Genomic DNA, 144,179 nt, shown 5'->3' on the forward strand with positions numbered 1-144,179 from the left:
GGCACTGGTGGACACAGACGACACTGGGCACTATAGTGGCTTTGGTTGCACTGGTGTGGCTCTGGTGGCACTGATTAGCACACAGATGGCACTGGTGGACACACAGATGGCACTGGTGGGCACACAGATGGCACTGGTAGGCACAGGCGGCACTGGTGGGCACAGGCGGCACTGATGTCACTATAGTGGCTTTGGTTGCACTGGTGTGGCTCTGGTGGCACTGATTAGCACACAGATGGCACTGGTGGGCACAGGCAGCACTGGTGGGCACAGGCGGCACTGGTGGGGCACATGCGGCACTGATGTGGCACTGATGGGCACAGGTGGCACTGATGGGCACAGGTGGCACTGGTGTGGCACTGGTGTGCACTGTAGTGGATCTGGTGGCTCTGGTGTGGCACAGGGGTGGCACGGGGGTGGCACAGGTGTGGCACAGGGGGCACAGAGGTGACAGGTGGCACAGAGGTGACAGATGGCACTGTTGTGGCACTGCTGGGCACTGTTGTGGCACTATTGGGCACTGTTGTGGCACTGCTGGGCACTCAGTGTATCACTCGATAGCTCTCCTCTCCTCTCACGCTGCATCGGTGTGAGGAGAGGAGAGAGATGAACTTCTGATGACCCCATGTGACGTTTTTGTTTACATTTGTGATCGCTCCGTCATTGGACGGAGCGATCACGTGGTAAAGGGCTGCTGCTATTGGCCCTTTACCGCGATCCGTGTTGCGCCGGGTCCCATGAACGATTCTCCGGGAGGACGTCATATGACGGCCTCCCAGAGATAACAAACCGACCTGTAGCCGTCATTTGGCTATAGGCCGGTTATTAAGTGGTTAACAGTCCTGTATTTACAGTCAGTGTGCGCGGTCAACAGTTGGATTATAAAGCGAAAAACAAAATGTGTTTACAGGAAGATATACCCTTTTGTTTGTGTCAGGAACAACTTAATTCCTACTGCACTACTATTGTAAAGTTGATTTCTTGAATAGAAGCTGGATGGTGTGTCTCCTTTATAAAACAGCTTAGGTGCTGTGTATGGAGTCAGTACAATATTTAGCTGGCTTTTTGTGGATTAAAGGAGTTGTAAAGTCAGAAGTTTTTTTATCTTATTGCATTCTTTGCATTACATTTAAAAGCCTTCTGTGTGCAGCAGCCCCTCTCAGCCCCTGCTGTATGGAGAAGGGCTGTTATCCTAGTTTGCTCCTCACTGACACTTCTCCTGTCTGGACTTTCAGCAGGTGGGGGTATAACATTCATGGGGGGGCACAGGGAGCCCTGACCTCCTCACTATTCCTTTAGGATTGGAGGGGAGTGGCTGTTTGTGTTGGGAAAGGAAGGGTAATGGGATAAAGAAGGGGACATTTTTGCTAATGGAGGGATGGGGGAAACGTATGTGTTAGGGGACATAATTTGTGCTAGGAGGGGAGAATTAAGGGCAAGGATTTGTGCTAGGAAGGGTAATTTGGAGGGGGTTGTGCTAGAGGATAGATTTGAGGGGATTTCTGCCAGGGGGAGGTTTTAAGGAAAAAGATTTGTACTAGGAGTGAGGCTTTGGGAGGAGGATTTACTGTAGGAGTGGGGTTTTGGGGGGAGGATTTACACTAGGAGTGGGGTTTGGGGGAGGGTTTACGTTAAGAGTGGGGATTCGGGGGGGGATTGAAGCTAGGAGGGGGGATTTGGGGGAAAGGATTTGTGCTCGTAGCTTGGATTTGTGTGAGAGTATTTGTACTAGATGGGGGATTTGTGGTAGGAGTGGGGATTTTTTGGGAAGATTTACGCTAGGAGTGGGGTTTCTGGAGGAGCAATTATGCTAGGAGTAGGGTTTTTCCAGAAGGGTCTATGTTAAGAGTATGGATTTGATGGGAGGATTGAAGATGGGAGGGGGTATTTGCGGGAGAGGATTTTCTCTAGGTGTGGGGATTTGTGAGAGATTTATACCAAGAGGGGGGCTTAGGGAAGATTAATTGTACTAGGAGGGGGGCTGAGGGAGATGATTTGTACTAGGAGGGGGGATTTGAGGGAGAACTTACACTAGGAGGGGATATTTGGGGGAGAATTTACTGAGAACCACTTTAAAAAAAAAAAGTATATTATGCTTGTCAGTTAAAAAAAAAATATTACTAAAAAAAATCCACATGATTTAACGTCTGATGTAATATTTAAGTGGATGTGAACCAGATTCATGACAATTTACCTAGGCACATATATCTGTAGTGTTTTCTTCTCTCTCTCCAAAGCACTGAGTTCCGTAGCATGATAACTTCTTATAAGTTCTCCAAGATGGGAGATAAAACCAGACTGAAATTTGTGTTGGGGGAGGTTGCTATAAATAGATTAGCAGAGAGCTTGTCATGTCAAAGTACAGCTCTAAAAGTTTCTGCCTATGTGAAGGGGGAAGGTGTGCCTCTCCTCCAATCAGAAGTATGTAAGCCAAGACTAAACTCACAGTGCAGAATGAGGAAGTAAAAATTCTAACATGATGTAAGAATTCTAAAGAATACAGAAAGGGAAATACAGCAGATATACATGTACAACTTATGTAGGGAAATTTGTTTCATCCCTGTGTATCATCTGCTCCTGTTCATGTCACTGGGTATATGAGAAAGTTTACATCCACTTTAATTACGTTATAAATAAAACAAATTAAAGAAATGCTATAGATATCTCTTGTTCTTGTGTTTCTTTTTGTAAAGTAGGATTAACAATATATTCAACTCTTTATTACCATTCTCGATAGTATATTTACTCACTGTGACAGTAACTCTATTAACTGCTTGCCGACCAGCCACCACAGTTATACTGTGGCAGGTTGGCTTTGCTGAGTGAAACACCATATTGGTACAGCAGTCTCTCCAATGGCAATAGCAGGCACGTGCGCTGCTGGAGCCGATGCGTGTGGCCGCTATGACCGCTGGCCACCCACAATCGCTCCACAGAGAGCCAGAACAGGGATCTGTCAATGTAAACAAACAGATCCCTGTTCGGTCAAGGGAGAAGGAAGAGAGATGGTCTGTTCCTAGTGATCAGGAACAGCGATCTCTCTCCTCCTCCAGTGAGTCCCACCCCCCCACACTTAGAAACACCTCTCAGGGAACATATTTAACCCCTTGGTTGCCCCTAGTGTTAACCCCTTCCCTGCCAGTTTCATTTATACAGTAATCAGTGCATTTTTTTTAGCACTTAACGCTGTATAAATGTCACTGGTCCCAAAAAAAGTGTCAAAAGTGTCCAATCTGTCCGCTGCAATGTCGCAGTCCCCCTACAAATTTCTGATCACTGTAATTACTAGTAAAAAATAATAAAAATAACAATAAAAATGAAAATGAAATGCCAAAAATATATTCCCTATTTTGTAGACACTATAACTTTTTTGCAAACCAATCAATGTATGCTTATTGCAATTTTTTATTTTACCAAAAATATGTAGAAGAATACATATTGGCCTAAACTGATGTTGAAATGTGTTTTTTGTTTTTTTTTAATTGTGGGATATTTATTATTATTATTATTATTATTTTTTAATTCCTTTATTATTTATGACAAAGGTTCATAGATACAGCAAGTCATGTCATTTTCGTATGCAGGGCTGCTGATAGGGGGGGACCACCAGTCCTCCTGTAGGGGGCCCCGGCACACAGAGGGGCCCGAACAGCAAGAGGAATCAGTGTTGTCAATACGAGGAGCAATTACAGAAAGATGCCCTGTGTGGCTCTCTGCAGCAGATAAAAGCTGGTTTCTCTCCCTCCCACCAGCTTTTAGCTGCTGCAGGGAGAGACACAGGGCATTGTTCCTGTTTTTGCTTTCCCCTCCCTGTTCTATTATAAAAGGGCTCATTTATGCAGGTTCTCTGTTATGTTTGTGTCCGCTAATAATAATATTAGTGTAGGCTGTATGGGGCCCCGTGATTTCTAACAGCAGCCCTGTTCGTATGTATAGATACAATTAGTCAAACATAGTGCAAAATGCTAAAGAATAACAAAACAAGACTTGAAGGACTCATTGACAACATTAGAATTACCTTGCTTATTCAGTCACATTTATAAACCAAGAGACCAGGAGACCCTGAGAGCCTCTATGAACATTTACCAGGTTAACCAAGATATTGCATACACATTGTTAAAGTGGGTGAATCAGATACAGTCATCTTGCCAACAGATACAGATACATCTTTAAGTTTCTTCTGGCCACTGTAATCATATCACAACCGTGGCCACAGCTGCAGAACTAAGATGTAAGGTTTGAGAAGAGAGAAAGAAGAAAGAGAAGATAAGGTTAGTGGGGGAAAGGGGATAGGGAAAAAAAGGGAGGGTAAGGAATATCCTACTCCCGCATGGCTAACAAATGTCACAGTATAGTGCCTCATGTGTTGGGAAGGTGAATTCCATCAGATTGTGGAGTGGGCCACCTCCTGCAGGAATGCGTTAGTGCTCGTGAATTGTCTCCAGGGCCTCCACTTGTCTCAGAATTTATCTTCTGTGTTATGTAAAGTAGCTGTCAATTCCTCCATACAGAGAATACAACTGACCTTGGAATACCACAGGACCCTGGTTGGTGGTTGAGATTGCCTCTACAGCACAGGTATGCATGCCCTAGCTGCATTGAGGAGTTGCATCGTCAGTGTATTTTTATATTTCTGAATGGGTCTCTCAGTCAGGTGTAGAAGGCATGCGGCAGGGTTATATGTCTTACTTTTCACCAACGTAAACTATTCGTGCCACTCACCAGACTTAACAGTCACAGTACGCCTTTGGTTCATTCAATGGATAACCACTCCTTAATACGCTCTCCCGTTAGCAAATCCTCAGTTATTGTATTTTCATAAAAAGGTATATGAAACCAACAGTAAAATCGTTTTTACTTTAATTATAAAATTGTAAAACATATTGCACTGACATCTCCATGTGTCCTTTCGCGGACACCAAGCTTATCCAGCCATATGCAAATAGCGTAGGAACAGGCAAGCCAGCGATGTTCCACAGGTGACTCTTTCCTCCCTAAATTCAGTCGACCTGTCCCTGGCTCCTCTTAATATACTTCTCGTCTTGTCTCCACAGCCTCTACGCGTTTCGCAGCAACTCTGCGTCGTCAGGAAGCTCCTGATGCAGGGTTATGATGTCAAGCTTTTGATGGTTATTGTTACCCCCTCCCAGAAAGAACTGCAGGACAAGCCCAAAAAAATGTGGAGTAAAGTGACAGCTTCCTCCTTACACTGCCAGCACTTGTCAGATGAGAAATATTGTTTTTTGTTTATTTTTTGTTTATAGCGCAAAAAAATAAAAAATGCAGAGGTGATCAAATCAAATCCCACCAAGAGAAAGCTCTATTTGTGGGGAAAAAAAAGGACCTCAGTTTTGTTTGGCTACAGCGTCGTACGACTGCACGATCGTCAGTTAAAATGACGCAGTACCATATCGCAAAAAAATGGCCTGGTCTTTAGGGGGTAAATCCTTGCAGGGCTGAAGTAGTTAAAAAATCATAATTATATATTATATTATATATTATATTATAATTATATATATATATATATATATATATATATATAAAGAATTATAGAATATTCAGACACATTTGACTCATTTTTGTTCTCACATTATCTCCAATGTCCATTCTTGGGATGGGATAATTTATGGTTTCAGTATTAGCAAAACCTTTGCAGTGGAGCTAAAAATGTCACAGCACTGGCATCCTTTTGCACGGAACATATTTATTATCTCACACTTGTGAACAAAGGCAGTGCCATCAGAGCAAAAATAATTCTTTAAATTGAACTAAATATTAAACAGAATGACATCCATTTATTATAGTTTTCCTCTGCCTTCATAAATACTCTACTGTGTGAGCAGTTTTTGGCAGATTTGAAAGTTTTGCTGCCTGGAATTCATCAGCTGCAGCTGTACCTCTTAGAAGAGAAGAGATTAACCTCTGCAACTCTGGATGGTAAAAATATCTTTCTCTAATCTGCTGCTATAGTAAATGTGATTTATCGTCTTTTCCCAGCTGGACAACACTGGCAAAAGAAATTAAGAAAGGGAAAGTTTTGTGAAGGAAACTCTAATGACTGAAAATCTTCTATAATTAAAGAACTTTTTTTTTTTTTAGTAAAAGTGTATGTAATTAAAAATAAAATCTAAAACATACGAATTAGCACATCACTTCCCAAACATTTCTCTAACTATTTAATGTCTGGTAGGCTTATACACTTTAATGATCAGGGCAGTTTTCAAGAATGGAAGTGTGAGATTGGTCTGAGAATGGTGCTATTTAAAAAAAAAAAAAAAAATGTGTGGCCTTACTGCTCTACTGTACATTGCTAAAAATGGACAATACTTGTTTCCCTCTATAAATATACTAAACAATGAAAACGACAACACTGTCATAAAATAAAACTGATTTACTTTGATGGGATGAAGTTTATTATAGGATTACATACAACCATTATGTTACTAGATGGCCACAGTGATTAGTGTCACTAAAATCACAAATCTTGGATGCACATTTAAATATACACACCCCAAAAAAGAATCAGTTGACAGTCACCTTTCCAATAGTAATGTATAATTTGTGTCTTTCGTAGCACATCTATCTATCTATCTATCTATCTATCTATCTATCTATCTATCTATCTATCTATCTATCTATCTATCTATCTATCTATCGATCGATCAATCTCTTTTCTTCATTGACTCCTGTCAACAATCTATAACATAATAGCACATTAAATGGCTTTTGAACAAATTTCCTCTGGGATTTATATATGTGTGTTTATGACCCAGTGGTAAGGAGGTTACATTGTAAACACATTTTCCCAGGAATTATGTGTATGGTTTTACTGTATTGTGTTGTGACAATATGCATCACAATATAAAGTTGTAAGGGGACTGGCCTATAAAACAGCTCCAGGGCTAGTGTTGCAACCAGTAAGTGGAGCCAGGGCACAAACAAGGAATGCTCAAGGCAAAAACAAGAAGTTTTATTGTAAATTCCTTTTCATTGCTTGTGTTACAGCATATACAAACTACTACAGAGCCCAAGGCTTGGAGCCACCATTACCTTCACTGTCACTCTAACAAGGGTCACGGTTTAATGTATGTTTTTCCCTATTTCTTTTTTCTTTTTCCATGCTGGCCAAAAGAATTGCCATGTTTTTTTTTCCATTTGTCCAGCTTTCTTCTGACATTAAAAGATTGTTTATGTATGCAAACATGCTCATCCTAGGATGTTGGAAGGGAGTCTTGTCTTGGGCTGCAATCTTGGCTCATGATGGTTAGCTTGTTGTTTTGGAAAATGACAGAAAATGGACTTGAATGGGCTGGCCTACACGCAACAATCACCACAGAGAAGCTCCAGAACTTTTTTTTTTGAGTGGAGCATGGTGTGTTACCACAGTTTTTGGTGCATTTGTCACACTTGGGGTGCCTTTAACATGTAATAACAACACAAGCACGCTGCACGTTTGCAGTGTTTCAGAAGTAGCAGCACACGGAGAAGCTCAGTTCTTTTTCACACAGTTTTCTCCTTCTATCAGCATGCTCCTTGCAGCACCACTGATTGGCCCATTTAAAGATCTCCCATGTGGACTTTATTGCACAGGGATATCTATATCACGTCAAATTTAGGTGCTTACAGTGCTGCCATTAAAAAAATGAATTTATAGGTTGAGACATGGGTGCTTGATCCAGGAGCTCTGTACCCAGGGAGCATACCGGAGCAATTCAAAATGCACAGGAATCTAGATGAAAGGTGTTTTTTTTGCCTTGTCAGCTTTGGGCAACCATCTGGAGCATGTCCTGAAAAATTAAAGCGCGGGGGGAGACCAGGCCTGCTGACGGATTTCTTTCCCCCGTTCCACTCAGGAAGCCAAGATAGCAGCAGCTGATCTCCATTTTTACTACACCAGCTAGTACAGGAGAAGGAGATGGCATGGCTGCACCACAGAGGACCTCAGCACAAGCTCATCCACAGAAGTAGCCCTAACTCTGCTGACTCTATTGGTACTACCAGCCCAGTTAGAACACAGCAGAAGATGTCTCCTGTCTCCATTACACAGGCAGAGATGAGTGCATCTGAATTCACTATGGATGACACCAGGGAACTTTAAGATTTTATATTTGCCTTTCCCACAACTAATCAGCCTGTTATGGACACTGTCCTAAAAGATATGCTGGTAACTGGCGCCTACACAAGACCAGACTTTCCGTCAGAATGAACTCTAAAGGACTTTTCGATGGAGTTTCGCTAAAACGGACTTACCTACACACGATCACACCAAAGTATGATTGTTTAACGCGATGATGTACGACGGAACTAGAAAAAGGAAGTTCAATAGCCAGTAGCCAATAGCTGCGCTTGCGTCATTGGTGGTCCATCCTGCATACAGACAAGCGGTTTTCTTGATAGGAACCCGTTCCCGAGGAATTCCAGCAGAAAGATTTGAAACATGTTCTATTTCTAAAGTCTATCAGATTTTTCGACAGAAAAGATCCGATGAAGCCCACACACGATCGAATTGTCCGACGGATTCGCTCCATTGGAACTTTGCTATCAAAAAGTCCGGTCGTGTGTACACAGCATTATAAGTTCCATCCATGTTGATATTCTTTCACTGGTGCAACAATGTAGGCTCTATTCACACCTACGTGATTTGAATTGCGTCAGAATCACCATGATTCTGCCTGCAATTCCACAATTGCGGCAAAATGCAAGATGCATTTGCAATGTCATTATTTCTCGTTCTCTTATGGTGGTCATCTGTAGTTGGTAAGGAGCATTAATACACTCCTGGGTGTGCTATCGTCTTGGATATAGGACCTGGTTTCACTTTCCTTCCTTTGGATTATTATCTTCACACTTTATTTGGACTTTTTTTGTTTCTTTTTTGCACTGTTTTTATTGGAATGGAACTTTGTTTGCCAGTTTTTTTTCTGTTCTTCATTGATTTGCTATATATTTTTTATTGATTGATTTTCTGTTATAGACTCATTTTTTATGCCTCCTCACTTATTTTTTTCACTAAATTTGTTGTGGTATCTGCTTTAGTTTTGGTAGGTAAGAGCTTTTCACCAATACGTATCAGAATTTTTATTGAATTTATTGAATTTTGTCTCACTAGTTTATTAGTAGCTATTGGTTCATTATTTATCACATCGTATCTGAGTTTTTGTATTAGACTTTTTGGTGCTGGCTGCTTTTTTATTTTTTGTTAAAATATTTTGTTTTATTTCTAGCACAGCGTTAACCTTTGGGTTTTGTTTATAATTATTTCTCATTGGCACTCCAAACACAGAACAATTTTGCCACCATTGTTGGAGGACAAATTTTGGCAAAATCATGGGCTTCTGAAGTTCCGGATCTTATTTTGGACACGCGTCCTGGAATTTTGTTTGAGGAAATTTTGCCGCAATTGCCACAATTTCTCACCCAACAATTGTGTTAAAATTGCTGAGTGTTTAGGGTGCCATTGAGAAATAATCTCGTCCCGTGTTTTACCACAATTGTGGAATCACAAGCATAACTGCAGCAATTATGCCCACAATTCAAGCCTTAAGGCTGACATACATGAGGTCAGTGACAAAGCGCCCCGCATTGAAAACAAAATAGAAGAATTTGTGGCCACTTGAGAATTTGTGGCCAATGAGTTAGTGGATGCCCACAACGATAATATGACATTCAATGCATTAAATCCAAATTAGCAGTCCTAGAGGATGGCTCTGATCATGAGCTCAAGGCCTATTTCACAAATATCATGGTGGAAGAAGCTCTCCTGGACTTTCCTACAGAAAAATTGGTAATCAATCGCATCCATTGATTACAGAAGCCTAAACATATTCATGAACACTTGCCCAGAGAAAAAATAGCCCCTAATATATTTTTTCATACTAAGGAAAAGCTATTGGCTTCAACTAGACATCCAGATTGTATGCCAGAATGTAGGTAGGGCCTCACCCTCTTTGCTGATATGTCACAATATATGCTGCAATGGATGAAAAATCTTTCCACAGTTACTAAGGCTCTCCACAACCATAATATCACCTACAAATGGAAGTATCCAGTTAAACTGCTGATTGATCATGCGGGAGAGACATTTGTAGCAACTTCTGTTGAGGAAGGCCTCCATTTTCTAAAGAATTGGTGTGTTCTGGATCCAAAGCTAAATTCACACCAAAATTGTTCTCAGCCTCTGACACCACAGCCCGATTGGCAAGATGTTGAAACCTTATACAGTATAATTACATTTTTTTGTATTCTAGCAGCTTCGGAAGTTTCCACAGTGCTTGCATTATCTACCCCAGACTTTAGCAGACCATATCTGCTCAGATTCACAGTTGAATTGTCCTTTTTTATTTTACTTGTGTCGTTGTTACACCTAATACAGGATGTTTGAAGTTCTATATAATGAATATTATTTTGTCTTTGATACTCTAGTAAATTCAGCTCCTGAAAGGACATATTCACCACGAGAACTGAACTTTACTCCATAGACTACTGATTCTTTCTCAGGTCTTCAACTCTCCAAACATAATACTCCCTCTGCCTTTTGGATAGTGTATGGGCCAGTGTCCCATATAAGGCACTGCCATTTATATTTTTGGCCTCCCTGTATAGAAATATTTGCTGTCATGTCTTTTATAATACCATATTTCAATGTGAAAGGCCTCCACAGTCAAAATGGCAAATGAAGCATGTTGTGGAAGGAATTTTCAAGTCTAACGCTTCTTCGAAGAAGCAAGTTGTGCTAATTGCCATAAGAGATTCTATGGCCTTCAAATTTCACTCAGAAATGCATGATACCCAGGGATGCTACATAATCCTGGTATGAGAGATAAACCAAAAGGCATATACAATAATTAATGTATATCTTCCTAATGACAAAGCACTTGCTTTCCTTTGGAAAATTTGGAAAAAGGTGAGCTCTGTAAGTATGGGTCACATTATACCACTGGGAGACTTTAATGCAAAACCCAAGTGTATATTGGATATGTCTGGTCTGAAGTGCAGTAATGGCACGTACACACAACCAAACTTTCCGTCAGACTAGGTTCAATGGAATCAGTCCATCGGACATTACGATCGTGTATGGGCTAATCCAGTCATTTTTCATTTAAAAAATCAGACGGACCTAGAAATAGAACATGTTTCAAATCTGTCCGACAGACTCAATTCCTATCAGGAAAACCATTCGTCTGTATCCTGGTCTGACAGACCAAATACGACGCAAGGGAAGCTATTGGCTACTGGCTGTTGAACTTACGTTTTTAGACCAGTCTTACGTCATCACGTTCAAATCAAACAGACTTTCGAATGGACTTAGTCCATTCGTGTGTGGGCAAGTCCATTCATTCGGAAGTCCATCGGAACTCCTCCGAAAGTCCGTCGGGAAGACCGTCAGACCTTGTCTGCTGGAAAGTCCAGTCGTGTGTATGCGGCATAAGTCCTGTCGGGCAACCTTGCACAATTTTATCTCCTCTCATTATTTATACATTATGTGGAGATGGCAACACTTGACTGAAAAGAAAAAGAAAAAAGTATTCCGCTTATTCAAAATTGGGAACTGCTGCGACTCAATAAATCTGAATACTAAAGTTTGAAAATGTGTAAAAAATGGTGCGCTGTTCCTTAAATGTTGATATAACACGTGATAATTATTATGCGAATCTCCAAAACAAGTGGGTACAACTGCAAGTGCACAGATGTATAACAAACATATAATATTGAATCAAAATATCAATAAATCATTAAACTTAAAGTCCATAGGATCCACTTATATGATAAATAAAAAAAAGGTAAACAGTCCAACACAAATGTGTCACATATCAATTCCTCAGTGCTTATGGACAAACATCCAATTTAAAAGGTGGTCCAGTGTCCAAAAAGTGCTCCTTAGAAAAAAGAAACCTCTTACAAGATAGTATAGATCTTGATTACAGAGGTCAAACAAGCCTGCATATAGTCTCCACGTTATAAGCTTAAATGGTAGGGTGTTTCTGCTGTGATGGAATCACTGCTGGAAATGGACTCAAACATTCCCCACAAGTGGCTGCTCACAAAGAAGGCTATGTGCAGTCCCATCTGCTCCGCACAGATGGATGAAGTCACTTGATTGAAAAGGACTACACCTTTATTTCCCACTAGGAATGGGCGAATGGTTCGGCCCAAGCACAAGTTCGTTCCGAACTTAAGCTGTTTGGACGTTTGATGAACAGCTGAACAAATGGGTCATTCGACAATTTGTTCGCCCCCCACCGAACCGACCACAATGCACTGCGGCACTGAAAAGTGCATTGCAAGCCCTGATTGACTGAAGCTGTGAAATCTTCAGTCAGTCAGTACACAGAGCACTGTCAGAGTCATGATTGGACACTGTCATCATGACTTTATCCAATCATGGCGCATTCCCGACCCACAGTATAAAAGTATTCTTTCAATGGCAGTTTACTGCGTGTTTAACGCCATATAGTTCTGTGTGCGTTACTGCCAGTTTAATGCCATATAGTTCTGTGCATCACTGTATGTTTGACATATTATATTGCAGTATATTATAGTGTATCCGTGGAGTGTATCTGTGTAGTGTGGGTATTCAAATTAAAGTGCACCAAACACCTCAATGTAAACATTGATTAAAGAGCATCCACATTAGGATTTCAACTTCTCTTTTACATTTGGAGAGAAAATAATTGATTGCTGTGCTATGGGGTGGCAATCAGACAACCCGAGTAAACATGTGCCACATCCTATTAAATTGAGAAAACTGAATGGTAGGAAGAATGGACTTTAACAGCACATATAGAAAAATATAACACATTTTAACATACTATGATATATTATAACATACATTATAAACGTATACAGTGCACATTTAATAAAACACGCATATTTGGTACATGGCAAAGGACTCGTTGATTAATCTAAGAAAAAAATGCCGCTTATATACTTTCTGTGGGGGCTCTACTTATTGTGCGTAAAAAAATAGCCCACACTATGATATGGCATTCATGTTTGGGTGTTCAGAGATCCTTGAAGAGTTAAAAAATGCTCAATATGTTTCACGACTGTAGTTGTCGCTTCTTCAGGAGATTCTGTATCTCTAATTAGAGAAATAAATTACAGTTAGAATAAAGTATAAACATTTGAATATATAGTTGTTGTAGTGTATATATACATCGTTGGTCCACAGTATACCATATGCAACGTAACTACGCATAAAGCACAGTTTAAAATCCAAGCATTATGTACAAGTCTGCGAGAACTCGGATACAGTAAAAGTCTACTCAGAAAAGTGTGCAATACATTTCTAAATAGGAACAGGGCATCTTTGAAAACCAAATCCAATTCGGATCAGCAAACTAGGAAATTCATTACTAGGTACTCAGCCCAGCACCAACAACTTTGTATGTGTATGGCTAAGCACTGGCATTTGCTCAGTGAGGATTCAACACTCCATCAGTATGTGAGGAAAACCCCAGAAATTGTCTTTCGCAAAAGCCTCTCGATAGGTGATCCAAAATCACAGCAAGCCATTATAGACCTAACGGCCATGCCGACAAGGGGATATATCCATGTGGACAATGTACCTATTGCCCCTGGATACAGACAGGCACAAAGTTTTGTCTACCCAACGGAGACATGTTTAGTCCACGTTTCCATGCCACCTGCAACACACCAGGAGTGATTTAATTAATGGTGTGAAAAAAATGGCATGGGATTCCCCTACAGTCCATTATCAGGCCCTTTGAGTCTGGTATGAATATTACAGGGAACCCCAAACCCAAATTTTTAAAAAAATTGCGTGGGTCTCCCCCCAAATTCCATATTCAGGTCTGGTATGGATATTAAGGGGAACACCGCACCATTTTTTTTTAAAATGGCTTGGGGGCCCCCTCAAAATCCATACCAGACCCTTATCCGAGCATGCAACCTGGCAGGCTGCTGGAAAAGAGGGGGGATGAGAGAGCGCCCCCCCTCCTGAACCATACCAAGCCACATGCCCTCAACATGGGGAGGGTGCTTTGGGGTTGCCTCAAGGGCCTCATCCCACAACCCTTGCCCGGTGGTTGTGGGGGTCTGTGAGTGGGGGCTTATCGGAATCTGGAAGCCTCCTTTAACAAGGGGACATCCAGATCTCGGCCTCCCCCCTGTACCCCTACCATTTCACAAAAAAAGTGTGAAAATGGTAAAAATGACATGACAATCCAAATGCATTTCTCTTTTCTATTCATATTTCCAGTCCAAGATAATTTTCACAAAAAACACTCCAATTGGAAGTGGAATTGCAATTCTCTGCTGCTGATGAACAATGAAAAAAAGCCATTTCTAACAACTATTCCTTTTCAAAATGTGTAAATTATTGGGAGATGCCCCCAAAAATCCACCTTAAGTGGTATCTTACCATGTACTCAATAGCTAAACTTTCAAAGACCTGTGCTAACCTTGGTTGGAGAGGATGTGGACATCAGATGGTTGCGCTACACTTTCACAGCTATTATAAAGTAGTGTATAGGTTGATTTCTAAAGTGACAGGAATAATCAGTAAAGCTGACCCAGCCCAGGCCCTATTAAGTCTCAATAGGGACCATTTTTTACTTTGATACAACCTTCAACCCTTAACATTTTGTTTGAAACCCACCTCACTATAGTTAAAAAGTGGAAATCTAGTGCAGGTTCCATTTTTGAGGTTAAAACTCATTTAGATATGAGATATGAGTTATGCCTACAAAAAACTGATGGCATATAAAGATGGCACTTCTGAGAAATTTCAACTTAGTTGGGTACTGTGGAAAATCTTCAGGCATATCTTTTGAACAGTGGAGTATTTAACCATTCCTCTTGTTTCCGTGTTTCTGTTGCTCTCTTTGATGCTTCTGGAAAATCCTTAGGGTACTGTTTATTATGTAGAGGTTGGTTATGCCATCTTCATGGGATCAGTTCTTTGTGATGTATATAACTGTGATATATCAGACATTCCCTTGGCTAACCTTTGTTATTTTCCATTTTGCTTCCCAATTGACAATGTTGGTCGATGCTTGTAAATTTCTTTCAGCTAGAATTCAATAAAACATGTTTGCAAGAAAAAATACATTTAAAGATGTATTAATGAACACAGAGCTGTATTAATTTGTATTTGTTATACATTATTTGCCTGGAGTTCAGCTTTTAGACAACCCTGTCATGTAAAAGTTTACAAAACAGACATACAGTATCTAACAAAAGTGAGTACACCTCTCACATTTTTGTAAATATTTTATTATATCTTTTTATGTGACAACCCTGAAGAAATTACACTTTGCTATAATGTAAAGTAGTGGGTGTACAGTATGAATAACAAATTGGGCCCAATTAGCCATTTTCCCTCCTCGGTGTCAAGTGAATTGTTAGTGTTACAAGGTCTCAGATGTGAATGGGGAGCATATGTGTTAAATTTGGTGTAATCTCTCGTACTGGTCCCTGGAATTTCAACATGGCACCTCATGGCAAATAACTCTCTGAGGAGCTGAATAAAAGAATTTCTGCTCTAGATAAAGAAGGCCTAGGCTATAAGAAGATTGCCAAGACCCTGAAACTGAGCTGCAGCATGGTGGCCAAGGCCATACAGTGTTTTAAAAGGACAGGTTCCACTCAGACCAGGCCTTGCCACTGGCGACCAAAGAAGTAGAGTGCACATGCTCAGCGTCATATCCAGAGGTTGTCTTTTGGAAATGGATGTATGAGTGCTGCCAGCATTACTGCAGAGATTTAATGGGTGGGGGGTCAGCCTGTCAAATTGGTCTGCATAGCTGTTGTCCCAGAAGGAAGCCTCTTCTAAAGATTATGCACAAGAAAGCCCACAAACTGTTTGCTGAAGACAAGCAGACTAAGGGCATGGATTACTGGAACCATTTTCTGTGGTCTGATGAGACCAAGATAAACTTATTTGGTTCAGATTGTGTCAAGCGTGTGTGGCAGAAACCAGGTGAGGAGTACAAAGACAAGTGTGCCTTGTCTACAGTCAAGCATAGTGGTGGGAGTGTCATGGTTTGACGCTGCATGTGTGTTGCCAGCACTGGAGAGCTACAGTTCATTGAGAAATCCATGGATGCCAACATGTACTATGACATCCTGAAGCAGAGCATGATCCTCTCTCCAGAGACTGGACCACAGGGCAGTATTCCAACATGATAATGACCCCAAACACACCTCTAAGACGACCACTGCCCTGCTAAAGAAGTTGAGAGTAAAGGTGATGGACCGGCCAAGCATGTCTCCAGACCTAAACCCTATTGAGCATCTGTGGGGCATCCTCAAATGGAAGGTAGAGGAGCGCAAGGTCTCGAACATCCACTAGCTCTGTGATGTTGTCATGGAGGAGTGTAAGAGGACTGCATTGGCAACCTTTGAAGCTCTGGTGAACTCCATACCCAAGAGGGTTAAGGCAGTGCTGAAAAATAATAGTGGCCACAGACACTATTTGCACTTTGGGCCCAATTTGGACATTTTCACTTAGGGGTGTACTCATTTTTTTTGCCAGGAATTTAGACATTAATGGCTGTGTTTTGAGTTATTTTGAGAGGACAGCAAATTTACCCTGTTAGACAAGCTGTACACTCACTACTTTATATGGTAGCAATGTGTCATTTCTTCAGTGTTGTCGCATGAAAAGATATAATAAAATATTATATAAAATGTGAGGGGTGTACTCACTTTTGTGAGATACTGTATCTTGGAAAGAAGACTGTGAATACTTACCTGTACTGCTTTCTGTGCAGCCAGAACACTGGTGTGTTCAACAGAAATCCTGACATCCACAACTGATTCTCTGCTCTCACTGGTTCCTCCTGATGAGCTCCATTTCACTACTGTCTTGTGAGGTGACATAGAGGTGAGCAGGAGAACCTATAGTATTTGAGAGCTGCAGTGGACCCAGTAGACTAACATTCTATTTAGGCAATCCAGACAGAGGGAAACGTTAGTATCTAGAGTTGTCTTTTCCAGATATGCCAGCTTGTGGTAATCTTTTCATGACAGAGTTTCTTTAAATGCATTGCTCTTCAGAATAGAGTTTACTAGTTAAGACTATAAAATCCCTGTGTAGCGCCTTAGCCTTAGACTGAAAACTCCATTTTACAAATTTCTCACCAAGTTGATGGTGGTCTAAGCACAATCGCAGTGTGAAAAGACCTCTGATCCTATTAAACAAGAGGCTTTTCTTTCTTATGGCAGCATCAGAGCATATTCCTTTGACTCCCAGACTGAAATTATTCAGCACTCATGACCTTAGGGAAAGAATTTGCAAGCTGCAGTTTAATCATAGGCATGAAACAATTCTGTGTAGTTACAGAAAGGTAATTTTTATTGGGGAAAAGGCAAGACTGTTCAGCTATTCATGCAAGTGATATATTTTTAATTGAAAATCCCATTGCACAAATATCTGACTGAGCTGATGAACGCTGTGTAATCTCAGTATGCAAGTTAATGAAAAATAGCTTGATCCGGTCAGATATGTGTGTATTTTGGAAGACGTTATTCTCAGTTGGTAGGATTGCAGGTATAAAATCCCTGCCATGAAATACTCTCATGTGTCGATAGTCAAAGTATAGTTAAAGGCTACATGATTAAGATTTAGCATTACATATTCCTCACAAGTACCACTGATGTGAACAGCGATTTGACCAAATCTACTCTGTAACTGTTGAATAATTGACAACATTTGAGGTGCGGATGGCTCTCCAAGAATTCTGTTGATTGCAGAAGTAATTATAGAGTTATGATATATCTAATTTACTGAGAATGAACATTTACAGTTAAAAATATATATACATTTTTTTATGTTTCAATCATTTAGTCTTTATGCATTAGTTTTTCATTACTTTGTAAAGTCTGTGTATTTATAAACATTCACTAAGTTGGAATATATTTTAACACTTGTTTACTGCAAAAAATAACACAGTGATTTTAAGCCAGTGTTAAACCAAGCAAGTGCTATGACACAGATGTTGCATTAAACATGAGTGTATCCCCTATGGTTTTAGTGCTACAATTTTCTTTTTATATATTTAATTTTTTAACTAATGCATTTCCTACTGTGATACAATACAAGCCTGCAAGAAAGTTAAACCTAAAAAAGAGGTGTCCAGGAAAAATGTTGTAAATGTAATTTCACTAAACTGCATGTTTTCTTTATTTTTCATGCTATTTTCCTTTAATTAGTCTGCCTTTAGGTAGTCATTGTTGATCTTATCACTATTAATAGTAATAATAATGATAATAAAGATAATAACAATAATAATAATAATAATAATAAAGGAGTTAAAAGCATATCAGGAAATATGATTTAAAGGGTTTTTAAAGGCTGTCATTTTTTTTTTTTTTTAAATAAGAAACATGTTATACTTATTTGCTCTGTGTAATGGTTTTGCACAGAACAGCCCCTATTCTCTTATTTTTGGTTCCCTCTGCTGGCGGCCCTGGCTCCTCCCCCCTGCTAAGTGCCGCAATAGCAAGCCTCTTGCTATGAGGGCACTCGAGCAGGCTTGCTTCTGAGCCACACTACTGTGAATGGACATTTTCCATTCACACACAGAGCATGGCTCAGACCCGCCCACACTCTCTCCTCATTGGCTCATTGGCTGTGATGGACAGAAGCAGGAGCCAATGGCTGTGTGAGCCACTAAGGAGAGAGAGACCCGTGAGCGGCGCTGCTCTCATGCACATCGCTGGATCAAAATGGGGCTCAGGTAAATATAAAGAAGGGGCTGGGGAGGAGCTGTATCCAGAAGATTTTTTTTCACTTAATGCATTGAATGCACTTTAATAGCACATTGAGCCATGATGAAACCTTGGATTACATCTTATAATGCCTGAAATCTAGACCTGACTCAGGAATGTTGTTGTCAGTCCAGAGGCTGAAGCACTTTTGATTGAAGGCCCTGGTTTTATTTAACACTATATTACCAAAAGTATTGGGACACCTGCAAATTAATTTTAATGGCATTCCAGTGTTAGTCCGTAGGGTTCAATATTGAGTTTGCCCACCCTTTGCAGCTATAGCAGCTTCAACTCTTCTAGGAAGGCTGTCCAAAAGGTTTAGGAGTGTGTCTATGGGAATGTTTGACTATTCTTCTGAAAACGCATTTGCGAGGTCAGGTACTGATGTGGACGAGAAGGCCTGGCTTGCAGTCTCCGCTCCAATTCATCCCGAAAGTGTTCTATTGGGTTGAGGTCAGGACTCAGTCAAGGCCAGTCAAGTTACTCCACCCCAAACTCGCTCACCCTTGTATGGACTTTGCTTTGTATACTGGTCCAAATCATTTGGTGGAGAGGGGATTATGGCGCAGGGTTGTTTTTCAGGGCTTGGCCTTTGCCCCTTAGTTCCAGTAAAGGGAAGGGAACTCTTAAGGCATCAGCATATCAAGATATTTTGACTATTTCATGCTCCCAACTTTGTGGGAACAGTTTGGGGATGGTCCTTCCTGTTCCAACATGACTCAGACAATTCATTAAACTTAACATCTGCCATCTGCTTTATTCAAAAATGACAGTCTTCATCTTCAGGTTCAGTTTACACACAGCAGGTAAATCTTCCCATCAGCACAGCATAGGCTTAGATGAATCTTTAAGTGTCCCAGCTACAGCTTGTACAGAAAGAAAGTTCCAGTTAAAGGCCAGCTCATCTAGCAGGTCACAGCCAGAGTATGGAGGCTTGAAATGATTAAACAATTCACATCAAGTTCAGTATTTAAAACAACATGTAAATCCATTTTGTTTCCTTCTTAGAGAGATTCCTGACTAAAACTGAACTTCTCCAAGAGGGATATACCCTATCAATACCCCAAAATTGTAGGCCTGATTGACCCCTACCATGAAAAAGTCTAAAATGTTCTGACACAGTATGGTTTTTAAAACCTTTCACAATATTTTGTATGCTTTCCACTATCTTTTTAATGGTTGTTTAGTGCCTCACACATAAATCAACCAACTCGGCATTGCAATACATAAATAGGATATGTCATATTATAGGTAATTAACTCAGAGATTTCATACTTATGAAATAGATAATATCTATATTCTATTCTGTTCTATTGTTCTAGTCTATTCTCTATTTCTATTCTAATCTTTTCTATTCAAATTTGAATTCATTCTATACGAAATTCGAATGTCGGAAAGAAATATATAAATAAATATATATATATATATATATATATATAAATAAATAAAACCATCTTCCTTAATTCGAATTTAGTATATAATGATTTTGATTTTAATAGAAAAGATTTTAATAGAACATAAAAGAATAGACTAGAAAAACAATAGAACAGAACAGAATAAAATATAATATATTCTATTCTGTTCTATCGCTTTTCTAGTCTATTTTCTATTTTATTATAGTCTTTTCTATCCAAATATAAAATTAATTAATTTAAAAATTTGAATTCATACTATTTGAAATTCAAATTTATTCTATTCAAATTCAAATTTCAGAAGATGGTTGTATATTCTTTCTATTTTATTCTATTAAATTATATATTTTTTTTCTATTCTGTTCTAATCTTTTATATTTGAATTAGAAATTTTGGAAGATGGTTAGTTACTTATACTTACTTATATATATCTGTCACATCAACTTTTCATACTTGCAGTGTACCAGTGCAAAAAAAACACACACATCTTATTTCATTTATATTTATGGTATCAATGAAGTTGTCAGCATGCCTGATTGAAGAAGTCACGGATGTCAATCGCAAGGCAAGTGCATATGCTGTCATTGTCCACTTGCCAGAAGTTGTGTATTGCATTTGTCCACTTGTCACGTCACCTGCCACAAGTTGTGTATTATCCACTTGCCACGACACCTGCCACGAGTGCCACTTGACCTGCCACGTGATCTGCCACGAGTGCCACGTACCATGTGACCAAGTTGTGGATTATCCACTTGCCACGTCACCTACCACCAAGTGACCCCAGATATGGGCAATATGCCAAGTACTTTTCTACAGCAGAGAATGACATTTTGCGACCCGACTTTGGGGCCACATGTCTTGGCGTCACTTATAGGTAGAAACACCAAATTTAGTATGTAAACACAATAGAACTAGCACTACAATATCTCCAAATTTGTTATTTCTAGCACCAAGTGACCCCGAGATACATGACCCCAAATTTGGGTCACAAAATGTCAAGCACTTTTCTGCAGCAGAGAATTACATTTTGCGACCCGACTTTGGGGCCACATATCTCGGGGTCACTTATAGCTAGAAACACCAAATTTGGTATGCAAACACAATAGAACTAGCACTTGGGGTTTCTAGTACCAAGTGACCCCGAGATACATAGCCCTAAAGTTGGGTCGCAAAATATTTTCAAATCCGGTTGAAATCGTTTCTAATGCGGTTGAAATAATTTCGAATCATGTTGAAATCATTTCGAATCCGGTAGAAATATTTTCGAATTTTGTTCAAATATTTTCGAATGCGACCGATTTTTCAAATTCGGTAGAAAACTAAACGAAATCCAAAAACAAATTTAACGAATTTAACGAATATAACTAAACAAAATTAATTAACGGATTAAAACGAAACAAAACTAAACAATTTTTTTCCTTTTGCACATGTCTAGTATTGACTATACTTCCTGAATATTTTCCTCTAATTTAACTGCTTAATAGCCCTTCTGTGTAAACTAAACCTTAATCACCTGTGATTGTGCAATAAAGTCACTATCATGGGTACAGTTTCTCCTGATTCACATCAGCTTTCCTTGTGGTATATTGCACAACCACAGAGGATGATGTCTACTTCTTATGGACAAATAGCTATTTCTGTCCGTAGACCTAAACCATTGTTTTGACGCCAGACCATCATCCTATTTGAAAACTGTCACATCCCGAAAGTTAATGTTCCCCTTGCTCCATTGGTAATTTGTTTTAATGTCATTTCTATTACTATTCAACTCCAATGTAAACTGGTACAAACTCTCCTCAAATCCTTCCCATATAAACATCAAATCATTAATGAACCTTCTAAAAAAACAATAGTTCTAGTCTCCGTTTACTGAACATATATCTGTCTTCTCATTGAGTCATAAAGATGTTTGTGAGACTGTGCGCCCAGAGCAACAGCACTTTTCTGACTGTGGAAGGCACCCTGGTACCAAAAATAGCTATGCAATAAACAAAAATCTAAAGTTTTATGTAAAAAGACTTTTGGGGCATAGAGAATACCTTCCCTTTTACTTTAATTGCCCTGTTAAAAGCTAGTAATGCATCATCATGTTGTATTGTAGTGCACAAAGATGATACAATAGCTGCCACCAAAAATACCTCTATTCTTTCATGTAAATCCACATTTTTTGGAAGTAGTAAAAAATGTTCTGTGTCTTTGAGGCTCTAGTTTGTAATATACTCAGTTGTAAGAGTTTATCCACGTACCCCCCCATCTATCGGCCACCAATCCTAAAGCATTAGTTATCTGAAGACCAGGGGAAGACTGTGAATATCTGTGTATTTTTGGCGAAGTGTAAATTACTGGAATCCTACAAACACTTTGATGCCAGGTATCTTTTCTCATTTTTTGTCAGTACATTAGTCCTATATCCATGTTCAATGACCACCTTCAGTTCCTCCTTATAACTCAGTAATTGTTCATGATCAAATTCCTTATTCAAAATCACAACCCCTCCCCCTTTATCTGCTGGTCTCACAATTATTTCCTTGAGCTTCTCCAAACTGTCAATACTTTCTCTAATATATTTAGGGTTAACCCCTTTTTTAGGACAACTCGATCAAGATCTCTCAGGATGAAATTCTTAAATACCTCTACACAATGATTACCAGCTATGGGGGGATTAAAGGTGGATTTATTACAGAGACCAGTATTTACTTTCTAGAGTTAAGAGGGTCCTTCAAACAATTTTTTTTTCTAATTTAATTTCCTTATATACTTATGGGCATCGATGTATACATGAAATTTATTATTTGGTATTTTTGAGGCAAATTTTAAACCTAAATCCAAAATATGTAACTCTTTATGTGTCAAAGTCACCTTTCTCAAATTGTATAGTCCTTCATTTATTGTTCTCGTCTTCTCTTTTTTAAGTTAAGTTCTTTGGGCCACCTCTCCTTCTTTCCCCCCATGCCTCCTCTTCCTCCTCCTCTGTTTGGAGGTATATGGGTATCCCCTCATTCCCCCTACTACTCTTCCCCTCCCTAAAAAAAGGGGGGGGGGCAGCCTGATTCAAAATAGTATTGATCCTCCTCTCAATAATTTTACAGCAGTTGATATGTGGTGTCTCACAAACATTTTTATGGCTGAATTCAAAGACAAATATGGGTTCAGTAAATGGAGACCAGAACTATTGTTTTATAGGTTCATTAAAGATTTGATTTTTATATGGGAAGGATCCAAGGAGAGATTGCACCAGTTTATGTTGGAATTGAATAGTAATAGAAATAACATTACACTGGATTACCAATGGAGCAAGGAGAGCATTAACTTTCTGGAAGTGACAATTTTCAGACAGGATCTGGCCTCAAAACTATGATATAAGTCTACGGACAGAAATAGCTATGTCCATAAGAAGTGGGCATCGACCTCTGGTTTACACAGAAAGGCTATTCAGCAGTTAAATTAGAGGAGAATATTCAGGAAGTATTGACTATACCTAGGGATCAATGATTACAGGATGTAGTAAAACATGAATATATGGACAATAAACAATGGAACTTTATATCCAACTTCCATATTCAATACAGGGAAGTAGAGCACATTTTTTAAAGCATTGGTATGTTTTAGCAAAAAAAGAAGGTTTTGGGGTCTGTACTACCAAGCACATCTTCTTTTATGTACAGGAGGACATTGAATGTTGTTGAAAGAGAAGTTAAAAAGATCTTGGAGGGGGGGGGGGGGGTTTCCTGGACATGGAGAAGTGAGGACGTGTCTGGTCCCTGCTCCACATCCACCGCAGCTTAAACAGCAGCACACCAGTGATCCTGAGCCTGAAATCGGCTCAGGACATGTCCCAGTGGCAGTGGAATATGAGCCAGTACCCTCACAGCAGCCAGCACCACCACAACCCTCCCCAGAACTGGTGATTGATTTGGCAACCCTGGCCTCCCCGGGACCCACATTCTCTACAGCAGGGAGATATGATATTGCAGATGTTATGGAAGATGGGGACATTGAATGACCAGAGAGGACCTGGAGAGGTTCACATCCAGAGTTGAAAGGGCCTTTAAGGAGAATATTTCCCAGCTTAAAGAGGCCACACAACTGGGAATTAGGGTAGAGACACTGCAACAAAGATTAGATGTGACCCTCCCCACCATATCAGAATTACAAATACGATGTGCTGTATCACAGGATGGAAGCAGCAGACATGCAAACATCCACATTCGCGGCTTGCCTGAAGCTACTACCCACAAAGATATAATCCCCTCTTTAGGCTGCATTCACACCTGAGCGTAGCGTTTTCAAGCGTTTTTTGCCGCGTTTTTACCGCGTTTTGCCGCGAATTTGTGCAGGGCAAAATGTCACCAATGTTAAAAGAAGAAAAACGCCCAAATCAGCCCGATTCGCGCAACAAAAAAGGGTCCGAAACTTGTTTGAGCTTCAGGCGTAGGGCTTCAGGCGACTTGGAGTGGAGATGTGAACCATCTCCATTGGGAATAATGGATTTTTTCCCCTCCAGCGTTTTGTAGCTTCAGGCGTCAAGCTACAAAACGCTCAGGTGTGAAGGGGGTCAAAGTGGGGATATTCAGGGAAATTATGGAGCTCCCAAACACAGGGCCTGTTGAAATCAATCATGCCAATTGAGCTCTGAGGCCTCCTTCTCAGAATACCGACAACTTCAGGGACATCATATGCAAATTGCACAAGTACACCCTTAAAGAGCACATCATACAGATGATGTGCAATAAACCTTTTTTTGACTTTGATGGCGCACACCTCTTTTTTTTACCAATACATCTCTAGGCGCACCCTCATGCAACACAGGGCCCTTAAACCTGTACTGGCAGCCCTCCAAGAAGCAGGATCAACCTATCGCTGGGGTTTCCTATTATACTTGCAAGCGACTAAAGATGGCTGATCGGTTACTTTAAACACCAGGGATGACCTCCCACACTTCGTTTTGGCTCTTGGATTGAGCCCAGTGGACTTATTGGACTGGTGTGGTAACACAGAGGTAGTGGGCTTCTCAACCCTTAGGCTTCCCCAACCCTGGATGCAGATGCCGCAAAGACGCAGCCAGAGATGCTGTCGCCACCAGCAAGATGTAAATACATCACCTGGCCCCTCAGCTCTGAGAGACTTTCAACCCACTCCGGATCTTAAACTTACTTAACCATTTAAGACCACCCTGAACCCTGTCACCCAATGTTCATCACCATCACCCTCGCCTTGCCCACGGGCACCCATAGGGCCTGGACTTGGCCGCCTAATGAGATGACCCGGAAGTAGTATCAAAGATCTCAGAAAAACTGCAACACTATGTTAGAGAAAACACTACTAAAGACCTTAGAGATAGAACAATTTGGGAATGCCACAAAGCAATAGTACGGGGCAAGCTTATTGCCTTGGGCAAAAAAATTAAAAGGGAACGACAGGCAGACTTCAACAGAGTACTTACCACACTCCAGCAGGCTGAACTTAAACATAAAACTGGGGGAGACCCCGAGGACTTGAAGGAATTGACCGAGCTTGGAGAATTGTTCTCGCGATTGCTAGAAAGACAAGTGCAAAGACAATTAAGATACCTATCACATAGGTACTATGAACATGGCAACAAATGTGGCCATATGCTGGCGAGAGCTTTACGTAAAAAAAGGGCCCAGACACAAATACACAAACTTTGTTCCTCCGGGGGAACTGATGTTTAAATCCTCCCAGATAGCCTCAGGATTTTGTGACTATTATGCTGCCCTCTACAACCTTGATGCTGATATGACCCCAGAGAATAAGACAGACAAATTGTTCAGAATCCACGAATATCTGATCACAAATGGCTTACCGCCCCTGACTGAGGACCAACAAACTTATTTAGAATCTCCAATTACAGTAGAAGAGATTAAAACCACCATTAAATCACTGCCCAATGGGAAGAGTCCAGGCCCAGATGGATACACTAAAGCATATTATAAAAAAATCTCCATATACTCGCAAATCCAATGTGCGAATATTTCAACTCCCTGGCAAAAGTTAACAGCATACCCCCAGGGGCCCTACTAGCACACATTTGGGTTTTACCAAAGGAAGGCAAAGACTACATCACAAAGCTACCGCCCCATATCCCTATTGAATACTAACGTGAAGATATTGGCAACATTTTTGGCAAACCGACTGAAGTACCTTATACCCTGAACAAACGGGTTTCATCACAGGACGAGAGGCCAGAGACAACTCCAAATGGGCAATTCAGCTCATCCATTGGGCCAAGAATTGTGAAGACCCCCTTTCCTACTTAAAGTGGAAGCAAACTCCCCTATCGTTTTCAGCCAAGGAAGCTGCCATCTTTGCCTCTGTTTAATCTTCAACTGCTATGGTGCTGCACATGTGATTCGTTATGACACCAGCCATTGGATGGTTTGATAGTTTGGCTGAGAGCACAGCCAATGTGCAGTTAGCATTCCCGGCATGCCTTTTTTTTTAACTGTTTAAATCAATGGGTTTACTTCCATTTTAATACTTTCTACAGGTGCAGAGAAAGCATTTGATCATATTGACTGGTCCTACCTGCGTGCAGTACTAAATACATTGGGACTAGGCTCCAATATGCTAGCCTGGATACAGGTCCTATATACAGAACCTAGTGCACAGGTCAAAGTAAATGGCGTTCTTTCATCCAAGTTCCCAATCAGGCATGGCACGAGACAGGGGTGCCCGCTTTTGCCCCTCCTCTTCGCATTAGCTTTAGAGCCTTTATTGCCCAAGGTGGGGGGCGAATACGGACATCAGAGGCTTAACAGTGGGTAATGTAGAGCATGAACTTTCAGCTTACGCAGACGATGTACTATTCCACCTTACGAACGCCCCTTGTTGCCAGTCCTGCTGAAGGAACTCCAACATTTCAAAGCACTCTCAAATTTTAAAATCAATTACGCAAAGTCCGAAATCCTGCCCATACAAGTATCCCCAACCATAACAGATAGACTTAAAACAGCATTCTCCTTTGCATTGGCTGCGACTTCCCTACAATATTTAGGCATACAATTAACAGACAGTTTTGATTCATTATACATGAAAAATTACCCTAGGTTGATATCTGCGGTTAGGACTTGCAGCACTGGACAAAAACCTCCTTCACATGGCTAGGGTAAACATTATAAAAAAGAACATCTTACCTAGGATACTGTTCTACATGCAAATGCTCCTTATACCCAGAACTTTTTTTGCCCACATGTCTCATATGTTCACTAAGTTCCCTAAGTTCATATGGAACTCCCAGAAGTCATGTATAGCCCAGGGTCCTGACACGTCCAAAGCGCTCTGGTGGTTTGGGCATTCCAGACTTACAGAGGTAATCTATATATCAATGCTGCGACCCTCCCCCCCCATGGGAACCTGGGAGCCAGGGGGCGGCCTGGGCGAAACGCAGGAAGAGGTTACTTGGAGGCCTTGATTGGCACCCCTCCTTTGGTGCAGAGCCAGGGCAGGGACACCCCCGGAACTACCTGGGGTGGCTTTCTCCCATGGGGACCGCTGTGGTCTTGAACGTGCCTGGATTAGATAAATGGCAAGAACACTTAGGCCATTCCCCTTACTCTTAAGAACAACCTTCTTCATGTTATAATCGCTTCTGTTACCATATGTTCCTTCTTCTTTGTCTTGTTGTAAAAGATAAAATGTTTGTTACTGTTGAACACAAGTCATACCTGTAAAAAAAAAGAGATCTTGGCTCCTCCTATGAGATCCTCTTTTTTTCTAAGAAGAAAGGCTTTGTGGCTTGCAGGTGATAAAGCATGTCAGATTATTAAGGGTAATCTAAGGAACCATAAAACTTTTTTGTCTGGGGTGACATAGTGTGAGTATGAGATCCCTGAGTTAATTACCTGTAATACAACACGTCATTTATGTACTGAGATGCTCTAAATGACCCTTGAAAAAGAGGATGGTGGAGCACATAGAAAATATTGTTAATGGGTATAAACACCATAGTGTGTCAGAACAAGTTAAGGCTAAGGAGGTGGAGGGTACAAAAGTCTGGTTGCTGAGCCATGTAACCAACACCTGTGACAAAGTTGAAAATGATGAAACATATTAGGGCGTGTCCACGTGGCAATCAGAAGTGACATCAGGGCTAGAACTGGAAGTGCTGAGGCAGAAATGCCTTGGCGTTCTGGAGGTGGTGAGAAAGCTGTGAGATCACTACTGATTAATGCCTGATGTCATTCTAATTATTGATGAATGCAATTTATGGTTTTAAATTTTGAGTGGCATTTTTAAATAAATTGAATGGGAACTAGTTTACTGTACCATTAGAGGTTGTTGTTTTTTTCTTCCTTATAATTGTGGTGTTTATTGTGCCTGATGGATAAGTGATTTGATGGTGAGAGTTCCTGAAGCTGAGATATCATCATGAAAGTGGGTGGCATATAGTTCTGGTGACTGACTTCATGAAGAGAGGAACTGTACGAGCACTAATGCCGCATAAACACGACTGGACTTTCTGGCAAAAAAGGTCCGATAGTCTTCCTGACGGAGTTCTGATGGAGTTCTAATGGACTTCGATCAAACGGACTTGCCCACACATGATCACACCAAAGTCTGTTTGTTTCGAACGCGATGACGTACAACCAGAATAGAAAAGGAAGTTCAACAGCCAGTAGCCAATAGCTGCCCTTACATTGTATTTGGTCCGTCTGACTAGCATACAGATTAAAGTTTTTTGCAATAGAAATTGATTCCATCGGACAGATTTGAAACATGTTCTATTTCTAGATCCACCTGAATTTTTGAAGAAAAAAGTCAGATGAAGCCCACACACGATCGTAATATCCGTCTGACCCTTTCTGCCGGAAAGTCTGGTCATGTGTACTCAGCGTTAGTGATGTCTGGAGGAGAAGTCTTATATAAGGAAGTGGAGCACTCTTTTTCTTTTCACTAACTTATGGACTTTGAAGATTGTTTTGGATGCGATGCTTGCACAATGTTTCACTTTTTTTCTACTGTTTGTGTGTTTTGATCAAGGCACCACTGTGAATTGAGTAGTGTTGTTGTGGTTAACACACTCATTATTTTACTATTGCAGATATTTTTAAAATGCTCACATACATTTCCAACACTTTCTAAAAAGGTCTTTGTTCAAGCAAGAATTTTTTGAAGGTGGCACAATATTACAGACTTTTAATGTGTGTGATTGCATGAAAAAAAGGCTTTAATAGGAGTGATATAATTTATTTTTGAAAATAACTCTTATAATATATATTATTTCTGTGGGACTTTATTATGCAATTTATATTTAGTAAAATGTGAATGCTGCACAGATTATTACTGTGCTAATAGAGATGGGCCGAACAACCCCCTGTTCAGTTCAGAACTTTCGTATATCGCAAAAGTTTGGGACCAAATAATGAACCTTATTGAATCTATGGGACCTGAACTAGAAAAATCTAAAGTACCAATTTTAAAGGCTTATATGCAAGTAATTACCAATAAGTAAAACCAATACAATGGTTATGGGCGGTCTGGGTACTGCTCTGGAGGGACATATATCAATAAAAAGAGTTTGTAGAAAACATAATTTTTAAATGAGTAGTGATTTACTGATGCTTAAAGTGAAATTATTAAAATGAGAAATAACAATAAAAATCCCTTTATTTTTTTTATTCTTAATCAATAGATTAAGGTTTAACAAAACAGGGCCTCTGGGCATTCCTCGGCTCAAACATAACATATTTTAGTACTACCATAAACTAAGAGAAAAAAACAAAAACAAAGTCCTACTGGGGGTTGTCATAGGATATAAGCACTCTCACTTAACCACCATTTAATTAAATAAAAGTATTACCTGGATATGACCCTAATACAACCTCTGACTCAGTAAAAGTAAAGAGAACTTGGGGCTTAAGAATATGCAAGTATGGGGTGCTACCCATCCAGAAGTTCCACACTTTACCGAACTTAGCTGCCATTATTTATCAGGGATTTCCAGAAATCTAGAGATGGTGCCTCATTCAGCTTCCATTTAAGCACTATGGCTTTCCTTGCATAGAATAGGAGTAAGCCTATGAGCATCTTGGTTGCTTGGAGAAAAGTCAGGGATCCCACTAGACCAAGTAAGCATATTTCTATTGACAAGGGGATGTGGATAGTAGTTAGGGAGGAGATACAATCAGTAACCTTTATTAGATAAAGGTTTCTCTAGGGGATCGTCTCTTAGCAAAGTTTCCAAGTTGAGTTGCAGATACCGGAGGAGATGGGAGTTAGGAAGAGTGTACATATTCGTTAAGTGATCAAAGGTTCTTAAAGAGTCACTTATACAAATATGGTCCAATGTTTTAACTCCCCTCTCAGCCCATACTATGGGATCAGGGATGGAGTAAAATTCAGCAAGGAGCAGGTTAAGCCAGATGGGGGTATCAGGGTGCCATCTATTGGGATAATCTGGGTGATGGCACACCAACAATTGCCAGGTTTTAACCACCTCTTTCATGGAGAGTGTTAAGGAAAAGGGTGCTAGAATACTTCTATACAATAGATTCTTCAACGACTCATAGGAACCCAGGTGGGCTGCCTCTAGGACTACTGAGGCGTTGGAATCATCAGAAAACACCCAATTATGTGCATGCATGAGGACTGCTGCATGGAAATATGCATCCACAGCCTTTTATCAATTGTTTTGTTATACTTGGGAATGTCGGACTTTCACAAAAAAGGAGTAATTATGGAATCAAATTGCTTAAAAAAGACTTTTGAGATCCAGGTTGGTGAATGACATATGACATATATCAAACCTGGGAGTATTTTCCTTTTTACAAGATTTATTTTTTTCCGATAAGTGACAATGACAAATTGTCCCATGCTTCCAATTTGGTTTAAATTATAGATAACTGGGGATAGAGATTTCACTTAATAAAGTCAGATACATCAGATGTAATATAAATTCCAAAATACCGAATGGAAGTGGCCCAGGCCAAGGGAAGGGAAGTATCTGCAACCTGTCTAGCCCAAGAGTCAACAGGGAGGATTTGGGACTTTTCCCAATTGACTCTCAAGCCTGATAATGCTATGAGCCAGAACAAATATCAAGTGCTTCATGGAGTGAAGGGCCAGGGTCATGGAGAAAAAGAATAAGATCATCGGCATGTAAAACCAATTTTTCTATTATTGATCCCACTTTAATTCCACAAACTACATTTTGTAAAGTATATTAATCCATTTACAGAATACCGGACGAAAACCAAAGGCCTTTAACACAGTTAGCATGTAACGCCAGTTCAAAGAGTCAAAGGCTTTCTCGACATCAAAAGCTGCCAAAACCCTACTTCGCAATTCTGGTGAAGGGAGCTGTAGGTGTGTAAGTACCCATCTCAAATTAATTTCAGTTTGCTTTCCCAGCACAAACCAGTTTGATCTATATATACTACTGCCATCATAACCTTCATTAGTCTGGTGGCAAGAACCTTAGTCAGTATCTTGAGGTCATAGTTCAGGAGAGATATTGCTCTATAAGAGGAGCAGAATAGCGGGTTCTTCCCTGGTTTTGGAATTAGAACTATATGAGCTTGGTACATTGTGGGAGGTAAAGAGGCAATGTCAAAACAAGCTGAATAAAGGTTTTGAAGTTTGGGGGCCAAACCTTTAGCATACATTTTGTACCAGTCTACGGGAAGGCCATCTGGGCCAGGGGTAAGAAGGATATCGCTTTTTCAGTTTCAAGTAGTTTTGGGCAGCACAGTGATGTTGTGGTTAGCATGCTTGCCTAGCAGTAAAAAAGGGTTGCTGGTTAGAATCCCAACCACGACACTACCAGCCTGGAGTTTGCATGTTCTCCCTGTGTCCGCCCACTTTGCACCCCATGTTACTGAATTTTAAACATAAACGCGCCATTCATTTGTGCTGGTTTGTTCCACCAAAATAAACTTTACACCTCATTATTAAATCTTACATGCAACTAGATTTATTTGTTTGTGGTTTGTGCAGATTTGGTGGATATTGTACATGATGTTTTACTTCTAATGCGTAGTTTTGCCATCCCCACAGGGATCCCTCCTTCCGATTCTCTAGTGCTGACTGGAGTAACAGCAACAAATGGCCTTGCTGTCAAAAATTTTAATTTGATGCCCCGCTCAAACAGGTGCAGAAAAATTGGTCTTTTTCTTGTCGGTGGCAACTTCACACAATAACCCTATAGCGGTACTCTTGATGAAAGCAAGAATTGGCCTTGCTGTCAAAAACTGAAATGATATGCACCTGCAAACAGGTGCAGAAAAATTGGTCCTTAGGTGTCGGTGGTGCCGTCACACCATAACCATATAGAGATACTCTTGATGAAAGCAAGAATTGGCCTTGCTGCCAAAAATTGCAATGATATGCACTCAATAGGATGTGAAAGCTGGCAGCCCTGGGCACCGAGGACTAAAACAATTTTGAAAGGAATCACTGACGTGGCCCCCTTCTCCTCTCTTGACCAACAGAAGCCTCAAAACAATGTTTTCCACCAGACTGTAACCTACCAGAGTTGGGAAAGGCATTACATAAACTCCTCTTTAAGGTGTTCTCAAGAGATTTCATCTTCTGCTCCCTCTGTGGGGACAGGATGAGTTTAGAGACTTCCCCCTTGTAATGGTGGTCAAGGCAGGTTGCCAACCAATTGTGATACTTCTGCTTGATGATGTATTCTTGGGTCCTTTCACAGGCTTTGAAGAATGAAGGAGCCCAGGCACCACAAGTTTTTTGCAGGCATGATAAGCAGTCTCCACGGGTCACTGAGGATTACAGTTTCTGGAACTGGCTCCTCCCAGCCACATACTACTCCCAAGGGTTCTGGGAATGGAAAACCACCTGTTACGGGTTGAGGTATGCCTTGCTCTGTGAGGAAAGGAAGTCTTCATCTCCCTCCCATTGCTCTGCCTCAAGTGCCCTGTCCATAATGCCACACAGTCTGCTTCAGCAGGAACACAACAGGGATTATGTCACTGATGCATGCATTGTCACGGCTCACCATCCTTGTGGCCTCCTCAAATGGTGACAATACAGTACAATACAATACATTCACTCCTAATCAGAATTATGTACAGGATATGGTCAAACAAAGAACTATTCCTTCAGAGCATAAATGTGTAGAAATTCAAATCCTTCCAAGATACATTGATCACCCAGAGACGATTGTTTTTTTTTCTGAACAAATGCAGAGTTATTCCTAAAGAAGGTTCCTATAATCAAATAGTCAAATGCTGGAGCCTCTACTTGCCCCTTAAGTTTTGATATTTTATCATTGAATGACAGGGGCTGAGCAGGGGTGAGCTCAATCTAGGATTAGGTGCTCTACTGTACTGGGACAATGGATTGCTCTGAATATTGTTCTGCATATTATTATTATTGAACTGCAGGCATCATGTACTTGCAATTCAGCACTGTTGTTACCTAAGAAATCTTTTCAGATAGGTTTGAAAGAAATTATGCAGAAATTACTTGACAGCCAAGTAAACAATATCATTATAATGATTTTTTGTGCAGTTGTTTAGCAGAAATTACTGTATAGTTTAACAAAGAATAACAGACTAAAGCTAAAGTGTACTCCGATAAGGTGACATATCATAAAATGTATATCTTTAACCCTAAACTGAAACATATCTCATATGCATAAGTCAAGTCAAAAAACAATAATCTATATGGTCACAAATAAAATAGGTGATAGCTAATTATAATCCTGCTTTGGAATGGAGAAAGAAATATCAATGTTTTATAAGAGATCTATAAGCTCAAAGCTATGTAGTTATAATTGTATGTAATCAATCGAGTTGTCTGTTATTTTGGAAGGTAATTTGACCTTAAATTCTTGCTCTTTCAATTGTGTCATGTGGACTACTATTGAACAGACTGCTACAATAGATGTACCTTTACATCAGGTTAATAAATCATTGACCTGTAAGAAATCTAAGTCATTAATTTAATAGATTTTTTGATCCATACATGTCTGAAATCTCTGCATATAGAGGTGTACTATTGTGAAGTCGGAGAATCATATTTCTGGTGAGTTTGCAAAATCAGGTCCTTCATAAGCTAGAGTAAGGTCATTGGTGAACTAAAAAAAAAAATGAAAAATACAGTTATATATGTATCCTTTGTTCCCTAACATTAAAATATTCTTACCAATAATGTGATGTTGGTAAAAAAAAGAATGTATATAGATGGAAACGCTTATACCAAGTGATACATTAATGAGTTTGTTTTACATTTATTCACATATTACCTTGGTTATTCATGTAATTTCCTGCCATGTCTTGTGCAGTAACTGATTACTGTATATACAAGGAAGGTGTAGTATACATGCTATATATACATATATAAAAACAAATCCAGGAATTGCTGCACATATAATTTATGAAAGAATATTCACATACAGAAAAGGGTTACATATTGTTCCACACAACTGTTTCGGGCTATAGTGCTTATTCCCTTCTTCAGGTAGGAACAAACATACAATGACAATGCTTTTACATTCTTTTCTACTGATACATTTTACACCAGTAATCAAATAAGTATCAATTAACTCTTTCGCTGCCAGGCCCTTTTTACCTTCAGGTGGCCAGATTATTTTTGCAATTTTTCCTTTGCTCTTTTATTTTTCACTTATAGCTTTCAAAGTTTGTAAAAGACCCCCCCCCCAACCATATATTTTCTGAAAGCACATGTACCAGTATAATAAAAATTAGGTGCTACGGATGTCTAAGGTCCCACGATATTTGCACAAATGTTTATCAAAACAATATTTTTACAAAAAATTCACTAAAATCACGATTAGCAGATAAATACACAAATTCCTACTAAATATAAAATCTTCACCTGTATTGGGTTAATAAATAACAAATATTTGTAATTTTTACATTGCGCCTTTTTGCAAAATGGTGAAAGTAGAACGTACGCAAAAATGTAAATATCCAAATTTCTCAAGAAATCACTATGAAGATAGTCCCTTTCTCTGTAGCACTTTACATTAATTAATGAAATCTGTATAGAGATTCTATTCATTGAAATGACAGTCTGATACATTGTAACACTCGCGGTTACAATGATCAGCTGTCAGTGGATATAGCAGTGATCTTATAACCATTGTACGGGGGGTTTGGTATACACATGTATACCAAGCTCCCCAAGCCAAAACTTCACCTCCACCCGCAACGCCCCCCGCCATGCTCTCCAGCCTGACAGCGGCAGGAGGGAATGAGGGATGCTGCTTGGAGCGGCCATGGATCGGGGGTGTGAGGCAGTATGGGGGGTGATCAGAGGTACTGGGGGATGCATTTTGATCCTGCCAAGCCCCATGCAGCATCTGAAGCCATCAGGAGTGGCATAGGAGGAATGCCAGCTAATTATGGTGGCTGCAGAAGCGGGTTGGCTGGGGGGGTCGGATCTGGTGGTAATCAGTGCTGGGGGGGAGATGGGATAAGAGGGGAGAGTGGGGGTAGTTCTAAATAGAAGTTAGCCGTGGGAGATGGAGAGGCAGGGGACAGGGAGGCGGCAACTTGGGGGGGCAGTCACATTAGGGGTTGATAACGCTGATCAGTGGGTTGTAATCTGATGATCATAGTTATAGTTATAGTTATAGTTATAGAATTGTTCAGCAGAGTCTGCTGAACAATTCTGATATAAGCTTATGGTCATTGAAATGCCCATAAGCTTATAGGACAGGGAGATATGAGGTCTGTACAGCCACCTACAGGCACTTTTTAGGTCCATACATTGTATGGACCTGGAATTGAAAGGGTTAAACAATTAAACATACCTAGAAAACCTAAATTAATCCATCCTAAATCTTAGAGAGACAGCAATACGAGATGCAATCACCTTACAACACCCCACAGAAAGTATTCTGGTAGCAACCTATTGTCAATAATATACATATATAAATATATATTATAGCATATAGTATTAAAAATGATATTCCATATATAAGCACTAATTAGCGCTTCCATGTATATGCAAATGCCAATTTCTACTAAGTTGCTATATAGCACTGCACTATAACCATGATCCATGTATGTGAAAGAAACATTTTTATGTGAGATGTGCTCTACCTCATGTGCATCTATTGATATATATTTAGTGTGGCCCAGTAAAGATTCTGTGGATGCTGGGGATGGGGCAGGGAAGTGCTGGCCTTTACTTAAGAGATGGGGGTGTAGGTGAGGGCTGCTGGAGAGATGAGGCATCTTGTGTCAGCTGGCCCTGGGGACTCAGCACGGCCATGTCGGCCATCTTGACACACCCGTCCACTGCCTTGCTGTTGAATTGCTGCCTGAGGTCCCTCCGAGTGCCTGCCTCAGACATCCGTGGGTGTGGAGTAGTGCTTGGGGGGAGTCTGTGCCCCATCTTTAGCAGTCCTGGTGGCTGTGCTTGGGTGCAATGAGCATTGTTGGTCCGAGGCGGTGCGGAGCTCCGGGGCTAGGCATCCATGTTGGAGCTCTCATGCATGGGCTTTGAAATGCTAATGGTGACCCTTTGGCCTTATATTTTTTCAAGGACCATTTTTTCTCATTAACAATCCTTTTTTCTTTAGTGTTTAGCCACCCCGGTTTAACTTTTGTTTGTTTATATTTGTTGCCCATTGGAATTCACTAACAAATGCCATTGTTTAACAGCACTTAAACTTAAAGCATGCCCATTTTCTTCAGTGTTATTAGTGGATCCAATTTAGTATCATGTAGTAGGGAGTGCAGCTTAGTAAAGATGGGCCTTTTGAAATATAATGCTCTTGTCCGATATTCACATCTCACTTTCCTATAGTTTATGACATACCTAAATAATCTGTGATCACTTACCTAGATTATCCCTCATTTCCACATTTGCAATCAACTCTGAGTTGTTTATAATTAGTCCAGCACAGCATTATCTCTAGTTGGAGTTTCCACCATTTGGCTCAAAAAAAAATTGTCCTGCAATATGTTCAAGAAACGATGAGCTTGGTTGAGTGAGCAGTTCCATCTGCCCAATCAATATCAGGCTAGTTGAAATTCCACATGATTATAGCACTACCCCATTCCCAGACATCTCTAACTGCAAAAGGAGACAGTTGTCCTTCTCCTCCTTAATATTAGGGGGCATAAAGCATACCTCCACAGGCAATGTAGTGTTTGCTTTGTCCCTTTAAAGCTCTAGCCACAAAGACTCCACTTCTTTACCAGCCCCATTAGCAATGTCATCTCTCATATTGACTAACAAATTGCTCTTCACGTGTAAGCACACCCCCTCCCCCTCTTCTTTCTACCTTGTCAAATACATGGAGTACACCTGGACAGTTGTAAGCCTGTTATGTGAGCTGTAAAACCAGGTTTCTCATATTCCCACAAAGTCAAAGTCCCTCTCATGTATCAGAAGTTTTATTATATTACCTAGACTTCTAGTATTTAGGTATATGACTTTTAATTTTGTACTCACTAATATTATTTTTTCCTTGCACATTCTTGATTCCCTTTAGGTTCAGCATGCCTGATAGCCTTTAAAACTTTAGTTTCTCTTTCATTTGGATTTGGCCCCTCAACCCCCCCCCCCCCCCGACTTTACCTGCATCTGTACACTGTGGCCCTTGTTCTCTGCATGGTATACCTTCCTGATCCTCCCCCAACATTCTAGTTTAAAAGTTCCTCCAGCCTTCCGGCCATCTTCTCCCCCAACAGAACTGCGCCTTCCCCATTTAGATGTAGACCATCTTTGCTATAGAGCCAGTGATCAACTAAAAAGTCAGCCCAGTTCTCCACGAATCCAAAACTGTTCTTCCTGCACCAGTTCTGCAGCTGCTTGTTTACCTTTCTGAGATCCTGTTGACTCTCTGGTGTGGCTTGAGGTACAGACAGCATTTCTGATACCACATTGAAAGTAATTTTCTTTAATTTAGCACCTAAGTCCCTGAAATCATTTCAAGGACGTCCCATTTTCATTTGACTCTGTCAGTTGTGCCAATATGTACCATGACAACTGGGTCCTCTCCTACCCCACCAAGCAGTCTGTCTATCTGATCTGGAAAAGCCTGAACCAAAAAACCTGGAAAAGACAATTCTGTTCTGTGATCATGGTCCTTGTGAAAGATTACCCTATCTGTCCTAATAATTGAGTCCCCTACCAAAAGTATCTGTCTATCCTTGCTTGTAATTTTGCACCCGTCCTTACCAGAATAGTCGTTCCCCTGGCAGCTAGTAAAGGTAGTCTGATCCAACAATGCACTCCTCAGGTGATATCCCCAGAATCATACAACTTGGCATATTTTTGAGGATGTAGCAACTTAAGACATTTCTTATACGTCAGCAACATTCTATTAAGTTTTTCTAGGTAAATTTAGTATTAGTCCAAAGGCAGGTATCATTGTCTTAAATACAACTCCCTGGAATCCAATGACTGCCCATGAAAGTTGATACTTGTGGTCACACAAATCCCAGTGTTCTATCCAAGCATCTTTGTTACTGCCATATCACGTTTGATGCAGGATGCTACACTGTCACTTCAAACATGCAAGGAATATATATTAACCATCTCTGCCTTTATTCACATTTTCAGATTCTTTTCAGTGCTCTGTGATAAGCTGTCCTGGGAGAAATTAAACCAATGAGAGAAACTATTAAGCCAATCTAAATGTAATTAACATGTTCCAAAGAATTGACATTTAAATCAATGTTGTACTCCCGTTTAATACCATTTAGCTGAAGAGTAAAAGTCATCAACTTCCTAAAAGTATTTATAATTAGTTATTTTGTAACATCAACACCCTCTGCTTCTCTCCAAAGTTTATTCAAACATTATACAGTTACGGGATACAAACAAGTACACTGATGCATTTCAAACCACCAGCATTGTTGCTTGTATCCTTTTACTGCTGATATGCTTCTTGAATAAACTTCAGAAAAGATTGCAGAGTGCTGCCCATCTGTTGCTATTGTTCTGTGTTATACTTGATGGAGTGTCTGCCTTGCTCCTCTGGTTGTAGGAGTTCCAACTTGTCAAGGAAATTTCACTTTGTAAATGCTCTTCTCCTTTAGTTATTAAACTGACTGTGCCGCATGATTCATCATATATGGACGGAAACTCAGCATGGCATGCTAATTATTGATTTATTAAAATCAGTAGTGAAAAATTAGATGTGATCCTGAGCATTAATTTTAAGTCTTAAGTTACATCACAGTTAGTTTGTCATTCATTTTAACTTAGTACCAAGCTCAAATTGAAGAGGCAGTATGATATACCGTCTTTATCGGCGTATAACACACACTTTTTCCCCTTAAAATCAGAGGAAAATCACGGGTGCATGTTATACGCCGATCCTCCACGATTTCTGATTGATTTTTGGGCTCTGGGCGGCTTTCAGCCACCTTTGGCCCTTCTTGGAGGCTTTTGGCCACTCTCTGCGGCTTTCGGCTGCCTTCGGCCCTTCTCGCCGCCCGAAAACCACCGAAAAGGGGCGAGAGAGGCCGAAAGCCGCTGAGTACGGCCGAAGGCGGCCAAAAGCCACCGAGTACGGCCAAAGGCGGCCAAAAGCCGCCGAGTATGGCCAAAGGCAGCCAAAAGCCGCCGAGATACACAGGACATCTCAGTGGCGCCATTTTTAAAAATAAAAGCCGACATCACTGAGGGGAAAACGATGCACGAGGTTGCAATGACGGGCAGGCTGCATGACGGACAGCCTGCATGACAAGGCTGCAATGACGGACAGTCTTCATGATGGACAGGCTGCATGACAAGGCTGCAATGACAGACAGGCTGCATGACAAGGCTGCAATGACAAGGCTGCAATGATGGACAGGCTGCATGACAAGGCTGCAAATGACACTGACAAGGCTTCAGATGGACACTCATCAGGCTGCATTGATGGGCATTTAAATGTTCGTTTTTTTTTCCTTAAATTTCCCTCCTAAAAGTTTTTTTTCCTTAAAATTCCCTCCTAAACTTGGGGTGCGTGTTATACGCCAGCACGTGTTATACGTAAATAAATACGGTATGCTTTACATTGATTATACTATGGTGTTACAGCACCTTGGGTGGCTTTGTTTTTTGTTTTTTATTATTTTGTTTTTAAAACATGATATCTCCATGGCTGAACAGCAAACTGATACTAGCCTATATGCCCTTTTAACATTATGGGAACGCATTGAGTGAGTGAACGCATTGAGTGAATTACTTAAAAAGGGAAATATATTTCAAAGTGCAGGTGCCTAATGTTGGGGCAAGTTTTTGTATATATACGAAAACACTAAACTCTCTCAATCAACATTAACTATTTTTAATCCTTGTGTTGCTAGTATTTGTAAATAGATAGGAAAGTTATATTACTATTATATTTTTTGCTTTTGTTGACCTTTCTCAGCTGTTACTTGGTTTCTGGCCTCTGCCAAAATGATTTCATACATGTCAGGAGTCTTCAGGAACTTTTTTTTCTTTTATCTCGGGGGGGTTATTTTTTTAGCCAAACACACAACCACCGGACTTTGTGCCTGAGCCAAGGGCAAATGGATTCCAGAAAAATAAATGCTAAATGAATCATCTACCCTTTCTCAAAATGGCCATAGCTAGAAATGCTAAGAGGTTTCATTTTTCCAAAGTGATTTCTCAGCAATATAAAGCATGGAGACATGGATGAACAGATGAGTTTGTTGTGACTATAAAAAATGAGTTCAATATTTGTATCTAATAGTTAGTCACTGTTAAGAATGACTTCAAGAATCTTGAAAAAGTCTATGCTGACATTTTTTTTTATTTGAACTAGGAGGGACATAGATCCCAGATACAGGCATACCCCACTTTTAAGTACATAATGGGGTTTATTTACTAAAGCTGGAAAGTGCAAAAACAGGCTCACTTCTGCATAGAAACCAATGAGCTTCCAAGTTTTATTACCAAAGCTAAATTGAAAAAGCTGGGTTTAGAAACTCATTGGTTTCTAGGCAGAAGTGAGCCTGATTTTGCACTTTCCAGCTTTAGGGAATAAACTCCTTTGTGCACTTAAAAGTGGGGTATGCCTGTACTAAAATAACAAAGCATTTTCATTATGATCATGTAATTTAAAAGTGCACTTTTTAAATCTTCAGCTTTCAATAAAATAATACCTGGTGATCCATAAATGTTCTTGTTCAGGTACTTCCTGTTAATGGGTGATAATGTTCCATCCATGCCTCCCAGTTGTTCTTCTGCATTGTTCCCCTATTACATGTGTGTTAAAGGGGTTGTAAAGGTTCATTTTTTATTTTCTAAATAGGTTACTTTAAGCTAGTGCATTGTTGGTTCACTTATCTTTTCCTTTGATTTCCCTTCTTTTTTCTTTGTTTTCTTTGTCTGAATTTCTCACTTCCTGTTCCTCCTCAGTAAGCTGTTCAGTAAGCTGTTCTGGCTGACTAAACACCACTCGGATGATGGTGTGAAGTTTACTGAGGAGAAACAGGAAGTGAGATATTCAGACAAAGAAAAAAAACATTTAGAAGGGAAATCGAAGGAAAAGGAACCAACAATGCACTAGCTTAAAGGAACCTATGTAGAAAATAAAAAATGAACCTTTACAACCCCTATAAGTGGAAACTACAATCGGCTGTGGGGACAGTGGTGATAGTGCAGATATGAGCAAATGATTGGCAATTTCTGCTTATGCATGAAGTGTCTGCAAGGAAGCCACAGGAAATAAGCATAGATACAAAAAAGGATGAAAAAGGTGAAAAGAAAAAAAAAACAAGACAGTTTACTATACAAGAAATAATGCTTTAGTCAACTGAATGCCAATCAGTTCGGGTTTAAATGTACTTTTTAACTGTATATGAGTACCTTGATACAAAAAAATATATATTAACATATTTTTCTTCCTTCTCCTAATGTAATAACTTACTAGGTTTTCAGATTTTTGTGTGTGGGCATTCAAGTGATTGTATGAAAGCAGTTGAAGCAGTGAAATAATAGTAGTAATATATAGAAATAAAGCTCACTTTATCTAAACAAATGTTTTCACTTAGTACTGCAAGACATGTGGGAAACAATAAAAGGAAGATTTAAAATCTCATGAGAACACTGCAAACATAAACTCATTTATTACAGGCACACAAATGAGCATATTAAATGTGGCAAATTCTACTGTTCTGGTCCCACCAAGCAGAGAAAAATGGTTTATGGTTACAGATCCATCTGTGTGTTATCAAATTTAATTCAAATTAATCTTCATGCATTGTAATGTATTTTGTATGAGATTAAGATTAAACATTTTTTTCTCTGATTGTCACACTTTCAAGATATAACGCCAGCAATCATTATTTGGTTACATTATTCAGGGAATATGAAGGCGGCATTTGGGTTTTTCCTATTACTGTGTCCAGCACATGGAGGCCACTGCAATGCTTTCAAATGATTCAATTAATCTCATGCTGTTTAGGCTTTTTATTGATTGAAATATAATGGCATTGTAAGCATTTTGAGATTTGATTAGCTTTAGTCATTTGCACGTCGTGTGCCTTTCAGTCATTCTGTAAACAGCAAAGTTTTGCAAATGAATTAATATATTGACAAGTTGTTTTTGAATTTACAATAGTTTTCAAAATTAAAGCATGTAATTGAAGTAATTAAAACTGTCATTTTATTTTTTCATCTCAGTGTAAACCTTTGTGGGACATTTTTTAAACGTATTTATTATTAAACTATTAAACTTTTTTTTTTATTATTTCAACTTTAAGAAACATCTTGCACATGCCCAAAGAATAGCTGTTTGTCCTGTAACAGCAGAACAAGAAATAAGAGAAGCAGAGTTTATAGGGACAGGAAGATACCGTCAGCAATAAATAGGTCACTGACTTCCAACTGGTTCCATCTCTTCCCCACAGGCAGCAGTAAAAAGGTGTTTTACTTCTGTCTATGTTCTCATTGGATATATTTCCCATTATTTTCCCTTCTTCTGACCTGCTCACACCAAGAAATAAAAGGAAGGGTAAGCTCCCCATTTGGGACACAGATAGCAATAGAAACTTGAAACCAGTTCTACCTGTTTCCAAAACAGCTGAAAAAAAAGTTTTGGAGTTGGACTATAGACACATACTGAAGTCAGAATAGAAAATAAATGTTGGTACCCATATAGGAAACATACAGTAGCTCTATATAGGGAACAGGCCACAATATGCTAAAATACCCAAATGCTAAAATGTATCATCCAGCTGTATCAAGAGTGATTGGATTACATAAACAGTGTCCGACTTACACACAACTGCACTCAATACTACATATGTATTAGATAATATAAGAACATATTAGGGTTCCTTTATGAAAGGAAAAAAGATTGTAGTAGACACAGCTTCACTTTTTATGTACTAAGCTCAGTGTACATTCCCTTTACAAAGTCATCACTCTCTACTCCTTTAACAAATCTGTTTGTTGCATGGAGTTGCTCTCTCATGATGGGTTTGTTGTAATTAAAGTGGTTATAAAGGCTCAAGGCTCTATGTATGAAGGTAAAAAAAAAAAGAGGGGGGCGTGTCCGGCGCGTGACCAAGATGGCCGCTTGAACACAGAGCTCTCCACACTGACGGCACAAATCGGCGGCTTACAGCACTTCCCGGGAATAATTTTTTTACCGACTGGCCGGCGATTTTACCACACATCAAAGGAGAGATGTCCCTCAAAAGAAAGGAGCACAGGATCCCTCGGAAACTGACGGATTTCATGTACCAGCCGTCCACACAGCGCATCCAAAATGGCGCCGAGGCTCCGTCCCGCTGCGGGCTGCGGATGGCAGCTGCTTCTCCTCATCACGGAGAGAACATCCCCGCGCATCACACCGCACTGGTAAGTGCTACCACGGGGGAAAACTCCTACACATCGCCTCCAGGAACGCCGCTGACGAATAGTCCGGCGAAATCTAAGATGCGACTGGATAATGGTTTACCTCAGGTTAATGTACAGGCCGCCACTATGCCCTATGTCTTCCCTCAGCAAAGCCCACAACCAGACGCCATTGCCTCCTTTCCCACAGCAGGTCAGGCAGTCATGGACACTACTCTCAAGGAGATGCTGATGTCCCTCAGAAGTTCTTTGCAGTCTGACATGATGTCCCTTATGCAGAACTTTGGTAGTAGCATTAATGCATTAGAAGACAGAGCCACGCAACTTGAGGCTAATATGGGGGATGTCACTATCACTATTAATGACATGATTGATGCCCAAGAAGCACAGGCCCAAGAAACATGCTGGATTAAGGATAAAATCGCAGATTTAGAGGACAGGGCCAGACGTAACAACTTTAAAATCCGTGGAATCCCTGAATCAGTTCAGAACACTGAGCTGCCTTTATTTGCTAAAAACCTTCTTAAAGCTATACTCCCTGATGCAAAAGGCATTGAACTAGTTATTGATCATATACACAGGCTGCCTAAACCTTCTTTCCTCCCTGATGCTGTACCTAGGGATGTTATCCTTAGAGTGCACTTCTATCATATTAAGGAGCAATTTATGCGCACAGTACGAGGGCTGCCTTCTCTCCCTGACCCTTATGGCCACCTGCAGGTATATGCTGATCTGTCTCAACACACCCTAAGCAGACGCAGACAACTCAATACTATCACCAAGGCGCTGCGCAACAATCAAATCCAGTATCAATGGATTGCACCGTCCAAAATCTCTATCCAATTCGAGGGATCGAAACACCTAGTCCATTCGCTGCAACAAGGCCTCAGGCTCCTGCGCAACTGGAACATTGTTCCTTCTCCTAGTGAAGCGACCCCCATGGATCAAAGCAATACAGGTGCCATGTCTCCTCAATCTCACCCGCCAAGATCCCGCAGAAATCAACTCCCTACCTAGGGTCCCGGGTTTGTAATCACTGCATGCCGATTCGGTGTGTCCTATGCTCTTGGTCAGGCTCGGTACAAAAACTTTTTACCCCCACTTAGTGTTTCCTGGCACTGGTGTGCCCAGGTCTGTTCTACTGGAAACACTTTTTCATTGGTTTCTTTTTTTTTCTTTCCTTTTTTTTTCTCTTACTGCCATTGTAAGCGACTACAGTACGGATCTCTGACTTATCAACGGGCAGTATCTTTTAACATCTAGAGGCTTGGACACTTGCTTTTTCTGCTTTGATTCATTCAACTTTGTCTTTTTTGTGTTTTGTGCACTTTGTTTTTTTTTTTTTTCCTTCCTCCTACCCTCTCACAGCAGGTCTGCATAAGTATCTGTTTATCCTGGAAAAGACGTCTACATCCTCACCCATACATCGTTTTGATCAACTATCGACGCTTTCTCTGGCAGCATCCCTGGAAATTGCTCGTAATCTCCTCTTGAACCCACTTCTCTCTCCTGCAGTACTTCAGGTAACTTTCCAGCTACTACCGTTCCTCTCATCCTAACTTGCAAACATGACCATCAAAATTGTCTCCATCAACGCCAAAGGATTAAACCATCCTGCTAAGAGGACCTCTCTATGGTCACTTGCCAAGCAAACCCAGCGTGATATATTGTGTGCACAAGAGACTCACTTCTTGTCTAGCCATCCTCCTTCTTGTACAAACAAGAACTTTAGTACAGTTTATATGGCTAATGCTACCTCCAAAAAGAAAGGTGTTCTTATTGCCATTCGCAATTCCCTCGCATTCCAACTCACCCAGGTTATCCTGGACCCCGATGGTCGATACATCATTTTAACTTGCACGATCAATGCTACCCCTTACACTATTATCAACTCCTACGCTCCTAATGCGCACCAAACACGATTCCTAAGTAAGCTCCATAAGAAAATAGCTACAGCTCAACAAGGAGCAGTGATATGGTGTGGAGACTTTAACTGCACCCCTGACCCTGACCTGGACTCTTCGATCCGCACTAAGAGACCTAGACCAGCTCTAAATCCCCTTCTTTCCCGCTTTCGTCTATACGATGTTTGGAGATGCCTACATGCTGATGAAAAGGACTTTACTTTTTTTTCCTCCTGCCACAATTCTTACTCGCGCATCGACCTCTTTCTCACAGATCCTTGGACCCTTCAAAAAATCTCTTCCTCCATTATACATCCCACGACGTGGTCTGACCACTCTCCGGTTAGCATAACTATTGAAGACTCTACTAAAACCCCTCCGGCCTACTTGTGGAGACTTAACACTAGGATTCTGCAAACGGACCCGTATACAGACCTGTTATCTGAAAACTTATTAGCTTTCTTCGTGCAAAACAAAGGCTCAGTTACAGACCCTCATATGTTATGGGCGTCTCATAAAGCGTACATGAGAGGCTTGTTTATTCAATACGGAGCTAGGGATAGGAGACGTAGGAGGCAGCGTTTAGATGACATCCTTGCTCAAATACAAAACACTGATTCCATGAATAAACAGCACCCCACTCTGGCTCTCAAATCCCAACTAACTTCCCTCAGACTTGAACTCAGAACTCTACTGTTAGAAACCCATGACAAACTACAAAAACGTTTTAGAATGAAATTTTTTGCTGAGGGTAATAAACCCGGCAAACTACTCTCGTATCAGATCAAAGGCCATGTATCCAAATCGCCTATACCCTTTTTGCTTCACCCTACCACCAACTCTAAGCTGACTAATCCACAAGCTATTGCTAATGCTTTTAGCAAATATTACCGTGGCCTGTACAACCTTGCTGATGACACTACACTTCATCAGCCTCAACCCTCCCAAATTCAGGCCTTCTTACATTCAGTCAATCTTCCCCAACTGACCCCTCAGCAGTTGGAACAATTAAATACCCCATTCACACAAGATGAACTCAGAAAAGCCATCCAAACTTTACCCAACAACAAAGCCCCCGGTCCGGATGGCTTTGTAGGTTAATATTTTAAACAATTTGCCCATGTACTTGTTGAGCATTTGACTCCTGTTTTCAATTCTGCTGCCTCCTCCGCCTCCTTTCCTCAGGAAATGCTTAAAGCTTTGATTGTTACCATACCGAAGCCGGGGAAGGAGCCAAACCTACCACAGAATTTTCGTCCTATTTCTCTTCTCAATCATGATGTAAAATTGTATGCAAAAGTGATTTCATCTAGGCTACTTGACATATTGCCATTATTAATACACCCTGACCAATCTGGCTTTGTCAAAGGTCGCCAGACTTCTGATGCCACACGGCGTATGATCAACATCATTCATTACGCAGCGACCCATCGAGTGCCTTCTCTGCTCCTTTCTTTGGACGCGGAGAAGGCATTCGATCGGGTTCACTGGCAATATCTAAAACTTACCCTGGAAAAATTTGGATTTCAAGGTTTTATCCTCACTGCAATTCTCGCTTTATACTCCACTCCCTCAGCCCAAGTCTATTGTTTATCTATGCTTTCTACGCCATTTCCCATCACGAACGGCACGAGACAAGGCTGCCCCCTCTCGCCCCTGATATTCGATCTCATGATAGAACCCCTTGCAACTAAAATTAGATCCCACAATGCCATTTCTGGTTTCTTCATTGGAAACACTGATCACAGAATCAGCCTTTTTGCGGACGACATTATTTTTGCATTAACTAATCCCGTCACTTCCCTGGCTTCGGTACAAGTTGTACTTGATAATTTCAGCTGTGTTTCATATTATAAAGTTAACGCTACTAAGTCCTATATCCTGCCAATAGCAATGCCTCCACATCAACAAATATGTTTGCAGAATAGCTATCCATATGCCTGGTCCACAAATACTCTCACATACTTAGGTATAAAACTCACTGCACACACCTCAGCATTATACCAAACCAATTACCTGCCCTTTTTGAATACACTGCCTATGGAATTGAATAAAATCTCCAAATTGTCACTTTCTAGCGCAGGTAGATTAGCTGCCTTCAAGATGGTCTTACTCCCACGACTTCTCTATCTCTTTAGATCACTGCCCATTCCGATACCCATGACTTTTTTCACACGGACACCATCCCTTCTCAGAAACTTTGTATGGCAAGGTAAAAGACCGAGGGTAAACCATACAGCCCTCGTTCGACATAAATTAGCTGGCGGTATGGGATACATTGATGTGCAGGACTACTACATGGCGGTTGTCTTAGCACAACTGAGAGAATGGTTCTCCCCCAACCCTCTTAACCAATGGAGCTCCATTGAAGCTTCTCAAATCCCCGGTGGCAACTTAAAAATTTGGCTCCTGAGCTTTCCCTCCTTATGTAAAATGGATAAGCATATATCTCCGACTGTTCGTGCATCAGTAAAGGCATTTTCCTATCTCCTCACGAACTTACCTACCCTAGCCATTCAGTGTAAGGTACCCATACCGATTGAAGTCCTTAACTTGCTCATACCCGACATGCAGATAGCTCCTTGGAAAAAAAAAGGTATAACACATATTGGAGACTTATACTCTTCTGAATTTCTCCACCCATTCCCTACACTACAACAAAGTTTTTCGCTCACCTCAAGGGACTACTACACCTACATTCAAATCTCGCATTGCTTATTCAGGCACCCGCAAACACATCTTACCCTGCCCACGAAAATATTGCAGTATTTTACTAGTGCTGTAGCCCCTGTCAAAGGTATTTTGCTTTTTTATGCTTCACTCAAAGGTTAAAACTCCATCGCTATCCTTCCTCCCATGCTTAAATGGGAAAAGGATATCGGTGTTTCCCTATCTCCGCAACAATGGCAATGTGCACTACGCTCCATCTACAAAACAACGAAATCTGCTAACCTTTGGGAACTCACCTATAAACTTACCCTCAGGTGGTATATCACCCCTGCGCGTATGCGATTGTTTAATGAATCCCTAGACGCACATTGTTGGAGACAGTGTGGTGCGCCTGGCACCCTCTTTCATATTCTTTGGGATTGCCCTCACATCAAAACATTGTGGATGGATATATTCCGCCTAATTGCTGAAGTAACTAGTATCCCCATTGAACCATCCCCGGCCTTGGCAATTCTGTCTATAGGCATAGAGCTTTATCCACACGCACTCCAATATATTATTACACAGATCCTATTAGCTACTAGACTGGTGATAGTCCGTAACTGGAAATCCCCCGCTTCAATCTCCCATACGGAAATTGTACGCTTAGTACATACGCATTGTGCTTATGAACGCATGTATGCTGCGGCAGAAGGTTACTTAACTAAAATAACGACGCGTTGGAAATTATGGGATGCATGGTTCGTCAAATCACATCCCTTATTCATCTGAATTACCACTCTTACATTATAGACTCCCTCTTTCAACATACCGCACTGAGCCTGCTCCCCTTCCCCATATCCCCTCATCCTGCCCCCCCCCCCCTTTCCCTCTTTTGTTTGTTTGTTGCTTTATCATATTGCAGCTGGCGATCTATATTGGATCGACCAATGTCCACACACTCTAGATGCTTTCTTCTCTACCCACTTGTTTATATTGACTAGTTGTAGTTTAACCACTGTTCAAATCATAACATGTTATTCTTTCGACCTCCTGTTTTACGGATGGTATTCTCACCTATAAGGCGTAACCTGCTCCTATTGTCATCTCCCTGCTGATCTTCATATTATAGCAACTGGGTTGTCTACCCCTCTGGACACAGCAAGATCCCGTTTGGGGTGTCTAGAGGGGAGATATCCCTCCATCATACTCTTTTTCTGCTCTGTTGATGTGACTACAGTGTCCGCAAGGTGAATAGGATGTATGCTCTCAACCCTAGAACTTCTCCCGTTTATGTAATATTCTACCATTGCATACTGTAACTGTGGTTATTGTTACTCTGTTCTTGTTTTTTTTTTTTTTTCTGTGCTCTTAAAATTTAATAAAAATTTATTGAATTAAAAAAAAAAAAAAACTTTTCTGTGCAGCAGCCCCCATAGCCCCCTTAATACTTTCCAGAGCCCCCTCTCAATCCAGCGATGTGCACGGCAGCCTCGGCTCTCTGGAGACTTTCACTCTTCATTGGCTGGATCAGAAGTGGGAGCCATTGGCTCCTGCTGCTGTCAATCACAGCCAGTGAGCCAATTAGGAGAGAGAGGGGGTGAGGCCGAGCCATGGCTTTGTGTGTGAATGGACACACAGAGCAGCGGCTTTGCTTGGGTGCCCCCACAGCACATTGCTTGTTCTGAGGGGCACTCGGCAGGAAGAAGAGGCCTGAAGCACTGACAGAGCACTCAAGAAGAGGAGGATCTGGGCTGATATTTGCAAAACTATTGCACAGAGTAGGTGTTTATGACATGTTTGTTGTTTTAAAAAAGTAATATTACATTAAAGGATTTAAATTTAAGCGTAAGTCCACTTTTAGTGTGAAAAAAATAAAAAAAATTCCTCTGGGTCATCTAAGTACATTGCAATGATTATAACAACCTTTTTTGCAGATTCCTACCTTTTGTTATTCTGAAGAAATCTCTCTGTGTTCCTTTGTACCTCTGTACTGAGTGGGTCTAATGGGAGTGAGTTCATAATTATCAGCTGTGACAGCTGCAGGGCTCTAATGAAGAAGATGCTGGGCCTGCATCCTTTTAGACTGGTTACTATTAGAAACATCTCACCAACGATGACATTTTTGTTGCAGGCGATGCCTGAAATCTGACTTGTATCTTAGGCATACTTTTGGAAAAATCACACAAGCAGGAAATTATGCTTCTGGGGAGTGGTCCATACACATTCTGTGTACAAAACAACTTCATGTTGCTATATTGCATTGCATATATAAAAATTTACAGAGGCTGCAGATTAAAAAGGAAAGGTAATTTTTAATAACATTGAATTACAATATGAATATATCTTAATTGTACATGCTATATTTTTTTTCTTTATTTGCTATTTTTTCGCCCATGAAAGTGGAGTTACCCTTTAAAGAGAAGTTTTTTTTTTTCTTTTTCTTTTTTTTTTTCATGCAGATGCTCTGAAATTGCATCATGAAATGTGCATGCCTGAATACTTGCAAAACAATGTGGTCTATTAATAATTTATTTCAAACAAGACTCATACAACTTTCACACATTTTTCCAATTAGATTTGTTTGGAAGATGTGTGAATCCTAGGTGAAAGTATTTTTTTTCTCCAGCTGCTGTGTAGACACAGTGAGGAATCTGGTTTTCATTATAACCTGTTGGGTTTACCTCTTCTAGCTGTTATTGCATAGACCATATGCTCCTATAATTGTATATATGGAAAATGGAAGTTCACCCTAGGATTACAATAAACAGCCATATAATACATTTACATTACTATTTGAATAGTACCATGCTTGTTTGTCTGTGCTCCTATTGTCCAGCAACCACTACTGAAAACTGTCATTTACAAGGGACAACACGCAGTTCATGGTGTTGCTTAGCGCCCCCCCCCATTTTAATCTGCACCAATTTTCTCAAATGATAACACCCCATGTATTACTTCCCAATAATGCTGATAAAAAAATAGGCAATATGTCATATGGATAATGCACAAGGTAACACATGGTATGAATACATTTATCTTTCAATTTCAAGGTGTTTGCATTACAAAAAATATATTTTAGTTGCTTAAAGAAAGTAAATAGAAATTTGACATATATTGTGTAGGAAACATTTAGGTGTTCAGATACTTTTATTTGCTCCTTATCATAGAGGATCTCTGAGCTTTTTTCCTAGGCTAGGTCCATTATAGTATGCAAAGAGATGCTCACGTGTTTACATGAAAACAGTGCCCCAGGACATGTCCTTGCGTCAGTGTGTGCAGCAGCCTAATGTTGTGGATGTCTGGGTTGGTCTGAAGACTCCACACTTTTTTGCACGTGGATGCTAATATACATATACAGGTGTAGAGGTGGTTCTGGCCTGCTCAGTGGATTGCTTTAAGGATGCCTGGATTATTTCCTAATGTACGTAATATAACTGGGTACTAACATTTATAGGTAAAGTTGATCCGGGGAAAATCCGATTGCCTCTCGGGGGATCAGGAAGGAATTTTTTCCCCTGCTTTAGCAAATTGGATCATGCTCTGCTGGGGTTTTTTCCCTTCCTCTGGATCAACTGTGGGTATAGAATTGGGTATATGGGATTGTATGATATTATTATTATTTTTTTTTTGTGGTTGAACTAGATGGACTTGTGTCTTTTTTCAACCTGACTAACTATGTAACTATATCAAGAGGAATATATATATATATATATATATATATATATATATTTTTTTTTTTTTTTTTTTTTAGGAATTAGGACAGTATACATAGGCAGTTTATGCCTAAATAGGCCAAAATGAACCAAAAAGCCCTCTAATAAGCCAGTGTAACTTAACCACTTTCAGACCGGACCATTTTGCTGGTAAATGACCAGAGGTCTTTTTACACTTTGGCACTGCGCTGCTTTAACTGGTAATTGCGCGGTCATGCAATGTTGTACCCAAACAAAATTTGCGTCCTTTTCTTCCCACAAATAGAGCTTTCTTTTGATGGTATTTGATTGCCTCTGCGATTTTTATTTTTTGCGATATAAACGTAAAAAGACCGCAAATTTTGAAAAAAAATGATATTTTCTACTTTTTGTTATTAGAAAAATCCAATAAACTCAATTTTAGTCATACATTTAGGCCAAAATTTATTCAGCCACATGTCTTTGGTAAAAAAAAAGTCAATAATTGTATATTTATTGGTTTGCGCAAAAGTTGTCACATCTACAAACTAAGGTACGTTTTCTGGAATTTACGCAGCTTTTAGTTTACGACTGCCTATCTCATTTCTTGAGGTGCTAAAATGGCAGGGCAGTACAAAACCCCCCCAAATGACCCCATTTTGGAAAGTAGACCCCCTAAGGAAATTGATAAGAGGCATGTTGAGCCCATTGAATATTTTATTTTTTTGCCTCAAGCGATTGAATAATGACAAAAAAAAAATTTTTTTTTTTTTTTTACACAAAGTTGTCACTAAATGATATATTGCTCACACATGCTATGGGCGTATGTGAAATGACACCCCAAAATAAATTCTGCTGCTTCTCCTGAGTACGGGGATACCACATATGTGGGACTTTTTGGGAGCCTAGCCGCGTACGGGGCCCCGAAAACCAAGCACCGCCTTCAGGTTTTCTAAGGGCGTAAATTTTTGAGTTCACTTCTCACTACCTATTACAGTTTTGAAGGCCATAAAATGCCAAGATGGCACAAAACCCCCACAAATGACCCCATTTTAGAAAGTAGACACCCCAAGCTATTTGCTGAGAGGCATGTTGAGTTCATGGAATATTTTATATTTTGCCACAAGTTGCGGGAAAATTACAAACTTTTTTTTTTTTTTTTTTTTTTTCACAAAGTTGTCACTAAATGATATATTGCTCACACATGCCATGGGCATATGTGAAATGACACCCCAAAATAAATTCTGCTGCTTCTCCTGAGTACGGGGATACCACATATGTGGGACTTTTTGGGAGCCTAGCCGCGTACGGGGCCCCGAAAACCAAGCACCGCCTTCAGGCTTTCTAAGGGCGTAAATATTTGACTTCACTCCTCACTACCTATTACAGTTTTGAAGGCCATAAAATGCCAAGATGGCACAAAACCCCCACAAATGACCCCATTTTAGAAAGTAGACACCCCAAGCTATTTGCTGAGAGGCATGTTGAGTCCATGGAATATTTTATATTTTGCCACAAGTTGCGGGAAAATTACAAACTTTTTTTTTTTTTTTTTCACAAAGTTGTCACTAAATGATATATTGCTCACGCATGCCATGGGCATATGTAAAATGACACCCCAAAATAAATTCTGCTGCTTCTCCTGAGTACGGGGATACCACATATGTGGGACTTTTTGGGAGCCTAGCCGCGTACGGGGCCCCGAAAACCAAGCACCGCCTTCAGGCTTTCTAAGGGCGTTACAGTTTTGAAGGCCATAAAATGCCAAGATGGCACAAACCCCCCCCAAATGACCCCATTTTGGAAAGTAGACACCCCTAAATTTAGGGGTACACTAGTGAGACTAGGTAATAAATGGCGGGTGCCCTGAAACTATAAAAAAATAACTAACCAACCAGCGTCACCTGTAACAGTTATATGGTGATCACTGGTGAAAGGGTTAACTAGGGGGCAATCAGGGGGCTTTATGCGGTAGTATATGGGGGTCCCTGGCGCTATAAAAAGCTGCGGCGAACCTAAATACCTACCTGCCTAACTAGCGTCACCTGTGACACTAATACAGCGATCAGAAAAACGATCGCTTATTAGGCTGGGTTCACACTGGAGCGATGCGGGAACGCCACGAATGCGCGGCGGGTTCCCGCATCGCATGCCTCCCGGCGGCAGTTCACACTGCCCTATGCGAACTGCTGGGAGTGTCAGTGAAATGTTACTGACACCCCCAGATCAGTTCGCATATCGCAGTGCGATCTGCAAACTCGGATCGCATGGTGTGAACACCCATGCGATCCGATTCTGCTGCGGGCCAAAAAAAGGGTCCCGTGCGAATTTGCGGCGGGTGCGGCGGGTGCGGCGAATGGCTGAACTCGAATCGCACAGAGATCGGATGTGATTTGCACTGCAGTGCGGTGCGAATCACATTCGTTCTCATAAACCGCTGCAATGTGAACCCAGCCTTAGTGACACTGGCGACGGGGGGTGATCACGGGGTTAAACCTTTATTGGGGGGGTTAGGGGGGTACATTAGAACTAAAGGGGGCTAACTCTAACTGCCCTAACAGTTATTACAGTCACAAATGACACCAATGCAAAAAAAAAAAAAAAAAAAAAAAAATGACATTGGTGTCACTGTGACTGGGGGGCAGGGGTAATTGGGGGGGTGATCGGGGGGTAAAGGGGGGGTGTGAGTGTGCCTGGCATGTTCTACTGTGTGTGTAGAGTGTTGGTGCAACTCACCGATCCGCTCTCCTCCGTGTCGGAACGGAAAATACCGACACGGAGGAGAGAATACATCACTTCCTCTCCTGTGTTTACATTACAGGAGAGGAAGTGATGTCACGGGGGATTTCCATTCGTCGAGAGCGATCGCGAGGGGGTGGCCATGAATGAATGGCCGCCCCCTCATCCCGGATCGCTCTCGAAGAAATGCCGACCGCCGCAGGCACCGGGGGGGGGCCCGATCGGGCCCCCCACCCGCGGGCAGGCAGGGACTTATATATACGCCCATATGCCTGCCCGTGCCATTCTGCCGACGTATATCGTCGTGCGGCGGTCGGCAAGTGGTTAAAGTATAACTGTAGTATCTGCATATCTTAAATGATAGTGTTTTATTCCTGCACTACCACTGGTGATCTATCAAATGTCAGGGGCTGCTGCTACTACCGGAATGGATCACACCGTATCCACTTAATATGAAACTAAAGATATGTTGGTATTGCGCTGCCCCTATATTAAATAACCCTCCGAGGGTGATAAGTATAATGCCTAGTTACACAAATCAATAGTGTAATATAAATATATATATATATATATAAATGTCTACTGAATAATATCAAAAAGTGCAAAGTGCTACATTAAATAAAATAAAATAAACACACTACAGAGGTGATAGATTCCAAATAAATGAAAATCAAGTGAACAAAGGTAAGTAACTAAAAACAGTCTTTTAAAAAATGACTATTTTGATAAAGTGCAGAAAAAAAAAAAGTAAACTCACTACAGAGTCAATTGAAAACCTCCACGGAAATACAACTGCTTCAATTGAGTGCAAAGCCAAAAAACTGTGAATTGATCATAAAGTGCCAAGTGCGTCTTATAAATGTGCAAATAAGTAAACACTTTCCAGAGGTGATATAAGTGAATCACCCTAATAATAAACAAATGATATACAAGAAAATAAGAAAGAGTATACCTAGACCAAAAAGAGGGTACCCTCTCCTTATCACATGGAAATAAACTTTAGAATTAAACAAAAAATATATATAGTAGTAAACGCACTGCAGAGCCGGCTGTAACATACGTTATATCAGAATGAATCCGGCCTCTATAGATTAAATATTCATATTGAAATCCATCAAAAAAAAAAAAAGATATAAATATTCAAGTCCATAAATAAACAACAGTCTCCTTTAAGTGCAAGTGCTTTGTGCAAACTTGTGCAAATTCAGCTGAGGTGTGGATCGCCCAGTGCTTAATCCCGCTGTGATCACACTTTAGTGGGCAGTGGCCCCTTACCTATAGCAAGGAGGGATTTGCATAGAGGTATATAGATTTCTTTATATGTCTTCTCTCCTGGTAAATTCGGTCACCTTCTCCTTTAAATGTTATTCTTATTGCTCCATAGGACCCAATAGATTAATAGAGAGGGAATACCATAGTGTAGTATTTCACAAATAGCATTTATTAAAAATTTTCATTCACAGGGTACTCTCACATTAATAGATAGAAAAAAGCCTAGTAATCAGCAGAAAGTGCATCCACAGTCAGCTTCTTTCCCGTCCCTACGCGTGACATCATACCACGTGACTTCATCACATATCAACAATTAAAGGAGTTTATTCCTCATTTTAGAACAGTGGGAAAAACTAATTACTTTTTGCCCCTGGGCTAAATATGCATTCAAAACTGTAGGTTTACAGCACAGAAACAGCCTAATGTTACACAACCAATCATTCCAAACTTCATATATCAGTTTCAGGCCTGCTGGTCATCATCAATGCAGTGTGTATGAAATCCATGGCTTCTATGGAGTAGCGCATGAAGAGCAATAACAATGTATAACCAGAGGTTGTGGTAAGGTAGGCCAAAAGAAAGCAAAAAGCCTGCTATTAAATCAATGGAAACCACATTACTTATCTAAAAATAAAAAAATTCCCCAATTCACCATAATGGATGAAGCCATGTAAATTATTTGTATGCCCCGGGCCAACTGCACATCCAGAACCATTTGTTTATAGTACAGATACAACCTAGTATTATATTATGATATTATTATTTTGAAATAGACTGTGAACTTTATAAATTGGAATCTCCTTGTGACTGTTCCACTGTAAAATGAGCACATAAATTGGTAGGTAAGGAGATGAAATCAGCTCTTATATAATGACATGGTTCTGCTAAAACTGAGCAGCACCATACTGTATTGTATTTTTCTCTTCATTCAAGAAATCTTTATTTCTCTGTTTTATTGATCAGCACACTTGACTTTACTAAAGGCTAAAATTGTATTGCTAAAAAATAGTAGTAGTAGTAGCACAGCAGCACAGAATGACTATATGCCTTACCTTGATATCAGAAAAGGTGTGATTCTTTACCCATGATTCTTTGTACTTCATGTAGAGCCTTGGGTGTGGGTATAATCCACACATCCATTAAACGACCTAACAACTCAAAATGGCCTGGTTACTAGGCAGGCACTGTCTAGTCGAACTCCTGCCAGTTATATAAGTATTTCTCAATTAAGTATTTCTCAAGCAAAACACAACAAAAATGTCAACTAGTTAGTTAAAAAAATACTGAAAACTGGAACAGAGCACGCTGTGATTGGGCAAAGCATGCAGGTCATATGCATGCTTTGGCCAATCATCAGACATCAATGCACTGTGATCTGGCAGTGCATCATGGTGCATTCTGCTGTGCTCGTATTTGCTGCAAACACCCCTTAATGTTTGGTATTCGGCAAACACGTACGTTTGACTCTAACTCCCTAGCAGCTGGTCATAGAAATTAGCAAGGAGGAAAGATGACCTGTGCTCATCACCATTACCTAGGAGGGCAAGAGCGACGTCATGACTTCTCTTCGAGTTTACAGCTGATGTAAGAAAAGTCATTTTTTTATTTGGAAAAGCATACAATCAATGTTTTTTGAAATTATGTTTTTCTTTGTAGATGAGAGATGTGGGTCTTATAGACCTCACATCTCAATCATGAAGAGGACCTGTCATGTTTTATAGTTATCACAAGAGATGTTAACATTTCTTGTGACAACAATAAAAGTGCAAAAAGAAAAAAGGGACAGTTTAAAAATGAAAAACTGTAATAAATTAAATAGTAATAAAAAAAAACAATTTAACCACTAGGCATCCATGCTAAAGCCAAAAGAGGGCTGCAGCGTGGACGCCAATTGCCGGGAGGCCATCCCTGGATGTCTTCCTGTTTACTTCTGCGTTGTGCGCTCCCACGAGCACGCTTTGGAGAAGTTCTGTGCTGGTCATGTCCCCTGGACACAGCCAGTCACTGTTCACTGTAAACGGCCAATCACAGCGGCTGTTGTCAGTGCCATTTGCCCCAGTGTCACCTGTCAGTGCCATCTGTCATCAGTGCCACGTATAATTTTGTATGATTTTCACCACAGCTTGTGGACTCTCTAACTTTCACAAAGACCAAATAATATCCACTAATTTGGGTTATTTTTACTAAAGATATGTAGCAGTATAAATTGTGGCCAGAATTTATGAAGACAAATAATCATTTGCAAAATTTTATTACAGAAACAAAGAAAAATTAGTTTTTTTTCAAAATTTTCTGTCTTTTTTAATTTATAGCGCAAAAAATAAAAAAACCCAGAGGTGATCAAATACCACCAAAAGAAAGCTCTATTTGTGGGAAAAAAAGGACAACAAATTTATTTGGGTACAGTGACTGAGTAATTGTCATTCAAAGTGTGAGAGCACTGAAAGCTGAAAATTGGTCTGGTCACGAGGGGGCCCAGTTGTCAAGTGGTTAAAGTACACCTCCTCCCTGTGCTCGTAAATGTGAGGTATCAACACAAACGTTTTAGCAAAAGCAATAATTCTCACATTAGACCTCCACTGTAACTCTAAACTGATAACCTGTAAACAATTATTAAATCATCGCCTATGGAGTTTTTTAAGTACTTTAGTTTGGCACCATTTAACAAGCTTGTGCAATTTTAAAGCATGACATGTTAAGTATCTATTTACTTGGCGTAACATCATACTTCATATTTTACAAAAAACTTGAGTCATATATTTTGTTTTTTTTGTATTCATAAAGAGTATTTTTCCCCCAAACAATTATATTTGAAAAACCACTGTGTGAAGTAAAAAAGGGCCTGGTCCTCATAAAATAGGGCTTTTGTTATCTTATTTATTTGTATTCTTATTTTAAGACATTCAGATTTTTATTTTATTTTTTACCTTTTTTTTTGCTGCCTAAGGCTATGAATGAATAAATTAATGAATAACTTGTATAGCGCTACATATGCAAACTGAATCGCCTCAGGGTGCTTTTGCTGCCAGTGTCTGTCTGGGTTTTCAGAAGAGATGGGTCTTGAGCTTCTTCCTGAAGGCCAGATAGTTTTCCTCCGAGCGGATGTCTACGGGTAGAGCATTCCATAGCTGTGGTCCTTGTACTGGGAACCTTTGTTTCGCCTTTGACCGGTGAGTTCGACCTGGGGTGTAATGCTTTATTTTGTCGCAGAGGTATTGCAGGGCTTTTCCTTGTGCACATTTGCGAGTGAGGCAGAGGGTCTTGAATGTAACTCGATCCTTTGCAGGTAGCCAATGGAAGGTCCTCAGGGATGGGGTGATTGATTCCCATGGTTTTTTTTTCCAGTTACCAGTCTGGCTGCTGTGTTCTGGACAGTTTTTAGATGTGAAATTTGGTATTTTGAAAGTCCTAGGTTGAGGGAATTTGCGTAGTCCAGTTGGGAATTGATGATTGTTCCAACTACTATTGCTGTATCTCCTTCCGGGGTGAAGGGGATGAGTATACGCAGTAGGCGAAGAAGGTAGTGGGATCCACTGACTACTGATCCTGTTTGTGCATCCATCGTCATGTTTGAGTCAAAGGTGACTTTGAGGCTTTTGGCTTTAACACTCGGGGGAATGGGTTGTCCGAGGATGGTGAGTGGTGTGGACATCATGCCAGGGTTTTTGTTTTGGTTTGCGTGAAGGAAGAGGAGTTCTATTTTGGATTCATTGAGTTTAAGGGAGCTCTCCGTCTTGACTAATGCAGGATTTTCTTGCCAGTCAATATGAAAACATATGTGGACTCATTGACGTTTGGGGGTTAATTCTACAACTAAGGGAATTGTCAGATTCTGTGTACATAGGTTGCTAGGATACACTAATGTAGGTTTCCGGGGTTAGTAGGTGTATTAAGATAGATTGCACTTGTCTTTTTTATATTTGGCTTGAAAAAGAGTGTGGGCTTGAAACCAGTTGCTTTGCTTTAATGCGATATGTACATCTTTGCACTTGGGTATAGTGAGTAAGTAAGTAAAGTGAGCATTTACAGTATCATATCCAGAATCCACATCTCTTTATTGAATATAAATACATATATACTGTATATATACTGTATATGCGGTGTGTGTGTGTGTGAATAGTATTTTTACAAGATTACATTTCTAACTACCACATTTTTACTAAGATATATTTCATTTGGCTCTGACATTGCTTGCAATTTATTTATTTGTTCGTTGTAATGTGGGTTCTGTTGCACAGAAAAACCTGTCAGTTTTATTTACCTTTGGGCTGAGTTAGCAAAGAGTGAAATAATTATGTCCAATCAGAGAATGAATGCTTAGAAATATGAGGAAAAAAGGTTCACTAGCTAAACATTGGTTCTTTAGTGCAAAATATTATCTACTTTGCATCATTTAATAAATGATCTACTAGGGCATATTTCTGAGTTGTAGGTTTTAATAGGTTGTATAGAAAAAAATCTTCTCATGGGGTCTTATAGATTGTCCAAAAAAATGCTTTAAATTCTGCTATATTTTGTCTTCTATCACTGCAATCTCACCTTGTGTTCTTTCTAGGCTGGCAAAAACAGTAAAAAAAAAAAAAAGGTTATGTGTACCATAACTGAAAACTATGATGTAAACTGGAAGGCCTCTACAATTACAAAATTTTAATTATACAAGGATTTAGATAATGTTAGGTGTATGCCTAATTGATTGCATATTTATAAACACAAGGGTTGCCATTTTTTTTATAAACATAACCCTACTGTTTTTTCTTTCATTGCAATTTTGCTAGTCAGCTCTAACCTGTATGATACTACACTCTCTTTAAAGTGGGGTACCCCCTAAAAAAAAAAAAAAAAATTAAAAGTCAACAGCTACAAATACTGCAGTTGCTGACTTTTAATAATCGGACACTTACCTGTCCCAGGGTCCAGCAATGCGGGGGAACGAAGACCCCCCTCGTTCCCCGCTTCACAGCCGGGTACTCACTGCGCATGCATGAGCGGCGCAGGGCGCTGTGATACGCCGCACAGTGACCTGGGGCATGTGACAGGTCCCAGGTGACTGTGCGGCGCAAGGGGAAGTGATGTCACCAGCCCGGGCAAGGAAGAAGGCAGACTACGAGGGACCCCCTAGCAACAGGTATTTAGAGGTGAGTAAAAAAATTATTTTTTCCAATAATTTTTTATTTTATTTTTTTTAAGAATTTTAAACAATTTTTTATTTTTTGGTGGCAACACCACTTTAAGGCTAACTAAATTCATATCTGTAGCCATTCAGCAGGACTACTAATCCCATTCCTCAACAAACAGATATGAGCATATAAAACAGAACAGTAGGAAAGCAAAAAGGTTAAAGTCACAATAAAACTTGCCATCAGGCTAATGCTACAACAATAACTCAAAATGTTTTAATAAAAAGAAAGCACACTATTTTATTTTCAACCAATTCACTGCATGCATTGAACCAAATGGCAATGTTTTAAGCCATAATGTGCACCAAAACTTTTTTTTCCCCGCTATATATGTAAGGACGTACTGATATTCCCATTAGCGGGATGCAATCCCTACTTTAAACAGAAGTTTTAGAAGTCACAACAACCTCGTCTTGTATTTACAAACAATGGAAAACTGATTTCAAGACCAGCTGGTGCCTTTAGAAGTGTACTGTGTTGTTAAGGCGACTAATGTTCTAAAAATATTTTATATAAAAGGACATTACCTCAAGTAGTGCTTCAAGTTGTCATGGAAACTAGAATGCGAAAGCAGTACAGAAGAAATGTAGACACTCTCATTTGAGTGACATTATGCATTTTCTCGACTAAAGTAAAATTATTAATATGTTTTATTGCTCTTGGTATTATAGGATGCCTTGTCTTTTGTACTTTAGATTAAAATTGGTTTAGCAGTGTTAATTATTTTTCCCCAGAGAAAAGTTATTAGGCAAAAATTAATAATTAATTAATCTTGTTTTGTCAGGTATTACAACTAAAATGAAGTTTTGGCACTGCAGTTCTCTAATTGCAGTGTTAAACATCAATCAAAGGAAAAGTGCAGAGGAACTGTTGTTAGGCTGATAGATGAAGGCAGGAATAGCAATTATTTTATGTTAGCATATTGTCTTATCTCACATTAAAATAGATTGTTAATAATGAAAAATTTAAAGATACTCTCCAATCAGCCTTGAAAAGCACACAGGGAACACAGGTATCGCCAGTCATGCCAAGATTATCAGTCTTGTAGGTGATTTTCTATTTCTCATACAGAGATATAGGGACTTTACACAGAATAGTAATATTGTATATGTCAAGAAACTGTGATCCTGCCAAGCAGCACATAATAGAGTCTTGGTGAATCATAGAAAACCTGGGCAGAAGTGATGTGTAATAACGCATGGCTTTCACTATGCTACAAATCACAAAGCTGCTGGGAAGCGTAGCACCAATACTCACCCTTGGTTGCCGCAGAGGAGCAGTACAGATATAAATAAATAAAATGTAATGGGACACGATTCATTAAATAGTGCGCTAAAAATGTGTGCACTAAAATAAAATAAATATTTGCACTAAAAATGCAAGAATGCAAGCCTTTACACTTTCTTAGTTATAGGTTGATGCATTTCAAACAAGTACAATAAACATCCCAAGCTCTTTACTATAAAGCTGAATTCCAGTTATGGCTCTTTGGACCAATCTAAGTGTGTGTGTCCCATACCTGGCTGATCCTTGTGGAAGCTGGGAATGATTATAGGAGGCACTGCCTCTACAGTGAACACTGTTAAAAATTGGAAAGAGTGTTAGTAAGGTCCATTTTAGATAAGGCACCTCATCCCATTAAATTAGTTCAGAAAATATGAGGGCAAAAACAGAGGGATTATTATGGTGCCAAACAATTCAAATTGAAAGCAAATTTAAGAAAACTATTTATTTTATTACATCATAAAAAATACACATTTTAAAACAGATAATAGCAATAGGAAATTAAGGAGCAAGTCACAAACTATAAAGGGCCAGATTGGTAAAAGGCCTTAATACAATCTCGGGTCAAGTCTTCCCTACATGTTTCGCCAAAGTATTTAGTGAACACTGTTAATTTCTAGGTCCCATGCCCATGTCCTGCTGCTTAATGAACACAGGTGGTCACTCGGCACAGGTGTTATTCAGAGAACACCTGTCATTTTTCTCAAAGAGCGCAAAGCATTTTTTAATTGGATGAAGTGGACAGCGAAAGAGTGATGTATTGATCTGCACCATGTACAATCAGAGATGGGCTGCCCTCAAAATCAGTACCAGTCAAAAAGTTTGCACACTGTCATCAAGACAAAATTATTTAATAAACAAAAAAAAAAAGGCCCACAATGTACATCCATCACAAATCATGTTGTCCAGTGATTTACATTTACTTCAATCCTAATGAACAATGCCCTCCCTATGTTGTTTTTACCAGAATAGCAAAGCATGAAAAGTTTTGCAAAAACACCAAAAGAAACAAAATATATGGTCCCCCACCAAGATCTACTCTATACTGGCCCATTACTTGAGCATGCAGCCTGGGGCAGTAAGTATCATTCACAATGATTTAGTCTCACAACCAGCTAACAAAAAAATGCCAAACCACCGACATTTTCCTCCTGAAGAGTGCTCGCCATGAATGAAATATCCCAGGTTCACATATGGATGTAAACAAAGGGACGGTGCATCCCAGATGACATAATTATATTCCGCTAATGGGCCAGGAGCTGTCATTTATGGCAAGCAGTCATCAGGAATAGGGATGGGCGAATGGTTCCGCCCGAGCGTAAGTTCAGGCAGAACTTTAGCTGTTTGGATGTTCGACGAACAGCCGAACAAGCGGGTAATTCAACCGTTTGTTTGGCCCCCAAACTGACTACAATGCATTGCGGCACTGGACAGTTCATTGCAAGCCCTGATTGGCTGAAGTATTGAAAGCTTCAGCCAATCAGGGCACAGAGCACTGTCAGAGTCATGATTGGACACTGCCATCATGACTTTATCCAATCATGGCTCATTCTCATCCCACAGTATACAAGTATTCTTTCAATGGAAGCCATTTTCAGTGTTAGTTTGGCATGGAGAGAGATAGAACAGGGCTCTGTTCAGTGCTATCAGTTAATCAGTGTTCTATACTGTCAGTGTAGAATATTAGTTTTGTGTCAGTCTAGGGATAATGTGAGTGTAGTGAGGAGGACCATCATTCAGCTTTGCATAGTATGCAGCTATAGTAGGGGCAGCTCAGATAGTTTCACTGTAGTGTAGTGAGACAATGTTATTCATACATACATTAGTGTGGAGTAGGGACAGCTCATATAGTTTCAATGTAGTGTAGTGAGACCATGTCAGTAATATTGGCATTAGTGTATAGCTAGAGTAGGGACAGTTCAGATAGCATCAGTGTAGTTAAACACGTCTATTTGAGTGCGTTACTGCCAGTTTAACCCCATTTACTTCTGTGTGCATTACTGCCAGTTTATCGCCATATAGTTCTGTATGCATTACTGCCAGTTTAACGGCATAAAGATTTGTGTGTGTTACTGCCAGTTTAATGCCATTTACTTCTGTGTGCGTTACTGCCAGTTTAACGCCATATAGTTTTGTGTGTGTTACTGCCAGTTTAACACCATATTGTTTTGTATGTGTTACTGCCAGTTTAACGCCATAGTGTTTTGCACGCGTTACTGCCAGTTTAACGCCATATAGTCCGGTGTGCATAACTGACAGTTTAATGCATAAAGTTTTGTGTGAGTTACTACCAGTTTAAAGGCATAAAGTTATGTGTGCGTTATGTGTAATGCCATAGTGTTTTGTGTGCATTACTGTCAGTTTAACACCATATAGTTCTGTGCACCATTGTACATTTGGGAAAATTTATATTGCAGTATATTATAGTGTATCCATGGAGTGTGTCTATGTAGCTTGACTACTCAAATTAAAGTGCACTAAACACCTCTTTACATTGGTTAAAGTGCATCTACGTACAGATTTCAACTTCTTCTTTACATTTACTTATAAGCACGACCCCCTCCATCTCAATAATATCTGGGAGGACAACAAGGAGAGGAAGATGTTCCCTTGGCACTGTAAGGGGGGCAGAAACAAATGTGTCCACAGGTAAAGCTGGGCGTGGTGGTCACTCCCCAGGCAGGGCATCATTTCCTCTGTTTAGTGAATTTGCCTGTGCTATCCAGCCACAGAATGCAGAGGAGGTGGTGGACTGGCTTACTAAACCTCCCTCATCTTCCTCATCCTCTGTCACACAAGCAGAGACAAGTGTGCAGTCCACTGCAGTTGTCAGAGTGGATAAATCTGCCTCTTTGTCCACATCTATTCCTGCCATAGCCCCAACATCAGCCATTGAGGAGTCAGCTGATGATGATGAGGTCACTGATGCGACTTGGGTGCCAGATAGAGCAGAGCATGAAACTGAAACGGAACAACCCCAAGGAGGCCAACATCAAGAAAGAGTAGAGAGCAGCCACTCTATTCCATCACATTCTGCAGCTGTTATCCCGGGCCCATTCCCCAAAGCTCAGCAGTCTGTGTCTTTTCAGCACATGTGCAGCAGATTGCACTGTTGCTACCTGCAAACTGTGTCTCAGGCACATCAAACGTGGCAAAAACATCAACCATTGGGGATCCACATGCCTAAAAGGCATTTAATGTCTAACCACTCAGCCCGTTGGCAAGAGCACCTAAAAGCCACACAAAAGGGGCACAAATCTGTCCCTCCTCCTCCTCTTTACCCATTTCAGTCTGCCCCTGCTATACCGAGTCATTACCTCTAGACAGGGAAAGTTGACACATGTGCCATGCCTGGCACATGTCCTCAATTTGGTAGTGCAGCATTTCCTAAATACATACCCTGGGTTGCAAGATGTACTAAAACAGGCTAGAAGAGTCTGTAAACATTTCAGGTGGTCATACACAGCCAGTGCTTGGTTAGCTGAAATTCAGCGGGAATTCCACTAGCCCATAAACTGCCTGATTTTGTGACATGCCCTCCAGGTGGAACCAGATTTTGGCAATGCTGCAGCAGCTATACATGCAGCAGAGGGCCGTCAATGAGTACCTATGCCAGTATGGCACACCGACGGGCTCAGGCCGCCTCTGCTTTTTTTCCCCACGCCAATGGCTGATCATGCTGATGCATGCACTGTATTGTCACCATTTGAGGAGGCCACAAGGATGGTGAGCAGTGACAGTGCATTCATCAGTGACACAATCCCTGTTGTGTTCCTGCTGGAGCAGACTCTGTGTGGCATTATGGACAGGGCATTGGAGGCAGAGCAGCAGGAGGAAGAGGAGGACTTCCTTTCCTCTTAAGCCCCACTTTATCCAGACACCTTCATTCCTATGTCACAGAACACATGGGAGGAGAGAGGGGAGGAGGATGAGGAGGAGAATTCTGGCACTTTCATAGGCTTTGAAGAAGAGGAAGACATGCGTCAATTTATAAGCGGCTTTCCAACCCCAGGACCCTTGGGAGTGGTACATTGCCTGGAAAAGGAAGTTCCAGATTCTGTCATCCTGAGTGACCCCAAGGAGTCTGCTTCTCAAGCCTCTGAAAATTTGAGGCTCATTGGCAACCTCATGCTTCAAAGCCTGCGAGGATTTTATTGAACCTTTTTCCTGACTCCAGAAGGTTACAGTGTGGTGAAAAACACTGTTTTGAGTCTTCTGTTGATCAAGAGAGGATCGTTGGAGAAGGTGTCCGTCTAAGTGAGGCATTTCAGATTTTTTTTAATCATTGCCGCCCAGGGCTGTCAGCTTCCACATCCCATCGGCAGCGTCTGCATCACATGGTGGATAATTACCTTGGGGCCAAAACAGAGATGGAGAGCTTTCCAGCTGACAATCCACTGTCTTACCGGGTCATGAGAATAGACCACTGGCCAGAACTTGCCCAGTGTGCTATTGAGTTGTTGGGCTGCACTGCATCCAGCATGCTTTCATAACGGGCATTAAATGCTGCAGTAGGTTTCATTACTGATCATAGAACGCATCTGTCCACGAACTCTGTGGACCGTTTGACTTTTATAAAAATGAATCAGTTCTGGATTACCAGCTGTGAAGCCCCTGATGCCAATGTCACTGATTAAGTCTTTTTGGGATGTACAATCTCTGCAGGACTTTGAGGCTGCCTAGCTTTGAATGTTCTCAATCATTTCATTTGGACCGGGAGTGACTCACTTCCGGCCGGAACGTGTATATAGACTCTTAATGTGTTCTATGTCCCTAGCAGACACTGCCCGAAAAAACAGGAGATCTATCCACTCTGCATGGCACATTTATATACACCATTTAGGTAATAACCTTATACAATCCTTTACCTACATTCCTTTACGTGTCTATTTAAGCCCTATACTGAATATGTTTACCTGACTCTACGCTATTTGCTGTATATTGTAGGTAATAGTGCATATGAGCCCCTAGCCTGCCTCCCTATAATGTTTTACCAGGCCTTCTAAATATATACACACTGGCCTTTACTACCGGCACCTGTGCATTTCTTGAAACATATTTTATTAACATGCATCATAACAGTTACACAGTGTAGATCACTTGTTGGAGTGCAGGATTACAAAACATTTTGCGATAATGTATCAAATACTTTGTATACACAACGGGCGTCAAGACCCGAACAGTCAAGTAGAGTGGGCATGAAATGATACATTAAAAATGCACAACAAATATGTGAACAGGAAGATTATAAGGTAAGAGACACTTAAGGACGAGGGACAAAACCTTCCTAAGTTTGTGAGTCAATCCCGGATAGGGATCGTCGACCTGTGTGGTAGACAATTTTCAGTGAGGGGGACATAATAGGAAAAGGGAAAGAAAAGAAAGAGGTGTGAAAGTGAGGCTGGGAGGAACAGGGATGGGGAAGGGGAGAGAGGCAGGGGGAAGAGAGCCGGCCGGCCCGCCCGGGCACGGGGGTCCATAAAGAGCAAAGGTTCGGGTAATATTGAACATGCTATATCAGCAGTCCAATGTATCTAAATCAACATTAACAGGCAAAAAGTGATCAGCCCATGGTTGCCAGATTTTATTATGCTTGGGGAGGCGATCAAGGAACTTGGCTTCAGTCCTGCTATGGATCATAGCCTGCGTTACCCTATTCTTAACAGCAGGCAGGGGTAAAGTTGTGGACTTCCAGGCGTGTGCTATGGTTTGTTTCGCTGCAGTGGTAAGTTGGAGAAAAAGTTTCAATTGATTGCGAGTGCAACATTCAGGAGATTTGTTAAGTAAAGCGAAGACAGGGTCTGGCTGTAAAGTGAATTTGAATAAAGTGGATGCCATTTGGAACACTGCTACCCAGAATTGCTGGGCTACCGGACACGTCCACCAAATGTGTAGGTGGGTGCCAACCGTGTTGCAGCCCCTAAAACATAATGCCGAGTATCCTGGAACGTATTTGGCGATTCTAGCTGGAACTAGGTACCAACGCATTAATACTTTAAAATTGGCCTCAGAGGCAACAACATTTTGAGATGCGTTCTAGGTATTAGTCCAAATCTCGCCCCAGGTGTCAACGTCTAGGTCTCTAGACAGATCAGTCGACCACCTTGTTGCATATGGTGGGAGGGAAGGGGGGGGAGAGTGAGGAGGGCATATAGTTGTAATATAATGCCTGGGGCATGTGGGTCCGAGTCACATATTTTTTCAAAGAATGATGTGTGGTGTTGGGTCGGACTGGGCTTAGGAAGGGATTGTAAGAAATGTAGAATCTGAAGGTAACGGTAGTATTCCGCATGGGGAAGGTGATATTGTTCATGGAGTTCGTGGAATGTTTTTGGCAATCCGCCCCTCAGAAGATCTAAGACTCTAGTTATGCCTGCTCCGAACCAGGCTGTAAAAAGGCCTGGCTCAGTGAGAGCCGGGGGGAAGAGCGGGTTACCAAAAATAGATAACAGTGGAGTGTGCGTGGATATGAGTGCGGAAGATTTGCGAGAGGCGTCCCAAATTTTCAGAGAATGCACAGTAACTGGGTTTGTAAGGGAGCCTCTCTTGGAATGGGGTAACCAGAGTAGGTTAGAAATGGCAATGGGGTGGACATCTACAGCTTCAAGGCTAACCCACAGAGGAACTTCTGATTTAGCGTGGTAAAGAGCTAGTTGGGCCACCTGAGCTGCTCTATAGTACTGTAAAAAATTGGGCACCCCTAGGCCGCCCCGTGTCCCGTGGCGGAAGAGGACAGATCTAGCAATTCTCGGTCTAGTCGGTTCCCAAATATATTTAAGAGTCTTATTTTGTATGATACGATGGAAATATGGGGGAACCGTGATGGGGAGAACTCTATAGAGGTAGAGTAATTTAGGTAGAAGAGACATCTTGACCGCTGTAATTCTACCCAGCCACGAGACACAAAGCGGCTGCCAAGAAGCCAAGATACTCGCAAATTTCCTGATTAGGGGAAGGTAATTTGAACGATAGAGGGAGGACGGGTCGTTCGTCAATTGGATGCCTAGATAAGGGATGGAGGATGAGGACCATAAGAAAGGGAAATTGCTTTGTAGCCGTTTAAGGTCATCTGATGGCAGGGACACATTGAGGGCTCTGGATTTAGTTTGGTTAACTGCTAGGCCCGATATGGTAGCGAAACTATCTAAAAGGTTACAGAGGTTAGGTAAAGTAATGTGGGGGGTTGTGATGAAAAGCAGGGCGTCGTCGGCAAACAAGCATAACTTATGTGATGTTGAGGCTAGCTCGAGACCGCGTATATCGGGGTGTGCCCTAATCAGAGCCGCCAGGGGTTCTATTGCTAACGCGAATAGGATGGGGGAGAGGGGGCATCCCTGTCTTGTCCCCCTTTGAATGGGAAAGGGCGATGAGCGTGAGCCAGCATATCTAACGTAAGTTTGGGGATGGGCATACAAAGCGTTTATCCAACTTAGGAAGTGGGGGCCGAAGCCCCAACGTTGTAAAATATAGTGAAGGTATTGCCAGGATACTGTGTTGAATGCTTTGCGTATATCAAGCGAGAGCAAAAGCATAGGGATGTTTCTCGATTTTGCTATATGCTGGAGGAGAATCACACGACGGATGTTGTCACTAGCTTGCCTCTGAGGGATGAATCCCACTTGGTCCTTATGGATCAACCTACCTATGAGCGGGTTCAGGCGTAGGGCCAAGACCTTGGCAAGGATCTTGACGTCCACGTTGAGCAAAGAGATGGGCCTAAAATTGGACCAAATTGAATGGTCAGAATTGGGTTTGGGGATCATGGTAATGATAGCTGTCAATGTGTCCCTGCCCAGAGACTGACCCTGGAGGAGAGAATTAAAAGAGTTAGTAAGAATTGGGGCTAGTGTGTCAGATAATTTTTTGTAGTAGGCTGCAGGGAGGCCGTCAGGTCCGGGACGCTTATGAGGTTTGAGAGATTTGATGGCCGTCAGTACCTCAGACAAAGTAATGGGGGCTTCAATTGTGTCGAGATTTGTAGGGGATAGTTGGGGTAGTTGTAGAGGATGGAGCAGGGCATCAGCTTGAGAGGTAGAGAAGGAAGATTTGGCTACGTACAGTTTAGATAATTGAGTGCTGAACTCAGTGAGAATTTTAGCAGGGTTACTAGTGGGACCTTTTTGTGATGCACCTGTGCATTTCTAATCGTGTGCTAGTATTTATTTATCCCGGGACATATCTGTACAATTTTGCTTACCAGCACTTCTTTACTATTTATGCATCTGACGATTATATGGTAAGCTTTTTGACTTAGTTTGTCTATCTTTATGCCTTTTTATCTCTAGTTTTATCTTTTGATACTAGTAATTACCTCTTATACCACAGATTGCTGAGTTTGTATATATTGATAGACACTTCTGAGCAATAGTCACTAACCCTTATTTATGACCTATTAGTACTTGTTTTTCATCAATGGCTCATTTGTCATACCTATACTAACTTTCTAAAATTGCTATCCCTTGTGAACACCTAGTGAATTTCAACTTTGCTCAGTAATTTAAATCTAATATATTATTAACAACTTATATATATTGTCTTCAATATACTATTCCCCACATATACGTCCCAACTGGAAGACTTTCTTTCCTGACTCTGGGTGACCCACCAGTCTCCTGTGGGACCCTATCGGTATTTGTAACTGGATACTACAGGAACTGCAATTATCGCCTGTCTTGACTAGGGATGAGCTTTGAGTTCGAGTCGAACTCATGTTTGACTCGAACATTGCCTGTTCGCCTATTCAGCGGACAGTGAACAATTTGGGCTGTTCGCGGCACATTCGAAAAGCCAGAACACCCTGTACAAGTCTATGGGAGAAATCTAAAGTGCTCATTTTAAAGGCTAATATGCAAGTTACTGTCCTAAAAAGTGTTTGGGGACCTGGGTCCTGCCCCAGGGGACATGAATCAATGCAAAACATTTTTTTAAAAATGGTAGTTTTTTCAGGAGCAGTGATTTTAATAATGATTAAAGTGAAACAATAAAAGTGTAATATTCCTTTAAATTTCATACCTGGGGGGTGTCTATAGTATGCCTGTGAAGGGGCGCATGTTTCCCGTGCTTAGAACTGTCCCTGCCCAAAGTGTCATTTTTGCAGGAAAAAAAGTATTTTAAAATCACGCGCGGCTATAATGAATTGTCGGCTCCCGTAATACAGAGAACACTCAATGAGTGTTCTCTGTATTACGAGAGGCGACAATTCATTCATTGATAAAAAAAAATGCATAAATTCAATTACCAGGCCCTTCAGGTCTGGTATGGATATTAAGGGTAACCCCGCGTCAAATTTGAAAAAAAATTGACGTGGGGGTCCCCCGTAAAAATCCATACAAGACCCTTTATCTGAGGACGCAACCTGGCAGGCCGCAGGAAAAGAGGGGAGGGCGAAAGAGTGCCCCCCTCCTGAACTGTACCAGGCCACATGCCCTCAACATTGGGAGGATGCTTTGGGGGTCTGTGACCCCTCAAAGCACCATGTCCCCATGTTGATGGGGACAAGGGCCTCATCCCCACAACCCTGGCCGGTGGTTGTGGGGGTCTGTGGGCGGGGGGTTTATCAGAATCTGGAAGCCCCCTTTAACAAGGGGACCCCCAGATCCCGCCCCCCATTTGAAATGGTAAGGGGGTACAAAAGTACCCCTACCATTTCACAACGAAAGTGTAAAAAATGGTTATATAAGACAAACACATTTTTGAAAAATTCCTCTGGGACTGTGACATCATAATGGGCGGGGACATCATCCAGTGATGTCCCTATATAAGTTGCCGCACGCCGCGTGTCCTGTCATAGTGACCGGAGACAGCGACAAGGCAACATCTCCAGAAGAGAAGAACAGAAGAACAGAAGACGGCGACAGAGGCAGCGGCGACAGAAGACCGGGCCACCGCTTGTGAAAGAGCTAGAAGAAGGCGCTGTGGCCCGGCAAGAAGAACTGAAGAGGGTGAATGGGTAGGGGTACATTGTACCCCATACTCATTCACATAGGGTGGGGGGCCGGTATCCTGGGGCCCCCTTATTAAAGGGGGCTCCCGGATTCCGATAAGCCCCCCGCCCGCAGACCCCGACAACCAATGGCCAAAGTTGTCGGGAAGAGGCCCTTGTTCTCATCAATATAGGGACAAGGTGCTTTGGGGTGGGGGGGCCGTGTGCCCTCCCTTCTCCAAGGCACCAAGGCACCCCCCATGTTGAGGGAACGCGGCCTGGTATGGTTCATGAGGGGTGGTGCTCGCTCGTCCCCACCCCCTTTCCTGGCCGACCAGGTAGCGTGCTCAGATAAGGGTCTGATATGGACCTAGGGGGGACCCCTGCGCCATTTTTTCAGCGTAAGGATTCCCCTTTAAGTCCATACCAGGTGACGGGGCCAGCGACGCCTCCTTCGCTGGTCCTGGCAACCTGGAGCCGCGCTCAAAATGAACGGACTTTCCTCCGCGTGTGTGGGCGAGTCCGTTCATTTCAAAAGTACGGCGGATAGTCCGGCGGACTTAGTCCGCCGTACCTAGTCCGCCGCAAAAGTACCGTGTGTGGGCAGGTAGCTCATTCCGAAAGTCCGGCGGACAGTCCGGCAGACATTCCGCCAGACTAAGTCCACCGGATAGTCTGATACATGTGTACACGGCATAATGGGACCCGCCAGGCACTATATTGGAATTTACTTATTTTTATGCTTTCACGTTAAAAATCAAAAAAGCACTGCTCATTTAAAAATGATGATTTTTACAAACTTTTTTTTTATTGATACATGTCCCCCAGTGCAGGACCCCGACCCCTATAACCATTGTATGCCCAATTACTTGCATATAAGCCTTCAAAGTAGGCACTTTTGATTTTTGACATTTGAGTCCCATTGACTTTAATGGGGTTTGTTATTCGGGTCCCAACTTTCATGATCTTTTCGGCCCATCCCTAATCAAGAACAGACATGTCCATGTGTTTTCATTGTGGGAACATGGGGCTTTATTCATCATGACTGATATGAATCTACATTGCTGGACAATGTGTTTGGTAATATATTTAAATTTGGGGCCTTTTAAAAAAAAATAAAAGGGGACTTTGTCATGGTGTGCACGTGTTTTTCCAATAAAGGACTTTCTCACAGTGTCATTGTGTGGTTACTTTTTTTGTAAATAGGTAACCAGGTAAAGTGGTATCTGCGGGCCCTGCAATTTAAGGGGGTTTCCAGGTTATAATAAGTTCCTACTCAGTAACCCCCATGACCATCAGACCTTTGTCCTCATCAACATAGAAACAAGGTGCTTTAATGGGGGCAGGATATACCTCTGATCATGGTAAAGTCTGATAGGCACCATTGAGGCTAAAACAGAGGGTGTCTAAATGCACTTACTAGAAATCATTTACATTTTTTTTCTTTACTGATTGCTTTGTCATGTTGTATTGTACAAAAGATTCCCCTATATACAGACAAACTTTACAATAAGTAAAGCTTGTGGTTTAGGACAGGTTTCCTTTCCCAAAGTTTGGTAAAATGAGCCTTAAGACAAGTACACATGATGAGATTATTGGAGAAATTATCGTCCATTTATTTTATTTTTTTGCACGCTAGTCTTTATATTCTTTATATTGAAAATAAATATATCGAAAATAAAGAGGTTACCAAAGTACAAAAATTCTCATACATAGTTAGCTACCTTGTTGGTGAGGTTGAAAAAAGACAAAAGTTCATCAAGTCCAACCTATGTGTCTGATTATATAATTATTACATTGTATATCCCTATATGTTGCGGTCGTTCAGGTGCTTAGCTAATAGTTTCTTGAAATTATCAATGCCCCCAGCTGAGACAACCGCATGTGGAAGGGAATTCCAAATCCTTGTAGCTCTTACAGTAAAGAACCCTCTACGTCGTTTTAGGGTAAACCTCTTTTCTTCTATTTTTTGTGAGTGGCCACGGGTCTTGTTAAACTCCCTTCTGCAAAAAAGTTTTATCCCTATTGTGGGGTCAGCAGTATGGTATTTTTTCTGCATTTATCGGCGTATAACACACTTTTTCACCCTGAAAATCGGGGTGAAAATCGCGTGTGGGTGTTATACGCCGATATATATAAAAAAAGCATTCGGGACATACTGTGTGTATCGTTCACATGGCGAGTGGACATGATCGGAGACAGCCTGGGGGACCTGGGAGTCCCAGACAACTCAGCTTCAACATTGCAGAGCTCCAGCAGCCATCCCCTACGCAGCACACACACAGGAAACAGTCTCTCTCACTAACTCTCGCGGCCGTCAGAGCATAACCATGGTAACCCTCTGTAAGGCTCATGGGAGTTGAGCTTTGACTGGAATCTAACAAGGAGCAAGCATTTACAAAATGAGTTTTAAACAACAGTGTGGGAAAAACTCTGAGGGGGAGAGGGGTTGAGCAAATACAGTATACACACTGCCTGATACCCTTGCCCCAGCCCTGAATACAGCCCTTCCTAGAACTAAGAAATTAAACTGAAATAATATAAAAGAAGATTGTTATTTAAGAATAATGGATAGGAGAATCTGTCATTAATGAAGTGAGAATGTAAAACATGCATCTCAGTGCTGGTTCACACTTGTGCGCTCTGCAATATTGCATGTGATTTACACTGCACTGCAGTGTAAATCACATGCCATGTCAGTACGATGTGATTTCAGACAAACTAATTGTATGGCTGATATTGCATCACAATCTGGCCAAGCTCACACAGGACCCTTTTTGTGTTCCACATCAGAATCGGATCACACTTATGTGATCCGATTAGTGCCCGAACTGTCAGTTTGCAGTGCAATATGCGAGCTGAAATGGGGGTGTCATTAACTTTGTATTGACACGCCCCACAGATCGCATAAGGCAGTGTGAACTGCTGTGCAAGTCAGGTGCGATGGAGGGATTTACAGGGTTCCCGCATTGCACAAGTGTGAACCGAGCCTTAATCAAATACCGGTATATACGGTAACTGCTGAGTGACATAGAAATATTACACAGTCTCAAGCACTATTATATAAAGGGTGAGTGCTGGTTCACACTTGTGCGATGCAGGAACCCTGCGAATTCACTGCGGCTCACACAGCAGTTCACACTGCCTTATGCGATCGGGGCGTGTCAATACAAAGTTAATGACACCCCCATTTCTGCTCACATATCGCACTGCGAACTGACAGTTCAGACATGAATCTGATCGCATGGGTGTTCACACCCATGCGATCCAATTCTGGTGTGGGCCGAAAAAAGGGTCCGGTGCGAGTTTTTGGACTGAATGTGATGCAAATTCAGCTATACAATCTGTATGGCTGAAATCACATAGCTCGGACATCGCATGTGATTTGCAGTGTGATGTAAATCACATGAAATCTCTCAAAGCACAGTAATGTGAACCGGCACTAAGCATAGATTCAAATACCAGTAGTTCAATTGACAGTGTACAGGGCAGGCAGCAGTGTGTGTGCACTGGTTTTAAAGGGAGCCAGAGTGACAAGATGCCTGCAAGGAGGGGGCAAAGAATTACACTGCCTGACAGCAGGGAGGGGAGGTAAGAGATGCACACTCCCTGTTCCCCCCTCCCTAGAAAGCAGAGTGTGTGCCTATTTGCCCCCTGCCCATCAAGCACTGTGGGGATGTCCTGAACTTGTACCCTTTGAGGTACAAATGTTTTAAAGGTGGACAAAGTGACAAAGAGCCTGAATGTGTGCGTTTCTTCCTAGCCGCCCCCCCCCCCCCCTGAAAAGCGACACACACTGCTTGATGGGGGGAGCAAAGAGATTTGGGGCGGGGGGCAGACAGAGACACAGAGGGGCTGGGTTTTTTAGCCCCTCTAGTCCACTTGGGATCTTACACCAGTATGATAACACCAGTATTACCGTATTACCATACCATATTACACACAGCCAACCTGCAACACACAGATAGTACAACAGAGTACTGGTAAATTTACACACCCAATACTACCTTACTTTTTTAAATTTAAATTTAGGTAAAAAGAATACCACTGACTCATTCCAACATTTCGACGATGCACTCTCCACTATCATAAGTGTCCTCAGTTAAACAACTGCATTCACTACCGTACTTACAGTATTTCACTACTACAGGTATCCCTAATGGAATCAAAACAAAACTATGGAGCATATACAGCTGGTTTCAAATTAAAGGTTGTGGATTATGCCAAGCAACATGGAAATAGGGCTGCAGCAAAGCATTTTGGAGAGCCACCAACAGAATTCACACTACGAGAGTGGCGAAAAATGGAAGAAAAACTCAAGACATTAGCAAAAACAAAATGCAATTTTTGCAGCGGTTTTGTTTAATGGCCAACAATAGAAGAACAGGTGAAGGAATTTGTAATAAATCATAGAAAAGCTACCATTGCTTTATCAACTGTACAGGACGCCGTGGCTGGGTCCTGGAAGGACGCTATATTTCCCCTCTGTTTGGGTTGTGGTCTTTTTAAATGAATAAGATTGATTAACCCACCTGTTAAGGGAGTGCCTTTAACCACTTCCCGACCAGCGCACGACGATGTACTTCGACAGAATGGCACGGGCAGGCATATTGGCGTACAGGTACGTCCAATATTCGATACCGCCCTGCCATCGAGAGCGCGGCGGCGGCGGTGCGCTCCCGCGCTGGTCGGGACCCCCGTGAGTCCGGTCGCGGGACCCGCGGACTCGATCGCCGCGGGCATCCCCGTGATCGTCTCACGGAGCGGCCGAATGGAGGAAATGCTGTATAAACAACATTTCTCCATTCTGCCTAGCAACTAGTGACGCTGATCTCTGCTCCATGTGATTGGAGCAGAGATCAGTGTACACTAAATGAAAGCCCAATCCCCCCACAGTTAGTAACACACCCCTAGGAACACTTAACCCCTACACTGCCACCCACTGGTTAACCCTTTCACTGCCAGTGTCATTTACACAGGAATCACTGCATTTATATAGCAGTGATTACTGTATAAATGACAATGGTCCCAAAGATGTGTCAAAAATGTCCGATGGGTCCCCCACAATGTCGCAGGCACAATAAAAATCGCAGATCACCGCCATTACTAGTAAAAAAAAAATAATAAAAAATTATTAATAAAAATGCTATAAAACTATCCCTATTTTTTAAACGCTATAACTTTTGCGCAAACCAATCAATAATCGCTTATTGCGATTTTTTTTACCAAAAATATGTAGAAGAATACATATCGGCCTAAACTGAGGGAAAAACATGTTTTTTTATATATTTTTGGGGGATATTTATTATAACAAAAAGTAAAAAATAATGAGTTTTTTTCAAAATTGTCGCTCTATTTTTGTTTATAGCGCAAAAAATAAAAACCGCAGGGGTGATCAAATACCACCAAAAGAAAGCTCTATTTGTGGGAAAAAAAAGACGCCAATTTTGTTTGGGAGCCACGTCGCACGACCGCGCAATTGTCAGTTAAAGCGACGCAGTGCCGAATCGCAAAAAGTGGTCTGGTCTTTGACCAGCAAAATGGTCCGGTCTGCAAGTGGTTAAAAAACAAGACAGGAAGTGGTAGAGTGGGGTGTGGAGGAGTGAAGAAGACATGGTGGATGGTGTTTATTTTGGACTGCAGCAACTGAAGTGGACAGCAGTGTCCTGTTTGGAAGGCTCCTGGCAGGGGAAGCTACCTGCCATCAAGATCAAGCTCTGTTTTGATAAGGACAGCTGTTCTGGACTTTGCAAGTCGGTGAGACTACAAACCTTTTTTCCTTTTGTTTTTGGCTGCTGTAAAGCTATTTAAGTTAATAAACCCTTTGTTGTATGAAAAGCCTGTGTCCTGCGATCTACCTGGTCCCCCGAACATTACAAGTGGTGCTCGAATGCGGGCAGGACAAAGTAACAGGCGTTTTTCTTGCTATTTTTTTTTGCATTGGATTTGAACTGACATTTAAAGGGACAGTACAGTGAATTTATGTCCTGGGTTAAAGCTACACAACTGTTGAAAGCTGAAACAATGGAGGAGCTAATTAAACAGCTGTCCTTGGCTAATATGCAAGCGCAGACTCGCCATGAGGAAGCTAATCAGCGCTTAGCAACCCAGCTGGAGGTACAAAAAACGCACCACAACGAGGCGCTGGCTCTGCAGCAAGAAAATACTCGCCTGTTGGTGGCCCAGTTAGCAGCCCAGCAAGCGACCCAACAAGGAGTTATGCAGGCTCAGATAGCTGCCTTAAAAGAAGCAGTGCAACAGCTTTCTCAGGGCCGTGAACAAGTGGCTGTTGCCCCTGGCAACCAGGTGACCGTAAGGGCAAGCCATTTTCTGCAGAAATTGTCCCTGAGTGATGATGTAGAGGCGTTTCTGGCTACATTTGAGAGGACGGCAGAGAGAGAAGGGTGGCCCCAGGACCAGTGGGCCGGCTTAATTGCTCCTTTCCTCACCGGAGATCCTCAAAAAGCCTATTTTGACCTACCACCAGAAGATGCTAAAGATTATCAAAAACTAAAGGCAGAAATACTGGCTCGGTTGGGGGTGACTACGGCTGTTTGGGCCCAACGAGTGCACCAATGGAAGTATCGTTCAAACCGGCCACCGCAATCTCAAATGCATGACCTGGTGCAACTAGTAAAAAAATGGCTGCAGCCCGAAGTGTTGTCTGGCCCCCAAATTGTGGAATGGGTCGTGCTGGACCGATACTTAAGGTCACTGCCAGACGACCTTCAACGGTGGGTCAGCCATGGAGACCCCAAAACCGCGAACCGCCTTGTCGAGATGGTGGAACGATATACAGTGGTGGAGGATCTGCTTGGCCCCAACAAGCGTCAAGGGCCCAGTCTGCCACGGCCTTTCCGACCAACTGCCGCCCTTCGAAAGGAGGTCCCCAGGAGCCCTGGAACCAACACCCCGGAAGGCCAAGAGTCACACCCGTTACCCCCTCAGCGACCTGTTCCTGATCGGAGAGGAGGGGATGTACAATGTTGGCGATGTCATGCCTGGGGCCATACCCGGGCCCACTGCCCATTGCAGGAAGAACCCATGGAATGCGGGGTTCTTCGGAGGGGGTCTTTTTATGCTCATAAAGCGTGTACAACACATCTTGACCTTGGAGAGGGGAAGTTTGAGTGTGAAGTCCAAGTGAACCACCACCCTGCACAGGCTTTGCTGGACTCTGGAAGAATGATAACCCTGGTTCACCCTAGAGTAATTCGGAAGATTGGTCCGGTAAGCAAAAGGTTGCGGGTTGTGTGCATTCATGGGGACACTAGAGAGTACCCTCTCATCTCGGTGTCCATCTCCACAGCATGTGGCACTGGTACTCAAGAGGTGGGGGTGGTAAAGAATGTGGTACATGACGTTATCATAGGACGTGACTGTCCGTTATTTACAAAACTTTGGAGACAAGGAGAACTGTCTGAAAGGTCTAGAGACTGGGAAGAAACTAGTCCCTCTGTTCCTGTTGTTGAGGGTAATAACCCTGAGATGCCACATATTCGTAATATGGACCCAGTTGATAAAAACGCCAAGACTTTGGTTAATAATGATGAAAATAGTGCTGATACTGTTAAGGATGTCAATATGTGGGGTTCTCAGACCTACCTGAACACTGATGGGGGGGAACCTTCCCCGCTTCAGGTAATGCTGGGGGAAGAGGATGAGGAAATGGCCTCTACCCCTGACTTGCCAGATTTGGGTGTTCCCCAGGGGGCATTTGGTACTGCCCAGATGCAGGACCCCACTTTGGCCAGGGCACGGGAACAGGTTGTAGTTATAAATGGGGAGCCCCAAGAGCCAGGTGCTAATGAGCGGTGGCCACATTTTTCAATATGTAATGAATTGCTTTATCGGGTTACTAAAGTGAGAGAAAATGTGGTAGAACAATTATTGCTACCCCAACAGTATAGACGCAAGGTCCTGGAACTGGCCCATGATGATGTTTTAGGGGGACACCTGGGAGTTGAAAAGACGGAGGCACGGATCGTCGACCAGTTTTACTGGCCAGGCTTGAAAGCAGAGGTAAGGAGATACTGTACCTCTTGTCCCACCTGTCAGTTGACCGCTCCGGCGACCCATTTCCGGAGCCCGTTGGTCCCTCTGCCCATAATTGAGGTCCCATTCGAGAGGATAGCCATGGATATAGTGGGTCCCTTGGTAAAGTCAGCTCGAGGTCATTCTTGCATACTGGTGATCCTCGACTATGCCACTCGATATCCTGAGGCGCTACCCCTGCGGAATACCTCCTCTAAGGCTATTGCACGGGAGTTATTCCAGTTGTTTACACGGACAGGTTTTCCCAAGGAAATTCTCACAGACCAGGGCACCCCGTTTATGTCGAAGGTTATGGCTGATGTGTGCAAACTGTTCCGGATTAAACAGCTGCGCACATCGGTCTACCATCCCCAAACAGATGGATTGGTAGAACGTTTTAATAAGACCCTTAAGTCTATGCTCAAGAGAGTGGTACAAAGGGATGGGAAAGACTGGGACTGCCTGTTACCAGCCCTCCTGTTTGCTATCCGAGAAGTGCCCAAGGCCTCCACTGGGTTTTCGCCTTTTGAATTGGTATATGGGCGGAGACCTCGTGGATTACTGGACTTTGTTAAAGAAGAATGGGAAAGTGAACCAATTCAGCATAAAAGTGTTCTTGAATATGTCTCTCAAATGCAGGAGAGGATCCGAACTGTAATGCCGCTAGTTAAGGAACATTTACAAAAAGCCCAGGAGGCTCAACGACGGGTCTATAATAGGGCAGCAAAAAATTAGGAACTTCCAAGTGGGGGATCGAGTAGCAGTGTTGATTCCCACTGTGGAAAGTAAGTTCTTGGCCAGATGGCAAGGCCCTTTCGAGGTTGTAGAAAAAATGGGAGAGGTAAATTATAGAGTCCACCAGCCAGGCAAGAGGAAACCCTTTCAGATATATCATGTAAACTTGTTAAAGCCCTGGACAGACAGGGAACCAGTGACCTCCCTGGCTAGTACAAAACTTGAGCCTCGGGTTGGGGTGGAGAGTGTCCAAGTAGCAAATACCCTGTCTAAAACCCAAAGTCAGCAGGCAAAGGAGTTCTTGCAGAGAAATAAAGAGAAATTTTCAGACTTGCCAGGGCTCACTAGTGTCATACAGCATGATATTGTCACAGAACCAGGAGTCAAAGTTTTTGTCCGGCCCTACCGCATCCCAGAGGCTCAAAGGAAGGCCGTTTCAGAGGAAGTAAAAAAGATGTTAGACCTGGGGATTATTGAAGAATCGCAGAGTGAGTGGTCGAGCCCAACGGGACTCTACCGAAGCCCAACGGGACTCTGCGATTCTGCAATGATTTCCGGAAACTTAATGAAGTTTCCCGGTTTGATGCCTACCCCATGCCCCGGGTAGATGAGCTTATCGAGAGACTAGGTCCAGCCAGGTATATCACTACGTTAGACCTTACCAAGGGGTATTGGCAAATACCGTTGACTAAGGCTGCTAGAGATAAAACTGCTTTTTCTACCCCAGAGGGGAGTTTTTAGTACAAAAGGATGCCTTTTGGATTGCAAACTGCTCCAGCCACGTTCCAGAGAGCAATGGATAGGATTTTACGACCTCACCGGAAGTATGCCTCAGTATACTTGGACGATATAGTCATCTTTAGCAAAGACTGGGAATCACATTTGCCCAAAGTGCAGCCAGTGCTGGACTCTCTTTGGAAGGAGGGGTTTACAATAAACCCTGAAAAATGTGCTTTGGGAATGGAGGAGGTGAAATACCTGGGTTATATCGTGGGTAGAGGGGTAGTGAAACCGCAGGTCAACAAGATAGAGGCTATACAGAATTGGCCTCGCCCCCTCACAAAAAAGCAGGTACGTGCATTCCTGGGCATGGTGGGATACTACAGGAGGTTTGTACCCAACTTTGCCACGTTGGCGGCTCCGTTGACCGATCTGACTAAGGGTCGGAAATCGGTCATGGTGGAGTGGAATGCAGATGCTGAGAAGGCTTTTTTGGAGCTCAAGTCGGCGCTGTGCCAACACCCTGTCCTGGTAGCACCTAATTTTTCAAAAGAGTTTGTTGTCCAGACTGATGCTTCCGATGTAGGATTGGGAGCAGTGTTGTCACAGGTTATTCATGGCGAGGAACACCCGGTAGTCTTCCTCAGCAGGAAGTTAACACCAGCGGAGAAAAACTATGCCATAATTGAACGAGAGTGTCTGGCCATTAAGTGGGCTCTGGAATCCCTCAGATATTACCTTTTGGGGAGGAAGTTTAGGTTGATTTCTGACCATGCCCCTTTAACATGGCTGAGACAGGGAAAAGGGACTAATGCCAGGGTTACCCGGTGGTTCCTGGCACTCCAGGAATTTAAATTTGTAGTGGAGCATAGGCCCGGGAGACTGCATCAAAATGCAGATGCCCTCTCCCGAGTCCATTGTTTGAGCTCCACTGTTGCCTCCACCTCCTTGGCGTTGGGGCACAGGGGGGGGATATGTACAGGACGCCGTGGCTGGGTCCTGGAAGGACGCTATATTTCCCCTCTGTTTGGGTTGTGGTCTTTTTAAATGAATAAGATTGATTAACCCACCTGTTAAGGGAGTGCCTTTAAAAAACAAGACAGGAAGTGGTAGAGTGGGGTGTGGAGGAGTGGAGAAGACATGGTGGATGGTGTTTATTTTGGACTGCAGCAACTAAAGTGGACAGCAGTGTCCTGTTTGGAAGGCTCCTGGCAGGGGAAGCTACCTGCCATTAAGATCAAGCTCTGTTTTGATAAGGACAGCTGTTCTGGACTTTGCAAGTCGGTGAGACTACAAACCTTTTTTCCTTTTGTTTTTGGCTGCTGTAAAGCTATTTAAGTTAATAAACCCTTTGTTGTATGAAAAGCCTGTGTCCTGCGATCTACCTGGTCCCCCGAACATTACACAACAAAAATGATCATCATTGAAGCAGTGAAAATCAGCAAACAGTTGCAATCACAGGATTTCAAAGGGACAACATCATGGTGCCAAAGATTTATGAAAAGGCATGAGCTTCGGAATGCAAACAAGAACCAGGATTGCCCAGCATATGCCGGATGACTATGAAGAGAAGATAATACAGTTTTATCACTTTATTATCAAACAAAGGAAATGACACAATTTTGAAATTGGTCAAATCGGCAACATGGACGAAGTACCCCTCACTTTTGATGTTCCTTCATCATAAAACTGTGGAATCAAAAGGCGCTAAGACCGTAACGATCAAAAGTTCAGGGCATGAAAAAGTTCTGCCTGCACCGCAAATGGAAACAAGCTGCCACCATTAGTCATTTTTAAAAGGAAAATGCTTCCAAAGGAAAAAATTCCAAATGACATACATGTGCATGTTCATCCTAAAAGTTGGAGGGACGAAGGAGGCATGAGGCTTTGGATTAGAAATATGTAGTAGAAGCGCCCAGGTGCTTTGTTAAAGAAGCGATCCTTGTTAGTACTGGACTCATCTCATCTTACAAAACCAACAAAGAAAGAATTTAAAATGTGAAAAACAGAAATGGCCGTCATTCCAGGAGGATTTACATCACAACTACAGGCATTAGATGTTTCCATTAACAAGCCCTTCAAAGCCTGAAGAATGGAATAAATACATGTGTGATGAAACCCAACATGAAGTTACAAATTCTGGGTGAATCAAAAGACCTGGCATTTCAAAAGTGTGTCAATGGATAAAGACTTTGTGCGACATAGTTAAAGAAGATATTGTTATCAAATCTTTTTAAGAAATGTGGCATAAGCAATGCTTTAGATGGTAAAGAAGACGACCTGGTTTATGAAGACAGTAGCAGTCAATGCAGCAGTGTTCGATTTTGAAGATAGCAGTGAAGATGAAGAGTTTCTTGATTTCCCAAACTGCAGCAATTACTGATTTTGAACTTTTGTTAAAACCTATACCGTAAAATCCAAGTTTGTTCGGTAAAACAGTTGCTTTTACTTTCCCATTAAGTTATTTACCTTATAAGTGGTATAAATATTAATTTAAAAAAAGTTCTGAGCTATACTTATTTTGCTTCAAAGTTATTTTATTTAAAATGTATGCGTGTTATACGCCGATAAATATGGTATATTGAAATCATATCCCCTCTCAAGCGTCTCTTCTACAGAGAGAATAAGTTCAGTGCTGGCAACCTTTCCTCATAACTAATATCCTCCAGACCCTTTATTAGCTTTGTTGCCCTTCTTTGTACTCGCTCCATTTCTAGTACATCCTTCCCGAGGACTGGTGCCCAAAACTGAACAGCATACTCTAGGTGCGGCCAGACCAGATTCTTGTAGACAGGGAGAATTATCATTTTATCTCTGGAGTTGATTCTCTTTTTAATGCATGACAATATTCTGTTTACTTTGTTAGCAGCAGCTTGGCATTGCATGCCATCGCTATGCCTATCATCTACTCGGACCCCCAGGTCCTTTTCCATCCTAGATTCCCTTCAAGAGATTCTCCCCTCAATGTATAGATTGCATTCACATTTTTGCCACCCAAATGCATTATTTTACATTTTTCTACATTGAACCTCATTTGCCATGTAGTTGCCCACCCCGTTCATTTGTTCAGATCTTTTTGCAAGGTTTCAACATCCTGCGGAGAAGTTATTGCCCTGCTTAGCTTAGCATTGTCCACAAATACAGAGATTGAATTGTTTACCCCATCCTCCAGGTCGTTTATGAACAAATTAAATAGGATTGGTCCAAGCACAGAACCCTGGGGGACCCCACTACCCACCCCTGACCATTCCGATTATTCCCCATTTATCACCACCCTCTGAACTCGCCCTTGTAGCCAGTACTCACCCTATGGTCCATGCCAACAGACCTTATTTTGTACAGTGAACGTTTATGGGGAACTGTGTCAAATGCTTTTGCAAAATCCAGATACACCAAGTCTACAGGCCTTCTTTTATCTAGATGCAACTCAACTCCTCATAGAAGGTTAATAGAGTGGTTTGACAAGAATGATTCTTCATGAATCCATGCTGATAACTGCTAATGATACCATTCTCATTACTAAAATCTTGTATATAATCCCTTATCATCCCCTCCAAGAGTTTACATACTAATGATGTTAGGCTAACTGATCTGTAATTCCCAGAGATGTAGTTTGGAACCTTTTTAAATATTGGTTCTACATTGGCTTTTCTCCAATCAGCTTGTACCATTCCAGTCAGTAGACTGTCAGTAAAAATTAGGAACAATGAACTGGCAATTACTTCACTGAGTTCCCTAAGCACCTTCGGGTGCAAGCCATCTGGTCCCGGTGATTTATTAATGTTAAGTTTCCCAAGTCTAATTTTAATTTTGTCCTCTGTTAACCATGGAGGTGCTTCCTGTGATGTGTCATGAGGATAAACACTGTAGTTTTGGTTACTGAAGCCCAATAAAACCCTTGTGAAGACTGAGGAGAAGAATAAATTCAACACCTTTACCATCTCCCCATCCTTTGTAACCAGATGTCATTCCTCATTATTTATGGAGCCAATATGTTCTGTCCTCCTTTTTTACTGTTTACATACTAAAATCATTTCTTAGGATTTTTTTTTGCTCTCCTCCGCTATGTGTCTTTCATGTTCTATCTGTTGTGAATTCATGAAGAAATACATTTAATATTCACTGGCAGAGATGAGAGATTTCAGTAGGCCTAAAAAAAAGTAGATGAACTATAATTTTGATATTATTGAATTGTTATCCTCTTGGTGACCTTTAAAGCAAAATACATGATCTCACATGTTTTTCTAAATGTTCAGTGGATTAGTTATCTATAACTGTTACAAACCCTGTATTGAAACAAGAGACTGGAACAATGGTAGCTTTTGTCACCAAACAAAAAGATGTGCACTTATTTTGTTGGTTAGATTGAGAAGACCAAACTTGCATAGGGAATGACTAAGTATTTATCACATGGAAATAACCCTTCACTAGAAAAAAAATATTGTGCTCATGTAAAGACTGTTTGGACAATATACAACCATGAAGACAAAATTCAATAGCTGACACCTTGTCCAACAAAACCTATTGTGTGAATTCTTAGCTTAGGTGTGTCCACAAATCCCTATCTAAACATTTATTGCACTGCTCAAAGTCCATCTCAAAACATGGTGTTAGAGGGATATGCAAGTCAGACATATTTTAAAAGTACTTATATGGTGAATATAAGTCATTCAAATTATATATGATATTTGTAGGTCACAAAATAGATATTATAATTATAGTATCTAATGATCTAAAGAACTTTGTCATAAAGAAAATATATATGAAAGTGTGATCATAAGTAGAAGTGCTTTAGCAACGAATTATTATTATGAAAAACATATAATCATGATTATAACAGTATAAGAATTTAACCTATGTTTAGATAAACAAATATTAATTGGATATATCAGAATTATTCAGTTAGCCATATAAATAATTTGATGTGATATCGATTGATATCTATAACCTGTGTCCTTTCTAAATGGACTCAATTTTTATAGATATACATAGATATATAATATATATATATATATATATATATATATATATATATATATATATATATATATATATAACCATTTTATATAATAATTATGTTAAGCATATTTTCTATTATGTCGGTTACTAGGATCAATGAACACTAGAGATATATTCATTAGAACATATCTAAAAAACAAATGCATATTATAAAAATAAAAAATATTAACTTAAAGAGATAAACATCAAACACATGTGAGACACCTGGTGGTTGAAGGTGCTATTACCTTAAAATCATTAGACTCCTGGGAAAGGTAATCATTACATTTTGCCTGCCAAAGAGGAGGGAACACATACCTTTTGGGCAGAAATTAGTATAATGTTATGATCTTATTATTTAAGAGGATATTTAAGAAGCACAAAAGATGGACAGGAATAAAGGAAGCTCAGGGACCCACCCTGAGAACGGGACACTGGGAGATACATAGACACCCAGACAGACTGACACTCATGCACCATGCATGAATACATATTTTAACATTCATCAAATTCCTGAACTGCCATCATAAATCCTGGGAACCAGCAATCCACACCAATAGCCATTTTGGAATGGGTAAATATGCCATGTTGATTATACTCCCCAGGTACGAAATTTAAAGGAATATTACAATTTTATTGTTTCACTTTAAGCATTATTAAAATCACTGCTCCTGAAAAAACTTTTTTTTTGCATTGATACATGTCCCCTGGGGCAGGACCCAGGTCCCCAAACACTTTTTAGGACAATAACTTGCATATTAGCCTTTAAAATTAACACTTTAGATTTTGAACATTTGAGTCCCATAGACTTTAATAGTGTTCTAAAGTTCACACAAAGTTTAGGTCTGTTTGCAGGTTCTGGTGCGAACCGAACCGGGGGTGTTCGGCTCATCCTTAATGGTGATATTACGTCCAAGGTACTGCGCCCATTTTGTGGGTGTTTCCATTAATTGTCAAGGTGTTCATGTGACGCAACCGATATTTTAATTTCATGTAAATATTTGTTTTTTGTCAACCAATAAATGTAACTATTTTGTATGATCACTTGTCTCTGTGAATACATTTCACATGTATAGACTGTGTCATATAGATTCATTTTGTATCTTAAAAATATCTTTGTTTAACCACTTCAGCCCCGGACCAATTGTCAGCCTAAGGACCAGAGGTCTTTTTACAATTTCGCACTGCCCTGCTTTAACTGGTAATTGCGCGGTCATGCAATGTTGTACCCAAACGAAATTTGCGTCCTTTTCTTCCCACAAATAGAGCTTTCTTTTGATGGTATTTGATTGCCTCTGCGATTTTTATTTTTTGCGATATAAATGGAAAAAGACCGAAAATTTCGAGAAAAAAATATATGTTCTACATTTTGTTATAAGAAAAATAAAATAAACTCAATTTTAGTCATACATTTAGGGCAAAATGTATTCAGTCACATGTCTTTAGTAAAAAAAAAATGTCAATAAGCGTATATTTATTGGTTTACGCAAAAGTTATAGCGTCTACAAACTAGAGTACATTTTCTGGAATTTATACAGCTTTTAATTTATGATTGCCTATCTCATTTCTTGAGGTGCTAAAATGGCAGGGCAGTACAACCCCCCCCCCCCCAAATGACCCCATTTTGGAAAGTAGACACCCCAAGGAAATTGCTGAGGGGCATGTTGAGCCCATTGAATATTTTGTTTTGTCCCAAGTGATTGAATAATGACACAAAAAAAAAAAGTTTACAAAAAGTTGTCACTAAATGATATATTGCTCACACATGCCATAGTTATATGTGGAATTGCACCCCAAAATATATTCTGCTGCTTCTCTCGAGTACGGGGATACCACATATGTGGGACTTTTTGGGAGTCTAGCCGCGTACCGCACCCCGAAAACCAGTCACTGCCTTCAGGATTTCTAAGGGTGCAAATTTTGATTTCACTCCTCACTACCTATCACAGTTTCAAAGGCCATAAAATGCCAAAATAACACAAATCCCCCCCCAAATGACCCCATTTTGGAAAGTAGACACCCCAAGGAAATCGCTGAGGGGCATGTTGAGCCCATTGAATATTTTTTATTTTTGTCCCAAGTGATTGAATAATGACACACAAAAAAAGTTTACAAAAAGTTGTCACTAAATGATATATTGCTCACACATGCCATAGTTATATGTGCAATTGCACCGCAAAATGTATTCTGCTGCTTCTCCTGGGTACGAGGATACCACATATGTGGGACTTTTTGGGAGTCTAGCCGCATGCGGCACCCCGAAACCAATCACTGCCTTCAGGATTTCTAAGGGTGCAAATTTTTAATTTCACTCCTCACTACCTATCACAGTTTCGAAGGCCATAAAATGCAAAAATAGCACAAACCCCCCCCCAAATGATGCCATTTTGGAAAGTAGACACCCCAAGCTATTTACTGAGAGGCATGTTGAGTCCATGAAATATTTTATATTTTGCCACAAGTTGCAGGAATATTACAATTTTTTATTTTTTTTTGCACAAAGTTGTCACTAAATGATATATTGCTCACACATGCTATGGGCATAAGTGAAATTACACCCCAAAATAAAATCTGCTGCTTCTCCCGAGTACGGGGATACCACATGTGGGGGACTTTTTGGGAGCCTAGCCATGTACAGGACCCCGAAAACCTGCACTGCCTTCCGGATTTAAATATAAAACACTACCAAAAAAAACTGTTAGCGATCGCAGGGATCAGGCCTGACTCTGCGAACGCTGCAATTATGTGTTTAGTGTTTTGTAAGTGACAGTGATCGATTGATACTGCACTTGGGTGGACTGGGCGGAGGGGCAAAATGCAGGTGCTAGCAGGTATCTGGGCTGATCCCGGTAATAATGTGTTTTTTTGGAACCCTAAACTGCTGGGGACGCTAGTATAGATCTGATCAGATCAGATATTGATCTGTTCAGATTCTATACCACTACGGGAGGTTTATGCTTTGCGGTGAACCTAAAAAAATAACTAGCTACTTAGCGGCACCAGTGACACTAATGCAGCGATCAGAAAAATGATCGCTTAGTGACACTGGCAAAGGGGGGTGAAAGGGTTAACTAGGGGCAATCAGGGGGTTAAAAACATTATTGAGTAGTATATCGGGGTACCTAGCGCTATAAAAACCTGGCGGTGAACCTAAAAAAATAACTAGCTACTTAGCGGCACCAGTGACACTAATGCAGCGATCAGAAAAACGATCGCTTATGCCGCGTATGCACGGGCGGACTGTATGGCGTACTTAGTTTGTCATACAATCCGATGGACAGTCCGTCGTACTTTCGACTGAACGGACTTGACCACACACGGATGCACAAACAGTCCATCGAAAGCTTGCGCGATGACGTGTACAGCACGTACGACGGGACTAGAAATAGGAAGTCCAAGACACAGCAAAGCACCCTTCCGCCGTGTAAATCCTTTCTGGGCATGCGCCATTCTTAGTCCGTCGAACTAGCATACTGCCTGGCGGATTGTCCGCTGAAACCAAAGTACGACGGACAGAATTTCGAAAAATCCGAAATTCTTAGTACGCCGGACTGCACGCTGAAAAAGTCTGCTGAAGCCCACACACGAGCATATTGTCCGCTGTGTTTCGACGGACTAAGTACGCCATACAGTCCGCCCGTGTGTACGCGGCATTAGTGACACTGGCAAAAGGGGTGAAAGGGTTAACTAGGGGCAATCAGGGGGTTAAAACCATTATTGGGTAGTATATCGGGGTACCTAGCGCTATAAAAACCTGGCGGTGAACCTAAAAAAATAACTAGCTACTTAGCGGCACCAGTGACACTAATGCAGCGATCAGAAAAACGATCGCTTAGTGACACTGGCAAAAGGGGTGAAAGGGTTAACTAGGGGCAATCAGGGGGTTAAAACCATTATTGGGCAGTATATCGGGGTACCTAGCGCTATAAAAACCTGGCGGTGAACCTAAAAAAATAACTAGCTACTTAGCGGCACCAGTGACACTAATGCAGCGATCAGAAAAACGATTGCTTAGTGACACTGGTAAAAGGGGGTGAAAGGGTTAACTCTAGGGGCAATTAGGGGGTTAAACCTTTATTGGGGTGGACCTAACACTAACTGCCCTGACAGTTTTTACTGCCACAACTGACACTAAATGCAGTGATCAGTAAATAAATGATCACTGCAATCAGTGACACTGTGACTGGGGGGGGGAGCGATCAGGGGGGTGATCGGGGGGGGGGGGATTTGTGTGCCTATGTGTACCTACATGTCAGTGTAGTGTTGGTGCACACTTACTTTCTCTCTTCTCCTAGTAGTCCGGTCAAAAAGACCGCCCCAAGGAGAATGACATCACTTCCTCCCTGCCTGTGTTTACTATACACAGCGGGGGAAGCTTCTCATTCACCAGGAGCGATTGAGAGGGGATGGCCAGAAACCAAAGGCCATCCCCTCACCCCGAATTGCTTCTGCAGCAAAACGGACTGCCGCATCCAGCGGGAGGGGGTCCGATCGGACCCCCCACCCGCTGGAAGGCGAGCACGTACATGTACGTGCTTGTGCCTGTCGGTGTCATTGCACCGACGTACATTGCCATGCGGCGGTCCTTAAGTGGTTAAAAATTACTTATAATTAATACTGTGCGGGAAACTATCCTTAAAAAGCACAACATATCTTAGCCGTCCTTATTGCACCTTTACATTTCTTGTTGCATTCTTTATAAAGTCTGAATGCTGATGATGTTCCCTCAACCTTGCATTTTATTTTTTGAAGGCCTTCTCCTTTGCTTTGCTCATACAACTCAGAAATTATGGATTGTATTGTATTTGTATTGTATTTTAGGATTAAAAGTGTTCTGAATAAGCGAAAATCATTCGATCTGGTATCATGCGAGAAAAAATTTAATTTTTGTCCTTTCGTGTACTAATGACCTAATGATCAGATTATGGTACGATGGCTTTGTAAGCGGTATTTTTTGTACGATTTTCTGATGGTGTGTACAGGCCTTTACAAGAGTAAAAAGAAGTAGGAAAAAATAAACAATGCAGAAATTCAAATACTTTCCAATATGAAGGAATTCAATAGCATACATGTCTACTATTCAGCATGATAGTCAGTGTTGGGTGAATGGTTCAGACCAAGCAAAAGTTCAGCCGGTACATTGCCTGTTTGCTGGTTTGGGGCGGGCTCAGCAGGAAGTTTGCCTGCCAAGTTCCCCACAATAAACTGTGCACTGCACAGTGCATTTTAAGCCCTGATTCGGCAAAGCTTTGTTCAGCTGAATAAAAAAAAAAACATTGTCGGCAATTTAAAAATAAAAAAATAAAAAAATTGGGTAATGGGGTAATTTCCTACCCAATCCATACTATGCTCTTCGGGTCTGATATGGATTTTAAGGGGAACCCCATTATGCAATTTTAAAGAAAACGGCATGGGTCCCCCCAAAATCCATACCAGACCCTTATCTGAGCATGCAGCCTGGCAGGCCAGGAAAGGGGAGGACTATCAAGCACCCCCCCTGAACCATACCAGGCAACATGCCCTCAACATGGGGGGTGCTTTTATGGGGAAAAGGGCCTCTTCCCCTTGACCCTGGCTGGTGGTAGGGGGGTTATCTCAATATGGAAGCCCCTTTTAATAAGGGGGCCCCCAGATCCTGGCTCCCCCCTATGAGAATGAGTATGGGGTAAAAAAAAGTGTCAGTAAAAAACAAACACAGTTTTTGACAATTCCTTTATTTAAAAAAAAAATGTCCCCTGATGTAAATCCATCATCAATCACGATGCCGCCGCCGGACCTGAAAAAAGGCTCTGGCATCAACAAAGGCTAACTGCTTACTGCAGGCTCTGCCGTTTAACAGTTCTTATATAGTTAAGGGGCGGAGCCACCTGACACCGCCCCCTTGTGACATCACAGACCCAGCATGCACTAGTCGGTACCACCAGGTGATGTTCCCAGGTGGCCCCGCCCCTTACCTATATAGGAAATGTTAAATGGAAGAGCTTGCAGTAGGCAATTAGCCTTCGTTGATGGTGGAACATTCTTTTTTGAGGTTCAGCAGTACTACGGGCGCCGTGATTAACCACTACAGATCCGCGCTATTGCCAAATGACGGCATCAGCGCGGACCTACATTTCCGGGACTACGTCTATTGACGTCGTCCCGGATACGAGCGGCCTGCGCGCCCCCTGAGGGGCGCGCGCGGCGCGCTCTGTGATCGGCGAGTCCGTGAGACTCGCCTGATCCCCGATCCGTGCAAGGGGTCGATCCCGACCCCTTATCACGTGATCAGCTGTCAGCCAATGACAGCTGATCATGTGATAGAACGGAGCCGGTAATCGGCTATTATTCCTCCTCGCGCTGACAGAGCGAGGAGAGAAAAAAAAAGCCGATCACCGGCGGCCGTGATCGGGACATCAGTCCCGATCACGGCCAGCAATACAGCTGACCACCTGCCCCCTGCCAGTGCCCACCTGCCCACCGCCGTGCCATCCTGAATAAAAGTAAGTGCCCCCCATCAGTGCCCCCCATCAGTGCCCATAGTGCCCACAGTGCCACCTACAGTGCCACCCACAATGCCACCCACAGTGCCATCCAGCAGTGCCACCAACAGTGCCACCCACAGTGCCCACAATCTGCCTCAAAGGTGCTGCGACCCAGTGCCGCCCATCAGTGCCCAGCAGTGCCGCCCATCAGTGCCCAGCAGTGCCGCCCATCAGTGCCCAGCAGTGCCACCTATCAGAGCCACCTATCAGTGCCACCTATCAGTGCCCATCAGTCCCATCTATCAGTGGTACCTATCAGTGCCCATCCGTGCCACCCATCCGTGCCACTTATCCGTGCCACCCATCCATGCCATCTTATCTGTGCCCATCTTTGCCCATCAGTGCCGCCTTATCTGTGCCCATCGGTGCCGCCTTATCTGTGCCTATTAGTGCCGCCTTAACTATGCCTATCAGTGCCCACCAGTGCAGCCCATCAGTGCCCACCAATGCAGCCCATCAGTGCCCACCAATGCAGCCCATCAGTGCCCACCAATGCAGCCATCAGTGCCGCCTAATCAGCGCACTTCAATGAAGGAGAAAAATGACCCGTTTGCAAAATTTTATAACAAACTATTAAAACATGATTTTTTTTTTTTTTTTTTTTGCATCTTTTTTTGTTTGTTTAGCAAAAAATAAAACTCCGAGCTGTAACTAAATACCACCAAAAGAAAGCTCTATTTGTGGGAAAAAAATGATAAAAATTTCATTTGGGTACAGTGTTGTATGCCCGCGCAATTGTCATTCAAAGTGCATCAGCGCTGAAAGCTGAAAATTGGTCTGGGACTGAGGGGGGTTTAAGTGCCCAGTAAGCAAGTGGTTAATGATGGATCTACATCCAAGGGCATTTTTTTAAATAAAGGAATTGTCAAAACTGTGTATCCCATAATCATTCACAAAAAGGGTGGATGGGATCTGGGGGCTTGTTCTGCCCCTCACCCCAAAGCATCCCCCATGTGGAGAGTATGTGGCATGATATGGTTCAGGAGGGGGTACTCGCTCGCTCCCCTTTCCTTACCTGCTGGGCTGCATACTCCGATAAGGATCTAATATAGATTTTGGGGGGGCACACCTTTTATTAAATTTTGGTTTGGGGTTCTTCTTAAAATCCATGCTGAAAGGGCCCGGTAAGGATTGGGGAGCCCCAAGCCATTTTTTTTCACATTTCTTGGTTAATACATAGAATGTGGTGTTAAAGGAGAAAACTTACCTTAATACAGTCCTTCTGTAGGACCTGAAAAGTACCGCAATGTGGCAACTAGCCTCTGTTCCGGAGTAATGGCTTGCCGCATTCAGGTATCCTGCCTGCTGATATAAGGGGACAACATAGCCAACAGACAGTGAAAAACAGGATCCGTTATCCTGAGATAATTCCTGAAATCATCAGAATTATTCTCCCGGATCTCACGAAGCAAAGGCATGTGCGAGAATTGGTAACCAATTCTTGCTCCATGAACTCCTCCCCGCCCTGTTCATGGACTGGGCTTGTGTCAAATCTAAAAGCCCAACACCAAGTCCCTGCACAGTACAAACTCCACAACAAATATGTACACGCAACATGGCTTTAAAATGGTCAGCTCGTCAGAACGGACTAACAGAAAGCACTGAAAAACAGCAAGGCCTGAAAGAACGAACTGAAAATCAGCAACGTGTGGACAAGAATGCACTGTGTATCAAATACAGTACTACTATAAATAGCACACACTAACAAACAAATGTGAACTGACTACATGCACTGAAAACCAGATACGAACCCACAAGCACAAACTGAAGAGCAGTAACAATCTGAACCACAAATCTGAAAAGCACGAATCGTCTCTAACCAAACGTCTACTAACACGCGATAAACACGAGATCAGTAGAAGGAGCCCAAAGGCTGCCGCAAGTGGTGCTGAACTTCCCTTTTATAGTCCAGTCATACGCGTTGTACGTCAACGTGTTCTTGATGATCGGAAATTCCGACAACTTTGTGCAGCCGTGTGTATGCAAGACAAGTTTGAGCCAATATCTGTCGGAAAAATCAGATGGATTTTGTTGTCGGAATGTCCGACTGTGTGTATGGGGCATTATGCTTTATATACACTGTACATGTGTCAAACTACGCCCCTGTCCTTCTTTATAGTGTATTCCCTGCCTCTTTCGGGGCAGTGGCAGAGCGAATGGTGGAGAGACAGCAGGTGCGCGCTAATAGCAGAAATGAGTAAAGCCCACAGCAAGGCAGTTCCCAATCCAGGAGGAGATATAAGGCCTCAAATATGTCCTTTGAAGAAATGGTGGAGATGGTGGACATCTTAAAGAGGACAGACTATGATGGGAATCATGGGCCGTACAGAAACCCAAATATCAGAAAGGCCAAGATCATGGCTAAAGTTGTCAGCAGTCTGCCTAGGACTTTTGGGGTGTGACGATCCAAGGATCAGTTGAGGAAATGCTGGTCAGACCTATAATTGAGGGATCCAGATCACTAGAGAAAGATCAGAAAGGGGCTGCAAAAAAGTAAGTATTTGTCGTGTGTTCCTGTTATTATTATTACTTTTGTGCTGGTCCATGTGCTTTTCTTTACTGTTGTACAGTTTAAAATGCCAAGTTTGAGGTTCATGGACATAGGAATCGTTTGTATTAAACATCGTTTATTCGACCACTAATACATCGTTTTTGGGAGATGCAGGTTAACTACATTTGTTGAGGCCTATTTTGATTAAAATAAGTTTATTACATTGTTGTCTAGATGTGTTTGAAACTATAAACTATAATAAACAACACGACAGGTCCATGACCACGCTCAATACTCTCCTCTTTTTGTCCAGTTACCACAGATGAAGTTAATAAACTCCTCTCAACGGCCCACCTCACTACCTGCTCCCTGGACCCCCCTGTCCCCTCACAATTACTAATACCACCTTCCCACTCTATCCTTAACTCCCTAACCCACATCATCAACCTCTCCTCAGGCACCTTTCCTTCCCTACTCAAACATGCACTGGTTACCCCCATATGCAAAAAAACCCTCACTAGACCCCACCTGTTTGAACAACTTAAGACCCATCTCCCTGCTCCCGTTTGCCTCCAAGCTCATCGAACAACTTGTCCATGACCAAATGAGTTGCTACCTCATGGACAACAACCTTCTTGACCCCCTACAGTCTGGCTTCCGCCCACAACATTCTACTGAAACTGCCCTACTAAAACTCACCGATGACCTACTAACTGCTAAAACCAATGACCACTACTCCATACTCATACTTTTAGACCTCTCTGCTGCCTTTGACACAGTTGACCACCTGCTCCTCCTCAGCAAATTACGCTCCCTTGGCCTCCGCAATTCTGCTTTATCCTGGTTTTCCTCCTACCTTTCTCAGCGCACTTTTAGTGTCACTTACAACTCCATCTCCTCCGCTCCCCTTCCCCTTTCTGTTGGGGTACCCCAAGGTTCTGTCCTTGGGCCCCTCCTGTTCTCGCTCTATACCTCTTCCCTGGGCCAGCTGATAACCTCCCATGCTTTCCATTACCACCTCTATGCCGACGACACCAAGATCTATCTCTCCACTCCTCAACTCACCCCCTCAATCTCCTCACAGATCTCCAACTTACTGAATGACATATCAGTATGGATGTCACACCACTTTCTAAAACTTTCTAAATCTTTCTAAAACTGAGCTTGTTATATTTCCTCCTTCACAATCCCCCCCCCCCCCCCCCCCGTGACTTCACCTTTTAATATGAACAACACAACCATTGGTCCCTCCACATATGCCAGGGTCCTGGGTGTAATCCTTGACTCTGACCTCTCCTTCAGCCCCCATATCCAATCACTGGCTAAAGCCTTCACCTACGCAATATCTCCAGAATTCGATCCTTCCTCACTAATGACACCACAAAACAACTCGTTCACTCCTTGATTATTTCCCGCCTTGACTACTGCAACTCTCTCCTTAATGGCCTACCCTTAAGCAGGCTATCCCCCCTTCAATCTATTACGAATGCTGCTGCCAGACTAATACACCTCACTAATCGTTCCGTGACTGCTGCCCCTCTCTGCCAATCCCTTCACTGGCTTCCCATATCCCACCGTGTAAAATTCAAAATGCTAACCATAACATACAAAGCCATCCACAACATCACCCCCATCTACATCACCAACCTCATCTGCAGATATCGCCCAAATCGTCCCCTCCGCTCTTCCCAGGACCTCCTGCTTTCTAGCTCCCTTGTTACCTCCTCTCATGCTTGCCTTCAAGACTTCTCCAGAGTCTCTCCCATCCTCTGGAACTCCCTGCTCCAGTCTGTCCAATCAGTCCCTACCCTGTCCAACTTTAGGAGTTCCCTGAAAACTCATTTATTCAGGGAAGCCTATCCCACACCCACCTAACTGTCCCCGAGGCACCCCCATCAAATCATTCTCTGCAGCTATTACCTTTTGTACCACCACCCCCTCCCTTTAAAATGTAAGCTCTACAAGCAGGGCCCTCCTGTACCTTTTGTATTGTACTGAAATTGTGTTGTTGTCAGAAACCATGAAACAGACTGAGACAGAAGTAAAATGAAATCACACTTGGTAAATAGAAAAAAGCGTAGTCAAGCATAGCCAGAGTCCAGTAGCCAGATCAGTTAGTCAGCCAGTCCTAAATTCATTAACCAGATCGGGTAATCAGCCAGGCCGAAAGTCAGGGATCCAAGGAGAGCAACTGCAAGCAGGATAAGAAGCCAGGTGGGATGTCAGCAAGCCAGTCTGGAAACAAACCGCAGGAGATGGTTCCTTGGGATGTGACCAATGTGAAGGCAAAGGAAAAAGTGAGCTGGAAGCCTTTAAATAGACAGGTCAGACGAGCATTATCGGGAACAGCTGGTAACTGTGGAAAGAGAAGAGAGCTAGCAATTAGCCGACAGCTGAGTGGCCAGCCCAGAGGAGGAAGGGCTAAGCCAGCCCTGACAGTTGTCCCCCCTATACATTGTAAAGTGCTGCGTAAACTGTTGGCGCTATATAAATCGTGTATAATAATAATAATAATGAAATGACAACATTATTCAGTGTCAGGAGAGGACACTCAGCAGCTGCTTATGCATCTGGATGCAGGAGCACTAGTGTGGGACACCATAACACCCCTGTTATGGTGTCCCACACAGGTTCTCCAGTGGATACTAGGGGTCTCTCCATGTGTGAAACTTGCACAAAACAGGTAAGTATTCCAGCTTTTGAAAGTGAGAAAATCATATATTCAGTTTGAAACTCTGCCAAAACAGATACTTGGTAGACACTTCCAAGCAATGTTTCATATTACCATTTGTAGCCTAACTTATCTGTCTGCTAAGTAAACCTTTTTTGTACTCACATAGGGGGAAAAAGAATAGGGACATCTGAGGACACCAGTAACCCCACACCTAATGAAGAAAGGCAACTCAACACACCCTGAAGATGTTGATGCTGATGTTCAGAAAGTGCTGGGTGAAGTGGTAGAAATTGTGTCGACCACAGGTTAGTGTCTGAGACCACAGCTTCAAGTAATAGATGGATGCCTGAATATTTTTAATACATGGTGTGTTTTTTTATTTTTAGGTGATGTGGATGTTGTGGAAGAAGAAACTCACTTCAGCAGTGCAATAGTACAAATCCTGATTAGGGAGATCATGGTTTGGAATCATGATTTGGAACAAATGAAACAAAACACCCATGATGTTTAAAAAAGACTGAGCAAAATTATCATTATTTTAGGGAAAATATAAACCAAAATTACATTTTATAGTTGTTATGTTCTACATGTTTTTACAGTTTTAAAAGAATCGCAAAGCCAATTTTGAAGATGCACACAGTGTGTCAACATATGCTATCTCCCATCATGGGATATCAATGTACGCGTTTTGTGGGTGCAACCCCTTCCTCCAAACTAAAGTAGGTGAGGGGGAGGGGTTGCACCTCTGAAAAACATCCATTGATCCCCATGATGGGGGCTAGAAAATGTTGACAAACTGGGGCTTGTTTCAAAAAGGCAAAACCACTTTGCCCTACAAGTACACTTTCAAGTGCTCCCATTATGGAGGATCGATGGACATGTTTCAGGGTGCAACCCCTTCCTCTGACCTACTTTAGTTTGGAGGAAGGGGTTGCACCCACAAAACATGTATATTGATGTGACAGACTCACCAGGGACAGGGGCTTTTGGAGGGGACTGAATGCTAGCCTCTTGATTACCGATTATGGGCCCTGGCATTTGGGGTAACGGTGCGCTTTGTGAGCTGTATGCCTGGGGACCCTTGAGGTGGTGTTACTCTGGATTTGGGTCCTTGTCCCCCAGGACACACAGACTCTGGGAACGCTGGGTATGCCATATTGGAAATGGTGACTGGGAGGGTATGTCTTGGATTATTCAAAATTGGACAGTGATCTTTATCCACAATATCTCCCAGGATATATGTAAAGACTATTATTGGTTTGTTTGATTCTGAACTCAAGATGTTAGTTGAGAGAGCTGATCACATTGGCCGCTAGAACTGAGTAGGAGCCAGACAGTCTACTCCTACTATAGTTTGTTGCCTACTAGGCTGAGGAGGGGGATCACTGTTTGTATTGTTAATTGTAATTACCTCCTGCTATTGTGAGAAGGTGTCCTGTGTTTATACTAATGTGTGAAGCTCAGTGACAACAAGCCTGACCTGTAGGGAAATCCTGATTAATCGTAACAATGCTCCAGAGGGCACTGAGTCACATCAGCTGCTTTAAGGGATTAGTTAATCAGCTCATGTTAATTCTGTTTCTGGTTACAGATGTATTGTTAGAGTAATATGAGCAGGGGGGGGGGGGGGGTCTCCTCTTCTACTGTATATAAGACTTGTAATTTTGGTTCTAATAAAAGAGTAAATTTTAAGCAACTAAAACAAGCATCATCTTGTTTTGTGCTTGTGAACGGTTGGAATATTTGATATTTATATTCAGACTGGGAGAAAGCGGTATATGATGAAAGCACTCAACCGCAATAGGGGGATGTTCCGTTACAATTGATATCCCATGATGGGAGATAGCACATGTTGACACACACTGTATGTTTTGAGGCTTTAGCAAAATAGATGTAGGGAAAAGACACACATTTTAGGCATGGGATCATGAGGGAAATACAAATTTGAAGTCACAATTTGTGTGCAACTGTGCATCTTAAAAATTGTGCTCTTAGAGGGGTGAGATCACCCCATCTGATGAAGGCATGATCAACACAGCTTTGACATATTAATGTCTCATATGGCGTTCACTTTAGCAAAGTTGAACTTTGTAAGTTCCTGAGTTGGGGATTTGTATGTTATGTTTTAAACATGCCTGTTTAGCCCCAAAAATGGCAAATTAATGTCAAACATACATGTTATACACCAAGATGTTGGTTTGTTCAAAATATGTTTATAACACACACGTGAATGTGCTTGGAGTAAAATGTTTTATACTCAACAATGTGTGGCTTCTTATTTAAATGCTAAATATCAGTGTATTTGTTAAGTTGGTGTAGTTACAGTGACAATGTGCTGTAAAATGTGCCAAAATCAGGCCAGTTTAGGCATTTCAAGCAATTCATTCAAGGAGTTGAAAAGGATGAATATTTTTATCATTAATTCATTACATACCTTAACAATAGGGATGAGCTTCGTGTTCGACTCGAACATACGTTCGACTCGAACATCGGCTGTTCGCCCGTTTGGCGAATTCCGAACGTTATGGGGCGTTCGCGCCAAATTTGTGTGGCGCTCACGGCCCACAATGCACTGCGATGGCGCAGTGCATTGCTGGCTCATGATTGGCCAAGCATGCACTGTGACCCCACATGCTTGGCCAATCACAGCGCCGACAGCGAGGAGAGCCATGATTGGCCACAGGCAGGATGCCTGTGGCCAATCATAGCTCAGGCTGTGTAGTACACGCCCCACACTATATAAGGCCGCCAGCGCGGTGGCCTTGTGTAGTGTGTTGGCGTCTGTAGCAGTTAGTGGGTGTTCTGTGTACCTTCAACACAGTATACACCGATCGTTATCGGCCGATTTTTCGTTCTTGCTCTTCTGTAGTGGTTGTTGTCTGCGTGCCCTGACCGCAGTATACACCGCTATATTCACCTATATAGCTAGCGATATATCTATCTTTTATAATAGAGCTTTCAGTCAGTGTTAGGAGATTATGCGTGCTGTCTGCGTGCTCTGAACGCAGTATACACCGCTATATCCACCTATATAGCTAACTATCTTGCTTGTTTTAAATAGAGCTTTCAGTCAGTGTTAGGAGATTGTGCGTTCTGTCTGCGTGCTCTGAACGCAGTATACACCGCTATATCCACCTATATAGCTAACTATCTTGCTCGTTTTAAATAGAGCTTACAGTCAGTGTTAGGAGATTGTGTGTGCTGTCTGCGTGCTCTGAACGCAGTATACACTGCTATATCCACCTATATAGCTAACTATCTTGCTCGTTTTAAATAGAGCTTTCAGTCAGTATTAGGAAATTGTGCGTGCTGTCTGCGTGCTCTGAACGCAGTATACACTGCTATATCCACCTATATAGCTAACTATCTTGCTCGTTTTAAATCGAGATTTCAGTCAGTGTTAGGAGATTGTGCGTGCTGTCTGCGTGCTCTGAACGCAGTATACACCGCTATATCCACCTATATAGCTAACTATCTTGCTTGTTTTAAATAGAGCTTTCAGTCAGTGTTAGGAGATTGTGCGTGCTGTCTGCGTGCTCTGAACGCAGTATACACCGCTATATCCACCTATATAGCTAACTATGTTGCTCGTTTTAAATAGAGCTTTCAGTCAGTGTTAGGAGATTATGCGTGCTTTCTGCGTGCTGTGAATGCAGTATACACTGCTATATCCACCTACATAGCTGTGAACTATGTTGCTCGTTTTAAATAGAGCTTTCAGTCAGTGTTAGGAGATTATGTGTGCTTTCTGCGTGCTGTGAATGCAGTATACACCGCTATATCCACCTATATAGCTAACTATCTTGCTCGTTTTAAATAGAGCTTGCAGTCAGTTGTAGGAGATTGAGCTACACTTTAAAAATGTACCAGTTGAAAATTACAAACAGATTCAACTTAACACAACAAATCTAAACAGTCCCTGTCTTGTTTGCACCGCATGTATACTGCTGTTCTGAGTATATAGGGCCTGGGGGCCACACGCATTTCCTTTTTTTAATATGGGTATGGGGTTCCCCTTAATATGCGTACAAGACCCCAAAGGGGCTGGTAATGGGCAGGGAGGGCTACCCATGCCATTTTTCTCAATGATTTTCAACCGTATTGCAGGAACCAGATATAACATTAAAACCGCAAGCAATTTTAAATGACGTTATTTCCGTTAAATGTCATTTTGTGCAGGGACTGTTCTAAACACGGGAAACACGTGGCACTTCACAGGCATACCACAGACACCCCCAGGCACGATATTTAAAGGAATATTTCACTTTTTTTTCACTTTAATCATCATTAAAATCAGTGCTCCCGCCAAAACGGCCATTTTTAAAACTTTTTTTTGCATTGACCCATGTCCCCTGGGGCAGGAGCCAGGTCCCCAGGCGCTTTGGGCAGGTAAGCCAGCATGGCCACTTTTGAGAGCAGTCATCACTCCAGTTTCAAATGAAAAGTCAGCCTAATTCAAAACTGAGCCCAGATAGTTGGCTGCATTCTTCTTTAAGAAATTGTGTAGAATGCAGCCGCAAAACACATTGTGGTTCAGTTTATATTCAGCCATGTTAATGCCCATTAGGAAGAGATGGAACCGGCTTGCCATTATGCTAAAGGCATTCTCCACCACTCTTCTGGCATGTGACAGCCAGTAACTGAAAACCCTCTGCTCCGAGGTCATGTTCCTCATGGGGAATGGCCTGAGATGTTCCCCCAGAGCAAAGGCCTCATCCACGACAAAAACTAAATTGAGGCCACATGCTCCTCCAGAGGTGGCAACCGCAATGTGCCATTTTGTAGCTGCTGGTAGAAACTCAGTCTGGGCGATCACTCCTCCGTCAGAGTTTCTGCTGTTCTTCCCAACATCCAAGTAGAGAAACTCATAATTGGCTGACACCACCACAACATGACAATACTACAAAAGCCCTGTAGTTGTAGTAATAAGAGCCAGAGTTGTGTGGTGGGACACATGATTCCCATCAATAGCACCACCACAATTGGGAAAATCCCACTGGTGGTGAAACTGGGAAGCCGCAGTCTGCCATTCATGTGGGTTTGATGGAAACTGTGAACAAGAAAAAAATAATTAGTACTTTTGCACATAACACTGCAAGCAGATTATATACAAACATTCTTGGCCAACATAAGTATAACATTTATTGAAATGAGCAGAAGAATCCAGAAGATCGACAATAGAAAGAAGGATCCACCACTCCAGGCTGATCCACCAAGAAACTGGCCGCTCCAAACAGATAGGGGTCCCAGGTGCAGGCTGATTGCACTAGCCAAATGAAAAAAACAAAAGAACTCTGGATAGCCACACTCCGGATCAGGTAAAATAGATTGTGCCTTTATTGTTTTGACTAAAAAACGTTCACATCATGCGAATCACAACAGCAAAGGGAATGTAGAACAAGGAAAACTGACGCGTTTCACGCTGAATTTAGTGCTTACTCATGAGTTATCCAGAGTTGTTTTGTTTTTTTCATTTATTGAAATGAGTATTTAAAGACAAAAGTATAAGGTCAACTTATCAGATTCCTCACCTCCTCTGGTGGCCCATTTGAAAAATGTATTGGTGTGTGGGGGGGGGGGGGGGGGGGGTAAATGTTTTGGACAGGTAACCCTCTCCACTTCATTGAGAGCTGATTACATAAATAACGTGTTACTTTTGCCAGCCCTTGCTTACTTACACTATTGGCAGCCCACTGGACAGGTAAGAAGTGTCATAATACAAAAATATGGATACACACTGTCAAAATTGAAGCACATTTTTACATTCTTTTATTATCTATCAAGATAATAGGAGACCAAAACTTTCAACAGTACCATTTGAAAGTATTCAGGCAGGCCCTTGCACTACATGCTTTGGTGAATTCATCCATAAATATTATCACAAAAGAGGTTTAGTGTGTATGGGTTTGGCAAAGTCAGCAGATAAAGTATTAGTATCGGTTGACTTAGTGGTTGGGGGGGAAGGAGGGCTCCAAAAAAATCCTCTTGCACTCTGCCTGAATTTAAGGGCAAAAATAACATCTGTACACATTTTAGGGGGTGTTTAGGGTAAGCACTAAAACGGAGCTGACAAAATACATTGTTAAGTTACTAGGCTAGGTGTGTATGGGCCCAGGATAGCATTCTGGGGAGCTTAGTAAAGGTAAATATGTATGAAGGACCAAAAAGGAGCATTATAATCTTAAAGCATGCATGGAGACAAAGAGGACATTCAGAGCATATTACAATCATGGTAATTATGGAATGAAGAAATTAATACATTAGCAAACATTACATGCCTAGAATGTGATGTAAAGGGATAACACTTACCCTAATATAGTCCTTCTGCAGGACTTGAATGATGGCAGAACAGGTCTCTGGAATAATGATTCCCAGAGCCTGGCGGGAGATCACAGTTGTAAACTTGATATCCTGGAGACCTCTCCCCGTCGCCAAGTACCACAAGGTGGTGACAAGCCTTTGCTCGGGAGTGATGGCTTGCTGCATGCCTGTGTCCTGCTTATTAATATAGGGGGACAGCAAAGCCAATAGACAGTGAAAGCAGGGGTCCGTCACCCAGAGATAATTCCTGAAATCATCAGGATTATTCTCCACGAGCTCCCACAGCAAAAGGCATATGAGAGAATTGGTTACTATTAAGCAACCAATTCTTGGTCCAGAAAATCCTCCTCCCCCTGTTCCAGGACCGGACTTGGGTCAAAGCAATAACTCCAAGCCCAACAATAGTAGCACAATCTCTCTGACGATAACGCCACATAGCTAGTATATGAACGTCCATTCAGAACAAAGTGACAGAACGCACTGAAAATTAGAAAGGACCTGACAAGCACGCACTGAAAATCAGAAGCAAACTAAAAAGAATACACTGAAAAAGAAAAATGACCTGACAAGCACGCACTGAAAATCAGAAAAAAAACTAAAAAGAATGCACTGAAAAACAAAAATGAAATGACAAGCACACACTGAAAAACAGAAATGAACAGACAAGCACAACCTGAAAAACAGAAATGAACTGACAAACACAAGGCTGAAAAGCACGAATTGACATTCACCAAACTTTTACTAACACAAGATTACAGAAAGAGCCTAAAGGGTGGCGCATGACTAGTGAACTTCCTTTTTATCGGCTCGTAGTACGCCCAGTATGTCATTATGTTCGTAATTGTTGCCCAACATTTGTGTGACCGAGTGTATGCAAGACAAGTTTGAGACAACGCCCTTTGGACACAATTCCACGGTTTTGTTGTCAAAAAGTCAGATCGTGTGTAGGAAGCATAAGTTTAACTTTCAGCTGCACAACTTTGTATAAGAACAGGTAACTTCCCTAACTAAACACTAAAAGTGTCATGAACTTTAAGATAATATATAAATAAACTAAAATATACTATTACATATTTGCCTAGAGTTTTTCATAACTTATAAGAAAACAAGGTAGTTAAAAATATAAATACAGTAGATAACAGAGAATTATCTAAAATGAATATAATTTTTAGTTTAAATGTAATTTGTTATAAATCTTAATGTTTTTTATTTTTTTTAATGCTAAACAAATGTGTGCCAGTTAAAGTGTCTTTTAACTGACACACATTGTCACAGTAACTATATACTACAATGAATTTATACTGAAATAATTGTTCAGCAAGATTTTCCACTGCATATAGCAGACAACTCCAGATTAAAATCACATCAGATTTCATGTCATTTTGAATGACTATGCACTGATAAAACCAAACCATATTTAATAAGTCTGCTATACATGTTTTTATGCCATTCCAGGTCTATTCCCATGTCAGCAATTCAGTGCCCTACTGCTGAAATGCTATTTATACTTTTATACTTGATTTTAAGTCGAGCTATTGCTTTCCACACTCCTCAAATGTTGAAATGGGATATACACTAAGTTGATTCAGTAGGAATGAGGTTCGGGTTCTCCATGAGTCTGTGGTGAATCCTGCAATTTCAGAATTTGCCGTCCCTGTGATTTTATGTGCTGATGTGCCTGGAAGAATTTTTTTAAATCCAGAATGCACTGCATAGCCTTTGATCTATGGCCAGCAGGCTTATAAAGGCCCATGAGTGGGGTTTTGGATAAGCTAGCACCTTCAAATTGCAAATTGCATAGGAAAACATTAGGGTCAGTTAGAAAACTGTACTTTAATTCAAATTGCTTGCTTGCTTGCTCGCTCTTCGGGCAATCAACTAATTTACCTTTTTGTAATTACTGGGCACTTTTTTTATCTTCAAATTTATTTTGGAGTTGATAAGTGCAAGAATAGTGTGCATCTATCTAAACCACCCATGTTATATCACTCAAATTAACTTCACACCCTCCTGTCCCCATAGATAAAAATGTTCTTCTGTTGGCCAATTATACCCCATGGTATCATCCATAGTATCTTAAGTCTTGTAGTAAAGTCAGAGTTTATACTCCTTATGTCTAGTAAATTTGGACCTAGCCTGGGTACCTAAAATTGTCCTGCTGCTTACTATTTTAACACTGCTGTGTTATGTTGGGTCTTTAATTCTTATAGTAAAACACTTTTTTCTACATTTGAGCAAATTCTCCCTCATTAGAGAAATGTCATGCTACTGGCTAATTTACACTGCTGTATCTTCTGTGATTTCTTAAATGTTAATAAGAATTTGATAGACATTTAACAGCACCAGGACATTTTTTTTCATCAGCGAGATTAGGGACAGCTTCAGCAAACTACTGACTAATTTCCCCTCCCCCCCAGCCAAAGCAAACCTACTCATGCTCGATAAAACAAAAAAACAAACAAACATGTATTGTTGCTAAATGTACCTAAAAAAAATAGTTTTTTCAAACTGAAATGTATTGGATTGAAATGATGCTGCTTTCTGCAAGACAATTAATATGTAAAAGAAAAAAAGACAATTCCCAAATGGGAATTTTAGGTACAGTGCTGCCAATGTATGCAGTCACTGAGACTATCCATATAAATTGCGCTGTCACGTAATATCATGTGCTTTCACCAATCATATTATTTAAATAGGAAGTAAACTCTCCCACTCTGATGCTTCCTTTCATTTAGTCCATTATAATAAGTAATTATCAGACTATAGCCACTGTAAACCAGCCCAAATTGCCTATTACTTACTGTTTAAAGAAACTTTAAAAAACTTGTTTCCAGGGGTTAGGCATCTTAAGTATTGTTTTCTGAGTTCTCTGCGGAGTGTATTTCCGCCCTTACATTGAGCACTTCCTATGCTGTTAACTAAGCCTCCTTCTCAATCCAACGTTTCTGCGGCGAGGACAGGTAAGGGAAGTTAATCCTATATAAATTATATTATGGATTTCTGTTCATAGCTGATTTGTTTTATTTCTTGATCATACATCACGGGACATAGGAGCTCATTACATAGTGGGTTGTATAGGCACCTCTGGTGATTTGACACTGGTTAACCCCAATTAAGGAGAATTCCTCCCCTATATAACCCCTCCCATATGGGAGGCACCTCAGTTTTTTTCGCCAGTGTCTATGGTGGTTGGTCACGTAAAACGTGTGCTATGAAGAAAGCTCTGTGCAGGTCCCTGCGGAGGCCTAAGGGCTACAACTAACCGGATCCATATCTCGGGCCGATATTTTGACTCCCAAGATGATATGGTACCCGGGCCTCGTCATCCGAAGAAACGAGGTTTGGCCTGTAAGTCCTCTCCTATTGGAAGACTGGGCTCTGGGAAAACCAGACTTGGTGTACTATTTACATAGTGGCACAAAAGTTTCTGGCAGAGTCTTTTACAAGGTCCAGGTAGGAGGTTCTTCTGAGAAAGAACCCCAAAAAAACCTGAAGGTTGGCACAACTCTGCCCGCCGTGAGGGGTGAAGGCTGGAATCTGTCTGTTTTCAGCAATTCCTGCGGCGAGGACAGGTAAGGGAAGTTAATCCTATATAAATTATATTATGGATTTCTTCATTGAGTAGTAGTATGTCTTACCTGGTTTCCACCACTAGAGGGAGTAAGAGCAGCCTGATGCATACTTACATGCCTTTCAGTACACAAGCTCAGTGAAGCCTGGTTCTCCAGATGTCTCACGTCTCCACTGCAATTCCTGCCACAATAAAGGTAATACAGGGGTCCCACGTAGTCTGGGGGTCCCACTCAGCTCCAATGGCGATTCCTTCCCCCCTGGATACCGGTGCGCACCGAGCACGCTCCCGGACTAATGGAGGAGGGGGGAGTGTGGTTGCAAGCCGCACACGTCGGTGTGCACGGCGCTGTACTGCGCAGGCGCCAGGCCGCAGTTTTAAAAAGCCCAGAGCGTCAGGGGGCTGTAAGTGGAGACACAGGAGCTGTGGGCAGTAAGCATCCCAAGATATTGGATCCAGGAAAACCTTAGACACCTACTCAGCATCAGGTTGTGCAGTTTAAGCATATATATTTATTGTGAGACTTTAAGCACAACAGTGATTGCACTTTGTACTAGTACCTCTGCTTTGTAGCTTAGGACTATGTCTCCTCGTAAGAGGGTCTCAGGGGGAGGTAACAAGGGCACTGGTAAATTACCGTCTAGGTCCAGGGGTTCTAAAAATGCCTGTAAGTTACCATCCCCCCCTGCAAGACTGGAGCCAGCCTCACAGGTTGAGTCAGTGCCTCTGTCAGGTTTTGCAGCCTCTCCTAATGTCTCAGCCCGGTATACGTCGCTGAGGACTCCCTTAGGTCTACATTGGAGGGTTTTGAAGGGAGACTCATGAATTATATTTCAGCTTCCCTGAAAGATAGCAGGAAAAGGGGTTGATCCCCTCCCTCTGCTGAGATTCCTCTTTTAGATGACACTTCTGACAATGAGGAGAGATCCCTATCTTGGGACAGGGATCTTGAGCAGTCGGATGAATCAGAGGAAGAGGAGAGAGTCCCCTCCTCTCAGGCGCTCAAAAAACAGGTGCAGTATTATACTGAGTTGGTGCGTACCACATTCAGAATGCCTGCTGCTGAGGTCGCTACATCCTCTGTTTCCTCCCTGGGAGTCAGGAAAGTCCCACATACTGCTTTTTCCTTTCCAATTCATCCCTTAATGGATAAATTGTTGTATGAGGATTGGGGACATCCCGATAAACTGTTTGCTCCTTCCAAAAGGTTTTATATGCATTATCCTCTGGAGGAAAGTTTCACCAAGAAATGGGGGGTCCCATCTGTCGATGCGGCTGTTTCTTGCGTGAATAGAAACCTGACCTGTCCTTTGGATAATGCTCAGGTATTTAAAGATCCAACTGATAAGAAGCTGGAAACATTATTAAAAGCCTCCTTTTCCATGACTGGCGCTGTAGTGCAACCTACAGTCGCAGCCGTGGGGTTGTGTCAGTTCCTCAAGGAACAGGTTAAGCAGATGCTTGGCCTCCTTCCCAGTGAGGAAGTGGAGAATTATGCAGAAATACCTCAAATTCTGTGTTTCATGATTGATGCGATTTTGGATTCTGTCCAACAAGCATCTCGTTTGTCTCTCCTGTTGGTACACCTGCGAAGGGCCCTATTGCTAAAGAATTGGGCAGCTGAGCTATCATGCAAGAAACATTTGATTGTGTTCCCGTTTAAAGGGGAACGTTTGTTTGGAGAAGAATTAGACAAATTCGTCCAAAAAATTTCAGGGGGTAAATATACTCTCCTTCCAGTCAAAAGGAGCAAACGTCTATCATTTAGGCGTTCTCTCTCTCCCGGAGCATAAAGCTCTAAACAGCGGTGACAGCCTTCTCAACCCTCCTCTACAGGAAAGGCTCAATGCCAGGCCCAGGGGCAGAAGAAATCCTGGGGGCGAAAGCCTGCCAAGCAGAGCCCAAAAGCTTCCTTGTGAAGGGGCGCCCCCGCTCGGCAGAGTGGGGGGAAGGCTTCTGCAGTTTGCGGAAGCCTGGCGGGAAGAGATCCAGGACAAGTGGGTGATCTCTTCGTTATCTCTGGGCTACAAGCTAGAGTTTCAGGAGATTCCACCTTCTCGCTTTCTAAGGTCAAGGATCCCCAGGGACCCAGTAAAGCAAAAAACGCTATTTTTGGCCTTAGATCACTTACTATCCCAGGGGGTGATAGTAGAAGTGGACCCAAAAGAACAGGGTTCAGGATTTTACTCGAATCTCTTCACTGTTCCGAAGCCAAATGGAAGTGTCAGACCTATCCTGGATCTGAAGGATCTGAACCGATTTTTACGCATCCGGTCCTTCCAAATGCAGTCAATTTGCACTGTGGTCTCCTCCCTGCAAGGGGGAGAGTTTATGGCATCAATAGACATCAAGGATGCATATCTCCATGTGCCAATTTTTCCCGCACACCAAAAGTATCTAAGGTTCGCGGTAGAGCGGCGCCATTTTCAATTTGTAGCCTTGCCGTTTGGGCTCGCTATGGCCCCTCGAGTCTTCACAAAGATTCTGGACCCTCTCTTGGCAAACCTAAGAGCTCAGGGTATAGCCTTCATGGCTTATCTAGACGATTTGCTTCTCATGGAGAGAGAAAACAGTAGCGCTCCTGAACCACAGTGTTACCAGAACGCTAGAACACCTGGAACGCCTAGGTTGGATTATAAACCTAGAAAAGTCGTCCCTACAGCCTGCCACCAGGTTGGAATACCTGGGTATGCTTATCGACACCGCTCAGGGCAAGGTGTTTCTTCCAAGGCCAAAAGCCTTGGCCATTGGGGATCTGGTGCGCCTAATTCTGGGTAGGAGTTCTTCCCCCATTTGGTTGTGCATGAGACTGTTAGGGAAAATGGTCGCCTCCTTCGAGGCCATTCCATTCGCCCAGTTCCACTCAAGGCCTCTGCAAAGATGCATCCTTGCGGCTTGGAAAAGGAAGCCCCAGTCCTTGGATCTTCCTATGCGTCTATCCCCAGGGACACGCAAGAGTCTCGTCTGGTGGTTACAAACCGAGAATTTGCTGAAAGGCAAAACTTTTCTTCCTCTTCCATGGAAGATTATTACGACAGATGCCAGCCTGACAGGCTGGGGAGCAGTGTTGGAGGAGACGTGCTCACAGGGGAAATGGTCTGCGATCGAGAAGCTATTGCCCATAAATGTCTTGGAGATCCAGGCAGTTTATATGGCTCTCATAAACTGGTCTTTCAGACTACGGGGTCTCCCTGTTCGGGTTCAGTCCGACAATGCCACAGCAGTGGCCTATATCAATCACCAGGGCGGTACCAGGAGTCTGGTTGTGCAAAAAGAGGTGAATCGCATACTTGTCTGTGCAGAAAAGCATCTTGCATGCCTTTCTGCAGTCTTCATTCCAGGTGTGGAAAATTGGCAGGCGGATTTTCTGAGCCGCCAGCAGTTGTGCTCAGGAGAATGGGCTCTGCACCCCGACGTGTTTTGGAACATATTTCGCAGGTGGGATACTCCAGACGTAGATCTGTTTGCGTCCAGGTTCAACAGAAAACTGGACAAATTTGTGTCAAGAACAAGAGATGCACTTGCTCAGGGGTCAGATGCTCTGACAGTTCCCTGGGATCAGTACAATCTCATTTATGCCTTCCCCCCGTGCCCGCTTCTGTCGCGCTTCCTGGGAAGAGTCAAGAGGGAGACAAAGTCAGTTCTTTTGGTAGCCCCGGCTTGGCCCAGGCGACCGCGGTACGCAGAGTTAATGAAGTTGGCAGTAGGCAGGCCGTGGATCCTCCCTCTCTGGACAGATCTGCTCTCACAGGGTCCAATTTACCATCCTGCTTTACACAGTCTGAATTTGACAGTTTGGCTGCTGAGACCCACATTCTGAGAGACCGTGGGCTTTCGGGGCCAGTGCTTTCTACTCTGGTCAATGCCAGAAAGCCGGCCTCCAGGCTTATTTACTACAAAATCTGGAGGGCATATGTTTCCTGGTGTGAACTCAGGGAATGGCATCCTAGAAAGTATGTCATTAGCAGGATCTTGGCCTTCCTCCAGTCAGGCCTCCAGAATTTCAGAATTTGGCCGTAAGCACTATCAAGGTGCAGATTTCGGCCTTGTCAGTGTTTTTTCAGAAGCCACTTGCATCGCATTCCCTGGTGCGGGCTTTCATCCAGGGGGCTATGCGGATAAGGCCGCCAGTCAAACCTCCGGTATGCCCATGGGATCTGAATTTGGTTCTCTCAGCTTTGCAGGGGCAACCTTTTGAACCTTTGCATCTGGCTTCGTTAGTTCTTTTGACAAAAAAATTGGTTTTCTTGGAAGCCATATCCACGGCTAGAAGAGTGTCAGAACTAGCAGCTCTCTCCAGCAAAGAGCCGTATCGAATTATTCATAAGGACCGGGTGGTAATGCGTCCCAACAGGTCCTTTCTGCCTAAGGTGGTTTCAGGATTCCATTTGAATCAAGATGTAATCCTACCATCCTTTTTTCCGGACCCACAGTCCGCAGAAGAATAATCTTTGCACACTTTGGATGGGGTTAGGGCAATCAGTATCTATCTTCAAGCAACTGCTCAGATAAGGAAAACTGATTGCTTATTTATTTTGCCGGAAGGCCCTAGGAAGGGCCAGGCGGCATCAAAATCCACTCTCGCAAGGTGGATTCGACGGATTATTTCTCAGGCCTATAGTGTTAAAGGGAAAAATCCCTCCTTTTCAAGTGAAAGCGCACTCAACTAGGGCTGTAAGTGCTTCTTGGGCAGTGCATCACCAGGCCTCCCTGGCTCAGATCTGTAAGGCTGCAACTTGGTCATCAGTCCACACATTCACCAGATTCTATCAGGTGGATGTCAGAGGGCAAGAGGATATCGCCTTTGGGCGCAGTGTACTGCAGGCGGCAGTTTAGGTCCTCCGGTCCATGGTGGTCTATAATTATGATCTGTGTCTCCCTCCCCTCAATCTGAGCATTGCTTTGGGACATCCCACTATGTAATGAGCTCCTGTGTGCCGTGATGTATGATCAAGAAAATAGGATTTTTATATACAGCTTACCTGTAAAATCCTTTTCTTGAGAGTACATCACGGGACACAGGGCTCCCGCCCCTCTTGGATTTTACGTGGTTTCCTATTGCTTTGCTACAAAACTGAGGTGCCTCCCATATGGGAGGGGTTATATAGGGGAGGAATTCTCCTTAATTGGGGTTAACCAGTGTCCAATCACCAGAGGTGCCTATATAACCCACTATGTAATGAGCTCCTGTGTCCCCTGATGTACTCTCAAGAAAAGGATTTTACAGGTAAGCTGTATATAAAAATCCTATTTTCATGGTATTTACTTGTGCCAGATGTCTAATGTTTGCCTTTGTCAGACTTATCAACTTCAGCTGATAAGACTACAGTAATGGCCAGGTTTACACTGCATGTCATGTCACATGGTGTGTAGGAGGAAGCTCTGAATAATTCTGCAGCCTCCTGGGAGTACAGTGGTGTGCCATAGGAAGTCCTGATAACAGATAGATAAGCACATAGAGAGTATGCCGTAAATCAGGGGAGATCTGGGCATGCTCAGTGACTTCATTCTTAAGAACAAAAAGGATTACAACAATACTAAGCAAGTAAGGAGATATCTACAAGCAGTGTTCATTAGAGGTTTTTATGCTGATTTACATGGGACAAAGTTGTGGGGGAGAGTTTACAACCTCTTTAAAGACTTTGTGTATTTTTAATGTTGCCCTCGAATCCACACAAAAAAATCTCTCCCTCCCACCCATGCTATAGCTGAAAGATGACTACAGCATGGGTTAACAATGCCGGGAGGGCATCCATGGATGTCCTCCCATACTGGCACTGCCTGTGTGCTCCTTGCGGCTCCACTGGACATGGCTGATCACAGATCGGGGTAAAGAGTCAATCACAGTGGCCCTTTACCACTTGACCAGCTGTCAGCCAATAACAGCTGATCACACAATGTAAACAGAAGCCGGTTATTAGCTTTAATTTTTACTCACGCTGACAGCCTGAGGAGAAAAGAGGAAAGCTGATAAGTGGCTTCTGTTAAAGGGACATCGGTCCTGTCAGTGCCACCTATCAGTGCCCATCAGTACTGTTAAATTAATCAGTGCCCACCAGTGTCACCTATCAGTGCCCATCAGTGCTGCCAATCAGTGCCCATCAATGCCTTATCATCGGTGTCGCTTATCAGTGCCGCCTATTAGTGCCCATCAGTGCTGCCTATCAGTGCCACCCATTAGAGCCCATCAGTGCCACCCATTAGAGCCCATCAATCTTTACATCGCAGTGAAAAGGTGTCACGGCTGGCTTAGCCCTTCCTCCTCTGGGCTGGCCGCTCAGCTGTCGGTTAATTGCCAGCTCTCTTGTCTTTCAACAGTTACCAGCTGTTCCCGATGATGCTTGTCTGACCTGCCTATTTAAAGCCTTCCTGCTCACTTTTTCACTTTCCTTTGTGTTGGTCACATCACAAGGAATCATCTCCTGCTGTTTGTTTTAAGACTGGCTTGCTGACATCCCTCCTGGCTTCTTATCCTGCTTGCAGTTGCTCTCATTGGATCCCTGACTTCTGGCCTGGCTGATTACCTGATCTGGTTAATAAACTTTGGACTGTCTGACTACCTGATCTAGCTACTGGACTCTGGCTTATCTTGACTACGCTTTTTTCTATTTACCTTTTATTTTTATTAATAAACAAGTGTGATTTGATTGTACTTCTGTCTCAGTCTGTTTCATGGTTTCTGACAGTACGCGAAGGCCATGAATTCAGAAGATACGGTCAATCCACTTGTTGGTAATATTTTTTCCAGATTGGATGAGCAAGATCACCGCATGGATCAGTTTGCCTTGGCATTACAAACGCTCCTGAATTGCACGGCTCACCTGAAATCCCCCACGGTGGCTGCTCCGGTACAACCTGAGTCGCAGGCCGTCCCTGCTGCTGTGCCAATCTCTGTGCAGGAACCCGCCTCCAGTATTACCTCTATAAGAGGTATGTCTGGTTCTGCTCCACTTCCCCAGTGATATGGGGGCGATCCTGTTCAATGCAGAGGGTTTCTCAATCAGGTTGAGATATACTTTGAAATGCTGCCCCAGGCGTTTCCCACGGACAGAAGAAAAGTAGGTTTCAGGATATCTTTGCTTTCTGAGAGAGCCTTGGCCTGGGCTAACCCTCTATGGGAAATGCAAAAACCTGTTGTCTTGAGTTACCCTCAGTTCGTGGCCTCTTTTAAAAGGGTTTTTGATGTTCCCGCATGCTCTGCTTCTGCTGCCAAGTGCCTCATGTCCATCAAACAGAGTACGAGAACTGTTGCTGACTACGCCATTGAATTCCATACTCTGGCAGCAGAGGTTACTTGGAACAATGAGGCCCTCGTGGCTGCTTTTTCTCATGGTCTCTCGGATTCCATTAAGGATGAGATAACAGCCCGAGGTATACCCCCTGAGCTGGAGAGCTTGATCTCGTTTGCCATCCTCATTGACTCCAGACTCAGAGAAAGACTTTCTCTTAAAGAGAGCTTGCGGAAGCCTCCTATACGTTTGCCTCTGAGTTTTGTAGTCCCACCCATGCCTCCCTAACCTCCCATGCCTCCTGGTACCGAGTTGGTCAGTGAAGATGAACCCATGCACCTGGGCTTCACACGTCTCTCTGCGGACGAGAGAGCCTTTAGGAGGAGGGAGAGATTGTGCCTTTATTGTGGCCAGGCAGGTCACTTTTTGAAGTCTTATGCTACCCGTCCAGGGAACGCCCGAACCATGAGGTCCTGTCATGGACTGACCTTAGGTAGCGTTGTTTCATCCCCAGTTATCCAGAAGGATAAGCCCCTGGTTTTGGTCACCCTTTCTTGGGCTGAGTCATCCATCGAGATACGGGCTCTAATCGACTCTGGGGCTGCAGGCCTGTTCATTGATGCTGCATTTGTTTCGCAGCACTCGATTCTGCTGCAGCTGCGTGACACTCCACTTGCCATTGAGGCTCATGACGGGAGACCTTTACAGCCTGCCCATGTGACTCATGAGACGGTTCCATTGTCCATGGCCGTAGGGGCTCTTCACCGTGAGATAATCAAATTCCAAGTTATTTCTTCACTCAGATTTCCACTGGTTATTGGTTATCCTTGGTTACAGAGGCCCAACCCCTCTTTTGATTCTTGAGCTCTGTGCTGAGGTTCTTTCCTGGTCACCACAATGCAGTGAGACATGCTTCCTGAAGGTATCCAAGGTCCTGTGCACCGCTTCACTCCCCTCCCTGCCAGAGGAGTACCGTGATTTTGGTGATGTCTTTGATAAAGGTCAAGCCGGTAGTTTGCCTCCACACCGGCCTTATGATTGCGCAATTGACCTTCAACCTGGTGCCATACCTCCTTGTGGCCGGGTTTACCCTTTGTCGGTCTTGGAGGATAAGGCCATGGAGGAGTATGTTGCTGACGCACTTTCTCGAGGTTTCATCCGCAAGTCCTCGTCTCCTGCTGGTGCTGGTTTCTTCTTTGTGAAAAAGAAGAGTGGTGAACTGAGATTATAGGGGTCTCAATCGTGTCACGATTAAGAATGCCTACCCGATTCCATTGATTACGGAGTTATTTGACCGTCTCAAGGGAGCAACGGTTTTCACAAAGCTTGACCTGAGAGGGGCATACAATCTCGTGCACATTAAGGAGGGCGACGAGTGGAAAACTGTGTTTAATACCAGAACAGAAGAAAGAAGAAAAAGAGAACGTTGGGACTTTAAATGAGGCGGTGACCGGGTAAGGTCAATTGCCTCCATCCCTATTTGAATAAAGCAATTAGGATGACTTGGGGTTGGGACTTTAAATAAAGCAGGCAGGTGTAAAACATTTAAATGTATTGGAAAACCAATGGTAGGTTGCATGAGGGTAATCATGAGTACACCAAGAAGACCAATATATTCCATTCAATGGATAAACATACAGCAATAACAATTGACCACTAAAAATACAAATCACATATTACAAGTGATCATTAAGTAAGTAAAACATATAGTTGGCATAAAACATGGCATATAGTAGCTCTATGCATTTCGTGGATTCATCCACTCTTCAGGAGCATGCACGTGGAAAACTGAATACTGTAGTATAATAATAAGAATATCTGTAAGGTCTGACCCTGTCTCGTAAAGCAGAGATTAAAATAAAGTAATTAGAAGTAATATTATCTAGGATAAACCCCCCAAAACCACTCTCAAAAGTACTTACATTATCTGTATCTATGCAGTAGCAATGTGCCAAAATTAATCAGAATAACCCCATATGGGTATCACTGGTGGGAGTTGAGGTGGTTAAGGCAGACCAGGACTGGACAAAGATGGGAAATTCCAAAAATTAATAATGGTCACCAGTGACCATATGTGCTAAAATTAAAAGAAAGATTGTAAAATAGGTTGGAAGATCATATTATATAGTTACATAGTTACATAGTTACATAGTTAGTCAGGTTGAAAAAAGACACAAGTCCATCCAGTTCAACCTTAAAAACAAATAAATAAAATAAAAAATAATCATACAATCCAGATACCCAATTTTATGCCCACAATTGATCCAGAGGAAGGCGAAAAAAAAAACCAGCAGAGCATGCTCCAATTTGCTACAGCAGGGGAAAAAAATTCCTTCCTGATCCCCCAATAGGCGATCAGATTTTCCCAATCAACTTTACCTATGTTAGTACCTAGTTATATTATGTACCATCAGGAAAGTATCCAGGCCTTTCTTAAAGCAATCTACTATGTGGTACAATAGGTCATCTGTCCTAAACTTGGTAAAGGATAGGATAATGAGATGCTAATGAGTGTATAGGTAAGGTTAACTTAGTGAGAGTACAAAGTTGGAATGATTAGAAAAGTGAAATACATAGAATATTTTAAGAAACCATATCAACCAAAGAGATTAGATGAAATAAAATAGAAGTGCAGCTTAAATCAAATAGTGAAAAAGTGAAGATCAAATTACCTAATAGACACTTCAGTGATGAGTGATCCACAAAGTGTGCAGATAGAGGGCTGGAACCACCATGTGAGTCAGTCTGCCCAAGGAGACTTTAAATAGGCTAATATCCCTGGCAGTTGCATATGTCACATGTTTTAGATAGGAGCAGCGCTCCATCACCTTGGGAGCTGCGAGGCGTAGCGCGGGCCTTCCTCCCCCCTTCTCTATAGGGTGGGTGGACCGCCCTGCACTACGCATCGCCGTCACGCTTTATGTGCTGGAACCGCTGCGCCATGTCTTTGGAGTTGGCGCCCTTCTGTCTCAAAGTCCTAACTCTGAGAGCGCTATGCATCTGTGTGGCTACTTTTCCAAGAAATTGTCACCTGCTGAGTGCAATTCTGAGATTGGTGACAGAGAGGTGTTGGCGATTTTTTTAGCCCTGAAAGAATGGAGACATCTCCTTGAAGGTACCACTGTGCCCGTTCTTATTCTTAGGCCGCGTACACACGGGCGGACTGTTCGCCCAACTAAGTTCGTCAAACAATCCGACAAACAGTCCGTTCAAAATTAGCATGAACGGACTTGACCACACATGATGAACGAACAGTCCGCTGAAAACATGCGTGATGACGTGTACAGCACGTACGATGGGATTAGAAAAATGACGTCCTATACACTGCAATGCAACCTTCGGCCGTGTAAACCCTTTCTGAACATGCGCGATACTTAGTCCGTCCAACTTGCCTACACACGAGCGGACTGTCCGCTGAAACCAAGTTTGGACGGGCAAAACCAAGTTTGAACGGACTGTCTTACGGAAATTCCGCAAGACTTTGTTCGTCAGACTGTCCGCTGAAACAGTCCGCTGAAGCCCACACACGAGCGGACTGTCCGCTGAAACACTGTTCAGCGGACTAAGTTGGGCGAACAGTCCGCCCGTGTGTACGCGGCCATACTGATCATAAGAATCTTACATTTTTGTCTGAGGCTAAGCGACTCTCTCCCAGAAGGGCGCGATGGGCTCTTCTCTTGTCGAGCTTTAATTACATTGTCTCCTTCTTACCCGGTACTAAGAATGTAAGGGCTGATGCCTTGTCACGACAATTTTCCTCCACTTCCAAGTCGGAGTCGGTTCCGGTTCCTGTGATTCCTCCTGATCATATCTTGGCTATCGAACCATTCTTACTTCTCCTTTGGGTGACAAAATTCTTGCTGCTCAGGTCCATGCTCCTCCCGATAAACCTTGTGACCGCTGTTTTGTCCCAGAGAGTCTCCGTACTGCAGTGCTCCAGACTTACCATTCTCCCAAGGCAGCTGGCCATCCTGGGAAGAATCAATTCATTTGGGCCATCTCCCAACAATTCTGGTGGCCTAGTCTATGGGCTGATGTTACTGCTTTCGTAGCTGCCTGTTCTGTGTGTGCTCAGAGTAAGACTCCCCGACACCTTCCAGTGGGCCTCCTACAACCCATACCCAATGGAGAGAGGCCCTGGACTCACCTGTCTATGGATTTCATTGTGGAATTGCCCAACTCCCAAGGCAACACTGTTATCCTTATGGTGGTTGACCGGTTCTCAAAGATATGTCATTGTATTCCACTTAAGAATTTGCCCACCTATAAGGAATTGGCTTCCATTTTTGCTCGGGAGATCTTTCTTACATGGGCTACCCAAGGTGATTGTCTCGGATAGGGGCAGTCAGTTTGTCTCCCGCTTCTGGCGAGCCTTTTGTGCACAGTTGGGAATCCAGCTTGCGTTCTCTTCTGCGTATCACCCGCAGTCTAGTGGGGCCACAGAACGAGCCAATCAGTCCTTGGAGCAATTCCTACGTTGCTATATTTCTGATCATCATAACAACTGGTCTGACCTATTACCTTGGGCAGAGTTTGCTCACAACAGTGCCTTGAATTCTGCCTCCCGATTGTCTCCATTTATGGCGAATTATGGTTTCCAACCTTCCATGTTGCCTGACTCATTTGTTCCGCAGAGTATTCCTGCATTAGAGGAGCATCTCCGTGGTCTTCATTCCACTTGGGTGCAAGTCCAGGAGGCTTTGCATCATGCTAATGATAGGTACAGACTCCATGCTGACCGCAGACGCCTGCGCCTTCCTACCAGGTTGGGGACAGGGTCTGGCTGTCATCTCACAACCTCTGGCTTCATGTTTGCACCTCAGTTTATTGGGCCGTTCCGTATCCTTCGCAGGATTAACCCAGTAGCTTATGCGTTGGACCTTCCTCCTAGTATGCGCATCTCTAATGTGTTTCATGTCTCCTTATTGAAATTGTTGGTTTGTAACCGATTTACCACCTCGGTGCCACGTCCTCACCCTATTCTGGTTGAGAACCATGAGGAGTATGAGGTACAATCCATTGTTGACTCCCGTAGGTTCCGTAGGCACATACAGTACCTGGTGCATTGGAAGGGGTACGGTCCGGAGGAACGCTCCTGGGTTCCATCCTCTGACGTACATGCCCCTGTCCTCCTCCGCGAGTTCCATAGACGGTTTCCCCTCAAGCCCGGTGGCCCTACGAGGGAGAGGGGTCATTGGGGGGTACTGTCAGGGCTGGCTTAGCCCTTCCTCCTCTGGGCTGTCCGCTCAGCTGTCGGCTAATTGCCAGGTCTCTTCTCTTTCTACAGTTACCAGCTGTACCGTCTGCTCGTCTGACCTGCCTATTTAAAGTCTTCCTGCTCACTTTTCATTTGACTTTACATTGGTCACATCACAGGGAACCATCTCCTGCTGTTTGTTTCTAGACTGGCTTGCTGACATCCCACCTGGCTTCTTATCCTGCTTGCGGTTGCTCTCCTTGGATCCCTGACTTCCCTGGCTTGGCTGGTTACCCGATCTGGTTAATGAACTTTGGACTGGCTGACTACCCGATCTGGCTACAGGACTCTGGCTATGCTTGACTACGCTTTTTTCTATTTATCTTTTTATTTTTATTAATAAACAAGTGTGATTTGATTGTATTTCTGTCTCTGTCTGTTTCATGGTTTCTGACAGTAACATGGAGATGAAGAACCGTAATTAATTGCGCATATCATGCTGCAATGACATTAACATAAGTTTGAGAGTGTGCTCAGATGCTGGCTGGTCAAAGGCAGGTTGTGTGGCTAGGGATTCACAACGTGGTATTTCAGGGCCTGTGTATGTGGGGGGATCCCAGTGCTATTTTTTGAACTGAGGATAGAGGGCTGGGGATTGTGCAGCTCTCTTACCTCGATCAGCCGGTGAGGGCTGAGAGGATTCTGTGCGTGGAGCCGAACTGTCCATCTCCTCCATGTTGTCAGGACGTTCTTGTGAGCTCTCATCATTGGGTGGTGAGAGACAGGGGCGGCGCGCCTTCACCATCTTTATCATTCAGCATGTCGGCTTTCTTATAGTAGTCTGTAAGGCGGCATGGCTGATGCAGGCTGGCGGCTCTTCTCCTAGGCATGCCGATCCGGTGCCCACTGATTCCTCTCCTCTCTGGAGTGTCAGAGAGGGGGTATATGTGCTGATCTAAGGCTGATTGTCGCTAATAGTTGCTAATAGTCCCTCGGCTGAGCGGAGAGAAGATTTCAGGTAGCCATCTCGTTCCACGTCCAGTCATGCCCCCCCCTAAGTGGATTTAAACGCCAAATGCTGCATGCATTACTGCCTAAAGCAAGTGATATTGAACTGATGATCAACAGGGCACACAGATTGCCCAAACCAAACTTCCTCCCGGACACAGTACTGAGAGATGTATTGGCAAGAATTCATTATTACTACATAAAAGAGGATGCTATGCCAGCCATACAAAACAATCCTCAAATGAATGGGCAATATGCAGGCATTGCATTATTCTCGGATTTGTCGCAAAGCCACTATACAGCATCGGAAGAAACTTCTCACAATCACCAAAGATTTGTACAACTACACCATCACCTGCCACTGGGGTACCCCATCCAATCTCACAGTGATTTACCAAGGCAAGACATTTAATATACATTCAAACACATACATGGAATCAGGTCTTCGACTCCTCAAGGAATGGTGTATTCTCCCTGCGGACATACCTATAGATGGAAAAAAGAGAACCGACCAAAATTCAGAAAGACTGGTCCTAATCTCCGTAGTGGGACGGAATAAAAATGAACACCTCACATAATGCAACTTTTGCGGTCTATGGAGCCTTTAAATCCATTAAATAGCCAGGAACAATCTCCTTGAAGCCATGTTTGTGGAGATTGGTTGCCCTCAAATGTCAAGCAGCCTAGACTGCCTCTGGATACCGGTGCAGGCTCCAGGCTCTTTTTTAAGTTCTGTTTGTTTTTTCTTTCTCTCCTTTTTTACAGTGGATAACCCCATCTATTTTACACAAAAGCTTTTTTGCCCAACTTGCTGTCTACCATGTATCATTCACACAACAACGGTAGGGATGAGCTTCGAGTTCAAGTCGAACTCATGTTCGACTCAAACATTGCCTGTTCGCCTGTTCAGTGAGTCCCATATACTTTAATAGGGTTCTAAACTTCACACCAAGTTTAGGTCTGTTCACAGGTTCTGGTGCGAACCGAACCGGGGGGGTATTCGGGTCATCCGTAAAGAGCGGTAATGAATAGGATACAGCTACACCTGAGTTACAGTTACAGTACAATTTATACTACCAATGGATGGCAACATACCCTTTCTATTGACAGTGTTATGTGTAAGTATGATTTTGATTCTATACCTGACGAGGCCTTAGATGGGAATGAACACCTACAACAATTATTTCCATAGCGAACATCTATGGATTATAGATTAAAATCTGATGATGACTATTACGTTTATTTCACTTAACGTTAAAGCCCTTTCAAATGCAAGCTTATGTGGTCAGAAGCCCAAAAACTGAAAGAAGATGTGTTAGGTGTACAAGAAATACACATTTCTGCTACTAAAGCACCAAACTGTTCCCACAAACAATACCCACATGTCTTTTTTGCCAATCCTGACACAAAACGCAACGGTCTTCTCATAGCAATTAAGAACTCAGTCGCATTTTCTTTGCAAGATATTATTAAGGACTCTCAAGGGGGATATATAATTTTGTTATATACCATGAACAATGTTATGTATACCATTGTAACAATGTATGCTCCTAACCGAGGACAAAGCAAGTTTTTGAGAACCAAAAAGGTTAAGTCCGTCGGTAAGGGAAACCTCCTCCTGTTGGAAGACTTCAACTCTGTGATTGATCCCCATATTGACTGTTCTCCATCTAAATTACATCATAAATCAGTACTGCACTATATTATTATTAAAGAATCTCTATATGATGCTTGGAGTTGTCACTATCCAGAGGAAAAGGATTTTACGTTCTTTTCCAACCTGCATAGATCGTACTCCAGAATTGATTTAATATTAACAGACTTATCCCTATTATACAAGATCGAAAGGTCCACTCTTGAAACTATCACATGGTAGGACCATTCTCCCATAACAATGGAAATAGAAGAACAATCTAACGCGGCCCCTGCAATTCTCTGACGTAACAACAGACGTATATTCAATCACAAAAATCACTGAGATGGAGTAAGGGCACGACTGGAGGAGTTTTTTCAATTTAACAATACAGAAGATACCTCAACTTTCACTAACTGGTGTGCCCATAAGGCCTTCATCAGAGGCCTATTGTTACAAATTGCTGCAAGAGGGACAAAAACAAAGAACGCAGATGATCAATTCCCTGTTACTAAAAAATATGTCAGTTAGAGGCACAAAATAAGAAGGATGTATCCCAAGCTTTAATAGGGGAACTTAAAGAAAGGAGGTTAGAACTCAAACCAGCATTAATCGATGATCATGAAAAACAGTTGAAGTATTTTAAAGCAACATGCTACTCCTCTGCAAATAAGTCAGGGAAATTCTTAGCCCAACTAATTGAAATAAAAAAAGCCAAAACTAGAATTGCTCACTTAATAGATTCTAAAACGGGAGCAAAGATAACACACCCCAAAGAGATAGCAAATAGGTTTAAGGAATACTATAGTAGTCTGTATATCCTTAACTTAGACACCAACCCTCCCCAACCATCAGCAAAAATTATAGCAGAATTCCTAGACTCGGTCACAACCTCGCTCCTTGACCCTCAAACACTAGAAATACTTAAAGCGGAGGTCCACCCTAAAATGGACCTCCGCTCATCGGAATCCCCCCCCCTCCGGCACCCCAATTGGCACCTTTCAGGGGGTAGGGGGGTGCAGTTACCTGGATAATCCAGGTAACTGCACCCACTTCCGGGATAGCTGTCTGCGGAAAGGGGCGTAGATTACGCCCCTTTCCGCAACTGCCCGCCCCTTTGCGCAAGTGCCCCGCTGCCTGCTGGGAAACACACAGTTCCCAGAGGCAGCGGGGACCGTCCGGATGGACTCCCGCTTTAATGTACAAATCACTAGTGATTAAATTATAGCCGTTATTAAATCCCTAGCCATGAACAAATGCCCAGGGCAAGATGGTCTTTCAGCAGAGTACTACCAAAATTTCTCCAGCATACTGATCCCACATCTAGTTAAAGTTTTGAATGAATAGGGGCGTGGCTTAGCGGCGAATGTAGGAAGACGTGCTTACCTTGAGCTCCGCCGACCATCCGTGATTCCATCCTTCCAGTCTGCCCTGAAACGCCGTTTTTGGGGCCCCTACCTCCTGCCACGCTAGGTGAAGCATCCCGGATCACCGCGGTACATCCCGGGACCCTCGCTGTGATGTCCAGACGCCATACTGGAGGGAAGGGGCTGACGGACCCCCCAGGCCAAGATGGCGCCGGCGCGCGGCGTGCAGCCAAAGACCACTACAAGGAAGCAGCACAGAAGCTCCTCTATGGCGGTAAATCATACAAGGATGCCCTGGCGGGCCAGCCCTCTCCTCAAGCTACTCCTGGAGGCTCTCCTGAGGTGGATGACACAGTTCCCTTGGAGGATGAGGATGGATTGTCTGCAGCATGGCAAACAGTGAGTACACCCAGGGACAGTGTTAGGCCTGAAACACAGACCATCCCCTCCCCAGCGCTGGAAAATGAACCTACACTAAGGGACATATTCACTGCTGTCACCTCCTGTAATCACTCTATTGCAGCCCTCTCTGAGGACATTAAAGGGGTTAAAGCTGAAATAACGTTTGTCCGCCATGACATGCAAAAGCTCAGGGAGAGAACAGCTGCATTGGAAGGCAGACTGAGCACAGTAGAGGATGACCTGGCCCCCATGCAAAGGGATCTAAAATATAATTGCCATCTTACTGAACAGCACGCTATGCGACTTGATGAGATGGAAAATCGCATGAGACGCAATAATATTCGCGCTGTGGGGATTCCGGAACGTGTTGAGGGTAAAAACCCGGTAGACTTTATTGAAAATTGGTTGCTTGCCACCTTTGGTAAAGAAGCCTTGTCACCGCTGTTTGCAGTGGAACGTGCCCACCGGGTGCCGTCTCGCCCCCTACCTCCGGGCAATCGTCCCAGGCCCTTCTTGTTTAAACTCCTCAACTATAAAGACAGAGACACCATTCTTTCTAAAGCGCGGGGGTTGTCGGACAAGATGGAGATTGAGAATGCCAGGATTTCACTATTTCCGGATTTTTCAGCAGAGCTCCAGAAAAAGCGTGCAACATTTCTTGAAGTTAAGAGACGCCTTCGGGACCTTAACGTTCAATATGGAATGCTATATCCAGCCAGACTCAGAGTTACGGCACTGGGCTCCACGCACTTTTTTGATCGCCCCGCGGCGGCAGCACAGTGGCTTGACCAGGAGTACAACGCACTCAAAGCCGCCAAACTTCAAAGATCTCCTCCACGCTAACGGCACTTTTAAACAGGCTGACTGGACTTCCACTTTTACAAGACCGGCAGAAGGCTGAGGTTTGTGGTTCCACTGTAACCCTACTAGAACTACAACATGCCTGCATATGTGAAACCCCGCTTGTCATCTGGGAGAGTCCTCTCTGGGTGTTCCCATGGCCTTCCCCCAGCCCCCAAGTTTCGGATGGGGCCTATTATTTTGCTATTTTTCCCGTGTGTGAGCCCCATGGGCTTTAATACAGAAGATGCTACGGTTTTTTGCTGTTTAACTGTTTTTCTTTTCTTTTTCTTTTTGATTCATTTTTTCTCTCTCAGGATCACAACGGACAAGGACTATTTTCCGGCCTGTCTGCACCCATCTGGACGCCTCTTCCTAGCTGCGACAGCTCCTGTTGGACTTTTTTCTCTCCAGTCTTGGGACACCTCAGGTGATGCGACTTCCCAGTCGCTAGTCGCTGATAAATGTGTGTTAATTGCCTTCTTCCTCCCTGGTGGTTTACGACTGTTATTATGGTTACTCCTACTTGCACTTATGTTTTGTATTTCTGATGGCTAAGATTAGATTTCTATCTTGGAATGTTAGGGGACTGGGCAGTCCGGTGAAGAGGCTGGCGGTGCTTAGGCACCTTAAAGATATGAAGGCTGACATTGTGTGTCTGCAGGAGACACATTTTGCTCCTGCTGGTACTCCTAGCCTGGGTTCTAGACAGTATATCCACCAATACCATTCCACATACTCTGCCTATGCAAGAGGAGTGAGTATCCTAATTAGACAGCATGCACGTTTCTCTTGCTCCCACCAGGTTATTGATCCGGGGGGGAGGTATATTTTTTTGCTGTGTAAGCTTGCTACTATACAATGCATTATTGCCAATGTTTATATCCCGCCGCCGTATTCGGCAGAGATCCTTAGGCGCCTAGCTGGGTTTATGGCACAGTTCCCTGGCATACCCCTGTTGGCGATGGGTGATTTTAACAACTATGTCAACGGCCTGTGGGATAAGATTCCAACTCCTCCGGTAGTCCCCTCACGCCCTAATGGCGATACTCCTTTTGCAGCTCTGTTAGCTGAACTCGGGTTGGTGGATGTCTGGCGGAAAGCCCACCCCCACTCCCGTTTATATTCCTGTTGCTCTCCAGCGTTTGGGAGCTTGTCCAGAATAGACCTGGGACTGGGAAACTCCGCCCTCCTCCCCCTAATTAGAGATTCTGGTTATGGGGTTAGACATATATCCGACCACTCTTCTTTGTGGATTGAGATGTCCCTATCTACTGACCTCACATCTAGGAGTTGGAAGCTTAACCCCTTTTGGCTTGCATTATTCCCGCAGCCTGACCCCATTACAAGTGCTCTTAAACTTTTCCTGCAGGACAATTTAGGCTCAGCATCTATAGATGTAGTCTGGGATGCAACTAAGGCCTTCCTTAGGGGACAATTTATCACTACTATAACTGATATAAAACGGAACACTAAAGCTTGGGAAATGGAGGTCGGTAGAGCACTTAGAGAGTCGGAGCAGGCCTATGTTGACAACCCCTCGGAGGACACTAAGAGGGCTTGGTTGGGAGCGCAATCTATGTCTAGACAAGTAACTTTACAACTGGCAGAAAATAAAAGGTTTTTCCTCCAACAAACACACTTTGAGGAGGGGGAATCGACGGGCCATATGCTGGCTCTGCTGGCGAGGGCCCAGGGTTCCACGCCTATGACTCACTCACTGTGCGATTCGCAGGGAGTGACCCATTCGGACACACCTGGGATCTTGCGGGTATTTCGATCCTTCTATGCAGATTTGTACTCCTCTAAGGTGCATCCCGGTGATGGGGAGATTGGGGACTTTTTAAATGGGTGTGATATTCCATGCCTGTCTACGTCGGACGGAGAGCTGTTGAACGCCCCCTTAACGGAGGAGGAATTGGCTTCTGCACTGGAACACTCTCATAATAACAAAGCTCCGGGGGCGGATGGTCTCCCATCCGAGGTATACAAGCGTTATGCCGGGGTTCTTTTGCCAACCCTTTTAAAAGTGTTTAACAACGCCTTAGAGACGGGGGTCCTACCTGCCTCCATGAATGAAGCAGTCATAATTGTACTTCTGAAACCGGGTAAGGTAGCAACATCACCGGACGCATATAGGCCCATCTCCTTGCTCACGACAGACGTTAAACTACTGGCTCGGGTCTTGGCAACGAGATTATCTGTGGTAATACACAAACTGATCCATAGGGATCAATCAGGATTCATTCCCTCACGTTCCACTGCCCTAAATATTCGCCGTTTATTCTTAAACCTACAGGTTCCTGTGAATAACCCCGGTAATCAGGCCATCCTCTCACTGGACGCGGCTAAGGCCTTTGATAGTGTTGAGTGGCCTTATCTGTGGAAAGTGATGGAGCGGATGGGGCTGGGCAGCACATTTATTAGTTGGGTCCGACTGTTATATGCCAAGCCTACGGCTAGAATCAGAGCTAATGCGGAGCTCTCCGACCCATTCGTGCTGCACAGAGGCACGAGACAGGGGTGCCCTCTGTCGCCCCTGCTCTTTGCCATGGCGCTTGAACCACTTGCAGCCAGAATGAGATCGGCTCAGGATATTGTGGGTTTCTGCAGGCCCACTGGAATGGATGTGGTATCGCTCTACGCTGATGACACACTTATATACCTGGGGGACACCCAGGGCTCCCTTACGGCCACCATGAACCTGATTACCCTATTTGGTACATTGTCAGGTTTTAAGATTAACTGGGACAAATCTGTACTGATGCCCTTGTCCCCTCTAACGGCTCCCTTACCCCCCTGTGCAAACATGATCCAGACGGTTACATCCTTTAAGTATCTGGGGGTGCAGATATCCCCCGAGGTGACGGAATATACCAAACTGAATCTTATGCCATTGTTACTTAAGTTCAGAGATAAATGTAAGATCTGGTGTAAACTACCGTTATCGGTGGTGGGCAGGGTAAACCTCATTAAAATGGTGTGGGCCCCGCAGTTGCTCTATATTTGTCATAACTCCCCGACCTGGATCCCGAAACGTTGGTTCGATAAAATTGACTCTCAGTTTAGGGAATTAATATGGTGTAGAAAGACGGCCAGACTTAGTTTACTTACCTTGCAATATAATAAGGACGAAGGGGGGCTGGCACTTCCACACGCTAGGATGTATTTTTTTGCTGCGCAGCTTCAGCACCTGGGTGGGTGGGGGTTGGATGACCCATTGGACCCGATCCGAAGGATACTGGCTGACACGGTCGCCTCGGACACAGCATTGTCTAGATTGGAGGCAGGCTTCCCTCATATGGACAGGGGTTCCCCGACTGTTATACTGCTGAATACACTGTGGTCTCATGTTAAAAAACTGCTACGAATACGTGGCTTCCTTGCCCTCACCCCTATTTGGCGGAACGCTAATTATGGTGAACTTTTTAAGCTCAAGGGATTTGGTAACTGGAGTGGGAGAGGTCTTCAGTATCTCTCGCAACTGTATAGCGGACGGGTACTGAAGTCCTTTATGGAAATACAAGCGGAGTTTGACATCCCTCGTAGGGATTTTTTTAAATATTTACAGTTACGTCATGCATTGCAGACACAGGCACGGAGTGTGCAGCTCTCCCTAACAGACCATCCTGTGGTGAAGGAGATATTTATGCGGATTGACCATAAAGGCATGATCTCTAGGGGGTATGCTATGCTTCTTGACGCGGTGCAGGACCCGGCACGTCTTCCATGTCGGCAGAGGTGGGAGGCGGACCTGGGGCCCATGGACGCGGAGACCTGGAACCTTTGCTTGTCCTCCGCTCCGTTGGTGTCGGTGTCGGCCTCCCATAGGCTCCCCCACCTATATTTACTACATAGGACCTATAGAACTTCAGTTAAACTGCACAGTTGGGGTGTTAGAGGGTCTCCCCTTTGCCCTAAATGTATGCGGGACCATGGGGATCTTATGCACATGTTCTGGAGGTGCCCGAAATGAAAACGATATTGGGCGGGAATTTTTGACACTATATCCTCAGTGTTCTCTGTTGGTATTCCGCGGTGTCCGTTAGTCTGCCTGCTGGGGGCCCTGGATGAGGAATCATTGACGCCCTCGGCCCATACAGCCATTATCAGGTTACTATATGTAGCTAGAAAATTGATAGCGAAACTATGGATGACCCACAGGGTTCCCACCAGGCAGCAATGGATAGAACAGGTGAACCAGATGCTGATCAGAGAAAAGATAACATACCAACACAGAAACGCACCGCACAAATTTAATGCCATGTGGGGGGGGTGGCTTGAGGTCCCGGGACTAGCTCCCCATCAACTTATACAGGACAGACTTTTACAGGGTTAACCGAAGGTCCTAGGACCGGTATATGGAGGTACATAAATGGTCATGCTTCCAGGATGGGTCTAACTCTATGTCTCTCCCTTATCTGGTAATTGTACGGGGTGTGGGGGGACACCAGTGGGACTGTGTGCTGGGCTGTGGGCCGTAGTATATATGTAAGGTACCTATGCGGCTGTTTCCTGATGCGGAGTGGTCTTTGAGAGAACGATACTTTTGTTTCTACTTTTGGTTCCTTTTTTTTTTACCTCCTTTCTTCTTTATTTTTTGGTTATATTGATATTTTCCATGTCTCAACAGTTTTCAAACCGAACCTATTTGTATTTCTATATTTGCTGTATACTTTTGGATGTAAACACCAATGCTACTGTAAGACTGTACTTTACTCCTATGTTTGGTTTGTACCATGAGTGTTTTACAATAAAAACTTATTTGATTTAAAAAAAAAAAAAGTTTTGAATGAAGCAATGGACTCTAGCTCATTACCAGCATTAATGCTAAAAGCCATAATAGTCACACTGCCCAAGCCAGGGAAGGAGCCCACCGTACCGCAAAATTTTAGACTAATATCTCTTCTTAACACAGACCTGCCTTAGACGCTGAAAAGGCTTTCGGCCGGGTACATTGGGGGTATTTACATGCTACCCTAATAAAGTTTGGATTTACAGGATCTATATTGTTGGCCATAACAGCAGTGTATGGCAATCCATCGGCACAAGTTGATACCTCCTCTGTACTCTATGATGCCTTTACTTTAACCAATGGAACAAGGCAAGGGAGTCCCCTTTCACTTGTATACACTGGTCATGGAACCATTCGTGGCTGCTATCAGGAGCTCTTCGACAATGAAAGGTATTGCAGTAGCTGGCAAAGACCATTTCGACACTTATGAAACAGAGATCGAAAGGGGGTATGGGAGTCCCGATTGTCAAAGACTACTATAGAGCTACTCTTTCAGACCAGCTCAAGGCATGGGTTGAACTGTCCCCAAGTAAACAATGGGTTACATTAGAACAAATTTTAGTACAAAACAACAACCTAAAAGCCTTATTAATAGCAGCGGCTACTAACAAAGCAATATGCATAGTGGACCATCCTTCCATATCTGCCTCTCTTGGAGCCTGGAATGACCTTTTAAGCAGAAGTCAAGAACATATACAGGTAGCCTTATGTGATATCTCACTTCAATCCTTTACTTTTTTAATACCAAACCTTTCAGTCCTAACATGGACTGAGGCGGGATATCATACTTTATGGGAAGTTCCGTGAGAAGCCAAACACAAAGATAAATTTAAAATGCTACAAATACAACACATCCTGCATGCACTTAAAGCTGAGGATATTACTCTACACAAAGAAATATGGAATTCTACCACGCAAAACCTCTTAGAAAGAAGGGCATTTCCTTTCTATACTCCCTACTGCAACACAAATCCTTAATAAAACAGGTATCGGCATTAAAGAAATGGGAATTAGAACTAAAAAGCTCTTACTCCACACAAGAATGGCAATCAACTCCAGTCTCAAAGCCTCACATTTCATATTACATTGGGAAAATGTTTACAAAATACTCTATAGATAGTACATGACAGCAGTCTGCCTAGCTAAGATCTCTAAAGAACACACCCCGGACTGTTGGCGTAATTGCGGACAACCAGGAAACTTGCTCCATATACTATGGTACTGTAAATCGATAGCAAGCTTTTGGAAGTCAATCTTCCACCTAATATCGAGAATTACTGGGATCATAACTCAACCCTCACCGGGATTGGCATTATTATGTTTCTCTATAGGAAATTTCCCTACAAATTTTAGAACAATAATTCTTCATATCCTAATTGTGGCAAGAATGTCTATATTGTGTCAGTGGAAGAGAGATGTAGCACCTTCTACCACAGAAGTAATTTCTAGAGTATCCATGCAGTGTTCATATTACTCCTATGTACATGACCTTGTAATTGTTTAACTCCAACAAAAATGTTAAATTAAAAAAATAAATAAAAATCATCCATCCAAAAAATAAAATAAAATCACTGCTCATTTAAAAATGACATTTTTTCAAAAACGTTTTTTTTTATTGATACATGTCCCCCAAGGCAGGCCACGGACCCCTATAACCATTGTATGCCCAATTGCTTGCATATAAGCCTTCAAAATGGGTATTTTTGTTTTTTGACAATCGGGTCCCGTCGACTTTAATGGCATTTGTTATTTGGGTCTGAACTTTCGCGGTGTTCAAAAGGTCTGGTATGAATCAAACAGGGGTCCATTCAGCCCATCCCTAAGGGGTACCCAATATTTCTTTCTACCATAAAGCAGCAATATGCCACAATACACCAAAATTCATCCAAGTTATGGGTACAATTGGAGAGTCATCTGAACCCTATAGACCTTTGTGCTCTTCCATGGCCTTTACCAACTTTTTGCAAAGGCCCTCTAATTCCTGTTGAACTTACCAGACAAACGCTTCATATGTGGGACCAGGCGATATCCACTCTTGGAATATCTAAATATTTAGCCCCCATGACTCCTTTCTTTAGTATATATATATATAAGTTCGGTTTTTTTATGGTTATAATTTTTTTAAAGTACTTTGTTTGAAGGAAACATCGGGAGAAGACCAATATGCACCTGCAGGAAAGAGACTGTACAGAGCAAAACATCATGCAAGCAACTCCACAACTCCAAAGAAGTTCACAGGATCGCAGTGAGTACACTACCACACAACAACACTGATAAGCTTTAATGAATATCAAATGCATATCCATCAACGTTAGGGGCATCAACCACCCCGCAAAGAGACATTCTATGTGGGCAGAAGCAGGGAAACAGGGAGCGGATATTCTTTGTGTGCAAGAAACACACTTTCAAACAAACACCCGAAGTGCACACACAGAGACTACCCCCCCCCCCCATTTTCTTAGCCATAACACCTGAAGGGGAAAAAGAAGGGGTGCTTCTAGCAATCCGAAACACAATGACCTTCCAGCATAAAGAAACGATATCAGATGACAATGGACACTATGTCATAGTTAAAGGAGACATCAACTCAAAACCATATACCTTAGCATCAATTTATGCGCTAAACTCCCACCAGGCATGATTCTTAAGCAGGATACTCTAAAGAATAAGATCGCAAGCATATGGAAACATCATAGTAGCAGGTGACCTCAGCTCAATTGTAGATGGATACTACTGCCCATAACTTCAGGAACACCGTACGTCTAGACAAGATGCTACATGAGGTGGAGCTATTCGATGCATGGAGATGTATGCACGCCAATGAAAGAGACTATTTTCTCGCATAGACATTGCTTGCACTCTCGTATAGACCTATTTTTAACTCATAAGTGGACTCTTCAGGGTATAACATCTACAAAGATCCACAATAAAACGCTGCACACTAGAGATAGATAAGGTAGTGGTGGAGATTCGCACTCGCAAACACAAAATAAAGCCACACCAAACGCTAAATTGGCCAAAACTCACTTACCTTAGAGAAAAACTGAGAGAACTATTATCCTACCAATATGATATATACATTAGACGCTTACAACTACATTCCTATACCAATGTCAAAAAAGCAGGAAAATACTTAACAGAATCAAAGCAAAACAAGCCAAAACTAGAATCACTCATCTTATACACCCCACTCTCAAACACAGGATTAAAAACCCTCAAGAAATCGCAGAACACTTCGCCACATACTACAGTAAGCTATACAACATTAAAAACGACACAACAATCATCCATCTATCAACTATGAGCATAAAAAATTTATTGGAAAGCATGAATCTATCCTCTCTGTCAGAAACCCAATTACAGTCATTGAATGCTCCATTTGCAATTCCTGAGATTGAAAAAATAATTTCCACCTTACCTAATGGGAAGTCTCCAGGCCCAGATGGAGTTGGAAATGAATGCTTTAAAATGTATAAAAATATATTGGCTCCACACATGCACATAGTATTCCAACAAGCCGCAATGGACACCTCATTCCCTTCTGAGATGTTAAAAGCACATATCATCATGATACCGAAACCTGGAAAGGACCTAGTGACACCAAGTAACTTCAGACCCATATCGCTATTAAATACAGATGTTAAGGTATACGCCAAACTTATAGCCAAAAGAATAGTGGAATATATACCCCTGCTAATACAGAAAGACCATATGGGTTTTGTGAGGGGGAGGCAGACCTCGGACGTTACAAGGCGCATCATCAACATTATACACCATGTCAAATGTACCAAAGCGCCTTCTCTGCTTTTATCTATATATGCAGAGAAGGCGCTCGATAGAATCTATTGGGGCTACATGAAGGAAGTACTAGCCAAATTTGGATTCTCAGGCCATATTTTTAGGGCAATGATGGCATTGTATTCGCACCCATCAGCACAAGTGTTTACGGCTGGTATGCTGCCCTCCCCATTCAGCATTACTAATGGGAATGCCAGGGCTGCCCTTTGTCCCCATCAATATTCAACCTAATGATAGAACCCCTGGCGGAGTCTGTTAGAACACACATTGACATCTCAGGCTTTCAGTTTGGATCAAGACACCATGTTATCAATTTATTTGCGGATGACGTCATTTTGATGCTGACTGATCCAACCAAGTCACTCCCAGCAACCCACAAACTTCTTCAGAAGTTTGGAGAGATATCCTACTATATGGTCAATTTTGCCAAATCCTTGATCCTAAATCTGGTAACAACGTACACAGACAAACTTAAGCTATGAAACTCTCTCCCCTATAGCTGGACCGACAAGGGCATATCATATTTAGGCACAACCCTAACAACGTCTACAAAAGATCTCATCAATGCAAACTATAAACCACTGCTGACCAAACTGGAGGCACAAACTAGGAACTTAGAGAGTAAAGAAATATCCTGGATGGGGAGACTAGCAGCATACAAAATGTTGATATTACCGCAAATGTTATATATGTTTAGAATGCTACCAATTCCGCTCCCACAAGACCTCCTTAAATCCCTATCCACAATGATGTGGAAACTCCTATGGCAAAACAAAAGAGCCAGATGCTCGCCTAAAAATGTAATACCACACAAGAAGGCAGGAGGAGCGGGATTGGTGGATATCTATGATTACTTGTGGGCAACCAGACTTGAACAAATAAAATACTGGTTTGTGAAAGATGATACACCACTGTGGGTCAAAATTGAGAGATGCTTAAATGCATTGTCTGATCTTAGCGAACTACTAATAGGTGACGTGTGGTTACACTGGGATACTCGTAATTTTCCATCCACAATACTGATGACATTCCTCGCATGGAGACACCTTAGGAACCAACCTGACAGTAAACTCACCACAACTGACCACTCATAGTCAATAAGACTGTTATGCCGCATACACACGATCGGACTATCCAGTGGACTTAGTCCGGTGGACAAACTGCCGGAATGAAGCGGAGGTCCGCCGGACTTTCCGAATGAGCGGACCTGCCAACACACGACTGGACTTTTGAAATGAACGGACTTGCCCACACACGGAGGAAAGTCTGTTAATTTTTAAAGCGGCTCCAGGTAGCCGGGACTAGTGAAGGAGGTCAACGTCGCTGCCTCCATCGGCGAGATTGACACCTCGCTGGCCCCGTCACCTGGTATGGACTTAAAGGGGAAGCCCTACGCTGAAAAACAGCATGAGGGACTCCCCCAAAGTCCATATCAGACCCTTTTCTGAGCAAGCAGCCCGGCCGGTCAGGAAAGGGGGTGGGGACGAGTGAGCGCCTCCCCCCCTGAGCCGTACCAGGCTGCATGCCCTCAACATGGGGGGTGCTTTGGAGAAGGGGGGCCCTCCGGCCCCCCCACCCCAAAGCACTTTGTCCCCATGTTGACGAGGACAAGGGCCTCTTCCCGACAACCCTGGCCGTTGGTTGTCGGGGTCTGCAGGCGGGGGGCTTATGGGAATCCGGGAGCCCCCTTTAATATGGGGACCCTCAGATACCAGCCATCCACCCTATGTGAATGAGTATTGGGGTACCCTGTACCCCTACCCATTCACCTGGTGAAAAAATGTGTAAAGAACAAACACAACACATGTTTTTAAAATAATTTATTACACAGCTCCAGACTCCTTTTCTTCTTCGTCGTCGCTGCCGCCATCCGGGGGTCTTCTTCCAACGTCGGGGGTCTTGTCCCCCTCTTCGGTTCTCCTTGCCGGGCCATCGCTATCTTCTTATAGCTCTTTTACTAACGGTGGCCTGGTCTTCTGTCGCCGCTGCCTTCTCTTCTTCTTCTCCCTTGAGATGTTGACTTGACGCTCTCTCTGGCCGCAATGACAGGGACGCGTTGTGTGGCGACTTATATAGGGACAAGGGGCGGAGTCACCAGGTGATGTCACCTGTGACCCCGTCCCTTATTATGTCACATTCCCGGAGGATGCTGGGATGTTGGCATGTCAATGTGATTTAGATCTATAATATAACATTGTCATATACTGTTAACATATTTTACAAACAGATTCAACTTAAGAAGAAACCTACAGTCCCTATCTTGTTTGTAACCCAGGGACCGCCTGTATACTGTTGTTCAGAATATATAGGGCCTGGGGGCCCCACGCCTTTTCAATTTTTAACTTGGATGCGAGGTTACCCTTAATATCCATACAAGACCCAAAGGGCCTGGTAATGGGCTCGGGGGTTACCCATGCAGTTTTTCTCAATAATTTTCCTCCATACAGCTGCAAGCAGTTTTAAATGACTTTTATTCCTTTAGAAATGTAATTTTTTGCGGGGACTGTTCTATATATATAAAATATAATTTTATTGATATATAATAAATAAAATTCTTATGGAAAATGCTATAAGAAGGCCATGTTGTACACATGTTACAATGACATTATATAATAATAGACAGAAGTAGCAAACATCCTACTACAATCATAAAAGCATCCAATCAGATGACAGAGAATGGTGAATAGTGGAAAAGTCCAATGCATTTCGAAAGTGCATACAATATTCTTCAGGGACTAAAGCTACCTCTGAAATTGTAAAGTACAATATAAATATACTACATAAACCATTAATTTAAAGCATTAATTACGGCATATAACACCTAATAATACCTTGAAATAAACTTACATATCAGTGTCAGGGCTGGCTTAGCCCTTCCTCCTCTGGGCTGGCAGCTCAGCTGTCAGCTAATTGCCAGCTCTCTTCTCTCTCCACAGTTACCAGCTGTTCCCGATGATGCTCGCCTGGCCTGCCTATATAAAGTCTTCCAGCTCATTTCTCCATTGCCTTCACGTTTGGTCCCATCACTAGGAACCTTCTCCTGCTGTTGTTTCAGGACTGGCTTGCTAACATCCCTCCTGGCTTCCATCCTGCTTGCAGTTGCTCTCCTTGGATCCCTGACGTCTGGACTGGCTGATTACCCAATCTGGTTTATGAACTTTGGACTGGCTGACTACCCGATCTGGCTACTGGACTCTGGCTTGCTTGACTACGCTTTTTCCTATTTACCTTTTTATTTTTATTTTGATTGTACTTCTGTCTCTGTCTGTTTCATGGTTCCTGACAGTCAGATAAAATGGTTTGGAACAAGTTCTCCCCCCGCACTGTCAGAATGTTTATACTGAAATATTAAAAATGTATGGGGGCATGGCCTAACCGGGGACAGAGATGGACGCCTGAGCCCTTTCCTCCGGCGTACAGGGAGCTAATACGCATCTTTCTGGGCCAATCCGCCGCCATCCGAACATGGGGAAGGGAGATCGGAACGCTCCGGGATCCAAGGAGACTGTTGATGCAGGTCAGTCTCCTCATACCAGTATACCGGCGATGTTTCGCCCGGCGCACGGGGAAGGCCTCAAAGCCGCGGCCTCGCCTAAGCCATCCTCCCCGCTCGGCACCTCCGGAGGTGCGGCGGGCGGCGCGAACGGTCCGCTGGGCCTAAACAAAGACAGTTTCCCCCCACTAACCCAGGCTGTATCCCCCCAAGCTGCCCCAGTCACACAGGCCCTAAGCCTTGCAGATCTTCAGGCTGTAGCTCTAGATATTAAAGCTACACTGTCAGCAGCCATTACAGATCTGAAATCTGACATCCAGCACATGGCAGCAAGAATTGGAGCAGCTGAACAAACTACATCACGTCATTCTGATGCCCTGAAGCAAATACAAAGATACTCTGACAACCACCTTTGTCACCTTATAGAGATGCAACGCCATATTGAAGACCTCGACAATAGAGGAAGGCGACACAACATCAGAATCCGTGGGGTCCCCGAGACAACAGACCAAACCCCTGTAATGCAAACGGCAACGTCCATTTTTAATGACCTGCTGGAGAGACCCCCTGACTCCCCAATTGACTTTGAAAGAATTCACCGTGCTCTCAGACCGAGAGGAAGAGACACTGACCCACCAAGAGACATTGTCTGTTGCTTGGTAAATTTCCCACTAAAGGAAGCTATCCTTAAAAAAGCCAGAGAAAAGAACAGGGTGCTTTTCAACGGTCACGAAATCAAATTGTACCAAGACCTCTCCAACATTACCCTACAGCAACGCAGGGCCCTTCGCCCACTGCTGGACCAACTCCGGACCAGAGGCATTCCCTATAGATGGAAGTTTCCATTCTGCTTGTCCGCAACATGGAGAGGTCACACAGCGCTTCTACGCACTCCTGATGACTTGCATTCATTCTGTGAATCGCTCAACCTCCCTGTAACAGAGGTACCGGACTGGTACAGCTCCTTCCAGATTCACGACACATGGATCAAAGTAACAAACAACTCGACTCCCAGAGCGCAGAGAAACAGAGACCGCAGACGAAGGTCCCCATCAGCGCCGCATCATGGAAGGGGAGCAGAACACGGAAGCCCATGCATCTCCCCGCCTAGAAGACGAGACCGAATCGACAGGCCAGATCTCATGGACACCTAAATCGCAGTCCATCGTCTCCTGCACGCTGAAACTACCTGAAACATTTATCTTGTAGAAGCCCCAAGACCCCCTTTTTTTTTTTTTTTTGTTGTTCCTCCTCTTCGCCGACTCTCTGATGTTCCAACTGTTCCACCATCATCTTTTCCAATGATCTCACTCCGCCAGCTTACACCTTGTTTGCAGCTGGAAACTACACCCAGAAAACGCTCGCTACCCTCATCCAAGTCTGGGTAAAACAAGTTTGCCCCAAAAGGTATGCCCCCCCAGGGGGTTCTTTAAGGCCCTTATTCAGGTTTTTCCGGTTTCCGAGCAAAATGTAGACTATATCGCTTAGCTGGAACCTGGTTAGCGTCTGGGCCTGCACTCACATTGTCTTACAGTTGCCCACTCACAACATGCTTATTTCTCCTGCTTTCATTGTTCCTCTTTTTCTTCTTTTTTTTTGCTTTCTGGGGAAAAGACTGAACTGAGAATGTTATAATAAAGTCTTCTTTTACAGGTGGACTCACAACCAGATGGCGAACACTATTTCTATGCCCACCTTGAAATGGGCTATTTTATGAATACACTAGGGGGTCAGGCTAACTTTGAGTTTGTTTCTTTTATCTAGGTTGCTCACTGTCTAATATGTGGATGTTAGCTAGGTTTTTTGTCTCTTTTTTTCCTCATGATAACATACAAGAGCCCCAAGGCTCTAATTATCTTAGGTTTGTCTCTCTCATGGTCTCTAGGGACTGGGTTATCCCAATACCAGCCATATTTAAAGGTCTCTTTTAGTCTGGCTCGACCCCCATTCCACTAAGGTTATTGAGGTAAACTGTATTTTTTGTTCTTCCTTCTTCTCTACCATTATATACATAAAGTTTAAGTTGTATGCTTGATTTCAACTTTTGTTTGTTACCAGTCAGAGGCTCCTGTAAGGGGTATAACCCCTTCTCTCTTTTGCTACAGCTTCTGTTAACTGGGCGAGTGGAGAACCCCGCTAGTGCACATCCCCCATGGATCTGAGTAAGACCTATCCTAACTATCCTGCTCGATGAATAGACACAACCCTTCTGCTAACTGGGATCAGCACTAGTCTCCAAATCCACTGACACAATTATTTGTTGTTAATTCCGGGCTCCGAGCTCGGTGATGCCTGGCAGGATTCTCGGTTCGCCCTACTCCTTCTTTGTGCAAGGTTAAAGGTATTGTTATTATTATTATTGTTATTAAGATTGTTGTTTAGAAGATTCCTTTACTACACACTACTACCAAGCAACATATTTACTCAAGCCCTCCAGAGGGGGAAAGGGTCTCATCCCCCTGACGCATTGCCTCATAACACATACACAAGATCCTCACTTAATTTGTCTCAATGGTCATTATAAAGAGATATGCATATCCACGGTCCAAGGTTGATCACTTATTCACACTTCTTCTCATTGCAACATAGGCTTGGCTGGCTCTGATCACATTACGCGATGCTGCCGCGCTACCCCCCTTCCACCTCCATGCATCACAACCCTGTCCAGTTTTAAATTTCCATGCGCACTTGAGCTCCCTGGGCGCCGATCCCTCTTACCTTATCTCAAACACCTTACTTTGTGTTACAACATCTGACACTTGCCTGTCCCCCCTTTTGGTCATTGAACCCACACAAGGAGTGATCTCCTATATCGCTCCTTGACCCTATCGGCATATACATATAGGTTGGCTTAGCTGGTCTAATCCTTCCTCCGGTATCTGTTCTACCTACCTGTTTTAGGTAATCCCCTCATCCCCCCTCTTTTTTTTTTTTTTTTTTTTACCCCTCCCCCCCTAATTTTATTTATTCTGTCTTCTATTACTTTTCCTTTTCTTTTTTCTTTCCCAACACCGTTGGCAGATATATTCAGTGATGCCGTCTCAGGGATCGCATACCTCAACCCTTTCCCTCAAATTACTATCCATTAACGCCAAAGGGCTCAATATCTCAACTAAAAGAACCAAGTTCCTTTCTGAGTTTCACAAATACAGAGCCAACATAGTATGTATCCAAGAGACTCATTTCAAATCTAACAATGTTCCAAAATTCTCGGATGGACTCGGTTTCCCCACTGTCTTCCACTCCACTAATCCCGAGGGGAAGACAAAAGGAGTATCCATCCTCATCTCGAAACACACTCCACTGCAGATACAAGATACAATGGTTGACCCGGGGGGAAGATACATCTTCCTTAAGGGAGAGGTGTCATCACGCCCGGTCACGATTGCCAACATTTACGCCCCCAATACGAAACAGGTAGCTTTTTTTCGTAAGATCAAAGACCTTCTAACAAATTTTGCTTCCGGTATTCTTATACTGGGAGGAGACTTCAATGTTCCCCTCAACCCCATTGCCGACACCTCGAATGGCTCTTCGAGCATTCCCTTCAGGGCTCTTAAACAAATTAAACTACAGCTGCAGTTGCTAACGCTACACGACACGTGGAGAACTCTCAACCCTCAATCTAGAGATTATACTTACTTTTCAACAATCCATCAAAAATATTCCAGAATCGACTACTTTTACATCACACAATCAGACCTACCACTCCTGATGAACACAACTATTGAGCCAATGACTTTATCTGACCACCACCCAATTACACTAACTTTGACTTTCCCGGAAAAAATCACTAAAACCAAAACTTGGAGAATGAACACCACTGTACTTAAAGACCCTATAGATATCCTCCGCTTCAGAGACATACTCACCGACTATTTTACTCGTAATGACACTGACGATACCTCCAACGTCATACAATGGGAAGCCCACACGAGTGACATCAGAGGCGAATTTATTAGGAAACTGACCCAACTCAAAAAAGAAAAACAAGCTAGAATCAAATCCCTAGTAGATCACATACACAAACTAGAACTTCTACATAAAAAAACTATGGCTGTCTCCGCGTTTGAGGAGTTGACTAAAGCTAGAGACTCACTTGCCGACGAACTGAATCTAAAGGCCAAAAGGCAATATATATTACGTCATAAAATATACTACGAACAAGGCAATAAAAGTGGCAAACTTCTTGCAAGAGCGGTTCAGAGTAAGAAAGCCGCTTCCACCATACACCAAATAAAAGACAACAAAGGAAAGTCGTATTCCTCGAATGAGGAGATAGCCAACCAATTTGAGCAGTACTACCAATCACTTTATAATATCCCTCCCAATCCCAAGTTTCCCCCAAACTCAGAGGCTAGAACTAAACTCATTCAAGAGTATTTAGACAAACACAGTCCCCCGAAAATAGCACACAATATCGCTCTGGAACTCGAATCTCCCATTAATGGAGAAGAATTTGATAGAGCTTTAAAGGACATGAAAATTGGCAAAGCCCCGGGTCCAGACGGTCTCCCACTCCAATATTACAAAACTTTTCTCGACATTCTTAAACCCAGGTTCTTGAAAACTTTCCAATCACTCCATTCTGAACGAAACCCCCCCAAACAGGTCCTGGAAGCGCACATAGCAGTCATTCCCAAAGAAGGAAAAGACCCAACCCTCGTCACGAACTACCGCCCAATTTCTTTAATAAACGTAGACATTAAAATTTATGCCAAAATCCTCACCAATAGAATATTACCCTTACTCCCATCACTAATCTCCCTTGACCAAGTGGGATTCATCCCGGGTAGGGAGGGCCGGGACAATACCATTAAGGCCCTGAACATAAACAATTGGCTGACTTCCAAAAAGAAACAGGGATTCTTCCTCTCTCTCGACGCCGAGAAGGCGTTCGACAGAGTGGCCTGGGACTTTATTGATGCAGTCCTTAAAAACATCGGCTTACTGCCTAAGATGAGAGCATACATCTCTGCACTATACTCAAATCCTACTGCTCGCGTTCGCACCAACGGCCACCTGTCGAACGCCTTCACCCTTAAAAATGGGACGCGTCAAGGTTGTCCCTTGTCCCCGCTTCTATTCGTTCTCACCCTAGAACCGCTTCTTAATAAAATCAGAGCCAACCCGGACATAAAAGGCATAGAAATAAAAGACCATCCCTATAAAATCGCTGCTTTCGCAGATGACATGCTACTCTTCCTATCGCAACCCCTTATTTCACTGCCTAATATAATTCAAGAACTTGAGGCGTTCCAATCAATATCCAATTTAAAAATTAACCACTCCAAATCGGTAGCACTAAACATATCCTTACCCTCCAATGTTGTTGAACTATGTAAGAAAAATTTCCCATTCACGTGGTCTCCTAAACATATTACCTATCTTGGGATAGAAATACCCTCAAATCTAACTGACCTTTTCAAACTCAATTTTCTACCCTTACTAAAAGACTCACAAGAGGACCTTATAAGATGGAACTCCCTCAATATTTCGTGGTTTGGTAGGGCCTCTTTGATAAAAATGACTATTCTTCCCAGATTCCTTTACGCTATGCAAACGATCCCTATCAGACTACCTTCTTCTTTCTTTGCCGCCTTTCGCAAAGTGTGTACCACCTTTATTTGGAGGAGTAAACCTCCTAGAATCAAATACACAAGATTAACTCTCCCAAAAAATAAAGGTGGAATAGCCCTCCCGGACCTGAAAAAGTACCACCAAGCAGCTATGCTCACACGTATAGTGGACTGGAATTTACACCAGCCTATCAAGGATTGGGTATCACTAGAACAAGCCCAATTCCCCTTCCCAC

This window comes from Lithobates pipiens, unplaced genomic scaffold (assembly GCF_037356315.1).
Source record: "Lithobates pipiens isolate NorthernLeopardFrog02 unplaced genomic scaffold, aLitPip1_a1.2 Scaffold_13, whole genome shotgun sequence".
Lineage (NCBI taxonomy): Eukaryota > Metazoa > Chordata > Amphibia > Anura > Ranidae > Lithobates > Lithobates pipiens.